The sequence below is a fragment of the Engystomops pustulosus genome, chromosome 3, assembly GCF_040894005.1.
Source record: "Engystomops pustulosus chromosome 3, aEngPut4.maternal, whole genome shotgun sequence".
Classification (NCBI taxonomy): domain Eukaryota; kingdom Metazoa; phylum Chordata; class Amphibia; order Anura; family Leptodactylidae; genus Engystomops; species Engystomops pustulosus.
This window is the reverse complement of record NC_092413.1, coordinates 45,522,241-45,651,404: the sequence shown is the minus strand read 5'-3', so window position 1 is coordinate 45,651,404 and position 129,164 is coordinate 45,522,241. Positions and strand designations below refer to the sequence as shown.

Sequence of the window (129,164 nt, the reverse complement as noted above, 5' to 3'; positions counted from 1 at the left end):
AAGGGCTCCAAGTAATGGGTTCCTTAGTAATGGCTAAATGTACACAGTAACAGCAATGAGCGTGTACTAACAATGGTGGTGTAAGCATCTGGCTTTCAATAGGAAAGCTGAGAAAGTTCCAAACTTGTCATGTCACCTGACCTTGGACTCAAACTTTTGCTTAAGGCAACATGAGGTCTTAGATTTCATCAACATAAAGGCAGGATAATAAGACTGTAAAATCTCCAGGATAATACATTTGGATATCGTTTCCTTGCATGAATATCTGCACTTAGCCCAAGGGATCCTTTACAACAGGGGTGCACAACCTTTTGTGGTCCAAGGACCGCATTGTCATACCGCTCAACTTCAAAGGGCCGTACCAAGAACCAGCACAGTACAGCAATATATACCACACCAGAAACCAGATCTGAGTTTAATAATGGAGACTCCAGAGCAGATAATAATGGTAACCCCAGAATAGACGAACCTAATGTATCTCTGTAAGAAACCCAACTGCTTGACCTTTTATCACTCAATTTTTCACTGGGGGAGTTGGATTTGCTGATACACATTTAGATGGTTGGCAGTTCACATTCAGCTTCCCTGGTCTAATGAATATCATCAGCAGACTAGTCTAGTGTTAAAATACAATATTTTATTACTCTGTTTATATTAAAGTGAAATTTCTCACTTCCTTGTCTTTGATTCTGTTTTAGGGCTAAAGATTAATATGACTGTACCTGTGGTGATGTATATGCCATTGAAAAAACCACCCGCAGGGAATTCCACAATGTCCTTTTTTGTGCCACATGAAGTGGTGAATCCTCCAAAACCTACAGACTCTGAAGTTTACCTTGAGAGGTCACCTGCAGCTTCTATATATGTCAAGTAAGTTCCGGCAATTCAGTGCAGACCATGGTTCAGTTGGTGCAAACTATTTCTAAAGTTCTTTCTCCAAATGTCCTTTATAACAAGTACAAATAATCTGTGCTAAAGGAAATCTACCATCAAAATCCACTTTGGATAAGCCAGGAGCACTTGCTCATAGATACAGAAACCTGACAGTCGTCTTATATTTGTTATCCAGGGCCTCAACTTTTCAAATTATGCTAGTGAGTCTGAAGGGCTCCTGGGTATTTTACCAGAGACCCTCCATGTTGCAGATTCACAGGCTGTTACACTATGCAGGAGCACATCCTCCTCCCACTGTGTGCTGAAAATTCCTCTGCTGCTAAAAGATTACATCAAGCAGAGGGATGGGGGAATGCTGAGCAAGGGTGAGGGTGAGACAGTGTAACAGCCTGTGAAGATAACATCCCCACAAGTATTTCATTAGCATAATTTAAAAGTTGATTTTAGAAGAAAGTAGGCCAAATATAACAAATATAAGTACCACAGTAATCTTGCCACAATTCAGGGTGAGAACCACTCATGCCCAGTGAACTTTTTTGTGTTAGTGGGTCTCTGCTTTATGGAGGAAGCAAGAACATAGCAATAACATTATAAAGACTTGGGTCTGTAACACAAAGTTCTTTGTCTGTTTCCCCTCCACTTTTACCTGTAGCTCATGCAAATTGTCCTTTCTCTTTAGGCCTTTTGGAGGATATGCCATCAGCTATACGTACGCCAAGCAAGCGGAAAAACTAGCAAAAGAGCTGAGGGCCCTTGGTCTGCAGTTCGATGATGCGTACTACAAAAGTGCCGGCTACAATGCTCCATTTGAGATTTTCAATCGCCACAATGAAGTGTGGTACAAGGCGCTGTAACCTCAATTCCAACTCAAGGGGTTGTTTCTTCATCCCTTTCATGTTGTCTTCTTGGGAAAACTCTTTACATTTTTAGATTACCTTGCGAATGTAGCATTTTCTCATACATGCACTTTTCTTTTGTAACTGATTTTGTAACATTAAAACAATTTGTAGAAAGTGTGCTTATATCTGGGTTATAAACTGTATTTTACTCTATTAGACATTCTAAAGTCTTGAATATCAACACCACTGATGAACCCAATGAGGCAGATTTATCAAGAGTCTCAAAAGTAAAGACAGTGCAGAGTTAGGCCCCATCCACACTTGCGTTATTCATGCGTGTTTTCTGCGCGTGCTTTTGACGGGCAGAACTTGCATTGCACTCTGACCCATTGTAACCAATGGGTCTTTTCAGACTTGCATTTTTTTTTTCACGCACACACGCGCATTTTCTTTTTTTTTTAACGCGCGTTTAAATCTTGACATGCTCTACTTTTGCAAGTAACGCACGTGAAAAACGCACCATACAAGTCTATGGAGATGCATCAAAAACGCATTGCACTCTGAGACACTTGCAAGTGTAATGTGTTTTTCACGCATCAATTGCCATAGAAAAGATAGCGATCGGTCCTGAGTCCATTTCACGCGCATGTTCTGCGCGTGAAAAACGCATTGAAATTGCATCAAAAACGCGCGTGAAAAACTGAGACACTGAACAAACTCTGATTGAACTCTGATACAAAATTTGCGTTTTTCACTGACCAAACCCTGATCGTACCCTGATCAAACTCTGACGTGATCTGCAATGCAAGTGGGAAAGAGGCCTTAGACTAGATTGTGTTGTGCTGCAACGGATTTATCATAGTGTCTGATGCTGGATGATAATTTTGACCCAGTATAAGGCCCTCTGCACACAAAGTTTAGCCGATTTGAAACTGATCCATGTGCTGGTCCGATCACACAGACTGAACACATTGCACACCGCCGTCTGCAGGGACATGCATGCAGCCGCATTTGTCACCATAGATGGCAATGGCGGTACGGTGCTGCGCTGCACAGCAGGAAAAGATAGAACATGCCAGTGGCATAACTAGGAGAGGCAGGGCCCCCCTTACCCCTTAAATATACATATTTATGTGCTCACAAATGTGAGTTACAGTCGCACGATATATGCAGTACATATATAGAGCATAATGCAGTGTATATATACACATCATACATTGTGTAGCCATACAGCATATATACATCACAGATACAGCTTATATACATCACATATATGTTATATACATATTATGTTGTACAATGTATATAATGGTGTCCATTCTTTTCTCAGGTTGGATGGGGGGCCCCCTGACACTGTGGGCCCCATAGCAGCTGCTACCACTGTAGTTACGCCCCTGTAACATGCTCTATCTTTTCCCTGGTGTGCGACCGTACACCGCTGTTTCCTATGGAGGGAGGAAGGGCCACCTCTTCCTCCTCTCCAACACTAGGCGGTATGCCTGCACAGCGGGCATACTGCATGTGAATGCACCTTTTATCTAGTATAGTTTTCATTGCACTGTGTTGCTGCATTCTCCAGGACTTCCAACGCTTATTTAATACTTGAGAGAACTATGTATTCTCGGCCCTTCTCTGCATTACCTTCTCACAACCAGCAGGTGCTGTCAGCATTCCACTCTGTGTCCTTTCCTGCTAAATCCTATATCCATTTACAGAGACATATGAGACTTGATTTGTGCTGAACAAAAATGTAGTTTCTAGTTGTGCCATTTTATATTCTATGCTTTAGGAAGGAAGCTGGAGAAAACAATCCAAATGTGGTAAAAACTAATGGAAAAACACAGTTGAACCATTTTCTCACTGCTTTCACCGTGCAGCCAATGACAGATTCCATTCAAAAGGTTGGTAAAGTAAAAAAAAAAGAAAAAACAGTGATGCAATAGGAGGCCAATCTCAAAGTACAAAAGCAATTTTATTAATTTATTTAATTTATAAAATTAAAAGCAATTAAAAAATGTGCGTCAGGCAAAAATTCCCCTTAAAGGAATGGGACCACGATGCCCTATACCCAGGGTACCACCCACACCCAAACCACTGACGATCAGATGTAATGAAAAATATGAATACAAAAATGCTGGTGGGTAAAGGCCACATGTACACAGAAACACAATACCTAAATAGGTCAAATACACCAGAGAGTCCAGCGTGTAATAAAATGATGAAGGCAGTTGGGAGAGGATGACAGGCGGGGGTGAGAAGACACCAAATGTTATGGTACCAATGAGGAAGTCACAGATACGTGACATAACGTGTGGGGTCTTCTCACCCCCGCCCGGCCTCCCCTCTCCAAACGTCCTTCATCAAGGTCTGAGGCTAAATTCACACTGCCGTGAGCCCACCGCACCGTGGCACGGCGGGCACACGGCAGCGCGGGGAGAGGAGGAGGAGGTGAGCGCAGCTCACCCCCGCCCCTCTCCATAGAAAGTAATGGAGCACGGCGCCGTAATACGGGGAAAGATAGGACATGTCCTATCTTTCCCCGGGCTACGGAGCGGTACGGTGCCGCACGTGTGCTGCACCGTACCGCTCCCGTACAGGGCCGTGAGCCCATAGAAGTGTATGGGGGACGTATATCAGCCGTATATACGTCCCCCATACTGTAGTGTGAATGTAGCCTAAGACAAAAAGTAAGTAGAATATCACTGATTACAGTATACCATTTGCCATGCCATGCCATTATGAATTGTTTTTATTTATTAAATAAGGAATTGTCCAAGAAGCACCCTGGATAGGCTCCTAAACCTGTCAATCAAGCCGATTGATATAAAGAGGGGTCGTACCCCAGAAGAAGCCGAGTCCTTTGACGAAACGCAACATTGGGGTGTTATCAGGGGCGTAACTTGAGGGGGTGCAGAGGGTGCACTCGCACCCGGGCCCAAGAGGTTTAAGGGGCCCTTATGGTGTTATTTTCCCATATGAAAAGACTAGTACTATAAACCATACATTATAGTTGGGGGCCTGGCACAGACTTTGCACTGGGGCCCATCAGCTTCCACTTACGCCACTGTATGTTATGTTCCTAAAGTTACAGTTGATCTTTGATTGGTTTCAATGGGCAACTGGAAGTTTTACCTCAGACATTTCTAATAAATCTTCCCCTATCTCTGTATCCCTATCCATATTACCTCACACATAAGCTGTCTTATACTCATTGCCTATAGTAACCAATCCTGCTCTGTCACATTGATGCCTGAAGGAGCGCGCAGGACGGTAAGTGTCCCAGCGCTGGCAGTGTAATGACGTTATTACTCTGCCAGCGCTGTGCGCGTTACTCCATGGGTCAGGCTGGTTGGCTGTATACTCAGGGGTCAGGCTGGTTGGCTGTATACTCAGGGGTCAGGCTGGTTGGCTGTATACTCAAGGGGCAGGCTGGCTGGCTGTATACTCAGGGGTCAGGCTGGTTGGCTGGCTGTATACTCGGGGAAGGCTGGCTGTATACTCAGGGGGCTGGCTGTATACTCGGGGGCAGGCTGGCTGTATACTGGGGGACAGGCTGGCTGCATACAGGGGGGGCTGGCTGGCTGTATACTCAGGGGGCTGTGTATATATTGGGGGGGCTGGCTATACACAGGGGGAATGGCTGGCTAAATACAGTGGGGGCTGGCTGCATACTGGGGAGGGGCTGGCTGGCTATATACTGGGGTGACTAGCTGGCTATATACTGGGGGCTGTCTGACTATATACAGGGGGGGGGGCTGGCTGTATACTGGGGGCTGCTTGGGGTATGTGGTTTATGTCTGTGCAAATTATATATGGTATATGTGTATTCTGAAAAATAACATGCGGTATGGGGCCGGCAGCAAGGGTTTAGGTATATGGGGGGCCCCTTTCTAAGTTCGCACCGGGGCCCACTGGGGTCTTGTTACACCACTGACTGAGAGCTCATATTAGTGACCTGTGGCAGAATAGACATCAGTGCAACCAATATCACGGCTCAGCTTACCCACTGTGATGATGAAACCAAACTTGGTCAGGAACCCCATTATGTACATATATAATGGTGTTCGATGGTTAACATACCCTTTTGTTTAAAATGTTAATCAACTCCAATGTGTATATAGAGCTCCTAGTAATATATATATATATATATATATATATATATATATATATATACACAACTCTATTCAGAGATCATTTTACCACTAATTTCCCTTTTTTAACTTACTTTAAACAAGAAAAGGTTGACCTTTACCAGGATAATTACACTGTAATTTGGATTTCCCCGTTTGGTTTAAAAACACAGATATGGTATGAATAGTTCCTTGGTTATCTTATATATATCGTATATTTATATAAAAGTCAAAACTTTATTAGACAACTAAACTACAACAACGAAATGAAACAAATATGAAATATGGTTAATAAATTAACAAGGTAAAGGGGGATCCCCTATTGATGTTTACACAATAAAGATAATTTTTAACCCCTTATTTCACAATTTTACTCAGTGACCTTACTGAGTGAAGGTCAGAATTCTAACAATGTGGTTAGCTTATCAGGGTCCAGGTTTATGTACACTTTCATTTTGCTTCCGAACATTCACTAGTATCTGACAGAGAAAAAGAGACAAATCAGAGATGAAAGATGATGAGATCCATGAGATAGATGCATATTACACGGCATTCTCAGCTCTGCTATACCAGCCATAACACACACAGCACTTCTATATGCCTCCCTCCCCTGGATAAAGACCTTATCTGTCTGTAGCTTTACTCTCCTTACGACGCATTGTTTACTAAGGCTTTGTGCCGCTTTGCGATACACTTTTTTTTCAGATTTTGCCCATTTTTCAATGTTAAAATGGCTTGCACAGGTATTAAAGTAGTGGGTGGGCTGCGATTGTGTCGCATGTGACCCTTTTTGTGGCGCAGCTGCGCTGGCTTACATGTAACAAGTTTAGGGGGTGTGCAGTCTGACGGTCTAACTGATTCAGACTTAGCGCCGGATTTAACTTTCAAATTGTGTCGTAAGCCATAGAACTTAGATGTTCCACTACAAAGATTATGAACTCTTCAGACCTGAGTGGGGAAGCGACACATTCATGATATCAGGCGCACAGTCTTAGTGCGTTATAATCGGACCATGCACTTCTGTGAACTCCGGTGAGTGGGTAAGTAAATGTGCCCCAGTGTGTAACAAAGAGTCTGTAACTAGACAATAGTAGATAACTTTCATTTAATGTACAGGCAGTCCCCGGGTTACATACAAGATTGGGTCTGTAGGTTTGTTCTTAAGTTGAATTTGTATGTAAGTCGGAACTGTATATTTTATCATTGTAATCCCAGCCAGAACTTTTTCGGTCTCTGTGACAATTGGATTTTGAAAATGTTGGGTTGTCATAAGAATCAATATTAACACTAAAGCTTCATTACAGACACCTGTGATAACTGTTACAGCTGATTATTGTAGCCTAGGACTAAAGTACAATAAATTACCAATATCCAGAGGTCCGTTTGTAACTAGGGGTCGTATGTAAGTCGAGTGTTCTTAAGTAGGGGACCGCCTGTATTTCTTAAATTCATGGCCACTGAACAAATATAAAACTTTAAATCGGGTAATGTAATAAATAAGAGCAATGTTCTAATGTTGCCCCATTAAGTTTTTGGACAATTTTAAAATTAACTATTTCCAAATCATACTTTAGTCCATAGGGCAGAATTTCCACTGACTACAGCAGGTGTAGAGCGTAGTGGAACATGTTGGCGCTATAAAAAGACCAATTATTATTAAGTAGAAATGTATAAGATTAAATCATGACATATTGGCCACGGCATGCTGGGTAAGTCAGCTTTATTTCAGACTCCTTTTGACATTTAAGCTAAACAATCAGCATTGTGTAGAGAGGATTAGTCTGTGTATTGAACAACCAACTTCTTAGAGAACATATAGTTAACATATTATGTTTTCTTGGAATTACTGTATTTTTATGGGAAATATTTTCTTTCGGTATTATGCATAGAAGGTGAAACAGTCTGCAGAATTAGGGAGTACAGAGACGGAGCCAGATAAGTATGGGCTGTTCTCCATATTTTTCTATATAAAAGGAAGGAAATTGTGTCTGAGCCATAGCACCTCTCGCTAGGCAAGATGATGTTTTTTAGCTTTTTCGTTCTGTTTGGCCTCACTGTAGCATATAGAACATCCCCGCTGACCTCTACTGTCAATAAGAATCCAAGGAAGACTGGACCCCCTGCCAGAACCAAGCTTGATATTCCTGAGGAGTACCAGCATCCAGCATTTTGCAATGGGGTGGAATGTCTCAAATATCGTCTGGTAAAAAAGTATCCTGTAAGAGATGGGAGGGGGAGGGAGTTAATTTATTTATTTTAAATTATGTGCCCTAAAATAATTTTTATTCAGAAAGTGCTTTTATAGTCATAGTTGCTTATACTATTTTATGTATTGGAGGTTCACTAGGAGTTGATATCACATATTGTATCAACATTTCAGTGCAGTTATTGCCCTATATTGTCTGAATAATATGGGAAACCCAATGGATATCATTATATTGGGATCAAATGACCAACCACAGATCCAGAACCAGTAAAATAATCAATGGAATAGGGCCTTAAAAAAAATCTTAGATCAAAATCAGACACGATAAACCAGGGACACTGACTCATATCTCCAGTCACCGTGAATGTGGCAATATTCTTATAATTGTTATTTGCGTCCTCCTTCATTCTAAAATCAGCTTTAAAATTATGTCAATGAGCTAGAAGACCTTTGGGGCCATTACCTGAGCCCCTCCATTTTGTCTTCACAGGCTATCACACTGTGCAAGGACTACTGGGATGGTATTTGCGCGTCACCAGAAACGTGCAGGCAACTAGGGGATCTCTTACCCTTACCGTGAAATAAAACGAGACCTTTTAGTGGGAAAAAACATGTGGAGTGGCCACAACTTTATTTACAAATATAACATTATAACTGTACCGGTACAATAAAAGACCTTGTCTTTAAACTTAAATTTTAATCTTCTGTAAGGAGCTTGCCCGTATGCTCTTCTGGCATGTGATGCCAAGCTGCTTCTTATCTTCCAAGAAGACAAGGCTCCCAACCTTCAGCTGTGACACCTAAAAAACATAAAACATAACAAGTACCAAGAAAAACGACACAATACTTTTAGAAATAAGGGGGGGGGGGTGCGTCCCTCTTGTGCTTCAATGTCGAAGGTAAGACCACCTGCATCACCTGTGGCCCATTCCTTCCTCCAATCACCATCAGCCCACTTTGCCCGGCAAAAAACTCACTAACCTTCTCCTGACACTGCCTCCAACCTCCCTGCCGTCCTTAGTCATTTCATTAACCACTCCATGGCAGCCTAATGGGGTGAGTGCTGCTCAAAACTGCCCCTTTTCATAGAAAGACTTGTTGTCCTCACCGTACCGAGCCTGGGCGCCATAACCGTCGATGGCAAACATATGTACGGCCACAAGCTTGAGGCCTAACACTCTCAAATTATAGGTTGGAATTGGAATGCTGTTTTAAGAATGGCACATAATATGCAAGTGGTAATACATTTCCCCCACTGTGCCCACAAATATGTCTCAAAATCTCCTTTAAAATCGGTGATGGGAATGCTAGTTTAGTGATAGAATGATGTATAATAAGCTGATAAAAATGCATGATCAATCATTGTCTGTGTTGCTAGATGTTACACAATGGATAACATCGTTGTTTTCCTATGTCCTCAATATGCAGGTGTAATGGCCGTATTTGTGGGCAAGGTGTAATATGTACTTTACCCATTTACACATTCACACGGCTGTTGGGGGCAATGGGCATACAAAGTAATAAGCTGCCCCAGAAATAAGTCGCAGCTAAATTAGTCTGGTGATTAATTTAATTGATAACTTCCATCCAGAAAGATGAAATTACAGTAATTGGAGTAAAACTGGTAAGGTCAAAATTCTGAATATAGAAGTCTAACAAAGCCAATTGAGTAACAGTATCCATTTTGTAAGGTTTTGTGCATATGAATGTTGTGTACTCTTGGGCTCGTGGACCATGGTTTGCTGTCTATGTGTCTATGACAGTATGTAAAGAATAGGTCATGCTCAATAATTTGTGGCTCCAGCAGTCGGCTCACTAATCGCACTGTGGAAGGCACAGCATGTGCTTTAGCCCATAGAAAGACATGGGAATAGGCTCTAGCTACAAAAACAAGCCTTGTTTACGTCCCTGTCATACGATCATGTGCCTGAGTGTAGGGGATAGCCAGATAGGACAGGTTCTACACATAGGCAGCATGGGGCATATTTACCAGGACCTCTGCGCACCGCCAGTGGCGCAGAGGCCCTGAAATAATCGCAAATGCTAGCTTATTGCTAGCTTTTGCGATTATTTTCCCCAATCCGCCACCTTCACGCCATTGGGGCGTGAAGGGGGGGCGCGGCCAGCCGAGCGGGGGGCGCGGCCGGACGGGAGTGGGCCAGCGCGGGGCGTTACCGCCCCCACGCCTGCGCACTCGCTGCTGCCGGCGACTTTTCATGGCGTGCCTGGCGTAGGTTAGACGCTGTGCTGCTGGCAGCCCGATACATCAAGAGGCAGAAGCCTCTTGATGTATCGGGCTGCGAATTTGCAGCGGCGGGGCGATCATAATGATAAATATCCCCTCATGTCTGTAAGTGGCACAGTAAGACACTTTTTTTCTTCTTTTATAGGGCTTTGAACACAGGGAATATGATGCAACTAAATGGGTATCAACACCAGTGACCCTAGATGATGAGGGAACAGAGGCTGCTTATATAAACTTATTTAAATACATCAATGGATCCAACTCAGAAGGTACTGTACATTATTGTGCACCACCACATGTAGTAATGAGAAGTGAAAATGCTTCCAGTCTTTTGTGATCAAATCCTATTATAATTTGTATTAGAAAATGCTGGCAGATTGCTTTATGGAGTGGTTATTTCCCTGTTATAAATGAGGATTGGGCAAGTGGATATTTAGCAATGCAATTCCTCATGGTTTTCTAGATCTCTGCTTGCTGTCCTTCTATAGAAAGCTTCTATGTTTACTTCCAGTGGACAGAAATCTGTCCATGGACATGTTATGGACAGGCAGGTGCACGAGCCGTCATTATAACAGAGAATATTAGGAGCTATTGCTCATTCATGTCGATCACAAGGCCATGGACAGATTTATATCCAGTAGAAGTAAACGTAGAAGCTTTCTGTGGCCGGACAGCAATCAGAAATCTAAAAAAAAACAGACGAATTGATGCACAAAGTATATTGGAAAACTCGATAACTTTTCCTTACGCAAACCACATCAATTATTTGTTGAAAGTGGACAACCCCGTTAATTCAATTATTGAGAATGGGTAGCCCATTCTTGTGATCAGTTAGGGGTCCCACTGATCAGATTGTTATCCCCTTTCCTGTGGTTTGTTATCCCCTTTTCAGCAGCAGTTGCTGAAATCATGCAAAATAGGACATTACAGAGTAATAAAATGTCTTGTAACAAAAGCTTCCGAATGTGGAATTTAGACTGTTTTGCGCACAATACATTAACCTGGCTTTATCCCAACCGAACTATGAATAAGTTTAGAGTATCTTACAGTTACCTCTACATCTGCTGCAGACAATAGTATGGGGGCCGTAGCTACAGCCACACAATTAGTGTCCGGATCACGGCCGCCATAGACGTGTATGGTGCCCAGCCTAACAGCTGCACAGAAAAATATGGGACATGTCCTATATTTGGCCATTTAACGTCACCGGTCGCTTGGCTTTCAGTGCAGAGGGGCGGAGAACTCACCCCTGCTCTCTCCTGCATGCGGAAATATACTCCTCAGAGCATACATTTGTGTGTGTAAGGCCTAATGGAGATGTATTGATGTTTCGTTTATTAGAACAGTGCAGAGTAGAACTAGTTAGTCTTCTGCTAAATTATCACTATCTATGTCTGATGCTGGATGATGAATTTGGTGGAGTATAAGACTGGCGAGTCGTACTTTGCACCTCCTATTAATTGGTCTAGTTTGCTGCCCCACAATAATGAATTTTAGGGGCACCGATCAGGCCATGCACCTTTTCCCAATAAGTTAGAAAAACTGCCCTCCATAAATGACAGATGTGGCAATCTCTGTGCAGTAGTCTGGCGTAGACAGATTCATACATTTCCCCCAGGGAGTCCATGGCCTTTAAAAGCTCCCACTTGTCTACTTTACTGGGTTTAGTGTATTCTCCATTACCGGTATTTTACAAATCTTAACATTGAGTTTTTCATCCCTTATTCCCCCTAGAATAAGTTACATATAGGCACTACCTGGGTTACATACAAAGATAGGTTCTGTAGGTTTGTTCTTAAATTAAATTTGTATGCAAGTCGGAACTGTATTTTTTTATAATTGTAACCCAAGCCAAAATGTTTGGGTCTCTATGACAATTGGATTTTATTTTGGATTGTTATAAGAACCAGAATTAACAATACAGCTTAATTGGAGACACATTTGATAACTGTTACAGCTGATCATTGTAGCCTAGGGCTAAAGTACAGTAAAATACCAACATCCAGAGGGCCTTTGTAACTAGGGGTCGTCTGTAAGTCAGGTGTTCTTAAGATAACAAGCTGGTTAATGAGGGTCCAACCGCTAGGACCACCACCAATCACAAGAACAGGACCCACAGCAGTATGGAGAACAGGTCCTTTCTCACTAATAGGGTGGAACGTCAGGTTCTCTAGATTTCTGGGGGTCCCGCTCTCATATTGCATGAAAAGGGGGGGGGGGGAGAGTTACACTTATTCTCACTAATTAGCGAGACCCTCACTAATCAGCTGGTTATCCCCAATCCAGTTCATAGGGGATAACTTGCTAACTTGGTACAACTTAGATAGCCTAGAGACACACCAGATCGATAAGGGGGGTTGTATCACCAAGTGGTCAATTTATACATACATTTCCAGGAGGAATGAAGGGGGAGCGGCATTATGCAGGGATATGAGAAAACAATGCTCCAGAACTAAAAGAGTCATTTTAGGAGGTATGAAAGGTCCATCTTGAGATACAAGGTTTTTATCACGGCATTCTCATTTTTAAGCAAAAGTCAATCAATCATAATAAAATGTGTATGTACAGAAAAAAGTTCCCAACAAATTCCATAATTAGATATTCCATTATCTATGTATTAGATAATCCATAAAACTGAAAAGTGTTTATTTCATCGTAAATCATATGAAGTTATAGCCATGTGCATACAAGCCCCACCAGCCAATCACAGCAGAGGCTTCTACCACTAAGTTGTTGCCAACTTGTGCTGTGATTGGTGGGCAGGTGGTCCTCTGCACATGGATGTCAATACTTTAAGACATAAAGATCTAATTAAAATTTCTTGTCTTCAAGGTATGCATCTGAGTATAACATCTCCTGTAGTAGTATCTTTTAAATTGGGTTATAGAGAACCTAAAACAGGCACCATGTCAATATTCCTGTCAGCAAACCTGAAAAATCCACCAGCACCTCTAAACTCAAACACTTTCCTTCAGAGTTATCCGAAAGCATCACTTTATGTGAAGTAAGTATCTAATCAAGATGTTGTACTGGAAGTCCTAGTCAATTGGCATACTTCCCTCCTTTTGGGCTAGAGAAAGAGGGACAAAAAGTCCCTCCCTTTCCCTAAAACACACCCATTGCCACACCCGCTATGGACCTAAATAATACCCCCTAACACAACTCAGCAACATATAATACCCCCTCTTTAATTTTATCCTCCATTTACTTTTGTTCCCCAAATTTCACTTATCTTCCCATACTTATAATATTGTGACCTCCTGTCTTCCATCCTCCCTCATATTCTGGCTTCATGTCCTCTATCCTCCCTCATATTGTAGCCTCCTGTCCTCTATCCGCCCTCCTATTGTGGCCTCCTGTCCTCTATCCTCCCTCCTATTGTGGCCTCCTGTCCTCTATCCTCCCTCCTCCCTCCTATTGTGGCCTCCTGTCCTCTATCCTCCCTCCTATTGTGGCCTCCTGTCCTCTATCCTCCCTCCTATTGTGGCCTCCTGTTCTCCATCCTATTGTGGCCTCCTGTCCTCTATCCTCCCTCCTATTGTGGCCTCATGTCCTCTATCCTCCCTCCTATTGTGGCCACCTGTTTTCCATCCTCTCTCATATTGTGGCCCACAGTCCTCCATAGCCCTCATATTGTGACCTATGTCCTACTTTCCTCTCATATTGTGGCACCCTCCCCTCCATCCCTTTCATATTGTGGCCCCCTGTTACTGGATTAATTATTGGAATTAATATGGATATTCAATAGGGGTAATTTTCAGGTGCTAACACTGCTCTCTAAAAGTGAACATGCCTTATAAAGCGAAATAGTCACCAGCATTTTCATCCATAATGTAACAGCAGATAGGATTCCTTCTTTCACGTTTTTACCTATGGAAAAATTGCCTCTAAACTAATATGCAAATGTGCTGAAAAGAGTCGCTATGTTGGGCCCTATAGCTCCGGATACCTCTGGTATCATTTAAAACACGAGACTCTTATTTTTAAATCATTCTAGAATCCGTGTTCTTTGTGCTGTAGGACCAGAGATATGAACAGTTAAAGACATACAATGAGATTTATTAATGTGTGGATCTTTAGGCCAATGCATTTCTCTGTTGTGCTAGATTAATCCCCGTGTCTGATGCTGGATAATGAATATGGTGTAGTGCAAAACTGGCGAGTCACACTTTCCAACTTCTGTTGGTTGGTCTAGTTTGCTGCACCATAATATTGAATTTCCTGGCACAAATGGTCTAAAACCTTCAATAAATGTGGTACACAGGGGCGTTACTACAGCGGTAGCAACCATAGAAGCTACTATGGGGCCCACAGTGTAAGGGGGCCCCGGTATTTGACCTGACACATTAAAGAATGGAGGATGTTCACCATTATATACATATTATGCTGCACATTGAGCAGCATGTTTTTCAGTGCATAAATGTGTGTATGTATGTAAGAGTGTATAAATGGGTGAGCATACAGATATGTATTGTTAGGATCAGTGGATCCTCTGGACCACCGCGGGAGATGTAACTAGCCAACACCCGGAACCGGAGCCTAGCGGCACCTGGTATTCACCACTAGGTCGGCAGGATACCACTAGGTCGTTCCCAGGTGTGACTAGCCCACGGTGGTAGCCGAGGTCGAGGTACCTTAGAGGATGACAATCTCATAGACAGGTCCAGGCACAGTGTCAGGGCAGGCGGCAGAGATGCAACGTCAGGTCCAAGTCCGGGGTCAGCAACAGGAGGTCCAGGCAGGTGGGAACGGGAACACAGGCACACGGAACACAGCAACACGGAGGAACTCGGGTAACACAGGACACAGGAGCGGGAACACACAGGAATACACAGGAACGCAGGAATACACGGGAACGCAGGAATACTCGCTTGGAAGCTTTCTCTAAGGCTATGAGGCACAAAGATCCGGCAAGGGTAACAGGAAGAGGCAGGCTTATGAAGAATTGGGCAATATGGCCAGCGCCAATTAATGGCGCGCTGGCCCTTTAAATTTGGAGAAGGTGCAGCGCGCGCGCCCTAGCAGTCGGGGACGCGCGCACACAGCGGAGGGGAGCGAGCCAGGAGCCGGGACGGGTGAGATGGCGGGGGCAGGGCGGGGGCAGGGCGGCACGGGTGAGCCCGCGACCCGCGATGTGGGTCGCGGGACCACCCGTGACATGTATATTTTCTGAGGGTGTAGAGGGCCCCATTCAGATATCTGCTTTGGGGCCCTGCCTCTCCAAGTTACGCATTTCAGGAGCAAATTACTCCAGTATTCTGGTGTAGCCAGATACATCCGCAGTTTGGAAAGCTAGCTGTAGATATAGATTGAATTCCTGACTGTGTCTATAATTGCCTGTGTTTTGAATGTGTTTTGAAAGCTAAGATTCTCATCCTTAGGCTATATTCACACTGCCGTTGCCCGCCCGTACCGTACCGTAGCGGGCAACGGCAGTGTACGGGGAGAGGAGGAGGAGGTGAGCGCAGCTCACCCCCGCCCCTCTCCATAGCAACCTATGGCGCACGGCCCCGTATTACGGGAAAAGATAGGACAGGTCCTATCTTTTTCCCGGTTACGGAACGGTACGGTGCCGCACGTGTGCTGCACCGTACCGCTCCCGTAGGGTGCCGTGCGCCCATAGGAGTGTATGGGGGACGTATATCGGCCGTATATACGTCGGCCGTATATACGTCCCCCATACGTTCGTGTGAATGTAGCCTTAAAATGACAGGGTTCAAGGATACGACTAATGTGCTGGGGCGATCTGTGATTTTTTTTTTCTAGCTTCCCAGTAATTTGAAGTGAATATACTTTGTTTTATAATTCACAATTTTATTGTTTTTATTATATAAAAATAAATGGAAAAATGATGGTAAATGTATTGGCCTGTGTTAAAGGTTCTAACACTGGAGATTTTATTGTACAAATGTTTTACCTTCCTTTGTCTTCTAGATCTTTCGGTGGGATTGCGAAAAAAGAGGGCTATGCCAAAAACATTCAAGCCTTGGCAGAGGAGTTGACTAAGTTGGGCCTTCATTTTGATCATTCATTCTCTGCTTGCAACATCTATGATCCTCCCACCAAACTTAGTAACCGCCATAATGAAGTATGGTTCCTGGCAACAGAGGATTAGTGGTGGGAATTAATTAAAGACCCGATGGGGGCCATTTATACAAGGTGCTGTTACCTTCGCTGGCTTGGTTTCCGATTAGCTGTCGGTAATGATGTACATATGTAAAATTTTTGTTGTGGTGGGAGCACCACAAAAAAGGTGGAAACCCCATAGTAAATGTCCCCCAATGTCCAAGTATATCTGTACTTACTGTGAGTATCTTCTATTGGGAAAATGATGTAGAACTGTTACATATAGCAGTGATACAATAAAATACTCTGTGTATTGAGCTACTTCCATCTTCTTCTGCTCATTTCCCTTGTGCTGACAGTCACCGATTTTGAGGAGTGTGCTACCCCCACCCTAATGTAGGCTGCCATGTCACAATGAGATAGTCTAAACAGCCAGTAATAGATCTCTGTTAGATTCAGCAGGAAAGTCTGCTATATGAAGTAACACAACTCTACCATCAAAGTGGTGATATTCTATTAGAGTGTATTAGAGATTTAGGCCTGATGCACATAAACGGATGCTCGTACAGTGGTCATGGTGCAGAGAGACAGCGTTTGGTCACCACACTTTGACGGTCCCCATTAGGTTTGTGTGCATGAGGCCTTAGAGTGTAGCTTACACATGCATTAACAAATACAAATCAGTGCCAATGTGTCTATAAGGCCAGAAGCACACAATCGCAACAAAAAAGTTGACTGTCAGGCTCTTTGAGACGTCCAAGATCGGTTGATGAATCATGGATAAAAGAGACAATAAAGCTCCCCAAAACAGCATCACCCAACTTACTACATAAGAGAAGAATGCTAGAATGGAGTGGGACTGCCAGCCTTTCCTCTCAGTAACATGACCGTACTGAGAGGAAAGTAATTTTGATGGGTCGTCAAGGGTGTTTGGAGAGGGTACACACCCTAAGTTGATCCCAGATCTCCAAGTTTCAGTAGGCCCCTGGGCGACTGAGCCTCAGTGGGCCCCTTTACAGAGAACTCATGTGGCGGCATAAAAAAAAAAAAGAGGCGTAAACATACTCCATAAATAAATAAGAGGAGGCAAGGGTGCAGCCTCCTCCATGAATTAATAAGAGGTGGCAAGACTGCAGCCTCCTCCATGAATTCATAAGAGAAGGCTAAGAGGCAAGGCTGCAACCTCCTCCATGAATTCATAAGAGAAGGCTAAGAGGCAGCCTCCGCAATGAATTAATATGAGAAGTGGAGGATTAAATATGTATATTAAAATACTACAAAGCAGTAAGCGCCTTGGCCAGTAAAAAAAAACTAACTTACCTCAAGAACGCAGGCCCAGCTGCTCCTTCACGCTCTCCTCTTCATCGAAGCAAGGTGGCGGGCCAGCAAGCGTCCTGTATATAGTGAGACGCTCTGCAGAAGTATCTCTGTCCAGGACAAATTGTCCTATTCCTAGGATCCGCTTGTGGTGCCGCCCCCTGTCACATGAGGACGCTGCCGGAGAGCTGATTTCTCTCAATTACATCGGTGACACAAGGATGCAGTCGCCAATGTAATTAAGATTTTTTGATTGTTGAGGCTGGTGGGCCTTTAGTATTTGCCCCCCACTCAGTAGTAAGCTCTCCACTTGCTAATAACTCCCTACACCCAAAAATAGCCCCCACACTAGAAGCCCTCCACACACTACCGTAATAGCCCCCACATTCAGTAATATAGCTCTCCACTTTCTAATAGCCCCTCTAGACTCAAAAATAGCTCCCCACACTCACTTATAGCCACCACATTCAGTGATGGTCCCTTTACACTGGCTAAATGACCCCACATAGCCCCCCCACACTAATAGCCACAAACACACTCAGTAATATAACTAAATTATAGCCTCACCCTCCTCACGGATACTCCGACAACACTCAGGAATAGCCTCCACATAAAGTAATGCCCCCAAAATCCCATATGCACACTGTTTATTAAAAATATAAGGTATACTTACCCCTCTTCACTCGTGATTACCTCTTCTCCTCCTTCTGCAGGATGGGATGTGGTGACGTCACTACACAGCGTCTCCTGCTACAGGCTCTCACTACTCCACAGAACTGCCGCATGTGCTCTGTACTGGAGCAGGATGCTGACGGCACCCTGCTCCACTACAGTAATCATCTCTATCAGCATCCAGAAGATGAAAATAGAGATGACAGTGGAGAAAGCCGGCAGACAACATCCAAGGCTCCGGCCAAAAGATCCAGGGTTCAACGCTCCTGGGCAGTGTATTCACAATAAACTTCAATACATTGTATAAGTGATCAGAACCCCTAGAGCAGGGCTGCACAACCCGCGGCCTGCAGAGACCAATAAGCTCTGACGTCTGGGTCCTGTATTGCTCTGGGTCCTCATACTGGCACATAGAACCAGCGTCAGGACCCTGAGAAGTGCAGCAGAGAGGAAAAGAGGAGTTGGAAGAGGTGAGACTTCTGAGGCCCCAGTATTAAAGGTCTGCACTGGGGGTCTCTCCAGTATTATAAATTTACTTTGAGGGTCTCCAGTATTATACATCTGTTCTAGGGGTCTCCTGTATTACAGTTCAGCTCTGGAGTCTCCAGTATTATAAATCTGCTCTGATGGTCTCCAGTATTATACATCTGTTCTGTGATCTACGGTATTATGGCCTGCTCTGGGGTGTCTCAACTATTATACATCTGATCTGAGGGGGCTCCACTATTAAACGTCAGGATGTCTCCTGGATTAGTTTTCTCAGGGGGTTTCCTATAATAGGGTCTCCAGTATTATTATAGTCTGGTTTGTGCACTGTATTTGTAGTCTGCTCTGGGGTCTGTAATGTAAGTAGTGGTTTCTGCTGCATTACTTCATTTTTTGGTCTAGGGTTCTGCACTCCTGTCCTAAAATGTCTAATATATTAGTAAAAATGTTTTAAAAGTTTTACTTTTTTTTTTAAGTGTAAAAGTTCAAATCACCCGCTTTGCCTATAATGCATATATACATAAAATATTGTATGTACAAAGTCCTGTGCCTGCTAGGAAGTACAATTTGTCCTGCCGATAATAAGACCTCTTACAGATCTGTAAAAAGGAGAAAAAAAATCTGGTTTTTGGAGTGCTGCGAGTCAGAGAACAGAAAAGGACGATTCTTTAACCAGGAAGTGCTGGTGACAGGTTCCAATAGCCTACGCTATGCTGATTTTGAAAATGCCTTTGTGAGTATTCTGAATCAGTTTAGTAATTTATACAAGATTCATTTACATATGATGAACCTGAAAGGAAATGAGGAGGGAGCTGGGTGATGGGAAGTCCGGCTCTTCTTAACGAGCTGGATTTTATGCTCCGCTTACTAAAAATATTTGGCTCTTCTGGCCCCTGAACGGATCCCTATTAAAACTAAAATAGTAGGGCACAGTCCAGCCCGTCACCCCACTCCACACCACTTTTAACTCAATTTATTAGGTTAAAGGAGGCGGGGTGACCCGATAAGTGGCGGGGTTAGGGCGCATTCACACGATGTGTTGCTTTGTGTCGTGCGTTGCGTTTTTGACGCATTCCACTGATGCAGTGGAAACACAATGTAACCTTAGCATGTGATCAAGGCTGAAGCCGGTGGAATGCTTCAAAAATGCAACGCACGACGCAACGCATTGTGTGAATGCGCCCTTAAGTGAGCCATTGGGCGAGTGTGGAGGAGAGGTGACTGACGCAGACTGCAGCTGCCCCTCATGCTACTAGAAGGGAACCAGGCAATGGGAATTAAACTTAATGGATAAACTAATGGAATGATTCAGAATTCTGAAGACATTTCTTATATCATCATACTATAGTCAGCTAATTCACCTTCCTGGGGACAGATTCTTTTGAGGTAGAGATATATAGATAGGTATATGATAGCATAGAGCAGTGGTGGCGAACCTATGGCACTAGTGCCAGAGGCGGCACTTGGAGCCCTCGGTGTGGGCACCCAGGTCATCACCCCAGAATGAAGTTCACCAGACAGGACTCAAAGAATCTTCCTGGAGAATCTTCCTACAATGATAGGGAAATTTGCCCTCCTCCTTTCAACTGCGTTGGTGTCAGGAGGCTGAAGGATTGAAAGTTGTCAAAGAAAAAGGAGCAATAAATTACTGCTTAAATTGCTGTGCTGGCACTTTGCAAAAAATAAGTGGCTTTTAGTTGAAGTTTGGGCACTGAGGCTCTAAAAGGTTAGCCATCGCTGGCATAGAGTTTAGTATAGTCCCTAGAGCTGGAGAAGTGCTCTGACAACTGGAGATGCGGGGATCCAGCCCTGCTATAAGGTGTCACTAAGAGCAGTGCTGTGATGCTTCTAAAGCTGTAAGAACCACTCGTAGCCACCAGAGGGCGCCGGAACACCATCTTGATCGTAGGAAACGAAGCTGCCGCAGAGTTGATAGTAGCCAGAAGCGACTGCTCGCCCGCCCTACCTACCTACCCCCGCAGCGCATAATGAGGGCCGTAATCCAAAGGGTGACTAAGGCTAGTGTTACCGGTAAGTGCTGCCCGGTAGCTGCTGACGTCACGGCTGCTGGAGTGGCGTCACCCGTGGGAAGATGGCACAGTCTCCTCCCCGTGCAGTGCGGCGCCGGCCGGGAACTTCCTTCCTGTGACATGGAGGCAGCTATAGAGCCTCGTGTGCGTTCACACATTGCGGTCGCCTAGTCTGGTCAACCAGTTATATCTGATCCAGGAAAAGCTGGGTGACATATGTCATTACAGAAGTCCCAAAGCTTTGTGTATGTAGGTTATAATGCAGCCAGAGTGGAGCCGGTGTTTAGGAAAGCTGGGTGAGAATTAGAGGTCAGACATTTTGGTTGCCACCAAGTTTTCATGAGCAGAGACCCCTGTGTCTGTCATCTGCATTATCCTTAATGATGATGGTGCTGGAAACCCACCAGTCACCACAACTGGAGACCCCCAAACATGACTGGGAAGTCTTTGATCATCTCATTGCCACAGACCCTGCACTATTCACACTTCTCCTATTCAGTCATCTAGGAGAAAAGTGACTTCATAAGTGGGATATCCCTTTAAGAGCTTCTAGTTAAAGGGATTGTCTATAACTTTCCAAACACTTGTTTCTCTGTTGCAATATACTCAGCATCAGCCACGTACTACAAAAACCTTCCCCTGTACTTAGTTGCTCTCAGTCTACATTCACATGTTGCGTTTCACACTTGGTGTCTTATATACTGTGTATTAAACACAAGTGGTGCTCATTCCCAATCACATTTACATAACGTGACCTTCCCTCCGCTGGCTTGGTTTCTGACTAGCTGTCGGTAATTTTCTGTACTGGGGAAACTTTCTGTCCTGAGCGCCATATTTCTTTTGGTGTACTCTCTGGCTCTTTTCAGCGCCCAAAAAATGGTAAGGACAGATGTTAATTGTGTAGGAGTTTCCACGCCCCTTTTCGGAGCAAGCGGAAAATCTAATTGTTTTTTTGGAGGAAAGGAGAACAGGCAGTGGGAGCGCCACAAAAAAGGTGCAAAAGTCAGAGTAAGTGTCCCTGTTGGGTTTTGAAACACAATACAACAGCCAAGGATTGGATTTGCCTAATTAAATTGCTGTTAACATTTGTATTTACAAAACATGATGTTAACGCATACGTCAACATTGTGTTAACCGTTGTGTATTGCAAATGTTTACAGCAATGGAATTAGGCAAGTCTCCCCAGAGACGCCACATGTGAACGTGCGTTCACACGTTGTAGTTAAAACTGCATCGCAATCAGCTTTGAGGTGGTTTTAGGGCGCGTTCACACGTTGCTTTTGGTCGCGGTTTTATTGCGTAATGATTGCATAATTACATTATGTTAACAGTGATGTAATTAGGCAAATCACCCCTCCTCAGCTGTTGTATATGCGTTTCAAACGCAATGAAAACGCAGGTCAAAACGCAACGTGTGAACGCGCCCTCAGGTGCAGTTTTGTCAATTGAACAGATGAAAGGCATGAACTGAATGGGTGCATTTGATTTTTAAGGGGAAACCTGCTCCCAGAAGTCGCACTAACATTTTTCCAGAAGGGTAAAAATACTCCTCTCACCATTTTTGAGGAGTATTTTTACCCGAGGAGGAGTATGAAAATTTCGGTAATACACATAGCACACTCACACAGACTCACCGCACACAACACACACACTCACAGCACACACTCCCCACTCACAGCACACAACACAACAACACACACACTCCCCACTCACAGCACACAACACAACAACACACACACTCCCCTTTCACAGCACACAACACAACAACACACACACTCCCCACTCACAGCACACAACACAACAACACACACACACTCCCCTTTCACAGCACAGCACACAACACAACACCGCACACACTCACAGCACACACTCCCCACTCACAGCACACAACACCGCACACACTCCCCACTCACAGCACACAACACAACACAGCACACACTCCCCACTCACAACACAGCACACACACTACACTCACAACACAGCACACAACTCACACCTCACACTCACAGCACACAACACCACACACACTCCCCACTCACAGCACACACTCACAGCACTGCACACACCACATAACACACACTCACACTGCACACACTCACAACACAGCACACACTACACTCACCCGGCACTGCTCTTAGACCCTGTCGATCACAAACGCAGGCAGCTGCGGGCAGGTAGAGATGGAGCAGGACGGGGAGCAGCAGCTTCGTGGCCCACATGCAGTGGCGTAACTAGAAGAGGCTGGGCCCCATGACAAACTTCTGCATGGGGCCCCCCTTCCCCTTAGGGCGACGTGTGCACGGCGGGCACACGTCGGCGCACTGGACAGGAGGAGGGGGTGAGCGCTGCTTACCCCCTCATACATACAGCATGTACACACATACAGTGTATACAGCAGTGGTTCTCAACCTTTCTAATGCTGTGACCCCGCAATACAGTTCCTCATGTTGCGGTGACCCCAAACCATATGCAAGAATATTGTATTCGTGCCAAAAATGCAATAAAATCGTGGCTCCGATGGCTGGCACGACCCCTGTGTTTTGATCGTTTGACCCCCGCGAGGGTCGCGACCCACAGGTTGAGAACCACTGGTATACAGACACGCTGCATACACAAAACAAATACGTATACATACAGCATAAACACACACAGCACATACACCCACACAGCATATTCATACACTCACAATGTACACACACCATATACACTCACAGCGCAACCGCACACACCATACACAAACAGCACTCACTCACACAGCATATTCATACACTTACAGTGCACACACACCCGCACACACCATACACTCACACAGCATATTCATACACTCATAGTGCAACTGCACATACCATGCACAAACAGCCCATACTCTCACACAGCACATACACTCACAGGGCGCACACACACACACCATATGCACACACTCACAGGGCGCACACACACACACCATATGCACACACTCGCAGGGCGCACACACACACACCATATGCACACACTCGCAGGGCGCACACACACACACCATATGCACACACTCGCAGGGCGCACACACACACACCATATGCACACACTCGCAGGGCGCACACACACACACCATATGCACACACTCGCAGGGCGCACACACACACACCATATGCACACACTCGCAGGGCGCACACACACACACCATATGCACACACTCGCAGGGCGCACACACACACACCATATGCACAAACTCGCAGGGCGCACACACACACACCATATGCACACACTCGCAGGGCGCACACACACACACCATATGCACACACTCGCAGGGCGCACACACTCGCAGGGCGCACACACACACACCATATGCACACACTCGCAGGGCGCACACACACACACCATATGCACACACTCGCAGGGCGCACACACACACACCATATGCACACACTCGCAGGGCGCACACACACACACCATATGCACACACTCGCAGGGCGCACACACACACACCATATGCACACACTCGCAGGGCGCACACACACACACCATATGCACACACTCGCAGGGCGCACACACACACCATATGCACACACTCGCAGGGCGCACACACACACACACCATATGCACACACTCGCAGGGCGCACACACACACACCATATGCACACACTCGCAGCACACACTCGCAGGGCGCACACACACACACCATATGCACACACTCGCAGGGCGCACACACACACACCATATGCACACACTCGCAGGGCGCACACACACACACCATATGCACACACTCGCAGGGCGCACACACACACACCATATGCACACACTCGCAGGGCGCACACACACACACACACCATATGCACACACTCGCAGGGCGCACACACACACACCATATGCACACACTCGCAGGGCGCACACACACACACACACCATATGCACACACTCACAGGGCGCACACACACACACACACCATATGCACACACTCACAGGGCGCACACACACACACACACCATATGCACACACTCACAGGGCGCACACACACACACACACCATATGCACACACTCACAGGGCGCACACACACGCACACACTCACAGGGCGCACACACACACACACACCATATGCACACACTCACAGGGCGCACACACACACACACACCATATGCACACACTCACAGGGCGCACACACACACACCATATGCACACACTCACAGGGCGCACACACACACACACACACACCATATGCACACACTCACAGGGCGCACACACACACACACACACACCATATGCACACACTCACAGGGCGCACACACACACACACACACCATATGCACACACTCACAGGGCGCACACACACACACACACACCATATGCACACACTCACAGGGCGCACACACACGCACACACACCATATGCACACACTCACAGGGCGCACACACACAGCACACACTCACAGGGCGCACACACACACCATATGCACACACTCACAGGGCGCACACACACACACACACCATATGCACACACTCACAGGGCGCACACACACACACACACACCATATGCACACACTCACAGGGCGCACACACACACACACACCATATGCACACACTCACAGGGCGCACACACACACACACACCATATGCACACACTCACAGGGCGCACACACACACACACCATATGCACACACTCACAGGGCGCACACACACACACACACCATATGCACACACTCACAGGGCGCACACACACACACACACCATATGCACACACTCACAGGGCGCACACACACACACACACCATATGCACACACTCACAGGGCGCACACACACACACACACCATATGCACACACTCACAGGGCGCACACACACACACACACACCATATGCACACACTCACAGGGCGCACACACACACACACACCATATGCACACACTCACAGGGCGCACACACACACACACACCATATGCACACACTCACAGGGCGCACACACACACACACACCATATGCACACACTCACAGGGCGCACACACACACACACACCATATGCACACACTCACAGGGCGCACACACACACACACACCATATGCACACACTCACAGGGCGCACACACACACACACACCATATGCACACACTCACAGGGCACACACACACACCATATGCACACACTCACAGGGCGCACACACACACACACACCATATGCACACACTCACAGGGCGCACACACACACACACACCATATGCACACACTCACAGGGCGCACACACACACACACACCATATGCACACACTCACAGGGCGCACACACACACACACACCATATGCACACACTCACAGGGCGCACACACACACACACACCATATGCACACACTCACAGGGCGCACACACACACACACACCATATGCACACACTCACAGGGCGCACACACACACAACACAGCACACGCACACACAACACAGCACACGCACACACAACACAGCACACGCACACACAACACAGCACACGCACACACAACACAGCACACGCACACACAACACAGCACACGCACACACAACACAGCACACGCACACACAACACAGCACACGCACACACAACACAGCACACGCACACACAACACAGCACACGCACACACAACACAGCACACGCACACACAACACAGCACACGCACACACAACACAGCACACGCACACACAACACAGCACACGCACACACAACACAGCACACACGCACACACAACACAGCACACACGCACACACAACACAGCACACACGCACACACAACACAGCACACACGCACACACAACACAGCACACACGCACACACAACACAGCACACACGCACACACAACACAGCACACACGCACACACAACACAGCACACACGCACACACAACACAGCACACACGCACACACAACACAGCACACACGCACACACAACACAGCACACACACACACACAACACAGCACACACACACACAACACAGCGGGACTTACAGTCGGATGTCTGTCGCATTCGGGCGGAGGAGTAGAGGAACCGGAGAGCCGAGGAGCCGGGAAGCAGAGAAGCCGAGGGGAGCAGAGGAGTCGAGCAGCGGACGAGGGGGGAGGGGGTCAGGGGAGAGCGGACAGCCCCGGCCCCGGCCCCCCTTCTGATGGGCCCAGTCTCAATGGCGACCGCGGAAGGTAAGCCACTGCCCACGTCTCCCCTGGGGCGGGTGCTCTCACTCTGGGCCGCCCCTAGTCACGTGTCCCGCTGAGCGGTCCAGCGTGAACCGCTCAGCCTGCGCACTACAGGGAATAATTGCCAAGCGTAACTTTACGCATGGCAATTATTTTGGGGGGTAATGGCGCCTCATCACGCGTCTATGACGCGTGGTGAGGCGTTAATGCGACCTCTGCCTGCTGCACAAATGTCATTCACCTGTTCAGTTCATGTCTTTCACCTGTTCAATTGACAAAACTGCACCTAAAACCACCTCAAAGCTGATTGCGATGTAGCTTTAACTGCAACATGTGACTGCACCCTGAGCCCCGATGTTTGCTCCACCCCACACAGTATAATGTCCCCCTTAGTGCCCCTTGTCTTTTCACAATGCGTCCACCCCAGCTTCCTGTCAAATTGTGGCCCCCTCATATTCTTTTCCCCCCTTACTTTGTGGCCCCCTCGTATTCTTTTCCCCCTTACATTGTGGCCCCCTCATATTCTTTTCCCCCCTTACATTGTGGCCCCCTCATATTCTTTTCCCCCCTTACATTGTGGCCCCCTCATATTCTTTTCCCCCCTTACATTGTGGCCCCCTCATATTCTTTTCCATTCCTTACATTGTGGCCCCCTCATATGGTGCACCCCTCTGTTGATTATACCCCTCCCTCTTCCCTGCAGCGGCTTTCCTCTACCTGTGTGTGCTACTTTGAAGCCGGCGGGTTGGTTGATGTTTTATCATCACACCTTCACGACCACCACCAACATGGCATTTTTAGGCCGTTTTTGGGCCGTTTGTAGTAGTGCGTTTTCAGTTTGGAAAAAAACGCATGAGTTTTTGACCAGTTTGAATTAAGATAATTGGTCAAACCAAACTAAAAACTGCCCAAAAACGGCCTAAAAACGCCATGTGTATCACCACCCTAAGGGTGCGGTCACACGTGGCATTTTGAACCCGTTTTTGGCCCATTTTTAAGCAGAAAGTTCATCAGTTTTTGACCGGTTTTACCAATTATCTTAATTAAAACTGGTCAAAAACGAATGCGTTTTTAACGGACTGCTTAAAAACTGTCCAAAAACGGGTTCATAACGCCACGTGTGACCGCAGCCTGAGGGTTATGGTCACGTGCCGCTTTGAGGAACGATATCAACACGCACGGGGTAGTGCTACGGTCCAATCACATATGCGGTAGCCAGCACCCAATGTCTTGTATTGTTTAAATGTAAGACAACTTGTGCTGGTTATAAATCATGTGTTTCCAAAGTAATACATATGCGATCGGGCCTTGGGCCATCCCCGTGCGCTTTGATTTCTTATTGGAGTCAAAGCCGTAATTGTGACTGCACTCTAACTTGTTGCATCTTATGGTAGGGACATACTTTTTTACGCCCATATTTCTACAATGTGGGTCATTAGCGCAAGTAAATTTTTGTACATGGGATTTATGAATATGGCATAGAAAGCAGGCACTCAAAAACAAGTGCGAAAGCTGACAGAAAACTTGGTGAATAAATCTGTCCTAGTACGTCCCTCTACTGTCAGGAGAGATGTCATCAGCCGGATCCGATAACCTGGCCCCTCCCACCTGACAGTAGAGCACCTAAACGACACTAATAATGGCTAGGTTTAGTCAGTGAACCATGGACTTCATTGGATGTCATTTCAATTCTACAGGTTTTTTTTTTTTTTTAGATCTCTGCTTGTTGTTATGCACCGACAAGATTCATCATTTACTTCCTGTACATAAACACCGGTCCGTGGTCATGTGATGTCACACAGGTGCACGGCTCGTTAGCATCACATAGCTTTGATTACACTGTGTGTTATAATGAGCCATGCACCCGTGTGACATCACATGACCATGGACCAGTGTTTATCTACAGGATGTAAACAATGAAGCATCACAGCAAGAAGACAACAAGCAGAGATCTTAGAAACCGTGAAGAATTGATACAGAAATTATATTGGAAAATGTAATAATTTTTCATTTCATAAACAGTGTCAATTATTTACTGGAATGTGCTTAAAGTGGACAACGCCTTTAAGTGTATCCTCTGCCAGTCTTGATAGATGAGTAACACCCGTGTTTGCGGGCAGTCTTTCCCCCCGTTATCTCTTGATACAGGGGCCATGAACATGATGGGCCTGTGAAATGCACATATTTGTGCGCTCGTGGCCTCCACCTAGGCTTTGGCCTATGAAAGGACCATACAAGGAGTTATGACGACCCTTATTATGTAACACTGCTGCCATATGACGTTTCTGAACAAGATGTTGTTCTTCTAACTGCAAACAATTTCTATATTTCTTTTAGTTGGAGATGAACAGATCAGTTCCATTGGACGCGGGATCTGTGTATTGTTGGGTATTTCTGTGGAGGACACCCAGAAAGATGTGGACTATATGTGAGTATCTTATACTTTGATATATGCTGCGTCTTGTTCTTGTACAGTTCTGTCTGTAGAGTATCGGCCAACTACTGATAGGTCGTTAGTAGTAAAGGGGGCCAGAATACCCCTGTAAATGAAGACAGATCATTTTTCTTAATCCTAACAATCTTTCAGAATTCCAATCACTTCTTCTATTGCTGCTTGAAAACTTAATTTAAAGGAAATCTACTACCAGGGTGAAGGATTGTAACCCGAGCACACTAACATACTGGTGTGTGTCTCCTCTGACAGGATCTGCTTTTTTTAAAGCTTCTTATGCCCTGGTTTTAAAATTATGCAAATGAGTCTAAGGGGCCCCAGGCTCTATTAACAAATATGGAGCCTGGAGCCCCACAGACTCATTAGCATAATGTTCAAAGCCTTTTTTTTTGTGAAAACCAGGGCATAAAAAGCTAAGTGAAGAGCAGATTCTGCCAGAGGGGGCACACACCAGCATGTAAGTCTGCTTAGTTTACAATCCTTCATCCTGGTGGTAGATGTCCATTAGGGGGTATTCCCATGTTATCAAATGAATGTGTTATTGCTTGTATTATAAAAAAAATATATACAATTTGCCAATATACTTTTTGATACAATTTTCCAATATACTTTTTGTATAAATTTTATCTATAATCCTGTCACTGGGCTCCGACAAAAGACAAACTACAGGAGACATTTATCAAGACTGGCAGAGAATACACTTAAAGGCGTTTTGTCCACTTTATGCACATTCCATCTAAATTGTATCATTTTTTTTCCTTACAGTTTTCTAGATCTCTGCTTGCTGTCATGCTATAGAAAGCTATGGACAGACATATGACCATGGTCACACAGGTGTGGCGGCTCTGATTACTCTTTGATACTAACGAGCCGTGCACCTGGGTGACCATGGTCAGATTTCTGTCCACTAGTAGTAAACATAGAAGCTTTTTATGAAGCTTTGTATAATTTTTTTTATATTACAAGCAATAACAATCATTTGCTGAAATGGGAATACCCTTTAAGTTGGGACCTACTTTTCATTGAGAATTTGGTTTGGGCACTGCACTCTCCCCACAACTGTAGTGAGTCCCAATAAATAAAGCCACTAGCCTTGTATTCTGCCTCTCCACTCTTTGCTTTTGGCCCCTTTTAAACTCCTTTTTCTCCCCCCTCCACTCCTCTCTTTTAGCTCTTCTCTTTTATACCTCTCCTTGGTAGCAGTGGACAGGTCCCGTGTCTCACATATTAAAACCTCTTACTCCCTGGATGTAATATAGATTAAATTACCTGCATACCAACACCTTCACCTGTCCTTCTTCATCTATTTGCCATATTAAATTACCAGGGGTTTAACTAAGGGCCAGTTTCCATCTGTGATTTTGCTTCTTTTTTACACTTTACATTAAAAAAAAAAAGATTTTAATTTAAACAGATGTCTTGAAAGTATTTGTTTTTTTTAACTTATACTTTTAATGGATCAGTTTAAAAAAAAAAAAACATATCGGCAGTACCTGACTTAAAGAGCATCTACCACCAGTATGAAGGACTGTATACAAATGAGCCTGAGGGGCTCCAGGCTTCATTGGTGTTAATGGAGCCTGGATCCCCTCAGGCTCATTTGCATACATATGCTTAAAAATCAAATGGTCGCAGCACCAAAAAAATGTTGTCTGGAGTTAAAATGATAAAATACGTTTTTTTGAAATCGCATTCGTATTTGACCGGTTTGAATTAAGATAATAGGGAAAACCGGTCAAAAACGGATGCGTTTTCAAAAATAGCATGTGTTTTTTAATTTACGCATTTTTAAAAACGGGCCAAAAATGGGTTCAAAACACCACATGTGACCTCACCCTAAGTCCTAGGGTTCAAGCACCAAAAGTGTGTTTTCTTATCAATTCAAGCACATTTGAATTTTTTTTTCCAGCTTCTCAAAATAACATTAGAAAGTACAATTTGTTACACAGGAAACAAGCACTTGTATAGCTTTATACAAGGAAAAATGAAAAAAGTTAGATTTTTTTGAAGGTAGGGAGCAAAAAAAGGGCAACATAAAATGGGAAAATGGGTTAAAGGGGTATTTTTCCAATTCAGCAAATTAATGTTTTTGTTTGTATTGTAAAAAGTTATACAACTTTTCTGTATCAATTTCTCATGGTTTTTCTGCTTGCAATCATTCTACAGAAAGCTTCTATTTTTAGAATTCTGTCCACTGGAAGTAATCACCAAAGCTTTCTATAGAAGGACAGCAAGCAGAGATCTAAAAAGACACGAGAATTGATACAGAAAGTATATTGGAAAGTTGTGTAACTTTTTATATTACAAAACAATAACATTAAAGGGAACCTACCACCACAAATCTACCTATAAAGGTAGATTGGGTGGTAGGTGGATCAATGGGACGTGAGGATAGCCCTTTTAAGGGCTAATCCTCACGTCCCCACACTTTTTTGATAACTTTTATTAGACATATATTCAAATTTACTTATGCGGCTACTGGGGCGTGGAGTAGCCGCATCTGAGGTTACACGAGGCGGCTACTCCACGCCCCGGTAGCCTCTTTTCCCCTCCTACTCACCCATCTTCGGCGCGCAGCTCCGCGCAGCTGCGCGCCCTCGTCCGGCGATCCTGCCGTCTGCGCAGAAGAGCAGGCCCGCGCCTGTTTCGTCGCATACGCAAACGGCAGGATCGCCGGACGAGGGCGCGCAGCTCCGCGTAGCTGCGCGCCGAAGATGGGTGAGTAGGAGGGGAAAAGAGGCTACCGGGGCGTGGAGTAGCCGCCTCGTGTAACCTCAGATGCGGCTACTCCACGCCCCAGTAGCCACATAAGTAAATTTGAATATATGTCTAATAAAAGTTATCAAAAAAGTGCGGGGACGTGAGGATTAGCCCTTAAAAGGGCTATCCTCACGTCCCATTGATCCACCTACCACCCAATCTACCTTTATAGGTAGATTTGTGGTGGTAGGTTCCCTTTAATTTGCTGAAATGGGAAAGACCCCTTTTAAGCTTACTATTCCTCCATTTGTGTAAATAAGAGATCTTATTGAGTCACTTTAATACCTTCCAGAGAATAGCAGGCCTATAGAAAAGTTGTTCACAAGTTTCTTTTCCCTTTCTCCAGGCGGTGCTCTTATTAACCCCTTACTGGCCAATAAAGAGCAGTAAACGGAAGATTTGATTTAATTTACTGAGAAAGTGCTGAATGCTTTCTAATCCTGTGATCTCTATCACTTCCCTCCAGGATCAGAAAGATTCTGAATCTGCGGATATTTGAGGATGACAGCGGCAAACACTGGTCAAAAAGTGTCATGGACAAGCAGTATGAAGTGCTCTGTGTCAGCCAGTTTACCTTGCAGTGTATCTTAAAGGGGAACAAGCCTGACTACCACATGGCCATGCCTTCTGAGCAAGCAGAACCCTTCTACAATGACATCCTACAGCAGATGAGAAAGGCCTACAAACCCGAGCTCATCAAAGGTAAAACTAATATACCTAAAACTAGTCATATCACATTGGAGCTCTCTGGATTTCACAGACCAAACACTGTGCAAGGGGCTGGAGTCCAAGCTTCATAGTTCTATATAATGCAGGGAGTCCCTGCATCCCTTGGAAAAAAACAGCGCCAAACTGTAATCAAGAAAGTCCTGTGACGTTGTATGGAGGTTCTGTACCATATACAGTATCTTACAATAGTGAGTGCACAATTCACATCTTTGTAGTGTGTTGTAGTCTTTCATAGGACAACACGGAAGATATGACACTTTGATGCAATGTACAGTAGTCGGTGTACAGCTTGTAGAAGAGTGTAAATATTCTGTGCCCTCTAAATAACTCTACACACGGCCATTAATGTCCAAACTGCTGGCAACAAAGGGAAAATGAGCAAATTGCGGCCAAAGTGTCAGTATTTAGTGTGGCCACCATTATGTAAATGTTTACTAGAACTTTGAAAACCTTTATAAAGGTGAATTGTCCTTTAAAAAAATTCTCTGTTCAAACATTTATAAATCAGAGAATCGCACATTTTTCAACATATTTAACTAAAATATACCATTCATGTGAAGTACATATCATGAAAAAACTGTCAGAAAATAAACTAAGATAAAACATTCCAAAGTTATAACTGCATATTGCGACATGGTCAGATTTAAAAAATAGTGTTGTGTCCTAAAAGTGAGCTGTGTCCTTAAGGGGTTAAAGGAAATCTATCACATGGGTGCAAAGCTTATGAACCGAGCACACTTACATACAGGCATGTACCTCCTGAACCTGGATGCATTCATCTTTTTGCTTCTAGTAGCTTAGTTTTTGTGAAAACTGTCTTTTCAAATGATGCAAATTAGCCACAGGGGCTCCTGTCTATGTCACAAAAGCCCCTCCTGGCCTTTTCATCTACTCATTATTTCATCTACTCATCATTTCAGCAATGCTGAAAGTAGGTATGAATAATTATAGAGGACAGAGGGGGCTTCTGTGACATAAACAGGAGCCCATTATTTTCATAATTTTAAAAGATGGTTTTCTCAAAAACTATGCCATCACAAGCATTTTACAGCACGAAAATGTACTTGGATCAGAAGCATTACACCTGACACACACTGTATGATACCATAGTGTAGTGGTGGCGAACCTATGGCACGGGTGCCAGAGGTGGCACTCGGAGCACTCTCTGTGGGCACCCAGGCCATCACCCCTGCACAGAGTTTCCAGACAGGACTTAAAACCTCCTCCTGCAGTCCCTGGCCACCCTGGGTGTGCTGTGATTAGTGCTATTTTAAAATTACACATCTTTAGCTGCCCAGGACTACAGGAGCAGCAAGGAGGTGCAGACAAGGCTGCATTATTATTGGAGCTCCTGCTATGGGTCCCACTATTCTTCCTCTTCAGGATTACCCTGGAAGGAAGCTTTCTTTCAACTGTATTGCTGTCCTTTAGGATGCCAATACAATTAAAAACCGTGCCAAAACAGGTAGTAACATGTTACTGCTTAAATTGCCACGTTGGCACTTTCTATATATATATATGTACGGGTTTGGTTGTAGTTTGGGCACTCAGTGTCAAAAAAGTTTGCCATCACTGCCATAGTGGATTGTTAATGCTGGCGCCACAAACCCGTCAGTGGTTAGATCAGTGGTCCTCAACCTTTTTGTATCCAGGGACCGGCTGCACCCAAAATGTTTTTTTCAGGGACCGGGTTGGATAACCTCCATATCATGGTGCCTGAAAAAAAAAAAAAACAACCCTTATAATGTGGCATTTCCTGCAGTCCCGAAACTAAAATGCCCCCTTTTTTGTAGCACCCCTTCCTGTGCTCTCTTTTATGTAACCCCCTCCAGTTACTGTAGTCCTCTTTTTAGTGCCCCCTTTTCCGTAGCTCACTTTTAATGTCTTTATAAGAAGGGGGCTACAGGAAACGGGACATTCTCATACTCCGTTTCTATGGCCCCCCCAGTACACAATGAAAGAGTAGAGGTGGACGGCACTCTGCTTCTAATCAACGGTGCACGCTGGGTCCGGACAATGTCCTGTACACAATGTCCCTCTGTCTTTGGCCTTTCCACTGCGAGAAAAAAAATCGAGTATACGCAGAGAAACCCAATTTTACTACAAAATAAACTGGGAAGCTTATTGACTTGAGTATAAGCCTAGGGTGGGAAATGTAGTCGCTGCTCATTAATGAAATATCCCCAACAGTGCCCCCCAAGTAATATCCCCAGCGCTGCCCCCTTAAAAATAAAAAAAAAGTTTCTATACTTACTTACGGCGCTCCTCTTCTCAGCAAATGGGCACGGCTGTGCCTGTGTGTGAACACAATGGTGTAATCAGCCACTTCATAGAGCGTGCGGGTGTAGACGTTCCTCTGCCCGTCTGCTGGGAAGACACAGAGAGAAGAGGAGCGCCAGAGGTAAGTATAAAAATTTATTTTAAGTTCTTTGTGCCATGCCGTTGGTTGGGGACCACTGCATCGCTGTTGGCGGGGTTGTCAGACCACCATCAATCTTCTACTGATCATTATCCAAAAGTGCCACTTAGAAAAGAAAGTCTTGTTTCTATTGATACTCACAGCCTCATTTCTCACCCACATCCTTACAGATCCCTGACACTTTTATTGTTCTGCCAAGTTTGTGAGTTTAGTTCTAATGAAATTCCTCTCCCCAAGTCCTTTAAATAGCCCGTTTACCTGAGACGTGCATGACCTCAGCCCCATAAACCATCACGACCTGTAAAATGTACCCAAAATTTACTCATGCTTTGGCTGTAATGTGAAATTCATGTGCTCATTATTTCCTTGGGTATTTTTTGTGTAGGATTCAGAAGCTCTGTAAAAATAGACAGCTGGTTTATTTATGTACGTGGTGACCCCCTGGGATATGCAGGTCTCTTATTTGCTCCTTTTCCATGTAAAATGCCTTAGGAAATGTCCTAAATACTGCTAATGCCAGAGTCAGAATTTGATCTCTCTGCTGTATAAATCTTGCAGATATAACAGATGATTTATCCAGAGTGTCCGCTTAGGTTTGGGTTTTTAACAAAAAAAAAATGCTTTATGATAATTTTTAGCAACTCAGGCTCACATATACTTGGAAACCCTTACCTATCCGGCTTCTATCGCCTCTGACATGGGTTGCTGAAGATTGGGTCGGATACTGGAGTGTATGACTGTACCCTAGTTATGCTTGATATTATATACTTCACCACTGGGCCAAACAAATTGCGGATGTCTTGGTATCTAAAAGTAATCTGATTTTTCCTTCTGTATTTCAAAGGGAACCTGTCAGCTGCAGGGTCACATATACACTAAATAAATTGTTGGTATATAATCCTGCCTTTCTTTAGAAAATTCATAACCCAAATTCAGAGAAATCCAGGGCTCTGGAGTCAGTTGGAATAAAATGGACCACCTCCAACTCTGAAAATTGTATAATAAATTGTTACAATTAGTTCACTGCAGTGTGTTCTGATTATTGTTTTCATTAGAATTTTGGGAAATGATGGAATGTCTTATAAATATCTGTTCTGTTCCTGATCTAAGGATGTAGGCTTTTAGTTGAGATGAATGTGACTGCACATTATGTACATGCTCAGTAGTGAAGCCCCCCCCCCTACAGATTAGAGGGGAATAAATGTCTGCACTTTTCTTAAAACTACTAGAGTGAGGAAAACTGATTTAACCCCATAAAGATGTAGATAGTTTGTACGTTAAGGTTCTGTCTTTTTATTTATGGAAAAAAATAAAAATGTGCACTTTTTTTGAGAAATTTGTAAAATTTTACATTTTCTGCTTTTGAGACAGATACATTTCCAACCCAATCAACTTTGTTTTTATCATTTTTTATTCTTATATGACGTTAGAGATCTTACAAATAGCAGAGTTTTATCATCTTTTAGTTTAAAATATAAAAATATTAGAATCCCCCTATGGATTCCCTCCATTTTCAAATGTACACCCTTCAAAACCCCTATTAAAAATTGCTTGTAGATTTTTAACTTTTTGAGCGCTGCATAGTAATTAAAACAAAATGGAGATTTTGAATGGTCTAATTTTGTCGGTAATACATCAATTTAGTCCTAAAATGTACACTTTTCAAAAAGATAAAAAGAGAAAACACATCTTAAAATTTGTTCTGCAATTTCTCCTAAGTACGGAGACACCCCACATGTGTATGGGCGCACAGCGAGGCACAGAAGGGAAGGAGCGCCCTGCAGCTGCCAGTTTTATTTTATAGAACTTATAGAAGCGGATTTTGTTTTTCTCATTGGCGGCCCTTTTGTAGATGATAAAATTTTAGTTTTTCCGTAAGTGGGGCCATGGGTAAATTGTTTTTGTGGGATGAGATGTTTTTTTCCAGTGATACTATTTTATTTTTTAAATTTTTTTACAGAACTCCCCCCCCCCCCCCCCCCCCGTCCCCAAGACTCCTCTCCCCCAGGCCACAATCAGACAACCCCTATAAGTGTGCCCCTACATGTACTATGTGCATGGGGTATGTGCCGTTAGGATGTGTATACCTGTATGATATCATGAATTAACCTCATCTTCTCTCTGGTGTAGGGGAGATCAAGCCTGACACAAGAAGCCGCCTTCTTCTTATATCTCCCTGAGTGTGTGTTATGGATGATCTGTGTATCTGCCCCCAGTGTTGCTTGACCTGCAAATTGCTATGTAACATTAATCAAACATGCAGAAATTGTCAGGAATTTAGCGGGTGACGTTGCACCAATCTTCGGCTGACATTTCTGATAACCTGGCCTATCATTTAGGTGGCAGAGAAAACACTGTACATTATTAGCCACGGGAACATCTTGTCTTTTAGATTTATCTAGCATCTCACTGATTGCAATTTTCCCCGGATTACTGTATTTCTGCTCTCGACGCACTTGAGTCTAATTTTTGTTAGCAGAGTTTCTATTCATACAACCAATTGCGGCTGATTGCTGATGAGAAGGTTATGTGACGGCTGGATGGCAGGATTTGATTAGGGAAGAACATTTCCATGCTGAAATAAAATCCTATTGAGCCAGGTGCTGTTCAGACACCCAAAATGAAGCAGCCACAACAATATGAGCGCTTAATCATATTTTATTCTGTTAATAAATTGAAGACTTGAGATTTATGTAACCCAAGCTGGAAAAAAGTTAGCATTTAGTATAACTTGGATGAGCAGAAAAAGATTGTCCCTGGTGATTTTCCTGGTCCTGAGTGCCGGAAAGTCCCTACCCCTTCCCATCTGACCTCACCAATGTAGTCCTAGACTGCTCCTGAATTAACAAGTTTTATCTTTAAAAGGAGCCTGTTGGTATTGTACAAGGTTATGTAAAAGGGCCCTGTCAGCAGGTTCATGCTACCTTAGACAGGGCAGCATCGCATAGGAACAAGGATCCCGATAACAAGGTACTGCTTTCACTCTGAAACACTGTGGGATTCTTAAAAAACCCCCACAGATTTGTATAATTTTGTAGTCATTGGCAGTCAGCTCTCCATTTCTCTGATAGATCTCCAAATTCCATGCTTAGCGCATATTCAAATAATTAAATATATGTCTGTCTGAAGCCACCACTAGAGGGAGTACATCAAGGCAGGACTCTCGGAGAGAAATTCTCTCACCTAGACACACCGGGGCACATGTATCTAATTTTCTTTATCTTTATTTGACACTTTTTATGGCACATTTTTGCACCTAAGACAATCTCCTGTCAAAATTCACCATAGTTGAGTTTGCTTCAGTGTTCTGCTGTTCTGCAGTCATAGCAATTCCATGCCTCCCCTACTAGGCGTAGAAAATAGCTTAGAGCTGACACTTTTGCAAAAGTTGTAAATTCAATTGAGACTATAGATGAGAGGATACGACTTTTGTATTCTGGTTCAGGCTTGGATCCATGACCCGGATACGTTGCCGGATTGGTGGCTAAACAGCCAATCTGGCAAATTGATGCCACAAGCAACTAGCCATGGCTATGATTTTATGGAAATTTAAAGTTATTAATCGTTACACTGAGTTGCATTATGTTATCATAATGGTGTCATTTGTAGTGACATCACTCCTTCGATCTGTCTCCATGTCACTGTTTTAGAGGGATTTGCAACTTTTTTGCAGGGACGAGATCTGGGTTGTAAGAATTCCCCCTCCCTAACCCCACAGATGCTGCCGATGCTTTTAACCACAATATCTGTGTGAATAATTATGCATGACTCAAGTTCTTTTCAATCCCAGGAGCCTCCAGTGGGTATCGGCTGTGGACTGACTAGGATGATGTGGGATTATGCCATTAGGTCTCACAAATGTGCTTGGTTTATGAAACACCAACCAGTGTTTGGTCTTGTTTCACCTACAGAACAGTACTCTGGCGAATGGAGTTCAAGCATCATAGTTAAATATGATACAAGTATCCCCAATTCCATTCTCCGTAATCATGGTCTCAGTATGGCGCTGTTATGCTGCGGGGATGCAGGGACTCCTTGCATCACTTATTACAGGCAGTCCCCGGGTTACGTACAGGTTCTGTAGGTTTGTTCTTAAGTTGAATTTGTATGCAAGTCGGAACTGTATACTTTATAATTGTAGTCAAATTTTTTTTGGTCTCTGTGACAATTTGATTTTAAAAATGTTGGGTTTTCATAAGAACCAAAATTATCAATAAATCTTAATTACAGACACATGAGATAACTGGTTTAGCGGTTTATTGTTTATTAGCCTAGGACTAAAGTACAGTAAATTATCAATATCCAGAGGTCTGTTTGTAACTAAGGGTCGTCTGTAAGTCAGGTGTTCTTTAGTAGGGGACCGCCTGTATTATGATTCTTGGACACTCGTCCGCAGAGCAGACCTGTGAACTATGACATCACTGACCAGATGTGCCGTCCTTAACATGTGCTGTCAGTGCAAGGGTGCGCTCAAATACAGGGGCTAAATCTTTTTCCTGGATTATCTTCCTTGCAGTGCAGTCTTCTGACACTAGATGGTGATATAGAACAATGCAAGAAGGCAATGTAAAAAAGTATCATTACAGATACCAATATAATAGTCATTACTTTTACATTGAAATCCCTTCAGAAGACCACCCCCTTTTCCTAAACACTTTTACTAAAACAGATTTTTAGTTACACCACATACAATTCCTATTGGTCCCTTTTTTTGAGAAGACCACCTTCTTGAAGAATTTTGGTCGGTCATCAAAACCGATTTCACTGTGTATTATATTGAAAATGAACATTTTACTCTTATGTGGATAGAACCTGCTATCTTTAAGATGGATGTGGACTGTTAAACGTTAGTTTTCTATTTTTGTGTTCCAGATGGCAAGTTTGGAGCTTACATGCAAGTACACATACAAAATGATGGCCCCGTTACAATAGAGTTGGAGCCACCAGCCTCAACAGCTGACCCAAAACATGTGAGTAACTGTCTGGGGATGAATGAAGAGTAATGGTAATGCTAGATGATTATCATTATGCACATCATTATAAGAATAGAGAATGGGGGCTTCGATAATACTTACTGCACACAATTAATGAATGGAAAAAACGTTCTGAATATAAAAGGGCAGTATATGAAGAGTAGTGTATATGGATTGCTATGTTCATCTTCTTTTAGATTTTGAGATTAAAATTATTGTAGTATAAAAAAAAAACAAAAGTAGCATTCCTAAGTGAAAGCATGTGCATAGGATATAACCTCTTTCTATGACCTTTGGGGGCCTTAAAGAGGACCTGTCACCCTGAAAACGGCACGAGGAGCTGCTTACTAAAGTAAGGGTGACAGGTCCTCTTTAAAGGGGATAAATTAACCCACACTAACTAAACATTTCTTTGAAAACTGCTATTATACAGAAGTAAAACCATCCCTATGTTGTTCTTTTCCATGCCTGTAAAATTTAGTGTGTTAAGTTGACTCACCATCTATGCATATTCATGTTCTTCTAGGCTATCTCAGTCCCGCCTCCAGCTTCCTGATGGACAAGGGACCTCCTTTTTTAGAGTCAAATGAACTAAGCTCTGCTGCATCATTCAACCCACCCTCAGGAATAAGAGAGATGCTGGCTGTGTGTGACTGACTCACTGGAGAGAAATCGGCTCATTCACCCCTTTCTCAGAAATTCTCTTCAGTGAGGCTGCACCTCCCTCTTTCTTGAGGGATGGGGGAATGAGCTGGAGGTGCGGCTGAGTGGGAAGGACATGAATTTTCCCGCCTCAGCTCAGACAAAAGATGATGATTGGGCTCACATGAGGTCATTTGCATAGATGGCGAGTCAGCTTTCTGAATGGACTGTGGAACTTTATAGGCATGGAGAGGAACAATGTAGGGATAGTTGTACTGATGTATAATAGTATTTTTCAAAAATATGTTTAGTCACTTTAACTGACAGATCACATATCCACTTGATCTGCCAAGACCCCCACAATAAGCAAATTATCCTGCTTACCCCTGTTCTTATGCCCTTTTTAAAGAATGGGCTGTCTGACTCACTACACATTGAAGTTAAAAAAAAAAAAAGTTGAAGTAAATGTGGGCCTATAGATAGTTTCCATGTTGGAAGTTTTGAATAAAGTAAAATAGGATTTACTCCGAATGCTCTTGAAATGTGTTTCAAATGGAATCCAAGCACATGGTGTGAACATGGCCTCATACAGGAGACCCATTCAGTCTGCTCAGGTTTCTTCTGGGGCGTAATACATTTCTCTACCTTCAACTTGTGATTTGTGACAGTAACATCAATAATAATACAGAGAATCCATATTTGATTTAATAATTACTGAGATCTAATTCAGTTTCTTTGCGGTTATTACTAAACGACGCAAGGAGAAGCAGACAGACAGAATGACATCAATGGACTGGAAACTCCTGAGACGGGGAAAAGCAGCTACAGATATAATCACATTACATGTGATCGCGGCTGCTCGGGTGCAGGCGGCGCAGACGTGTCCTTGTATTACTTTTGCATCTTTCATCTTTATAAATTGATTGAGCCTTTGTTCCTCAGCAGTGATCTCTACTTATAAATTTCACCTTGTCCATGTCCGATCCTCGTCTTCTATAAAAAGAAAAATCTTTATTTATATCAGTAGACCGGTTCCGGGGACACGTGTGCGTTTACCTACAAGTAGATTTATGAAATATTTGGAGCTTAACCTGGTAATTCTACATTGAACACTTCCTAATATATGGTACAGATCTGCTCTAGTCTTCATTGTTGGCATTAAGAGTTTTTCCATGTGTACACTTTTATTTTAGCTGCTTAGACTCTAGTTTTCTATAATGCTGTCATACAGATTACTGTAAATGAGGGGGGGGGGGATTCACCTATATTCACTCCACTAGTCTTGGAAAGCTTCTCATTACTTGGCAGTAAGACTTCAGTAGTCAGCAATTGCAATGTGCTCCTGTCCATTCTAATTGTATACAAAATGCACTTACTAATACATCAGCTATCAACCCCTTAGATGCCATGTCTGTTGTGACCTTGGCAACTAAGGGGGTTAGACAGCTATCACTTTATGTCCCTCATGATGTAACAATAACCTCTGGGCTGCCTTCTACAGTCCCCTGGTTCTAAATGTGTAAGGCCCAGTTCACGCCTGGGATTGGACCACTGTTACTGTTTTCCATCACAGAAATGATCGTAACTTGCAGCTAATAGATCCGTATCAACTGACTTTTAATGGCTTCTGTTAGTCTCCATTTCCACCACTTTTGTTAGGCTTCTGTTATCTGCGATGGAATAAAAAGCTCTCAATATCCCATCCACTTCTCCACTCAAATAATGAATTCGCTAACAGAGGTGGTGAAAACAGACAATAATGTCAGCCATTAAAAGTCTATTCAAATCATTGGACATTTTAGCAAATCCAGTTTTCATTGTTTTAGTAACAAAGTAACAAAGAAGATCCGAAAGCAAGTCTGAACTGGGCTTAAAGTGTAACCGTCATTTCAAAAAACTTTTGATATGTTGTAGGGCAGGTAATTTTAAGCCCTTTTGCAATTGGATTAGTTACCCAAATATTGCTCCTTCCTCTTGTATTCTGCAGACTTTCCTCTTGTTGTTAGTGACTCCTGATATGGCTGTTGCTAGGCACATTCAGTCTTCACTGAGAGGCTGACTATGGAGGGAGACACCCCCCCCCCATCTCCTCTCCCTGCAATCAGCTGTTTATCTCACAGTTCAGTGCTCCAGCACTCAGTCATGTGCTGCCAGGGGCCTTAACTAATGTAGTAACCAAACTACCCTTAGCTCTCCCACAAACAAATAATCCACACAGACATAAGGTGCAGAGCGATCACAACCCACACTCCACGGCAGGAAGTGGCAGGAGAGACTCTCCAAGTCTTCAAGCTGTCCCCTCATGTGCTGTGCTGAAGGCATAGATAGATAGGTAGATAGATTGGTAGATAGATAGACAGGTAGACAGACAGGATATATATACATAAATGGGATATACATAGATAGGATATACATAGATGATATATAGATGATAGATAGATATGATATGTATATATAGATAATAGATAGATGATAGATAGGATATGTATAGATGGATGATAGATAGGATATGTATAGATAGATAATAGATAGATGATAGATAGGATATGTATAGATAGATGAGAGATAGATGAGAGATAGATAGGAGATAGCTCTGGTCTCATTGGTCAGCAGCAGGCGCTTGTGATGAGGTGACAGGAGGCAGGCTCCGCCCCTCCATCTTGCTGATTGTAGTTTTTTTGAGAGCTGGAAACCCTGGTTGCTATGGGCCAAAAGAGGTACTAAATAAGGACCGAGAGGCAAAATACTTTGAGGAATGATTCCCAGGGACACCTGAAGAAGAATTATGTTTTTTAGTTTTTTTTTCCTCAGCCTGTTTAAGACTAACAGTTATCTCTGACTTTCTAAACTATTAGATCATGTCATTATGTCATGCTACAGGGAACTCTGTAATCAAATTTCATATTTACCAAAAAAATGATGCCAAAGAGAACATAAAATTCTTATCCAAAAAAGCAAGTTCCATTTCAGAATGTGGAGAATTGTGATCAGTGATGGTCTGACTTCTGGACACTGCGCCAATAAGTTCTTCAATAAGTCCTTTGGTGCTAGAGCCATTGGGGCAGATTTACTTACCCGGCCCATTCACGATCCAGCGGCGCGTTCTCTGAACAGGATTCGGGTCCGGACGGGATTTATGAAGGTAGTTCCTGCGCTGAAAATCATCTGAACGCGCCGGAATACACCGAGCTGGACCAGGTGAAGGTAAGCGCTTCCCAAGCGACACATTTTCGGTTTTTAAATGCGGCGGTTTTTCCGAATACGTCGGGTTTTCGTTCGGCCACGCCCCCCGATTTCCGTCGCGTGCATGCCAGCGCCACTGCGCCACAATCCGATCACGTGCGCCAAAATCCCAGGGCAATTCAGGTACAATCGGCGCAAATCGGAAATATTCGGGTAACACGTTGGGAAAAAGCGAATCGGGCCCTTAGTAAATGACCCCCATTAAGTTGGTTAACGACACAATAATCCCATTCTTTCTGCCTCCAATAATACAATTGGGAAACGAGCTGCAGTTTCCTAGCAAAATCACTATGCACGTGCCAGGGCCTTCTGCGCCTGGGTCTCTCCACTGTCTTACTGCTGGAATATTAGTCAGTCCAGGTGTCGGACCACCAAACATCAGATAATGGGGACCTCTTCTGAGGATTGGTCACCAGCAGGACACATGCACGGGAGCCCCAGAATACCTCTTCTAATTGTACACAAGTGATCAAGCATAATTTTAATGTAGGTGTCATGCTGACCCATGCAAGAAAGGTCAGCATGGACAGTGTTGGATAGTCTGGGTAAAAACACCCAGATTACTACATGTACATAATATTGCGAGAAGCTGGCAGCATTGCATCGCTGCTGGCTCTCCGCGGTGCGGCCGCACCGCACTAACAGCGGCTGTGGCCGCAACCTGGCTTATTCACATTGCCGGCCGCCCGTGCTGCACTGTCAGCGGCTGTGGCCGCGCCGGGCTTCTTTACAGCGGCACAGAGAGCCGGCTTCTCGTAGAATGTGTCCATTGGCAGGGGCGTGCTGGGGGTGTGTCGGCACGCCCCCTAATGAGTAACGCCAACAGCCAGCACTCCAGATACATGATTCGACCTCTTATTTGGTAAGAGGTCGGATCGTTTTAAATCAATTTACTGCACATAAATTTTAAAAAAAACGGCTAGGGAGAAAGGGGCTGGGAGGAGGATTATGGGGGGGCACATTTGGTCTGTGGGTTTTCCGCGGTGACAGGTCCTCTTTAAAATGTGACTATTTAACCACTTAATGTCCATTGACATACCTGTTGACAGAAAACCCCCGAAAAAAACACAAACTGAATGCGTCCTTAATTGGTTAAAGTCTTGTCTAAACTCTGTGTATAACATAAATAGATTTGGTTGCACATTTTGATGCTAGTAAACTTCATCATATTCTTAGCCTACTTGTAGCAATTTGTGTTGCAGTGAATGTTTATAAACTTTTCTCTTTTATACTTGCCGATACTTTACTTGAGTTTTTAGCTAGTTTATCTAATCATTGTATCATGTGTATTCTCCATACGTTCCAAGGTGGTAACCAGCAGGGGGCAGCAGTGGTGCACATTGTTTTTTATGCTCTGAATCCCTATATGTACTTGTGTGACTGCACCTGAATATTTGTCCTATGGACAAGAGAGATGCCGCCTGGCTACGACTCAGTGTGACTGCATAGCCGCGTCTCATGTTGTAAGTCTTTGCACTTGCTGTAGCCATGTATTAAAATCTCAGCAGGGACAAGTAAAAATAACTTTTGCCCATGCTACTGTAATGCTGTTGGTTGTGATGCCAGTAACATAATTTTATGTAACCTTGGGGCGGCCGCACACATTAGTGGAATTTCATCTGAACTCAAGACATCCAGACATCTAACGTGTTAGGTCTTTGCCTGTATATACACACAACTATCTTTACTGCTGTATGAGAATAAACTACTATCCTATCCCCATATGGTTTGTATTTGTCATCTACAAATGTTCTGCTTTCACATGGTGGGGCTTATTTACTAAGGGTCCGGTGGCTGCATTTCCTGACGTTTTCGGGGATCGCGCTGCTGTGACAGGGAGTTGGAAGGGCATTGTGTCGCTCGCGATCGGATTTTGGCGCATCGGCGCCTTCTTTCATGCGACAGAAATCGGGGGTGTGCTGTCGGACAATCCGACTGATTAGGACAGAGCGTGGGATTTAACTTTTAAAATTGTGTCACAAGTCATGCCCTTACATGCACCGGGCAGAAGATGGTGAACTTCGGAGGACATGAGCGGGGAGTGACACATGCAGGATATCGGGGGCACGATCGTAGTAAATCGCGGCAGAGTTCATTCTCGTCGGACACTCCAGATCGGGGAAAGCGCAGGACAGGGTGAGTAAATGTGCCCCGATGTGTTTGAATTGCATTTTAAAACACAATTCAAACACATGGAGGATTAACTACCAAAAGCAGATACATTTGGACCTAAACACTCGCACTCAGGAACCAGTGGCACATGTTTTGAAGGTAAATAATACAAATTGCATTGGAATGACATTTATCAGGACTTGTACGCTGTTTTTTGGCTTACAAATCCTAAAATAATAGCCGTTATGTGTGGACCATCTGTAATTGCAATAATTTTCCCCCTTCATGTCATCTCCACTCCAAGTGGGCATGGACGGGAGTGAAGGGGGTTGTGAAGTGGGCCAGCGTCTACTCCACACGACAGTAGCTTCTTCCGATTCTCCTACTAGATCTTCTGCGCATAGCTCCTGGTAGCTGCGTGCACTCGCCACGCTCGAGCTGCCAGCTGCGGGTACTCGCTCTGAAGCCGGAGCTACTGCGCATGCAGAGAGCGGACGAGTGCACGCAGCTACCAGGAGCTGCACGCTGAAGGTATAGTAGAGGATCGGAAAAGGCTCCTGGGGCGTGGAGTAGCTGCGCCGTGTAGCTTCAGCTCCGGCTACTCCACGCCCAAGTAGCCTCTTTCACATATTTGCATATTAGGGTAATAAAACTTTTCAAAATTTAGCAGGCACGGAAGGATTAGTCCAAAAAAGGGTTTTGATGATATTTATTAGATGAACCTGCCACTAGATCTACCTTAATAGGGAGATCCGAGATGGTAGATTTCCTTTAAGCATCTTTTATCTGCTTTTGACCCTGAAGAATTTTCTTCTGTGTCGGGTTATTACTGACCTAAGGCATCTAGTGCAGTTTAAGCCTCAACCACTATCCATACAATTTGGTACCTTCACAGTTATGTGGCTATGTCTTACCAGGGCCAGTTATCCGGAATGACCTTCTAGTATCTCCTTTTAGAAATAATGAAGCATATAAATGTGTTTTGGGTGAGTCGACTTGCAGCTAATATCCAGAATACATTACCATTATGACACAGAGCTGGCAGTGCCACGTAAGGTTAGAGCTCGCGTGTAATCAAGTGTTGCTCATACAGACAAATTGTGCGCCGCAATTAGGATTGTACCCAGACTGTACCATTGTGAAACGCTTAATTGAGCAGCGGATGAAAAAGTAATGAAATTGTCCCTGTCATCAACACTGTTTTGTTGCTCATTGAGTCTGTTCAGCTTTGCATAATCCCCTTATTAATGTGCTTTGGTATATGACCCATCTGCTTCTTTTAGAGTACCTTGATCAGATGTCAGCGCTTAATGCTCCTCATTACAGCCTCATGGATGTCTGTGGCATGAAACCATTGATCTGTGCTTACTTAACCCAGTCGTGGATGGAAAAGCTTGTATGCACCTTAGAGGGGTAATTTTTTATTATTTAAAGGGAATCTGTCATCAGTTTTGGACATAATAAGCTGGAGACAGTGCAAGGTATTTTCTCCAGAGTGCAAGTGTAGTAAGTAGCAGCAGAACTGTGAAAAGTGTACTTTTAATCAAGGTTTGCAGCCTTTGCAAGTGCTCTGAGTGGGTCTTTTAGCTTAAAGAGAACCTGTCACCAGGTTTTACCCTACAAAACTACTAATCTCTTCAGGTAGGGGATAAAAAGTTCTTTATAGAATTCCCTCTTTGATATACAATCTCACCCAGTGGCGTAACTAGAAGCTGATGGGTCCCAGTGCAAAGTCTGTGCCAGGCCCCGACTATAATGTATGGGTTATAGTAATAGTCTTCTCATATGGGAAACTGACACTGTAAGGGCCCCCTAAACCTCTTGGGCCCTGGTGCGACCGCAAACTCTGCACCTCCTCACCTCACCTTACGCCCCTGATCTCACCCCTTTATTTCTAAAAAGATAACCTCCAAAGTCAGGTAAATATGACTTTTCTCACTTCATTTTTACAAGAGATGAGTCAAATGTAGTGGTTGCAGTGGTAATGTAATTCAGACGCCCCTATCTTTGATCATATATGACCTAGGCACATGCTTTTTGTGTCATGTTAAGATAAGAATCTCATCCTTCAGATCCCATCAGGTTTATGGTTCTCAGAGCTACAGAACTGGACATACAGGCAGTTAAAAGATAAGTGGGGACTGGATCTTTATCTTCAGCTTGCATTTCCAGCTAGATGTTTAGTTGCCTGTTTCTATGGTTCTGTAGCGAACAACACCTCATAAGGCTGATGTGATCTGAAAATTGGGATCCTTATCTTTAATATGACAGGTACTTTCATAATATAGGTGCTATGGACTGGAAGATGGGGGCTTCTGGACTGACACTCCCCCTAAAACCTCATGTGAAAATTAGGTGAGAAGAGTCATATATGAATGAATTTTGAAGTTTTTTTTTTTTATAGGTAGGGGTGAGATTTCACATAAAAGAGGAAATTCTAGAAAGGACATTTCATCCTAAGAGGATTAGTAGTTTGAGGGCTGGTGACAGGTTCCCTTTAAGAGCTTTCTGCTCTTTTCAATGAACTGTTTCACAATCCCTCCCCTCTGTTCTGAGGAACTGCTGTTAGTATTCAATCAGAATTGTGTTATAGCTTCTACTCCTAGCAGAGGGAGGGACTCTTCAGGCTGAAAGACCTGCCAATAGTTCTTTCAAGGGCTGCATTTTATTTTCATTTTCACAGTCCTGCTGCTACCTACCACACACAAAGATATGGTTACTCTGCTCTCTAGGACCAATAGACTTTTATTTCCTTATTTGTGCAAGTCTCCTTTTGATCTTGCTGTTCGAAAAAGTACCGCTTTTAGTAACGTTTTTCTATCCAAAATTCCTTTGATACTAAGATGTCTTCAAATTTACATCTGCGCGTGGAAGCAAATAATGATACAATCCAAATTTCTCCATCATCATACTCTTGTATTGGTGAACTCAGGATCCCTAAGCAATTAAAACCTGTGATACAGCAGGGATCAATAAGTTGCTGCTTAAATTGTCATGTTGGCACTTTGCAACATATAAGTGGGTTTTGGTTGTAGCTTGGGCACTCTGTCCCCAAAAGGTCAGCCAACATTGATCTAGGTTGTCATTCAGTTATATACCATGTGGTGGTCTTGCTTGCCTCCCCTTGGGGAAACACAAGACAGAATACTATGTACAGCCTGCTTATATCCTCCTGCTTTATAACATTCTGTTCGCACTTAAAGAGAACCCGTCATGCAAAATAAGCCCCCTAAACTAAATATATTTTCACAAACTGCCATTAGATAGCATTGCCTCTATCCCTTCATTGTCCCTCTACATGCCTGTAAACCTAAGCAATGAGGTCCTAAAGCTGGATGCAAATGACCTGTGAAATGTCCAATGAAGCATTAGCATATTCAAGCTGTCCACTCTATTCATGAGTGGGAGGCACAGCCACACCCCCAGTGCTTGACTGACAGCCTGTATAATTATGTGCTCCCTGGTGCTGGTGGCCACGCCCCCTGCAGCCTGTGTGTGCATGTGTGTGTGTGTGTTTAGGAGAGATACAGCAGCTCCAGGCAGCCATGTTACAGCAGAACATGTCAGATTCATGTGTAGCTGATGTCTGTGTCTCTCACCTGTATATTAGGAGGATGCAGCATGTCAGCAGATGCATCACACACACTAGCAATGCTTTACTATACATTACACACAGACATGAGCAGGGGGAGGAGAGGGAAGGGGTAACAGGGGTGACATCACTGCCTCTGACCATGTGACCAGCCTCATTTACATGATAAAGAATAGATGATTTTACAATGAATAATGTATGAAATAACTAGATAAAGGCTGGGATGGGATCCTTGTGAGCTGCTCCAACAGGAAGAGGTGACAGGACTAGTGGCAGAGACCTGATGACAGGTGTCCTTTAAGACACTATGTATATTGTTGTAAATGACAGCAGCATGTTGCTGAGTTCCTGCTCTATAACATGCTGCTTGCAGAAAGGATACTATGTACAAACTGTTCAGCTCTTCCTGCTCTATAACATGCTGCCTTCAAATGGGACACTATATACAATTTTCCTTCGCATCCTATCTGCAGGTCCAATGTTATAGAGCAGGAGGAGCTAAGAAGATTGTATATAGTTTCCCTTTCGAAGGCAAAAAGAGCTGAGAAAATGGTACAGTATCTTATCTGTGGACAGCATTTTATAGAGCAGCAGAAGCTAAGCATTAGATTATACTTTGTGTACTATGTAAAGGCAGCATGTCCTATTTGCAGGTAGGATGTTATAGAGCAGGAGGAGCTATGTACAATCTGTTCAGCTAGCTTCTCCTGCTCTATAGCATAATTTTTGCAGATTATACTGAATCTTAATGTTGATAAATTCTCATTCTCGTCAAAAAAGTTGGAGGCATAAGGCTGTTAAAAAGGAAGATGAGGTTACAGGCCTCAGGGTGACAGTATGTGGTGACTGCAGCCTATCTATGAGGCCAGGGATCGCCTGCAGCAGCCATAGTTACCCCCGCAGTAGCCTCGTACAGAGAGCGGACAGACATTGTAGCCATTGTGCTGGAAAGCTGAAAAGTGGTGACAATAAGTCCCTTTGCATTTATTTGTCAATAAGACATTCGGATCTAAGGTTTGTGTTCCTTTAAAATTTCGGCTATTTTTTTTGAAGCCGCAACCAACCGCGCTGGTAAATGAAGATAACATTTCCATCCAACCCGTCCCAGATAAACAGCGGAATAAATAAACAAATAGACCTCTGATCCCGCATAACCGCCCGTGAATCCACAGATGATGCGCCACACGTTCACACGCTGATGATAAAATTGCTGAGGCTTAAAAGGAACGTTTATACAAAATGCTGTGACAGGACAAACAAGGTAGCGGAGGTGAAGGTGGCCTCGAATTACTGCGGGAGCAGCACCAGACGCGCATACTGATAAACCCGCTACCGTCTGGGAGAGAATATAAAACAGGAGGACGTTTATAGAAACCCGATGACAAAGGTTAAGAATGAAAGCCATGCAGACACTCACTGTACTGTATAATATGGCTTTTATGCATAGTGTATTATATATACAATACATGTGCATATACATTCTTGGTGGTCACCCTTTAATAGGGACTTGGCAAGGTGCTTTGGACAGTAAACCACCCACAGGTCCTTATGGTCCAGTGGTTTAGTGTCCCAGTCTGGAGAGCCCAGTGTTTACAAGGTCATTCAGTAGAGGCAGTCCCTGACTTACAGACGACCCCTAGTTACAAACTGATCTCTCTGCTCCCAGAGACCTCTGGTGAAGTTTATGGAGCCACCTGCGTTCTGCTCCATATTGAATTGTGTTGGACACTTAATGATCAATCCTAACAATAGACCATTAGCTGGGAGTGCTGCTCAGTCCCTTTAATTGTTTTGGGGTATAGAGAATCCTCGGGACCTTAAATACACTTTTTTTATTCCCCATTTCAGTTTTTTTGTTGACTGCTTAGTCTTGTAGATGAAATGCCCAATTTACATGAAGTTCTGAAAATATGCAGTTTTTTCATTTATCCTGGAGAATTAAAGAACATCTACCACTAGATTTACTGCTTGTAGACTCCCCACTGTCATGCTCGTTACCTTAGGGGGTCTTCTGCATCGTTTTTGTGCTCCTTTTTAAGAAGAAATGACAGAAAGAAAATCAATTACCCACTAAACTGCTAGCCCCCTCAGGAATGGTGTGCAATTTCCTTTCTAGAATTTCTTCTTTTATATGACACCTCACCCATTTACCTACAAAACATCTCCCCCAAAGTCACGTCATTTTCACATCAGATGAGTTTAGTGGGTACATGGATATTGTCAAAATCATCTAATAGCCCCTACAAATTCCATAGCCCCTACAAAAATGCTTTTTGTATCATATTAAAGATAAGAATCTCCTCTTTCAGATCACATCAGGCTTGTTGTTCTGTGAGCTGCAGAACTGGACTTACAGGCAATGAAACAGTTGGCAGGAACTGGATCTTTATCTGCAGCTTACACATCCAAATATGTCTTTAGCTGCTTGTACCTCTGCTTGTACTTCTGTAGCTCCCAAAATCATAAGCCTGATGTAACCTGAAAGATGATATTCTCTTTAATATGTCAAAAACTGACTCTCCTCCTTCAAGCACTAAACCTGACTCCTCATTTAAAAATGAGGTGAGAGAAGTCCTATTTACCTGACTGGGTGCCATATTTTCTAGGTAAACAGGTGAGATTTTACTTAAAAGAGGCAACTCTAGAAAGGACATTTCATACCCTATCTGGGGGCACTAGTAGTTAAGTGTGGTAAAATCTGGTGACCGATCCTCTTTAAGGGTTTTCTGTCACCAGCTTGTACACCATTAACCTAAAAGCCCCCTCTTGTAGGATACAAAATATCCTTTCTATATCCTTTCCTTGTTATTGAGTTAAGAAGAGTCACTTTTTGCCGGAGTCAGGTTTAGAGGTGGGAGGTGGCAGCTCGGATCATGGTTCTGTTATCGTATTAAATGTAACAATCTCCTCTTTCAAATTGCAGAGCCAGAAATACATACATTTGAAGACCTCATTAAAGACATTATCCCACTAACTAGAGTTAGGCCCTATCCACAGGATAGGTCCTAACTTGCTGATCAGTGGGGGTCTAAGTGCTGAGACCCCCACAGATTGCGACCCCTCGTCGCTCGGTCAGACTTATGTCAGGCGGCCGGGCATGGCCGTTCTGCTCCATTAATCTCTATTGAGCTGACAGAAATTGCTGTGCGGTGAAACACAGTTTTCAAAAATATATTTCATACCCTGCAAGCTGGTAGTTTATTTTACCACACTTTACTATCTTTCCAATTGCAGATTTCTTGATATACTTCTTACCAGCATGTTTTATTTCTCGTTGCCTTACATGGTAGCGCATTCATGTTTAAAGGGTATCTCCCACCAGGATGAAGAACTGTATGCAAATGAGCTTGAGGGGCTCCAGGCTCCATAGCTTTTAATGGGACCTGAAGCCCCTCAGGCTCATTTGCATATAGTCTTTCATCCTGGTGGTAGATGTACTTTAAGCATTGGTTTTTATAAATCTTTTTTATTCTGCTTTTTTTTTTTAATTGGGCTCAAAATGTCAGACTTGAAAACCAGCTCGATAGATTTGTATCAGTTGAGGAAACACAGCAGATTTGAAACCATCTTGCTTTAGGGTTTTTATGTTGTCTAACTGATGTTGGACAAGAGACAAGATGTTTTCTCATTTTTTGTGTTGTCAATGAGTGAGGACTGTCACATACGAGAATCTGCCTCGTTATTTCTTTCTTTGTCATTTTTCGGAAAGGATCCTGAGGTCGTTATGAGGAGACCTGTCATGTTAGAGGTCTATTCTGACACTCATATTCCTTGTGATGTTAGAACAGGTCAGAAGCCTGTCAGCTCTCCTAAAATTGTTCCAGTAACGACTCGTATTCCCTGTAAAATTACAAATATACCTCATGGTGACATAAGCCCCACTCAAATATGCACTAATAACAATAAAAATAAATAGTCACGACACAATAAAGTTTAGTGTAATAAATTGGCCGCAATGTTTATTAAAAGGTAACCATAAAATATTTATTAATTAAATAAATCCATAAATAATTAAATAATTCAAAACAATTCATTGCACAATATTTTACATACATCAATATCTAAAATCACAAAGTATTTACTAAACTAAACCAAGTCTCCCCAGCAACGGCTGGGAGACATAACTCCCACTAATAAACACTGTGATGATATTAGCTTAAAATTAAAGAATAGGGCGGCAGGGCGGGGCACTTCAAACGATCTCTTCTGGAAGACTTGCCAAGATCACCGGCGACTGCTTCTTTTAAAGGTGAGGCTTCAGAACTAATAACCAATTATAAATACGCCTACTAAAACTACTCCAGCAACAATAATTTCATTGCTCCAGCCCATAACCAATCCAGGCTGAGTGCACCAAACTAGTACAGCAACAATGATTTCATTGCTCCAGCCCATAACCAATCAAAGCGGAGCGTACCGCAGGCCCTCAGAACCTGAATAAGTGAACAGTAACCAGGCAGAACACCCTGACAGAAGCGGGAAATATAGACTTCCCGATTAACCATTTAAGTACTACAACATAATAGCCAACAACCCACGAATAAAATGAAAGATAAGGGGGCTATGTCACGATTACTTAAAAATTTGAGATGAAATTGGCAACTAGATATTGTCGCTACACACTCTCCACTGTCCATTAATTGTGCACTGCATTTAACTGGGCGCACACCCATGTTACCAGAGAGTTGAATGATACCCAGCTGTCATATTATTCATGTATTTCCGGGGGAATAACCAAGCATTACAAGCTTGATAATTGTTATTTCAAAGGCGGATAATTATATGGGCAGTTTTGGCTCAAGCCCGGACTCACCGCCCCCCCTTCCCCAACCACTCACTAAGTTTGACACACTGGGGCACATTTACATATGTGAGTGCTGATCTTGTGACACAATTTGCTTTTTAAATTCCGCGGTTCGTCTGAAACAGTCGAGTTGTCCGACGTCCACGCCAAAAACCCGAGGGAATTCAGGGCAGAACAGTAAAAAGTCTGGAAACCCTACGAAAATGCAGTGTTCGGAGTACTGTATCGATAATCTTATTTTGCATAGATGAGCACAGTACTACTACTCTTATTCTATGTGTATGAGCACTGCACAGCACTATCGCTCTTATCATGCATATAAAGGCACTGCCTGTATTACGTACGTACAAGATAGGTTCTGTAGTTTTTGTTTCTTAACCACTTCATTACTGGGCAATTTTCCAGTTTTTGCATTTCCGTTTTTTACTTCCCACCTCTTCCCACAAGCCATTTCTTTCTTATATTTCTGTTTACGGAAACATAGGAGGGCTTGTCTTCTGCCGGACAAATTTTATTTTTTAGTGTCATTATTTTATATTTTGATCATTGTACAGGGAAACTTTAAAAAAATTCCAAATGTGGTAGAATTGCCAACAAAACCCACAGGTGCAACATACTCCTATGTGCTTTGTTTTTAGATCTTTTTCTGTGTGATCCAAATAACACCTTACCTTTATTGATTGGGTCGGTATGATACGTGAATTTCTATAGGGTTTAGTACTAAAAAAAAATGTAAATCTTTTGTGAAAAACAACAACTTAGTTTTGCAATATTATGACAGCAGTATCTTTTTCATACGAGGGTGTACAAGGCTGTGTCATTCTTTGCAGGGCATAATAACATTTTCATTGATACTATTTTGGGGACAGTATAGCCTTTTGACCACTCTTTATGTAAATTTGCGTGCAAAATGAAAAAAAAGTGTTGATTTTGGCATTTTGAACAGACCAATAAGAATCAATGGGTCCATTTGCCACCCGCAAAAAAAAACCCTGATAGAATACGTCCCGAGACGTTTGCATTGCATTTCTAAACTCCATGTAAACGTCCCATGTGACCGCAACCTAAACATTCAGATAATACTTTTTTCTATTCTTAAAAATGGAGCACTGTGATACTTTTCAAGATATTGTATCACACTCAAAATTCTGGTATCAGTGCAACCCTAGTCATTATACAGTACCACTATTCTCATCCTGTATGTATGTATACACATATATTTATAGTACACAGTCCTGTATATATGGGCACAGAATTGTACTCTTATCTAATAATAAAGATGGATGGATGTATGTCCGTTTATCACCAAATTTTGCACAGTTGTTGCTTGTGACTCAGGGAACGTCTTAGATCAGGTTTTGAGCCGAAATTTTTACTCGGCGCTTTCCAAAATCCAATGGCAACCAATCAGAGATCAGCTGTAATTTTATAAACAGCTGTGCAAAGCTCAGAGACAGCCAGCCACACACACAGACAGTCACTAAAAGAGACTGACGGCCACACACACAGTCACTAAAAGAGACTGACGGCCACACACACAGTCACTAAAAGAGACTGACGGCCACACACACAGTCACTAAAAGAGACTGACGGCCACACACACAGTCACTAAAAGAGACTGACGGCCACACAGACAGACAGTCACTGAAATAGACTGCCGGGCCACACAGACAGTCACTGCAAGAGACTGCCGGCCACACACACACGGACAGTCACTGAAAGAGACTGCTGGCCGTACACAGACAGTTACTGAAAGAGACTGCCAGCCACACGCAAACAGACAGTCAATGAAAGAGACTGCCGGCCACACACACACACAAACAGTCAATGAAAGAAACTGCCGGCCACACACACACACAGACAGTCAATGAAAGAGACTGCTGGCCACACACAGACAGTCAATGAAAGAGACTAGCTAGTCCTGTATAAATTGCACAGTACTACACCTGTCATCCTGCATATATGAGACATATATGAGATATATGCTCATGACTACTATTATTTTGAAGCTGAATATTTTACATTACCCCATTTGATTATATTACTATAACTAGAGAGCATGTATCCAAATTGTTACTTGGGGGGGGGGGGGGTGTTTATATTGTGCGGAGCTCATGGCTCTTGAATTGTCCCTTTTCCTGCAGCAAAAAAATTAGTACATTTTGTGTTTGCTGTAATAACTCTCAAAAGCATCGACATCAAGTTATCCCACACTTCGTCATGGAATATCTGTCTAGTTATTTAGTCATTCATCAGTCATCATTTCACTGCTTTATTGGACAAATTTGCTGGAATGTAGCCTTTTAGGTCTCTATAATCATTGCCATACATTTTTGTATAGAAACTAAATCATCTGAATGGCTAAATATAATTTTGAGGTAACTGAAGTGGTCAAGTTCCCAGATAACTATTATTATTATTATTTTATGGAAGATACTTGTTGACAGCTACTTTTTATCCTAGGTCTTTGCCATATACAGTATATGCAGCCAATTCTCCACCTAGTATGGTCCAGGACTACTAAGATGGATGAGGGTCCATATGATTAGACCACAGTGATACACCGTGATTGATCTGCTAGAAGATTGCTATAATAATTAGGAAGCCGATGCACAATTTCCATAATTTTTTTTACATTTGGCTATTTTTTTTTCTTTTTACAGATGAAGGTAGCCATTTAACATGTTTTTTTGGCAGCAAGAAGCATTTGTAGATGCCCTTGGGGACCAGTTAAGTAGAAAGCCCAGAGAACTGACCCTATTTTGTAAACTACACTCCTCGATGTATTAATCTAGGGGTGTAGTGAGGATTTTAAAGGAAAATTATTTAGAATAACAACCCTGGAAAGTGCCGCCCTGGTACAATAAGTGTGGGCTCCCCCATTCCTGGTCTACAAAAATCAAATGTTTTATTACCATCTCTTGGTATTCCAGGAAAGTTCCCCTCTGGCCTGCACATCTGTGTAACACGTATGCATTGTGCAGTGCCATCTGGATGATGTGCACGAACAGCTTCTTGTACCACACCATCCGCATGGCGTTGTATGGCTGAAACACCTGGTCCGACAAGTCCACCCCCCCCTGTAATCCAATATACAGTCAGTTATGGGGGTTTCTACATTTCGGTACCTTGTACTGGGACAAGAGTGCTGATGTGCCCAAGTATTATTGTTAAAGGACATCTACCACCAGGATGAAAGACTCTATGCAAATGAGCCTGAGGGGCTCTAGGGGGCTGCAATGAGGGGCCCATTTGCATACAGTCCTTCATATTGGTGGTAGATGCGCTTTAATACAAGGTCCTCTGTCCTTGTCCTCTCGTGCCTTTCCCCAAGGAGCGACTTCAGCAGACCCCTCTGATTTCTTCTAACAGTGCCGCATGCTCTTGAACAGGGTAGTGCTGGTAAAATGTGTCCAGGTAGAGGTGGTAGCCCTGGTCCAGTAGTGGGTACTACTACTGTTTTACTAGTGATTTGCAGAGGGGGGGGGGGGATTCTGTGGGCTCTATTCTGGAGTCCTACCGTTCATATATCCTGAACCTGTAGGTTTACCATGATCTACTCTCGCACTGGCAGAATTAAAGTCTCCCTTTAAATGTACCAGGGACTTGTCAATAGACAGGTGCTTCTGCACAAACCTGGCACTTAAATGGTCTAGGATGGGCCGTATCTTAAATAATCAGTCATATCTGGGGTCAGCTCTGGGTGGGCACTGTGCGTTATCCACATAATGTAAAAACTTACCGATGGCTTCAAAGCGCATCTTACTCATGGCCATGCGGAAAATCGGGGTCCCTGATCGTTTGCTTCTTTAATAGCCACATAAGCAGTATTATGCCCCATTATTTTTCCATCTCTGCTACAGTGACAACAGAGGCGTTGTGCAAGGAAAAAGTGTGGCTTTGGGCAATATGTTGTGCAGCATAGAGATTTGTCTGTAAGACCATAAGACTAATTAATTCATTGGCAAAAATGTTTTTAAAAGGTCCACTGGTCTGAGCCCTACCATATCTAAATGTATCCCTGGATTGCCCCAAAACTGTGGGACCTGATGGGCACAACTACTGGGGGTCACCCATGTGGGAGCAGAAGTCCCTGGCGCTTCAGCAGAAGCAGAGGTTTTAAGGGCCATATTTAACCCCTTGCCTATGGGGTTAAATTACTATTACGATCGGTTGACATGATCGGCTGTCTGGTTTTAACCCATTAATTACAATGTGCGATTTGCATATTTTAATGAATGATGAGGAAAATCCCCCATATACTGCCATACAGTGATATATGATAGGAGTCCCTGCTTTCCTGCAAAATAGCAGCGCCAAATTATAAACATGATTACAGCGGGGAAGAAGGGACTTCTATTACTATAGAAATTTATGATGCAAGGAGTCTGGCATTCCCACCAATGCTGTGATTTGCGTACCGTGATTTGCATAACGACCAACATGTGTGTTTTAGCCCTCGGGGCCTATATAGAGTAAAGTAACAGTATATAAACAGCAGCCTCTATATCTAAATAGGTAAACACAATAACAAACATTAAATAGGATGGTCTTTTACAGCCCTAAATCTACCAAAATTGTTTTTACCATAACAAATTTACTCGCTATTGTATATCCCGTCTCCGGAGAGGAGGCTGCTGGATCGCGTGGTTCACAGGACCTTCAACTGCAAAGTATCTGGATTTATACTTATTATAGATTGTGACATGGAAAAGCAACCAATGCACCACCCAAAATTCTTTATTCTCTAAAAGACCAGCTTAGTATTTTCAATCTTTGCGTTTCATTACTAATGTCTCAGTGTTTCCATCAAAGGAAAGATGTGGCACTTTTTCCTTTTTTGCGCACGCCAATGAATCTATGTCTAAACATGATTTGTGAAAGTACAGTCACATTTCACTTATGACTTATTTCATATCTCAGTAGGGAAGCATTGAGTTTATTTTAGTAAAACAATCATTAAATGTAACTTACACGTACAAATTGCTCTGCCTTCATGTGTCCAAATGATTGTTCTTGTTCTTGCCAGTCTGTCCATCAATCATCAGCAACCATCAGTATGTGGATAGGGAATAAGTTCATAGTGCACCAAATCTGGGGTACAAACAACCACTAAGCAGATGATTCAATACCACCCACTATTTTTTTCTTTTCAAAGTGAAGAGTGAAGAAAAATTTAAAGTCTTATGACTATCCTATAAATGTTGGACAACTTTTTTTATCTGGACTTTAACCCCTCCTTGACTGATATGACTATATATGTCCTGTTTGCACAAAGAAACACAGTTCTGGTGCCATTTTTAAGAGGAGAATCTCCCCTTTAATATTGCACTAGGATTGTGTTTCTAGGTGCCAGAAGATCTGAGGTATCCATTGTTAAAGTTATGGTCTGGAGTGGGAGCTGTATTTTACTTCCAATTGTAAATTTAACATTGAATATCTTTGGCTACGTTGCACCTAGAAACACAATCCTGGTGTGATATTATAGGGATATTCTCATCTGCATCTTTAGTTAAAGATGGGAAAGTGTGACTAATTGACACCTTAAATATCTTTAGCATATTTTGATTAAGGTTTATTCCATTTTATTTTGAAGGACATCTATCACCAGATTACTTGTAATAGAATGTCCTAATTAAACTACTTGTTCTGACTAGGGGATGGAGGGACTGTGTTTTAGACATTAATGAAATATGAACTTTGTAAAAGTGCTGGAGGCGCTCAGGCTGAAGGCGCCTGAGCGCCTCTCGGCTTGGACAGCTTTTAATTTATGCACGCCTCTGCTTCAAGCCGCCTTCTGTTGCTGGATGGGGAACTAGAAGAGAGCACAGCCCCGCTCTCTCCACGCCTCGAATCCGAATTCCCTGGCTGGGAGCAGGAGGAGGCTTACAGCGGGGGCGTTCATAAATTAAAGTCTAGGAAAGCTGAGAGGCGCTTGGGCTACGTCAGCCTGAGCACCTCCGGCACTTTTACAAAGTTCATATTTAGTTAATAAAGAGGCAAGAAAATGTCTTAAAAACAGTCCCCCCATCCCCTAGACGGAACAAGCAGTCTAATTAGGACACTCTACCACCAGTAAACTGGTGATGGATGTCCTTTAATGGAAAATCTATTTTTCATTTTTTCACATCGGATCAAATTATTATCTCCCATGTCATGAAAGGAAAAAAATTTGATCTATAAAGCATTTTGGAGGCTGCTGAGGGTTTGGAGTAGCCTTAGCCTCCCTGGAGTTTACAGAGGCAACTCCATGCCCCGAGTAGCCTCGGAAGGTAATTTGCATAAAGACGCAATATAATTTATGACACTATCGGCAGCTTGCTAACAAATGATACAATATGCACATGCATGACCCACACATGTGCCATTAGATAGCTGAAACTACTGAAAAAAGTAGTTCCTAGACAGTAGATTTCCTTTAAAAAAGAGCAGAAGAAAACTGCAAAAATTGCCCTGAACGAAGTACCAGTCACCCTTAGTAAAGGGTTAAGAGACAAAATTGTGATAAAATAAAGTACCATTAGTCATTACATAAGGGAGCAGCACTTTCGCTGTGTTTGTTATTGGAGTAACTGGCCCATTACTAAATGACCAATCTAATAATTATCTGGTCTGCTCCCATTAATGTTTTGTATTGTCTTTTCGCATGTTTTAGGATTACTCATTCCTGGAGAATTTGTCCTTATGTGGATAAATACAGAAAAAAATAAATTGCAGATATTTCATTTCTTGCAGCTAATGTTTATTCCCTTGGTGGTGGGCCTGCCAAAATAAGGTTGTTAAAGTAATAATCTCCTTCTGGCCTTCACGAGAGGCTGAATGTGCCAAGAGATCATCTGAGGATTCTTTAGTCTTTTTTATTTATAATTTATTATTGATTTATGGTATGCTTTACATGCTTTATAGTGAGCGCTGCAGGCATGTCTGGGGTTCCCATGATGTTATGATACTAAATAAGATATCGGTCATGTAAATATGCTGTAGATCAGTAATAATGTGAGAAGTGATGTCTCTTTCACATCACATCTCTTTCTAGTCACGATTGACAATCACATTTTATGATTTTTGAATGATAAATTTGCATTTTATTGCATGAAATACATATTTGATCAGCTACCAACCAGCAAGAATTCTGTCTTTCTCAGATCTGTTAGTTTTTTTTAAAAGAAGCTCCTCCAACTCTGCACTTACATATATTAATTGTACCATTTGACTTTGATAACTGTACAATCAATCACACTACAGCCTCCTCACCATGGCCAAGACCCAAGAGCTAGGGTCACCAGGGACAAAATTATAGACCTGCACAAGGTTGGGATGGGCTATAGCACCGTAGGCAAGCAGCTTGGTGAAACAACAACAACTCAGTCTGGGGCTCCATGAAAGATGGGTCCTTGACGGGTAAGGATGATTCTAAGGAAGGTCAGAAATCAGCCTACAATTACATGAAAGGAACTGCTGACCTGAAGCGAGCTGGGATATACAATCTCAAAGATTACTCTTAATAACACATTACGCTGTTTTATTATGCTTAAAGGGGTATTCTTGTCTGGGCATTCAAACTCAATTCCATTAATCTGCCATATGTATGCATTTCTTCAATTAGATGTTATTAAATTTTTTTTTACCTGTGCAAAGATAATTTCTCATAAAAGAGTCATACGGTCCCTTAGAAACAACTGTGTCCTTGGATACGTCCACCTCTGCTGCACAAAGAAACAAAAGGTTTTTGTATATGAAATGTCCGGGAGTTACTGTATGTCCCACTGCCATCCTGTGGTAATGATCACTGAATCCAGGGGGTCAGGCAGGACTCAATAGCGCATGTCTGAGTGTGTGGTGGTCGTATCTGTGGAAGCTATCTCGTTTCTAAGGGACAACACGACTACATTTATGAGAAATTATCTTCACACAGGAACATTTTTTAAATAACATCCAATTGAAGAAATGTTTACATATTAAAAATGTATTAAATTAAATGTAAATGCCCAGGTGGGAATACCCCTTTAAGGGGGTTATCCGATTGTGTTAAAAAATGTACAGGTTGCCCTTGGGGGGAGGGGGGGGGCTTTAAAGACAAAAAAACCCCACTTGGACAACCCCTTTAATTTTGATTTCTATAATGTCTAATGTTGTCTGTTATTGTAACATGATTACAATTACAGACAAATGATGATCAAGATGATATTAGCAAATGAGTAAAGATTTATTAATACTTGACTTTACCAGGGAATATGATAAGAACAGCGATTATTAGGTTCACCTCAAAATTGTTGTCTTCAATTCCTGTCTTCTAAATACCCAAAGGACCCCATTTGTGAGATAATGAGATCCATTACAGATCAGTTACAGGGGAAGATGGATGGTTTTTTAGACATCTGTCACTACTAAGGTCTGGTCTGCTGAGACCTAGCTGGCAATCGCCTGGTTGCTGGGTCCAATGGAGACAATGGTGCAGAACCTTCCTCCTCTAGTGACTCCACAAGAAACTATAAAAGGAGTACCGTAAACCTTCTTTGTTGTCTGTGTGGTTACTTGTAGTCCTTGTCAGGGATCCATCCTGCTATATTACTGTAGTTGTCCTATGTTTAGAATCACCTTTATGTTTGTGATATGTAACTAAGACTGTCATGTTCACACCTCATATACCCCTTTAACCTACGTACTAACCTATTGACTGACCCTACATTTCTTTACCTTGGTTGGTTGTTCTTTAACCATAAAGCCCTCCAAAAGATTAGCTTTCTTTATGGCACTTGTTGATAAAGATTCAGGGTTTAAAATTTAGGGTTTAAAATTAAAACAGCAAATCTAATTCCATGATGGCAAATTGTACTTTAGCAAATGTCATTGTTTATAGAAAGAAACATGGGTTTAATAAAGGAGTGGAATATAGTAGAAAATAATGCCATGTACTCTGCTCAATTTTATAGTGGTTAGGAAACCCCCTTTCAAGCTTTAGATCTGGACTTAAACCAATTCTTAAGTGTTTTTCTTACTGTTGAATTACTGCAGAGCTCGTGTATCCTTTCTGAGAGACAGGTTAAGAAAATATATTGCGTAATAGCAAATTACAGGAATCAATTGTTAGTTAGTAATTAGAAATTGCTGGTTAGTTAAGTCCTGTGATCACAGCAGCATAGTCACCAATTTAAATATGCAGTTTTTCCTTCTCTCCCTAATTGAGAAGTGACAAAATCTACAAAATTGTGCTGCATGTGAGCTGAAACACTTATTATAGCAGAAATAGGCTTTATAATGCATTACCATTCCAATAATTTCAACAGGAAACCCACAGGAATAAAAGCGGATCTTGAGGAGCAGAATGAGCAGTAGTAATCTTGAGAATAGAGCATTTCACGGAGCTCCATTGAAGCTATCATATCTAGCTACGTACACTTTAGTATTGTATTTGTCTCCAGTGTTCATCATCTTTCATATATCTTGACATGGATGGAAATTCTTAAGTACACAATTCCTAACACCCCATGCCGAATATTTAATTCCTGGCTGTATACAAGTTATACTAGTCTAGTCTCAGTGCTTACAAAATCTGACTTTCTTTACTTTGCTGTCCTTCACTTAATTCCTCTTCCTCGGCATATCATTAATTTGGACATAGTTGATGTGGTGAACGCATACAACAGATTAAGTGTTCCTCCGAGAAGGTAAATAAATAAAAGCATCGGTTAATCAGGCAGATGGAAAGACAAAGTGTGATTAATGAATTAGTCATCTGTGTTTATGGAATTCATTTATTGCTTTGCAGCCTTTTTGACAGGATTAAACTGATCCGTGTTCTTATTTATATTTCACATTTGTAATGTAAAGGACTTCTGGAAAAGCCAACTGAGCTGGGGAAGGTGTAAGCAACAAAAAAAAGTGTACTTAAAGGAAATCTACCATCAAAATTAAACATGATGAACCTTACTCATAGATCCAGGCACTGTGACTGTGGTAATCTTGTATTTAATATCCATGGCCTCCTTCCTTCTAATATAATTTTTGTTTAATTATTATAATAAGCTTGCAGGCTCTGGTGGGTGTTTCCAAAGCCCCTCCGTACTTTATCTTTACAGGTTATTACAATGAGCCGAGCAGGTCTCCCCCTGTACTTCCTGCTTCTAGATTACACAGGCAGAGGGAGGAGGGAGAGACCAGGGGGTTTGGTAAGACATGTTCTGCTCACAGTAACAGCCTGGGAATCAGCAGCACTGAGGGGCGCTAGTAACGTCTGCAGAGCACTTAAGAGCTTCAGGTTTCACTGCCTAACTAACTGCTTTCAATAACGGAGGTAAGATGGCTGCCGTTCAGAAGGAGAGTTGCTCCGCCACCGGGTGCTGTTGGCTTGCTGTGTTTCAGGACAAACATCTTGGTTTGTCACCTCTTTACACACTTGTCATAGGTTAGTCATCACTGGTTTAAGACTATGATTAAGAACTCTCAGTTCGAAACGCGTTAGTAATTTTTCACCATGGTACCTTTTTAAAGTTTTTTTTTTACGAAGATGAAATAAATTAAAGTTCTACTACAGCTTATTGCCTCTATGCCTGCCTGGTTTCTGGATTCACTATCTCCATTGTCCTACATTGCACTGATCCGGCTCAGTTTGTCCGTGCAGCGGCACCTAACACATAAACAAGAAGTGGGTGATCTGAAAAAAACTTTTTCCTTTTTCTTATCACTGGTTTAAGTTGTGTCAAAAATCATAACAATAAGTTTAAATTTTGGCCAATTTTCTGGTGAAATCTAAGCCAATAAGTAGTAGGTGCTCTTAAATGTATCATTCCAATTTGGTGTAAATTAAGACTAGTTTAAATCTTTGATAGTATTGGTTAATCGGTCCCATTGTGTTCATTTGAATCATCTACAGATCATTCATTTACATGAAAGTCTACACATGTATATACTGTTTTAAATAAATACCGTATATACTCGAATAAAATCGAATAAAATGTGCTGAAAAAACCTGAACTCGGCTTATACACAAGTATATAAACAAAAATAAACTTACATACTCGCCTTCCATGGCTCCTCTTCTTTTTTCTCTTTGCATGTAACATAGCGGGCAGAGAGTTGTCTATGCGTTCTGCCCAAAGGCTCTCACTATGATGTGGCGGTGTCACCGCTTACGACATCAATTTGAGCGCCGGCAGGCAGAGCGCATGGATGGACCTCTGCCTTCTCTGATACACGCAAAGAGAAGGAGGATCCGCACGGAGCATCGGGGAGCACCTTAAGGTGAGTATGTAAGTTTATTTTTTTTGTACACCGAAGGGGCATTTTCTCAATGGGGTTGAAGTGGCTGCATGGGGCATTTCATAACTGAGGGGGGGTGCTGGCTGAATGAGGCATTTCATTACTTGTGGAGGCTTATTTTGTTTCCCAATTATTTGTGGCAAAATTAGGAGCCTTGGCTTATACTTGGGTTGGCTTATATTTGAGTATATATGGTAGTATTTGGATTCATATAATGTCCCACCTAATGTGAAAAATTATTTCAAATGTGGTGCAATGGAAAACAGGTGGAAACATTTGACATGGAACTTCTATTACTAAAAACATGGATAAGAAAGCGTTTCATTGGCATCAAAGGACTTTGTGCTACTGTCCGCCTTGTGCATGGATTGCAGCATACTTTCTATTGAAGTTTTTAACACGTCTATAAACTGCCTGCTTTACAATTTTCTCTTCCATTCTGGCCTTGACATGAAGCCTACAAACACTCACAAATGAAATATTACTCACATTATAGTTTGTTGAAACAGAAACCTAAAATTATCTTCAGACTGTTTGAAAAAATGTGTTGAATTGTGCTGAAATGACCCTATGATACAGCACAGAGTCAAGTCATGTAGTTATTGTATAATTGGGCGTAAAGGTTTATGAGCTTCATGTCCTAATATAAAAGTCATTGTCACCACCAGTAATTACATATAACAACACTGGCATCTTGTAAATAATCGCCCTACTTACTAGCGATAGAACTGAAGCTTCTTATAAAGTGATTGTGTAATATCGTTATACATCTCTATACATGAAGCTGCACACATCGCTAATATACGTATAAATGGGCAAAGCAAACGGTGAAAGGGTCATCATGACCACTAAGGAGTCAGAAAACGGCAAAGTATTGCAGTGTATTATAATAGCGATCAAGGTAGCAACACGTGTAAGTCCCCTAGTCGGACATAAAAGGTGTAATAAAGTTTTACAAAAATAAGTATTATAAAAATAATAAAAACACCCAAGACCCACCCTTTTCTGAGTATGGCTGCATCTGTAACTACTTTGGCTAAGTAGATGATGGGGCACATTTACTTAACCATCCCGTCGTGATCCCCGAGGTGCGTCGTCCGATGAGGATTCGGAGCTGCCGCGATTCACTAAGATCGTGCGTCCAATTTCCTGCATGTGTCGCTTCCCCGCTCAGGTCCGCCAGTTTTCACCTTCTTCTTCCCAGTGCATGGCTTGCGACACAATTTTGAAAGTTAAATCCTGCGCGTTGTCCGAATCCGCCGGATCGTCCGTTGGCGTCCGGCCCCCATTTCTGTCGCATGAAAGTTGCGCCAAAATGCGTTGATGTACGCCACAATCAACTTTTAAATGCGGCGCAAAACAGTATTTGTCGGAATATATGACGTTTGTTTGGTCCGCAAACCCTTAGTAACTAAGCCCCATTAAGTTATTTCACATGTACGGCTAAAGGCATAAAAATAGAAAACTGCCATTTTTGTACTTCCTTTACCCACAGGAAAGATTTAATAAATTAAAAAAAGTAAAGTCTGGTGGATGTCGATCATAGGGGGAAAAAAAAGCCCTGTCCTAAAAGCCAACCGAGACTGAACCCTCAGGGTCGGTGTCGTTAGGCATTTGTCCAAAGCCCTCTGTCTTAAAGGGCCCCCTGCATGTGGACTTCTGTGGACAGAGGATAAATTGCTCCTTTGATACCCCTTGGTTGAATGCCTGGGTGAAGATGCTTATCATCTATCTGTCTAGTTATTCTTCACCTGGTGAGCATAGATTTTTATTCCCTATAAATAGGTGATCAATAATCCACAAAAAAGTAAATTTACCAATAACCTTATTTGTATAGACCCTTTAATTCCTGCAACAATAATGTTTTTATAGTTTCTATTCATTTTGCTTGATTGTTTCTCTAAGGAGGAGTTTCTCTTTAAGTGTTGCCAGACTCCACATCTTTTATTACCTGTGCATTAGCATTTCCACTTTGACTTTTCAGATCCATTTTATATGCAGATTCAGTATGTAAACAAGCAGATGTCAAAAAATTATATATTCAAATTTTATTCTGGATTCGCAGTATGACTGCCACTCATATTTTTGTAACCTTATTGAGGCAGGTGAAATAGTTTAGAATTAAGTTGAATTATTAAAGTTACAAAATACAGTTATATATGATAAAGTAATGTACAGCATGATATCAAAGGACCAACTACTAGGGTGGTTGCAAAGATAAAAGGTCAAGGTTTCTGCATATTTGTATAAAAAATGTTCGTTCCCGATATGTGGAGATTGAAGGCCCCCTGATGCTTTAAATTACCTTATATACTCAAGTAAAAGCCAAGACACCTAATTTTAACACAAAAAATGGGGAAAACCTATTGACTCGAGTAGAAGTCTTAGGTGGGAAATGCATTGGTCACAGCCAGTATATAGCTAGTCAGTCCCCTTCCCCCCTTCGTATATAGCCAGCAGCCCCCTCAGTATATATCCAGTACCTGCCCCCTAGTATATAGCCAGCAGCCAATGTCCCCTAGTATATAGCCAGCAGCCCATGTCCCCTAGTATATAGCCAGCAGCCTCCTGCCCCCTTGTATATAGCCAGCAGCCTCCTGCCCCCTTGTATATAGCCAGCAGCCTCCTGCCCCCTTGTATATAGCCAGCAGCCTCCTGCCCCCTTGTATATAGCCAGTCCCTGCCCCTTGTATATAGCCAGAAACCCCTTAATATATATCAAGTGTCTGCTTTCTTAGTATATAGCCAGTTCCTATCCCCTTAGAATATAGCCAGTGCCTTCCTTCCTTCCTTGTATATAGCCAGCAGCCCGTTATGCCCAGCCTATTTAAAAAAACAAAAAAAATGGAACTCTGTACACACCTTTCCGTCTTCTGAAGCTGCGGGTCCCCACACGCTGCGATGCAAACACCATGATGTCAGCTGCTTGCTGACATCATAGTGTGCGCCGATGGCTCTGTTTTTCCGACTTTCACTGTGTGCTCCATATGACACCTCACATGTATTCTTTGGTTTGGTATGATCACATAGATGCCAAATTTCTACCAGTTTTATTGTGTTTTAATAATTAAAAAAAATAAACATTTTGTAAAAGAATTCTTGATATTGCCCTATTCTGACTTTTTCACACTTTGGTGTCATTTTTCTGCGTGACAAGGTGACATTTTTATTGCTACAATTTTGGGGACTGTACAAACTTGTACATAATTGTTTTTATATGTTAATAGATTAGCATTTTTGGACACAATGGGGCACATTTACTAAGGGTCCGAATTACTCTTTTTCGTCGGGTTTCCCGAAAATTACCGTTTTACGCCGAATTGCCGCACACGATCAGATTGTGGCGCATCGGTGCCGGCTTTCACGCAACAGAAATCAGGGGGCGTGGCCGCCGGAGAACCCAACGGATCCGGAAAAACCGTGGAATTTTTTAAAAAATTGTGTCCCAAGAATATCACTCGCATGCACCGGAACTCCGGCATACCTTGGCTCAGTAGCGACACCTGGTGGACATCAGGCGCACGACCTTAGTGAATCGCCAGAAGACCCGAATCCACGTCGGAGAATGCGCCACTGAATCGTGACAGGACTGGGTAAGTAAATGTGCCCCATTGATGCCTAACATGTTTATGATTTTAGATGTTTATTTTTTTTCAGATGTAGGGAAAGGGGGGTGATTTGAACTGTTACACTTTTTTTTTTTTTTTTTACTGTCATTTTAGATCCCTCAGGGTACTTGAACCCCAGTGGGTCTGATCATTCCCACCATATACTGCAGTACATCTGTATGGCTCTGTTATTCACAGACCATTATAGATACGAGGCTGAGAGTGTAACATAAACTCCTGGCTGTTATGACGACCAATCGTTACACCCCTTTTAATTGTACTGCAACACTCTCTGGAAATGTAAAGTGTATTTTACCTCATCAGCTGCCATTCCTGTCCATAAAATAGGTACAGGGGAAGCGTCATGTGATCCTAATTGTGCCATAGCAGGACCTTATAATAGTATTCATGAATACAAGCTTAAGGTCCTGGAGAGAGATCATGGACAGTTAGGATCACATGACCCTTCACCTGCGGCCATTATATGTAAAGATGATGTAAAAATCATTTCTGAACCAGGAAGCTTTAGTTTGCATTTCAAGAAAGCGATGTATATTGGTAAATTACCTGCTATCCTGCTCTCTACACTTACACATGCATTACAAAAATTTGAGGTAAAGTGGACAACCCCTTTAAGAGAATTAAAGTTGATCTTTTCTATGCAGTGACAGTGTCCTTTATCATTGATCCTATGTATTTCATCATTTACTAGTAAGTGGTTGATCTTCCAACATTACAGAAATGTTTGCATGTTTCTGGAGGAACATCTGTGTAAGGAGGGCTCTAATGAGCGATCAGTATGAAACATTTGGCTGAGGGGCTATATAGATATTGCTTCATGTACACAAACAGTGAGCAACATTGATCTAAAATAATGAAGGAATGGCAGTGTATAATATCTATGCCAAGGTGTTTCCATAAAAACTGGCCGGATTATCTTTGTGGTTTTTTTCCAGTCATCCAGCTGTTGAGCTTTATCCTTAGAAATGATTGCACCAGCAGCTTGAATGCTCCCCCCCCCCTTTATTTTCCGTGAAGCCTAGATCTAAATTACAGGCTCGCAACGACCTACTTTTATTTTTAATGTGCTCCATAACTGCAATAAATAAACAGCAAAATAATATGACCTCTTTTAGAATTTCTGCCTTGATATTAATTATCTCATTAAAATAATTACTGCACATGCAGCACAAAAGAGATGATAAGCTCTTCCTCTAATGTGACTTGTAATAGCTAAGGAGTGGAATGTAGTGAGTATTGTAACTTATTGGGAATTTATTAATACAGGTGTAACTCTAAGGCTACATTCACACGAACATATGGGAGACGTATACATGGCATAAATACGTCCCCCATACAATTCTATGGCCTCACGGCGACGTATGGGAGCAGTACCGTGCAGCACAATTGCGGCACCGTACCGTTCCGTAGTGCGTAGAAAGATAGGACATGTCTTTTCTATTGACGGAATACGGTACCGTGCGCTATGTATTCTTATGGAGATGGGCGGGAGTGAGTAGCGCTCATCCCCTTCTCCTATCCCCGGCGCCAATGTATGCCCACCACACTATATGGACACCTTGTATCCACCGCCTTTGTATATGGTGGACACAAGGGGTCCATAAATAATCCTTCATGTAAATGTGTTTGTAGGGAATCATTACCTCACGTTACCAGAAACATGAATAAATTATAAAAGGATTTTTTGTTGAGCCTAGACCAGGATTTAAATAAAATGAAAAATATACTAACCCCACTGTGGCTTCAGATTCCAGTGGGCTGGCCCTTGTTCTGTCTACGGTTTTGACTGGTTTGAACTGGACCGTAAGTGCCGTAAATTGTGTGGCTTATGGTACCAAGTCTTAGTTCTAGTGGTTACAGGAGCAAGCACAGTGACACCCCAGGGATGAAGCCATGGGAGCATAGACATGTATCTTTGGGCCAGATGATGCAATTTAAGGGTTAAAGGGAATCTTTTACTAGGGACCTCAATTTTACTCAAGACAGGTTGCAAAGGCCCATGACACCTGCAGTACAAATATGTCTTTCTCATTTCTCTAAGTATCTGCATTACAATATAAATGTGAGTTATAACTTACCTAGCACCCTGACAGAATGCTCTTTGTAGTCCCAGGGGTTTGGCTTTGGTTTGGATGCATTTCAAAATACAATACACTACTTTGTTTTATTTCACTTTACTTTTTTATTCAAAGCATCGTGCATAGTCTATAATCACTTTTTGGATAAATCATTGTTATAGGTGGTGAATGAATAAAAAAAAATGTCATTGTACCAATCCTGTAGAGCAGTGGTTCTCAACCTTTCTAATGCTGTGACCCCGCAATACAGTTCCTCATGCTGTGGTGACCCCAAACCATGCAACTCGCAGTAAAAACACAGTAAAATTTCGGCTCCAATGGCTTTAGGCGACCCCCGGTTTTGGTCGTTCGACCCCCGCTGGGGTCCCGACCCACAGGTTGAGAACCACTGCTGTAGAGAGTCCTTGCATCAGTCTGTGTGATTGGCAGGGGCGTAACAATTGGAGGTGCGCTGCCACCTGGTTCTTAAGAAGAAAGAGTCCCGCGGATGTCACAGTTTAATATCTGCTCTGCGCTTCCTGCAGACGGCCGTGGGCCCCTGATGCAGCGCACGGTTGCTGCAGCAGCTGTTTTCTTTCAGGCAGGGAAGCCTGCAGCATGTCTGCACAATCAAACACTCTTCAGTGGCTGCTGCTTGCTCCCAGGCTCCCAGACTATTGTATAGGAAATGGCAGACATATGGGACAGGGAAGGCAGGAGGGGTGCAGAGGGACACTGTGCTTCCCTGTGCTCTCCAGGTGCTGCTCCTCTGAAGCTGCCCCATACTGCTGAAGTCCTGACTCTGAAATGTAAGCATCTGATATATATTAAGGTAAGGCGTACAGTACAAACCAAAAGTTTGGACACACCTTTTCATTCAAAATGTTTTCTGTATTTTCAAGAATATAAAAATTTGTAGATTCACACTAAAGGCATCAAAATAAATTAACACATGTGGAATTATATACTTAAAAAAGTGTGTAAGAACTTAATATATATATATGACTTATATTCTAGATTCTTCATAGTAGCTTTTTGCTTTGATTACTGCTGTGCACACTCTTGGCAGTCTCTTCATGAGCTTCAAGATCTAGTCACCAGAAATGGTTTTCACATCACAGGTGCCCTGCCAGGTTTAATAAGTGGGATTTCTAGCCTTATAACTGACGTTGGGACCTACAGTTGTGTTGTGCAGAAGATACAAAGCTAATATTCCTACTGAATAGACCGTTAGCTGCTTTTTTCTAAGTAAAGAAAAAAGACTGGTCATCATGACTTTAAGAAATGAAGGTCAGTCAGTCTGAAAAATTGGGAAAACTTTGAAAGGGTCCCAAGTGCAGTTGTAAAAACCATCAAGCGCTATGAAGAAACTGGCTGACATGAGGACCGCCCCAGGAAAGGAAGACCAAGAGTCACCTCTACTGTGTAGAATAAGTTCATCCAAGTCACCAGCCACAGAAATTGCAGGTCAACAGCAGCTCAGATTAGAGACCAGGTCACTGCCGCACAGATCTGGCAGCAGACACATCTCTACAACAACTAGTAAGAGGAGACTGTGTGCAGCAACCTTCATGGTAAAATAGCCGCTAGGAAACCACTGCTAAGGACAGGCAACAAGCAGAATAGAGTGATGTGGAGCTACACCAGATGACCTGGCCTCCACAGTCTTGTATACTGTTCCCCTTCTTTTATTTACGGTGGCTCCCTGTTTTGTATACTGTGCCCCCTGTATTATATCCTGTTCCCCTCTTTTTGTATACTGTACCCCCTTTTTTTTGTATACTGTTCCCCTCTTTTATATACCTGGCTGGATTACCTTGATTTTGGTATGATTTAGAGTAGGTGGAGGCCGGATCCTGGCGCCCCCCCTGCTGCTCCAACTAGGTGTAATAAACACTGTAATAAATGTGCACATTGTTCTAGAATGAATTTATACAAGGTGTAAAGAAAGATTATGTTAGCCTTAATGTTATTATTCCATTGGACACTTTGGTGAATCTGCTGCAGTATAACTTTTAGATGATATTAGAAAATCTTTATGAAAAGATTGAAATTTTTCAGTCTGTTTTGACATTCTGGGACAGCAGAATTGGTAAAAATATCTTTGCTCACCTAGATCAAGTTTATTCCTGCAGTCATTTATCTCGTATAGAACATAATCTAGGAAAGATGTTTATCTGTAGATTAATGACTTACCTTTCAGGCATAAGTATAGATATTTATATAGCCTAATAATAACTGTGGTTTATTCCACCACTTTATGTCATCATTAGCTTGATGTCTCATTGTCATGCTTCTTGTACTAATCATTTGTCAGTGTTGGCGCATTGCACAAAATTCCTCTAATACTGACATTGTATTGGAACGTTTCACTGATGTACAGAGGTTAAATGGATGAAGTGCCAGGAAAGTTTAGGCACATAATCTGTACATCTAACACAATGAAGAACGCCTGGGTATGTTTAGAATCTAGAAAATGGTCTGTTCTATAAAGGTACAGTACAAACATTTGATCTTCACTGTGAGGTCTACATCGTTTGTTCAATTTGTTGAAATAAAATCAAATTAAATCTTCATCTTGCCCAAATTAATTTGTTAATATACACTAATATGGAACAATTTTTGTAGATACTTCTATATAATCTTATGTGAAATTTATTGTGTGCCAGAGTATGATAAGGGCAATGCCACCCCCCACCCCATCCATTGCTGTGGGTACATCTAGAGGCTTAGGCCTCCTGATGTATCTGTCAAGTAGCTGGGCCACCGGGCAAAACGACACCAATTATGCATAAGAACCTGCAAAATCTTTACAGGTTTTTAAAAAGTTTGCACACCCCACGACTGCCTACTCCACCAGCATATGGTGTGCAGATGGTGTAGCCGCAAAAATATCAAAAATCAAAATTTTTTTTCAGTATGCAAGAAATTGAGATTATTTCAGTGCTTCTACGCCAGAAAATGCCATGGAAGCATTGATTAATCCCCCCCAACAGGTTAACATGACCCAGGAGGCAAGATCTGACTTTATAGGCCAATTCTGATACTTTCCTGAAAGATCCTGTGTTGTTTCAGTATTCTGGACCTTCATCTGAATCTAGACCACCAATGACCTATACATGTGTGTATTCTCAGGCCACAAACAACAGACCCACGTGTCATTGGTGTGTGTAGTCCAATCCATTCCAGATATTTAGGATCTTGGACTTGTACATGGTGCTATGGAAACTACAGATGTAGTAATAGTGAATTATGGTCTTTGCAGGGTCCTATTTCACGGACTGACCACAGTGCTGAGGATAGGACCTTGAGCATCATAGTGACATACGATGCATGGGTCACTGTTTTATTGTGAAAAATCAGTGACAAATTGTAATGATGATTACAGCGAGGAAGTAGGGACTCCTTGTATCATATATCACTGTGATGCAAGGAGTCCCATACTGTCAGCTGTGAAACAGAACACTGCACGTCTTTTGATTCACTGACTAATCATCACTGTTGTCTAAAACAGCCCTGAGTTCTGTTTTTTTAATGGAAATATCCTTTTTTACGTTGACTTGTCACAGACACCATTGTAGTCAGCCTGGAGAACTGAATGGTTAATGATGACAGGCGAAGGTCCTTATTGCAAGAAGGTGAAAGTCAGCGTTGAAAGAAAAAAAATGTCAGAAAAACCCACCAATTTGTTGGAGAGATGTAAGGGCATCCGAAGGGAAATTCATCAGTGTTTCGGGAAGACAGCACAAGTTCTTGCTGTGAACCACGCAGGGTGGGAGATTGTAATGGGGAATAAAAAATTAAAAACCTTTGAAAGCATTAGAGATAATTATGGGAATTTTAAATTGGATCTGCTTATTATTTCTGCAAGGGGATAGAATAGAGCGGCTTTAATGTTTAATGCTCCTTCTGTAATAGAAGACTGAATTGATCTCTTTGGTCCCGTTTTATTTCATTACTGTCCAATCGGAAATAAATTAGATTCTATTTTAAACCCATCTTTTTGAACGAAACAAATCTGAGTAAGAGGAACACGTAGGGATAACTTTGCCAATTTTGGACTTTTCCTGTCTTAAACAAGTTGAGATTTTCATGTAATTTTTTTTTCTCCTTAATTGTGAAATGCCAGTTAAAATGACTGGCTCCTGTGGTTAATGGCTCTGCTATTACGTTTCTAATACGGTTTCTTTTGTTTTTTGAAATAAAGAAAAGTAGCACAAAGCATTAAATAAAACAGAGGGAGGGGATGCGTTTTTATTCTTCTGGAGTAGCAGTTTCTTCTCCTGACATGACTGATTTTGTGAATGCATGCACCATAAAATAATAATACTGGAGCATAAGAATTCCTTGTTGTGCCATTCCTCTGTTATCTCACTTATAGATATCATAAAAACATTGACGACTGGTTGTGACCATTTGCCATGTCAATTGAATATGTCCACAACAGCTCCGGCAAGATAGGACACTTCTCCAACCGGAGACACCCAGTTGTCAATTACCTTAAATGTACTCTCAGGACCTTTTTGCTCACTATATTTAGATTTTCATAAGCACCTGAAATTTTACATTATATGCAGAAGCCGAAAAATGCATCTAGAAGTCTCTTCCACAAATATGGGTGATATCACAAGATAAGCCCTCTCCATGCAAAATGGGATTCTGAGACATGAACTTTTTAAATGTCATGGGCAGCACATTAAACACTGGAATTAATGCCTCCCATTTCCCCTGGGCAGCAATTTGTTGTTATTGTAGCTTGAAGTCTCTCTGAGACTCCCAGGCCTGTAATGAGTCATGTGATGTGATGAGAGAGATCCTTAGTAGACCCTGCTGGAGGCAGTAAAATCACAATTTTTTCCAATACAGTTTTGCAGTAAATTTTATTAGCAAGTTCAAGTACTCTAGGGGGGCCTACAAAAAATAGTAAAGGAAGCAAACAAAAAAATTTCAAATCACCCTCATTTCCCCAGAACGTAAATAAACATAAACATACCTAATCATAAACATAGTATCCCGGTAACCCCAAATTCCGGATCAAAATATAAAAATTGACCTAAAATCTTAATGTCCATTAGCACACATAATAATTTGAATGAAAGGAGATGAAAAGGTCATACAGTCCCCAAAATTGTAGCAATGAAAACATCAGCTAGTCCTCCAAACACTGTACACTTTACACAGCTCTGTACACCAAAGTATGAAAAATCATTGACGTCAGTGTGGTTATACAGCAGAATATAATGTAGTAAACAAAATATTTTATTTATTGTACTTTTTTTTATCATTCCTTTACTTGAATTAAATAAAATACAAAAAACTGTATACGGTATACCGAATTGTGTGCAGGGTTATACACACTAAGTAGAACAGGTTGGTAAGGAAGGACAGTAGATATTGTAGGTATTGTAGATATAAGAGCATTGTCCAGGTCATCACATAAAAGTTTGAATGTAGAGACCATCATAGTTGTGTAACAAGTTAGTAGTTGAATATCCATAAGAGAAGCAGAATATACACTCACCGGCCACTTTATTAGGTACACCATGCTAGTAACGGGTTGGACCCCCTTTTGCCTTCAGAACTGCCTCAATTCTTCGTGGCAAAGATTCAACAAGGTGCTGGAAACATTCCTCACAGATTTTGGTCCATATTGACGTGATGGCATCACACAGTTGCCGCAGATTTGTCGGCTGCACATCCATGATGCGAATCTCCCGTTCCACCACATCCCAAAGATGCTCTATTGGATTGAGATCTGGTGACTGTGGAGGCCATTTGAGTACAGTGAACTCATTGTCATGTTCAAGAAACCAGTCTGAGATGATTCCAGCTTTATGACATGGCGCATTATCCTGCTGAAAGTAGCCATCAGATGTTGGGTACATTGTGGTCATAAAGGGATGGACATGGTCAGCAACAATACTCAGGTAGGCTGTGGCGTTGAAACGATGCTTAATTGGTACCAAGGGGCCCAAAGAGTGCCAAGAAAATATTCCCCACACCATGACACCACCACCACCAGCCTGAACCATTGATAAAAGGCAGGATGGATCCATGCTTTCATGTTGTTAACGCCAAATTCTGACCCTACCATCCGAATGTCGCAGCAGAAATCGAGACTCATCAGACCAGGCAACGTTTTTCTAATCTTCTACTGTCCAATTTCGATGAGCTTGTGCAAATTGTAGCCTGTTTCCTGTTCTTAGCTGAAAGGAGTGGCACCCGGTGTGGTCTTCTGCTGCTGTAGCCCATCTGCCTCAAAGTTCGACGTACTGTGCGTTCAGAGATGCTCTTCTGTCTACCTTGCTTGTAACGGGTGGCGATTTGAGTCACTGTTGCCTTTCTATCAGCTCGAACCAGTCTGCCCATTCTCCTCTGACCTCTGGCATCAACAAGGCATTTCCGCCCACAGAACAGCCACTCACTGGATGTTTTTCCTTTTTCGGACCATTCTCTGTAAACCTTAGAGATGGTTGTGCGTGAAAATCCCAGTAGATCAGCAGTTTCTGAAATACTCAGACCCGCCCTTCTGGCACCAACAACCATGCCACGTTCAAAGGCACTCAAATCACCTTTCTTCCCCATACTGATGCTCGGTCTGAACTGCAGGAGATTGTCTTGACCATGTCTACATGCCTAAAAGCACTGAGTTGCCACCATGTGATTGGCTGATTAGAAATTAAGTGTTAACAAGTAGTTGGACAGGTGTACCTAATAAAGTGGCTGGTGAGTGTATATGCAAATAGACCATTAAGAGAACAAAAAACAATAACAACAAAGACAAGGAGAAATCAAAAGGGGGGTACAATCACAAAACCAAAAAGCTGTTGTGGGAGGAGGCCACACTGCTAAATTGAAGGAAGAGTAAGTAGGAGAGTTTTTACATCTAGTAAGGGGCACCAAGTAATTATGTGCTTTTCAATAAAACGATTAATGACTGTAGTTAGTTCCCTCGTCCTCTGGTGTGAGAGAATCTCTGAGAACCAGGCAGAAACTGAAGGAACTGGAGTGGTTTTTGATGGTCTCGGGATCAAGGATCGGCCCGCTATCGGCATAGAGCCAACCAGAGAACGAGTATCCTTTGTGATCGCGAGAAGTAGCATGGAAAGGAAATGGATGGCAGGGTTATAGTCTAGGAGGAGCCTAGTCAGATTGTGTGGCAGGGTTGTTGTCTAGGAGGAGCCCAGTCAGATTGTGTGGCAGGGTTGTTGTCTAGGTGGTGTCCAGTCAGATCGTTCTCGGATACGGGACCATAATGATTGTATTAGTGGGCACTCCCACCAGATGTGCAGTGTTGTGCCAGGAGCTTGTCTGCATTTCCAGCACTCATCAGGGCATGTTTGGTAGAACTAGTGCAACCTAACATGTGCCCTATACCACCGATAAATGTCCTCTAGTGAGTTTCTTTGGATTTACCTTTGATAGAAAGATCATGACAGGGTTTGTGGGCTCAATCGTTAGGATACAAAGTAATCTCGGTCTCCCAAGGCTTTCTGTAAGTGTGTATATTCCAGCTCCTTGGAGAGCACTGCATATCTGTGGTTGCCATTTCAAATGTTGCAAAACCCTGAAGAAGTATCTCCTTGAGGGCTGCATACAACCTAGTGGAAAGTCTGGGTTGTCTGTAACGGGAGTCATAGTGCCATTTGGGTCAAATAGTGGTATATTCGCGCCTAACCTGTCTGAGTGATTTGAAAGATGATAAATAAGGGGAGAGTGGTTAGGAGAGAGGTGTTTATAGATGTAATAATTTTGCATGAATAAGAACAATTTTATCAATTTTGTGTCTCCATGATACTAACCCGTCATGTGGAATGTACAATGCCGTAAATTCAGCCCTGCAAGAAAATTACACGGATTCGTTTTTTGTCAGTTTCACTGCATTTGGAATTAGATTACATGGATTATACAGTGGTGACACTGGGAAGTACAAATTGCTAGGCAGAAGCATCCCCTCATTCATCTCTGAAACCAAACATATGATCAGGTTGTACTCTCCGGTGCTCCGGCTCATCTCTGCGCGTCTCGTCACCGCTGGCTTCTGTTTGTAAACAGAGGCTCAGTGGTGATGTCACCTCAATAGCAGTGCACCCGCTACAGTCTACAACTGCAGGCTATAGTAGGTGCCTGGCTGTCTATGGGGTGTCACCCCCTATCCTTTGCATACACACAGATGTTGTTGGTACTGGTTGAACCGGAGAGAGGTTTATATGTTTTATATCAAAGAGACCCTGATCCCGAACAACAACATTAATATTGACAAATGTCCAGATATTTATTCATATAATTTTAATGGAGTTCACAGATGTTATTATCAATCATCTTTTTATTTAATTTAAGATAGATTATTTCTTGTTTTAAACATCATAGCAATATATTGCTATGCAACAATGGAGTTGATTCTGGGAAATTTATGTCAGATCCAATGTCACAAATGTGACTGTTTTTTGGCAACAGCCAAAGCATAGTGAAGAATAAGCTTGATAAACAGGGTAAATTTGGGATGGAACTTGGTGAGCACATTTTGGGATCCTTATGAACATGGGTTTGGTGACTGCTACGACCAGTAGATCTATCAAGGGAGAGATCATATAGGGGCAGCAAGGTGGCTGAGTGGTTAGCATTACAGCCTTTCAGCGCTGGGGACCTGGGTTCAAGTCCCAGGGTCAATATCTGCAAAGAGTTTTATGTTCTCTCCGCTTTTGCGTGGGTTTCCTCCCACACTCCAAAACGTTGGAGACGGGGACTGATTTGGCAAACTCTGTGCAGCGCTGCGTAATCTGTGTGCGCTATATAAATAATGGAATTATTATTATTATTATCACACCTAAACTGTGGTCTAAAATGTAACCTCGGTTTAGTAGCATTGAATGCAGCTTATTTAATATTTAATTCACGCCCCCTCGTAGTCTTTCAAGTTGTTGTGAATTTATAAGAGAGGCATACACAGCGGCAGCAGCCGGAGGCTTCTTCATTTCCAATATAGTCCTTACACTGCCTTGTTCAGTAATTCAATGGTAGTAAACGTCACTTGTGGGTGATTTTCACAGCTTTTGATCCTGTGGTGCAGTGAAATGGCAGGAATTCCATTTAATGAAAACAAATCTATTCATTAAATTTCAGCCAAGCATTTCCTTTTCTTGTGCTATCTAAAAGATGAATATATAAACATCTTTGAATAAAATATCAGTTGAATGGGAGATGCAAAGTAATTTGTATATATTCACCATAATATGCAGAACGAAAATAAATCTTGATAAATCCCATGAAAGTTGAATGTTTAAAATTAGTTGGTCAAACTTTCACTTGCTAATGTATTTGTCCATGTTTTGTACCAATCTGCATAGGAAACGTTTACATCCCACGTTTCGGTTGTATTTTGATGGAAAGGAAAAGTATGCGGAGTCTGTGCTAAGATTTACAAAAAAAAAATAATACAACTAAATGCAGGCAGTCCTGGGGTTATGTACAAGATAGGTTCTTTAGGTTTGTTCTTAAGTTGAATTTGTATGCAAGTCAGAACTGTATATTTTATAATTGTAACCACAGCTATTTTTTTTTGGTCTCTGTGACAAGTGGATTTTAAAAATGTTGGGTTATCATAAGAATCAGGATTAGCAATAAAGCTTCATTACAGACACCAGTGATAACTGTTACAGCTGTTTATTGTAGCCTAGGGCTAAAGTACAGTAATTTACTAACATCCAGAAGTCCGTTTGTAACTAGGGGTCGTCTGTAAGTCACGTGTTCTTAAGTAGGGGACCGCCTGTACAATGGAAAGCATGCAAGGTGCTGCAAACATATCTTAAAAATAAAAAGGTCAAATAGAAATCAATGAGCTGGAGGGGGGTTTCAGTTTTGTATATAAAAAAATAAGTAAATAATGGCTTCAATGATGATCCATCTCAGTCACTGATTGGCTGAGTAGACATTCCCAGTCATTTCCTGCTGTTTGGAACCTGTGCAGGAAGTCAGGAAGTGTTGCACAATGTCCACTGAATAGGACCTAGCTTGCTGATCAGTGGGGGTCTCAGTGCTGTGACTCCCACAGATCACGAGAATGAGGGGTCCGAGCCCTCGTCGCTTCCTCAGATTAATGGAGCAGACGGCCGCGCATGACCATTCTGCTCCATTAATCTGTATGGAGCTGACGGAGAACGCCAAGTGCAGCACTCGGTAATTTCCGGCAGCTCCATAGAGTTTAATGGAGCAGAACGGTCATGCGCTGCTGTCTGCTCCATTAATCTGACAGAGCAACGAGGTTGTCAGGATCTGTGGGGGTCTCAGCACTGAGACCCCCACTGATCAGCAAGTTAGGCCCTATCCTGTGGATTGGGTCTAACTTGTCTTTGTGGGGAAACCCAATTAAGCATCCTATGCCCCTGTTTTTTAATAGAAGGCTTTAAAAAGTATGTAAATGAGCCTGAGGGGCTCCAGGCTCCATTAACACCTATGGAACCCATCATTGGATAATTTAAAGGCCTTTTTTTTGTAAAAACCAGGGAATTATAGTCTAAAAGAAGAGCAGATCCAGCGCACCAGTATGTTGTGCTTGGTTTACAATCCTTGATCCTGGGGGTAGATGTCATTTTAACATTGTAATGATAACTGAATAAACTTTAGAACAAGATGTCATAGAAAATACATTAAATCTCAACTTTCTTCTCAAAGCATTTTCTTCTGACTTGTATTCTTATAAAATATTCAGCCTGGAATTGCTCTATTTGTGATTACTTCCTCTCATTGAATCGAAAAATTGAAAGCATTAGCATAATTCATTTTTAGCTCGCAGCATGGCTTCCTGCGTATGACGGCTGGTGATTGGATGAAGTCGTGCTAGCTTGTCTGAAGCTCACTTTCCTCAGCGGTTACAAAGCTGAAGATGTTTTGCAACCAAAAGTTGTTATGGGGAAATAAATATTTTGTTTCCATGATTCTAGATGTTTGGTGTATAAGTTGAGAAATACCGGTAGATGGATTCTGGTATTCTTGGAAAAGCAAGTGCTCTAATAGGTCCAATTATGTTTTAAAGGGAGCCTGTCAGCAGAGTAACACCTTCCATGTTTATTTCATGTCTTTGTTTTGTGGCATCATCTAGAAAATAAGAGAGCTCAGCAATGAAGTCAAGCTCTCCCAACCCCGGCTGTCCACTTTGCTGTGATTGATGGGCGTAAATCCCAGGACTGACTCTTTAAAAGTTTGAGTGAATGATGTCAATCACTCATAGGTGTGGAGAGCTTGACTTCAGTGCTAAACTCTCCCCCTCGCTGACTTTATACAACCAGCTTAGATTTAATTTCATAGTTAATTTCCAAGAAGGTGCTGCCACACAAGGCCATGAAAGAAACCTGATCTGGAAAGTGTTAATCTACTTTACAAAATACTGGTAATGGTTTATGAGTTCAATTTCTGCTGCTGACATGTGCCCTTTAAGACTATGCATACCTTTGGCTGCATGTTTTTTCATACATTGCAGGCTGCTCCGTGCCATTCACTGTTATTTCCATCTCAGAACTTATTGGTGTGTTGAATCCTCTCATAAACCTGATATCCCTATACATTTAAGTTTGTTGTTTGGATATAAAATTTTGCTTTAGTTGTTTGTTTAGTAGAGGCCTTTAGACTGATGTGAAATCCAATGTTCTCCAAACAGGATTGTGCAGCCTTCAGTATATGAGACATATGATTGAAATTTATTTTTATAAAATCCAGTTATGAAGAGATCGTTAGCCAAAGTTATTTGTATTTCAGTAAAAAGGTGTCAGCAGCTTTTAAAACTTGTTCCGTTTAAAAGTTTTCACACATGTTGCTACTTTGGTAGAAATCATTTTGGCCAAAACGCATATGTGTTCTAGGAAGTTTTACCCAATTTGCGTGCAGTGTGTTTCAAAATACATTTACAAGTAAAGAAGACCTTCAGCTGTCACAAATATTACAAAAATAATACTGAATATAACATTTTTTTTTTTTAGAGGAAGCATGTTCCATATACTAACAGTTTTTTCAAATCAGAGGAAATCTACTGATTCATTCATACCTTATAAAACGGCATCACTGACTGAATCCTCCTTGTATTCTGATGCAGGATCGGGCTTTGTAGCAGTTTTTATTGTCTCCTTTTCCTTATAAATGTCACGTGTCGGCTGCAGGTGTATGCAGAGGGCTCACGGGCTGATCCCTCTCCCATACAAGGTGAGTTGCTGCAAAAAACTCACCGGTAACACCCACGGTCAGTGCTGGCATACAAAGACCCAAGGCTGTCTGTCTGACCTGATGACAGGTGTCCTTTAAGTTGAATTTGTATGCAAGTCAGAACTGTATATTTTATAATTGGAACCACAGCTAATTTTTTCGGTCCCTGTGACAATTGGATTTTAAAAATGTTGGGTTGTCATAAGAATCAGGATTAACAATAAAGCTTCATTACAGACACCTGTGATAACTGTTCTAGCTGTTTATTGTAGCCTAGGGCTAAAGTACAGTAATTTACTAACATCCAGAAGTCCGTTTGTAACTAGGGGTCGTCTGTAAGTCACGTGTTCTTAAGTAGGTAACTCACCGGTAACACCCACGGTCAGTGCTGGCATACAAAGACCCAAGGCTGTCTGATTTTAACTCATTCTTTACAATGTGCGATTTGCACATTGTAATAGATTTGTGAAATTCCCATATATGGTAGGATCAATCTAGGTGGCCTGAAAAACAGTAAAAAAAAGTTAATTTAAAAAATTTCAAGTCACCCCCTTTCCCTAGAACTGATATAAATTTAAATAGTAAAAATCATAAACACATTAGGTATCGACGCATCCGAAAATGCACGATCTATCAAAATATAATAACGATTTTTCACTGCGTTTAACCTTGTAACGGAAAATAGCGCCCGAAGTTTTGCCATTTTGAAAAATATAAAAAGTTCAATAAAAGAGTGATCAAAAGGCCTGACAGTCCTAAAAATGGTAGTATTGAAAATTCATCCAAAGTGACAAAAATTGACACCACCCACAGCTTCGTGCACCAAAGTAGGAAAAAGTTATTAGCGCAAATAATAGACTTTTTCTTTTGTACAGGAGGTTTTACTTTTTGTAAATGTATGAAAACATTATAACAACTATATAAATTAGATATCCATGTAATTTTACCGACCCAAAGAATAAAGTAGACCTGTCGTTTGGGGCACAAAGTGAAAACCTTAAAATCCAAGCCTACACAAAAACGGCGCAAATGCATTTTTTCACCAATTTCACTGCATTTGGAATTTGTTTCCCGCTTCCCAGTACACAGCATGGAATATTAAATATCATCAATAAATAGTGCAATTTGTTATGCAAAAAGCGAGCCCTCGCACAGCTCTGTACATGCAAAAAAAAAAAATGTTATGGGTTTTTGAAGGTCGGGATTGAAAAATGAAAACCTAAAAATGAAAAGGGGCTTCGTGGTTAAGGGGTTAAGAGCACCTAAACAAAACCTTTTTTTTTATGAAAAGGAAACCATAAAAAAATATTACTAGGACAGATCCTGCATAATTGTGAAAAGTTGATTGTCAGGGGTTCTGCTTTATAAGGTATTCATCAGACTGTAGATTTCCTTTAAACCGTGTAAAAGTTGCATTTCCAGGTGCGTACAGGATGAGGAAGGGCACGGAATAGGCCGGTCCACGGGGAATCCTGTGCCAGTTTCTGGTGTGGTACACAAACCAATTTGTTCTAATTTTACAACTCTCCAAAATACTGTCAAGGACATCCAATAGGTGCCCAATCGTTCCTGATATCGGTTATAGCACAATTCTATGCCAGGCAATTTGTCCTATGCCCAGTTTGCCAGAAGAGGACCTTAGGAGGTGGAAGGAGATACGTAGGAGCTATTCGCTCTTGCTCATAAATGAGGTTGTCACAGGAACTTCTATGATGTCCTTATGTCCTAATAATGAATATATACAGACTTGTGATGCAACCTCTAGGATATTATCTGGTTTAGAACTTTACTAACTAAATCGAGTAATATGGAAGCTTCTCCCTTACTATGACCTGCTGTGCTCAGACATCAGAGCTCTTACACCTAGCACAGTTTGACAGAAACTTGAATCTGATGTTTCATTACAGATGCCTGACTCACCTCCCTTCTTTGAACATGTTGTTATTGAACTGAATTTCAAGCTGCTTTAACCATCTTCTCCAGGCCCTGACAAGACGAGCAACGTGACCTCCCCCTAGTATAATGCAGCAAACCTCCACTTACTGTGGCTTCTTGTCCTCCCAACTTCTTCAAAATGGAGTGTTTAGACATTATTGAGAGATGTCACCAGCTATCGCAGTTTGGAAATGTTCTGACATTTAGTTGGAGGACTCATCACTGTTACAACCTAAAAAGTTCTAGATATTATTATTTGGAAATAGCGGTAGAATGCAACTAGTCTCTGCTAGTTTCCGGTCATAAGTAGTAAATATAGTGAATACAGTGGGTCAGGGCGTTCACACGGAAGAAGAAAAAAAACATAAAACTAGTATTAGCATAATGGAAGAGCGACAGCGTGAAACAAAGTATAAACCAGGGACACTTACTCATAAATCCAGGCACTGTGACTGTGGTAATCTTCTTATGTTTGTTATCCATGGGCTCCTTCCTTCTGTCTTAGCATATTTATATAAGTTGGCTTTAGAAGGGCTCTAGGGGCGTTTCCAGAGCCTCTCTATTCTATAGCTTTACAGCTCTTGAACTGTGCAGGAGGGTGCTAAGGGAGGAGGTTGAGACAGTGGAACAGTCTATAAAACCACAGTACAGAATGTACTATACGGACAGTAATGCCTCCCAGAGCTTTCTGGCTCATTGGCATAATTGTAAAAGTTGATTTTAGAAGGAATTTCTATAACAAATTTTAAGTTTTAATGCCTAGATCTATGAGTAAGTGTCTCTGGTTTATCATTCTTGATGGTAGATTTTCTTAATCATTAGACTCCTTATCAGGCTCCTTAAAGCTTCATTGCATACAGGACAGAGCTGATTTACACAAATAATAATAATTCCTTTATTAAGCGCACACAGATTACGCAGCAATGCACAGAGCTTGCCAAATTGGTTCCTGTCCCCAATGAGGCTCACAATCTAATCAACCTACCAGTATGTTTTGGAGTGTGGGAGGAAACCGGAGGACCTGGAGGAAACCCCCAGCAAACACGGAGAGAACATACAAACTCTTTACAGATGTTGACACAAACTGCCTTAATAACGAAGAAAGAGGATAAAGAAGTACACAGGAACATATTTATTTTTATATAAAGTATATTACAAAGTTTATCACCTTAAAGCACAGCACGGCAAAAAGTTAAATAAAACTTCATTTTTACTAAGATACATTCAAAATTAATCTGTACATGAAACCACCAAAGAGACAAATACATATGCCAAGCTAATTCATGTGACAAGAACCGCCTGTGCCCAAATGTAAAAACAACAGTAAACTATGAATGAGCCGGTGTAGCCAGTTGTCTTTAGCCACACAGGGATAACAAATGGTGCCTAGGGAGCTCCCACCTTTACAAGTGCAGTACCCAGAAAAATTGCCCTTTCAACCACTAAAATAGCCTTAAAGAGAACCTGTCATCAAAATAAACTAAAAATATTTTCATAAACTGCCATTAGAGAGCATTGCCTCTATCCCTTCATTGTCCCTCTACATGCCTGTAAACCTAAGCAATGAGGTCCTAAAGCTGTATGCAAATGACCTGTGACATGTTCAATGACATCACTGCCTCTGACCATGTGACCAGCCTCATTTACATAATAAAAGCACTCTACTGATGTATGTTTTTGTTATCCTGTTGTGTATTATATATATAATACATGTGTGTGTATAAATGTATATGTGTATATGCATCAGGTTTTGTGTCTTTGGTTTGGGATACATACAATATTTATTTTTATGGCTTTGTATAAATGACTTACCACTAAAATGATCTACATCCTTGGCAGAGGTTGGCTATTATTTGAAGCAAACCCTACATTTTTATAAACTGTGAACAGAATAGTGGTAATTTGTGACTCTCTTAAAGGTAGGTAGATTTTTTATTTATAGGTTTCAAATAACATATAATCAGATCTATAACATATTACCCCATAATACCCGATAAACTATACCAAATGGTTTATGAGTGAGCAATTCAAAATGATGAAGTAAAAATCGAATTTAGTCAAAAACCGAATTTTTGCAGATTACTGATTTAGTGGGACATTTCAAAACACAGAGGGAAAGGAAAAAAATGGGAGATAAATTACAACACCTTGTAAAGTGGTTGTAATATCCATGCCAATTTCATGATCCCCTATTTCTGACCTGGAGGCCACAAGCAGATAGGATCCAGGGCTCTCTTGTCAGGCCTCTCAAGTTTTTAGTCTGTTTATTACCATCCTGATGTAAATGAGATGTCTGTGTAGATTTTAGTTTCTTATTTCCTTTGATGATCACTGCTTAGTGTGTAGAGAATGCTGTGAATTTTCTGTTTCAAGCATAACATCATGTCTGACGAAGAGAACTAGTATTCTCGAAAGCTCACCATCAAATATATTCAGCCTCAAAAAGGTATCGCCTGGTTTCTTTACTTTTCTTCTGCTCTCTATGGCTAACATGGCACAAATCTACACTACTAGCACTCAGTGCTGGGGCCTATGGGTAAATAATGCCTACTAAAGGATGCAAAGAGTTGAGATTGGTAAATATGGTGAAAGATCCTCTTTTTAAGTGTATAAACACATTTTTATAGGCTTTAGAATGGCAGGGGTAAGCTGTAAGTACCGAGCACCAGCTCAGGGTGAGCTGGTGCCGGTACTTACTTTCGTTAGTGTTATTGCGGTTTTAACACTTTTTAAACTTTAGAGCAGGAGAGGCTTCGGCGCTGCGCGCGACCGTGCGCGCGCAACATCTCTGCTATTTCCTATGTAGGCGCGTGCACATGCAGCGCCGAAGCCTCTTCTGCTCTAAAGTTTAAAAAGTGTTAAAACCGCGATACCGCAGTTTATAACACTAACGAAAGTAAGTACCATTCTAAATGGTAGGTTTCCTTTAATTTAAGCCATAAGATAATGTATTTTTGTTTTGAAATATACTTTTCTATTTTGTTTGGTGTTTTTTTTCCCTCTCCACTGTATCAATGTTATTTGCCTTCCTCGCTGAGGGATACGGAGCCCAGCGTTCTGCATGTGTGAATTCTAATGTGTAACTTTGATGGCTGGTGTCATGTCATAGGCTGTGTGTTATTGGCTGCCTTTGCACCTCTCATCTGTTAATCAAATGATATCAACCGATGACAAATCAGCAACTTATTGGGTCAGACACTGCATTAAAATCCTCTTCTGTTGCCAGTCTGTGATGGTGAAGGAACACCAGCTGTAGCCTACAGGTTACGCGAATATGCAAAATGTCCCCAGTGTTTGATGAAGCATTGTGAATCCATTGTGTCATAGCAAATCGAGATGAATAGGAAGCAGTGGCAGCTGTGTGGAATATATTTATGGATCCTGCTGCTTAAGGTCACTGTTCATAAGAGAAATATATGTTCCAGATGAGTCAAACAAACTGCTGTGCGTGGTGCAGAATTTTTATGTATCTCCTTATAAGCATAGACTGGAGAGCTGGGCTAGTCATAAGCTTGGTCTTCTGGTTATAAACCAAGATATTCCAATGAAAAATATATTAAAGGTATTTTTTTGAAAATTAAAAATTGTAGTGTTTTTTTTTTTTTTAAAGCGCTCCATTAGTGCCAGTCGACAGACGACCCCTAGTTACAGACGGACCTCTCTGCCCATTGTGACCTCTGTAGCCTGGGACTAAAGTAATAGCATCCAATGTCCAGCTTTAAGGTGCCTGTAATTAAGTTTTATTGATAATCATTATTCCCATGGCTGCAATAAAATTGTCACAAACAAAATTTGTTTGGAGCTACAATTATAAAATATTACAGTTCTGACTCTAAAGAAACTATCTTGTATGTAACTGCCTGTATTTACAAATCACTATATTTTAGACTCTATATACGGTAGACTTCTCTATGGGCTCAAAGTGGATATTGATATGAAAGTTATGGCACAATTAAGTGTTTATTTATCTATTATCTATTAGTTTTGTCCTCACTGGCAAAAACAAGGAAGATATTTATCCAGTAGGCTTTGGACTGCATTGAAAGTAGGAGGATTCATAGTGTTACAAGAGCATATGATAGTTATTCAAGAAGGACGCTCATGGCTCCCGAGACTGGAATGTTACAGATGTAGGAGGCAGTGGGAGAGAAATCATTGCACTTACAAATAGTTTACAAATTTTGCATTAAATCAGTCAGATGAGAAATACCTGAAGTAAAAATAAGTATAGAGCTTATTTATAGCAGAAGGCAGTATGTATGTGTATGTGTGTGTGTGTGTGTGTGTGTGTGTATATATATATATATATATATATATGTACTTAGACAGTCCATCCCCTAAGTGTGTATACATTATAATTAATGAAAAGAAACGGGGCATTTTGTGTAACACTTACATCACTAATGTTTAGGGAAATGTAATAACTGTGCCGTACATCATAAGCGCCTATAAATACGAAGCTGCCTGCTGAGATGCTCTCATTTATATTCTAAAACTCCTACACACCTCAATCCTTTTCTTTTATTTTCAACATACAAAGAATAATATTGGGAAAAATATCACCTGTCTCCAATTAATCAACTTAAAGTGACTGCCCATTTCTTTAAGATTGAATTTTACTTTATTTTTTTTCTTAATTGGAAAAAATCCTATATTTTGTGCTGATTTATTTCAGAACATGTCATAACGGAGCTCTCTTTGCTGTGTAGAGAGACCGATCTCATACACAGGGAGTCCTGAAATAGCAAATCACCTTTAGCCTGTTAGCGCTCTCCTTCCGATATATCGGACGCGGATTGCAGTGACTTAACGCTCAGCGTTCAATATATATCGGACACAGAGCTGATGGCGGTGCAGCTCAAGATCTCAGCCGAACTGGCATCGGGTTACACGTTTTATACAGTGTAACACCCGTGTTCGGTGTGGGCTCCAATCGCGGGTGTGTAACCGATTTAGACTGCCTTAAGGGGTTCTATCCCCCACGATCGCCCCCTTCCCCCGCACCGTCTTTGGGGGAGGGGGGTGACGATCATTCCTATGGCAGTGCCTGTAAGATGGGGTCTATGACGTCATCTTAAAGGCACAGTGTCAGACTATGCATGTTACATTTAGTATTGCAGAGTATTCTCATGAACAAGCATGATTGCTTGTTCATGTCTCATGGTGGAAGTAATAAAAAAAAGTGTAAAAAAAAGTTATTCAATAAAAAATAAATTGAAAAATCAATAAAAATGTGCATAAACCCCATAACATATAAAGAGACCTATAATGTGCAAAAAAGTCTAAATCATTACACAAACCCCACATATATGGTATCACCGCGTTCAACAACCCATAGAATAAAAGTACATTTTTATTGAACCCGTACGATGAACGCTGTAAAAAAAAAAACTGTTAAAAATTATGATTTTACCATTAATCCCATAAAAAAATGCAAAAAAAGTGATAAAAAAACATGTACTCCAGAATAATACTGTTGCAAAGTACAACATGTCCCACAAAAAAAAAAGCCACCAACCAGCTAAAGTTAAAATGTTATGCTACTTGGAAGACGGCAATGCAAAAATGATAGATTTTTTTCCCCCACATTAGGGTTCTATTTGGCAAATTTAGTAAAATGTAAGAAACAATATTCAATTATGGTATCCACATTATCGTATCGACCCATAGAATAAAGATAACATGATTATTAGGCTATACGGTGAACACGGAAATAAAAATCTAGTGCAGAATTGATGCTTTTCTTCCCCTGGCCCCAATAATGAAAAAGCTAAAATTTTATAGCCTACAAAAGGCGCCTGTGCATCCATAAAACAAGTAACAGCCACATGTTGGGGGTCTCTCTACTCGAGAGAAATTGTAGAACAAATTTTAAGATTGGTTGTCTCTTTTTGTCTTTTGGAAATGTGTCAATTTTAGAATTAAATGAACGTATAACCGACAAAATTTGACCATTCTAAATTTCACTTCCAGATTAAAGGAACGGACAGCCGCGCATGACTGTTCTGCTCCATTAATTTCTATGGGGCTGAAGTAAACTGAGACCCCCACTGTTCAGCAAGTTAGGTCCTATCCCAGCCTCATAGTATTTTGAATGTCGGTGGGGAGATGTCGTGACTGACGCACAATACGCCAGTAGCCAGTCAATATATACGAGTATATAGATGAACGCATGTGCTGTATATGTACAGATCAGCACTTAGATCTGTCTTTGGCTGCAGTGGTTGGCATATCAGGATAGAGCACTTATCAGGGCCACCAGAAACGCAGCACTGGAGTGGTTGGGGATCTAAAAGATGAGCATGGAGACTGTTTTAACATCCGAGAAACCCCCTTAAGTACAGTAGAGACCACCACTTTGTTAAATGACAAAGGGATTGAGCTAAGAAAGTAAATGGTTTCACATACTCGCATAACAACAACATAGCTGCTGCCTTGAAGACCTTCTGCTTTACATTATATCATTAGCAGAGGAGATATATGTGTAAGCAAGCCCGGCCTTACATATACATTATGGATGAGGTTTACATTAGTAATATGTTTGTCATGTACAAAATGATCAGATTATAAACACTTGTAATACAGCGACACAAACCAGAGCCCAAAAGCTTTAGTCTAAGCCTTTGAATGGTAGACACCGACCATTCCAGTTGCCTTGTAAAGTGTCTAGCACTGATTTCACCTAGACAATAGATTACATAAACTTACAAATGATTTCAACCAAGAAGAAAGAATTCCACACAAAATGGAATCTGTGGGCATAAAGTGAACATTACATAATCCAGAAGAGAGAGAATTCATAACATACAGGTCTATGGAAGCATTAGGAGAACCCTCTGAAGGTCCTGATCTCCTGGGCACCCACTTTTTTTTCCAGGGCGACTATTTCAAACTTTTATTTTTGGTCACATTGCACCTTGAGTTACTCTAGAATTGCATTAGCTTCATAATAAAATCCAGTGGTCTACATCGGAGGAGTGGCCAGAACAATGTCCACTTCTAGGGAACATGCATTTCATACTACAAAATGGTCTCTACTTAAAGGGGTTTAAAGGATGTTATACAAAATAATTCTGAATACTCACCTAGTAATTTCCCTGCCAATGCAGGTGGTCCTCTTCTAGTGAAGATATGTCACTCATGACTGCTGCAACCAATGGCTGTCCTAAGGAGGAATGGTCACTAACGAATAATGGGTATATATATAACTCTCACTTGCACCTTATTATATGCAATGGCAAATAATAGATGGTTTTACATCATACAATTAAAGTTGCACCTCCATCCCTTCCACTATTAATTTTATCGTGTTTGGTTTCTTATACTCACCACCAAAACCTGTGAGTTTTGGGAATCTTTGATTCCCTGGAAGTATTCCAATGCTATAGGAAAAATGGAGCTGGTTTGAAGTTGCTGGATAGTGTTGGCTATATAGTGAAGGATGATACATCCTACCGGTAATACAAGTGTTTTGAGTGCAGAAAATGTAAATTAAATATAATACTTTAAGAGAACCCGTCATGCAAAATAACCCCCCTAAACTAAATATATTTTCATAAACTGCCATTAGAGAGCATTGCCTCTATCCCTTCATTGTCCCTCTACATGCCTGTAAACCTCAGCAATGAGGTCCTAAAGCTGTATGCAAATGACCTGTGAAATGTCCAATGAAGCATTAGCATATTCAAGCTGTCCACCTTATTCATGAGTGGGAGGTACAGCCACACCCCCAGTGCTTGACTGACAGCCTGTATAATGATGTGAGGCTGTATAATGATGTGCTTCCTGGTGCTGGTGGCCACGCCCCCTGCAGCCTGTGTGTGCATGTGTGTGTGAATAGGAGAGATACAGCAGCTCCAGGCAGCCATGTTACAGCAGAACATGTCAGATTCATGTGTAGCTGATGTCTGTGTCTCTCACCTGTATATTAGGAGGATGCAGCATGTCAGCAGATGCAGCACACACATTAGCCATGCTTTACTATACATTACACACAGACATGAGCAGGGGGAGGAGAGGGGAGGGGTAACAGGGGTGACATCACTGCCTCTGACCATGTGACCAGCCTCATTTACGTGATAAAGAATATATGATTTTACAATGAATAATGTATGAAATATCTAGATAAAGGCTGGGATGGATCCTTGTGAGCTGCTCCAACAGGTAGTAGTGACAGGACAAGTGACACAGACCTGATGACGTGTCCTTTAACTTATTAGTTTTTGCATTATTTTTTTACTTTTTTATATTATTATAAATTCAATGAAACTGATTCATGTTCTTATTGAAAATTGTACTCTTGAATTATGAATGTTTAAAGGAAATCTACCAACAAGTCTCACCCTCCTCCTTCTCCCTTGGCACAATCTCACACAATGGGAGGGCTCGTAAGCATAATTTTAAAAGTTGATGTCAGTAGAAAGATTACCGCAGTCATGATGCCTGGTTCTGGTATCATGCTTGATTTAGATGGTAGATTTCCTTTGAAGTACAACTTGTATTTTAGTCAATCTCAGTTTTTTTCTAAAATCAGATATCGGAGTGGGCACATCAATGATTGATAGCTTCCATCAATGACTATGCAATGAGATATAGCTGTTAATCACTGCCTCCTTCACATCTCTACATCACCAATTACATGGTTAAAATAAATTATACAACAACCACATTACGTAAGTTTAAGGTTCTTAAAGTACAAATATGTAAAACAGAAGCACTGTTGCATCCTTGAGGCCACTATAGGCCACGTCCTAATACCGCATGCACTTCTATTTTAGCCGCCTACAACTCTAAAATGAAAGTTTTCATGTAAGCTTTTCAAAGATTTAGAGTCTTGGTTTCAGGCTTGCCTACATATAACGGCTGCTTAAAGGAAATGTAAATATTTCAGTAACTACACTGTTGTAACGTGCGTAACAAATTACCAGAAGGAATCGGCACGTGTAATAAGAATGCATTAGGGCAGCCGAACATCTTTTATGCTGTACATGTATTTCCGCATGTAATTGATTGGGCCATTTTAGTATTACATTGTTTCCAGGCCGGCTTTGTTATTTTTGTCGTTCAGCAGCACTTCTCAACATGATAGAGAGAGAGTGTCCTAGTTACAGGGAAAACACAAAAGGTATTTTTACAGTTTGGATCGAAGAAAGCTGCTCGTATATATCGTTCTTTACGTTTTTCGGTTGAGTGTATATTCATTGTATTATTGATGAAATATGTTTATTTTTAGTATGTTAGAAAACAATTTCTTGGATGTTATCCTTTATGTACGTAGTGAATGAGTTCTTAGGAGAAAAATAAGCCCATGGGCGAATTAAACTTCTTGCTCAAGGGGAAAATTCTCTTACCTTCGATCCTCTGGAATAGGGTTTCAGACATTCTTCTGTCCTAAATCTCCAAGTTCATGACTCTCAATTCCTTTTTTGTCAAGGGATCCAGCTGCAGGAGGAAATATTTATAGATAACACCGTTCCAGTGTCTTCCAAAAAAAGCAGGTGTTATTCTAATTTTGGAAGTGAACACTAAGGAACTTAAATCCAGTTGTGATTGGCTTAGGGGGTAACGGATTCCTTGGTGTTCCTCTATGAACCCCTTTTCAGGGAGAACAGGTTGCAATCTGGGCTATCTGTGTGACATCAAAAGAGAACCATTGTTCCCAGGACAATACCTTATCACTAGTCACTGACTAAAGTTGTGAGAGCTGTAATAGAACTCAGAATTTGGCAGCAGTTTTGACCATACAATTCTGCACATAGTATTAGGTAGACCTGTGTAACCATATCTTTTGTGTGTTGTTAGTAACAGCAGATATGTGAAAAGATTCTTATATATTCTGGGATTACAGTTGGGTTCTAAGCGCTCTGATGCACTGGTGTGTGAGAACTCTTGGACTTACTACTGCACAACCCTTCTCTCCTGACGTATTCAAATCTGATGCAGCAGTAACTCATAGCAGAGGGGAGGTGGGTTGCTCAGTGAAAAGGTCTCACACACAATAAATGCCTTTTTACAGTCCTGCTGCTACAACCAAAGGTATGGTTACATATCTCTCCATGGCTGCTACCTAATTATGAATGCATCTTTGCATGACCAAAGCAGATTCCCTTTAAAAGGGCTGCACCTCAAATGAGAATCTCAGAGGGTTAGACCACTGTTACTAGATGTTTGCATTGATCATGTATTTGCACTATTGAACCATTCACGTGGGGTGCTCAGTGACCTCAGTTTAGTTATGTAGGGAAGAAGGGTTGGGGCAGCAGGCACTTGGATAGGGGATAAATAGGAGAAATCTTGTTAAAGGGGTTGTCAACTGACAACGACTTGGCTCTTATCCACAATGTAGGGACCCCCACTGATCACGAGGGTCACGAGGAAGGCTGGTCGCACTTCTGCTGCTCCATTCACTGTTTCTGGAACTGACAGAGATGGACGTGGACCACGATTGTCCCCGTCAGCACCCTAGAGATAAATAGAGCAACATGGTACATGCGTGACCTGCTGCTCCATTTACCTGGTGCATAACAGGGGTACAATGGACAATTCTATCATAATCACTGTCTACATAAATACTGACCGAAAGGTCATATATAGAAAGTATACGTGGTGTCATGGCTCATACTTGATGTTACCAAGTTGCCTCCTCATTAACCCAACCATTTTCCGTGTCATATGAGAAATTCTTCCAAGCTTGCACAAACGGCTTCACTTTCTGCATCTGCTAATATAACCATCAAAGTGGAAAGACTTTTAATTGCAAAAAATATACATATGGAAAGTCATTTATCCTGGTCCAGTTAAATATTTAGATTGTCCTATTTCTGCCCTGGCTTCTGATGGATCTCACATGGCTTTCTAGCGAACTATTTAATGGAATATAAATTAAGGACCTTGTTAATTCCTTCCTTTATCCACGAGACATGTCTTGCTTTCCTTTTATTACCATTCTGTTTGGAAAAGATCACTGACAACTTCTTTACTTCTGTAAGGGGCATGAACTGTTTACATTGCACTTCACGGTACCAATGAATTTTAGAGCCAATAAGAAATGAAGCATTCAAGATAAAAATAGTCCATGACTTATAGCGCTTTTACATGTTCACGCTATAAGACTACAAGCGTGTTCACATATCCCCTTTCCTATTAAAAATAGTTTTCATTTCCATCCACTTCTTCGTGCTAAAGATTCAATGATCTCTTCTTAGTGGGGATATATTTGAAGGTTGTTGGTAAAGGGAAATGGTTAGGAGTTATCAATATTAACCATTATTTTCCTATAGGAGTCATCTAGTCTTTAGAATATGCCATTAATATTTCGCTGTCCATGGTTTAGTAAGCTCCAGATCTATCTAATGTTGAAGGAATATACTAAGAATCAGTGATTCCTTAAAGAAACCTACCAGTTAGAATGGTAGGGGTAAGCTGTAAGTACCGAGCACCAGCTCAGGGTGAGCTGGTGCCGGTGCTTACTTTCGTTAGTGTTATAAACCACTGTATCGCAGTTTTAACACTTTTTAAACTTTAGAGCAGAAGAGGCTTCGGCGCTGCGCGCGACCGTGCTCGCGCGATGTCTCCGGCATTTCCTACGAAGCCTCTTCTGCTCTAAAGTTTAAAAAGTGTTAAAACTCTCCAAGAGAGTTTATAGACAGCACTTTGTGACACAGCATCTGCATTAAACTTTTCTATTCATGGGACAGAGCACACACAGGAGGAGGAAGGGGAAACATTTGGCTTGGGGACTAGGTGCTAATTATGTTATGTTATAAGGTGTCAGGAACCAGGGGGGTAGTGGACCCATCGGACCACTGCGGATGATCACGTAAGCCGACACCTAGGACTGGTACCCAATTTTCACCAGAGCCCACTTCAAAGCGGGTTGGACTTGGTACCACCAGGTCGTTCCACAGGTGCGACTTTGTCCGCGTTATGGTTGGAGACAGGCAGAAGGTTGAGACAGGCAGCACAGGATCAGAGTCAGGGACGTAGAGGGAGGTCAGGACAGGCAGCACAGAATTGGAGTCAGGAATTAAATCGAGGTCACAACGGGAAATCAGGATAATCTCACAGAGCATGGAACAAAGCTTTCTCTTAGGCATTGAAGCACAAATCCTGGCAGGCGGTGAGTTGGCCCTTTAAATGTTACATAGCCGGTGCGCGCGCCCTAGGAAACGGGAACGCGTTCCTGAGCAACTTTTATACTCAGCAGAGGCCATTGGAGGCATTGATGGATGGCTGCAAAGTATTAAGTCTCTCCACTGACCTCTGCTGAGCGTACACTCTGGGAGGTCCCCTGTGATCTCACTGGCTGCTGCTGATGTTCACTCCACCCACTCTATGGTGACGTGGAGAAACAGGGCGATCTATCCAACCATGTATGCAGTAGATGTCCTGCCCCCCCCCCCCACACACACACACTGTAACGGTACATCAGGAATCTGCCCAGCGTATCCTTCCAACAGATTAACAAAATGAGATGTGAATGAAGCCTTTCTTGCCCATACACCCATAAATCATTAGAATTGCCCAATTTTCATTATTTTTTAAGATTCATTTTCTACCTAATGTGTCCAACCCCTTGTATAGTGTCATAGTAAGTTTTAATGATATGGCTGATGAGTATATATTCATCGTTGGCGCAGTGAGCAGGTTAAAGATCTCTCTTTCACATGGAGAAGAACGATCGCTGGCACTGAATTCCCATTAGTACGAGGGAGTCAGACCGCATCTGTACATTTAATTCCAGCTCGTGATTATGTGGGAGTAGAGGAGCGGAAATGCATGTTAAAAATTGATTAAAGAACAAGAGTATATGATGAGTAGAAAAGTACTAGGATACATAATGTACACTCATCATTAGATGCCCGGCATTACTAATCATATATTAGTCAAAGTCACCGCTTAGATGTCCTCTCCATAGGGTCTATGAAATAATAAAGACTCATTTAAATAAATATACATGTAAGGAAGATGATGGGATTGGAAGATCAGGATTTTCTATTACTTGTGGAGGCCAAACTGCAGGACTGCAATGCATTGGCTGCTTGTACTAGGATAGTTTTACATAAAAGATCCGCTGACGGGAAGTCAATTGTAGCGTTTAAAAGCCACTTCTACATATGGGGATTAAGCAATCATGTGACTTCTTTATATAACCCTAAGACCGGATTAATATTGTTGTGACTGACGACTGCTGAGTACCTTTATTAATGTAGATGCTTTGCTTAACTTATATTGTTCTGATCATATACTCCATCCTATATTATATCCCATAGCCACTTAGTGGAAACAATCAGGAATTTTGTCATCACAAGGATCCTTGAATATTTAGCTGGACTACAGAGGCTCAGCAGTGACGCAGCCCTAAATGCTGTAGTGGGTGTGTAGATGTAGGTGTAACGTCACCGCTGAGAAAACACCTTTAAGTAGGAATGTTAATTGTTCCTGCATCACTTCAGTTAAAGGGGTTGTCCAAGACCTAAAAAAAATTGTGTGGCCAGGATGCTTAAACAAATAAATATTTACTTACCTCTGCAGTTCCTCCCAATGTCCTGCGCCACTGTCTCTCCGCTGTGAACAGCCTCCGACCACCGAAGCCCACCCATCCCCATATTTCAGCGCATGATAGAGAGCTGAGAAATGGGGGCCGGCCGGAAGCTGAACTCGGAGCAGCATTCGTTTCCCTGTAAACAAACAGAGCTAGTGACCAGAGAGATGGCAGTGCGGGACACCGGGAATGACTGCAGAGGTAAGTAAATGTTTGTTTATTTTTTTAAGCAGTCCTCTCCCAGCCACATCTCTCTTTTTTTTTTTTTTTTTCTTTAAGGTCTCGGACAACCCTTTTAATTTACCTGGTACTTGTTCTATGAGTCTACCAGCTTTTACATTACCCCCGTTCCCCCCAATAGAAGAAAAGATGACTTTAGACACAGGGCATGGTGTCATGGTGAACATGGTGGTCAGTAACCAAGGAGTACCTCAGTGTAACATACTTTTTCTGTTCCTATTCACCACATACATATCCAACTTCAGACTTCACTCTGACCGTTGCCACCTACAAAAATTATCAGATGACTTGGTAATTGTTGGGTGTTTTCAGGACAGGGATGAAACCCACTACAGGGAAGTCAAACATAACTGCGTAGAAGGGAGTTGTAGATAGAACCTGATATCAAATGTTGAGAAGACAGACGAAATTGTAGAGGTAAAAGTGGAGGAGCGCACTGTTCTGGGATATCAGCGATCGCTTCCACCAGATGTGTTGTCGGAGTGTGAGGTTGCACAATTCGAGTCGATTTATCCCTAATCAGATGTTGGGTACCAAAAGGTGTTGAACTAATCCAAAAATCTGGCACCCCCACTCCCCTACCAATATGTTTGTTTGCTAACCAATATGTTTTGTTATGCTCGGACTACCTGTACAAAGCACTTTCTCCCTAGGGGTAAACAACATTTTATTATATTTTATTGCATTGTATTCTGTGTAGATAGATATTATCTTAGTGCATACTTTATTTTAAGGCTCTTATTGCCTTCCAAACAGCTTGCAAAGCTTGAAAAACAACAACAAAGAAAAGAGAAGACTAGAGCCAAAGGACCCTCTGAGTCCAGCCGAGAGAAGAGCGTCCCTCGAAGTAAGGATGATCCCAGTGCAAGCAGTGGAGCAGAGGGGGATGTGTCATCAGAAAGAGAGCCATAGGATTTATGTGTGAACATCAGGTAAATCCATGTATACTGTATTGTATTTCATAACGGAACCAGTGTTTGGGTGTATGTTTATGATATTTATGTGAAAAGAAAATTCAAAAAGGTGTCTGGTGGGAAAAAAGGTTGGCAATGATATCTTTTTGTTATATATAAACATTTTATGATATTATTATAATTTTTTTTTTTTTTACTTTTTACAAGAGGTTCTGCCCTTATTTTTTGACAGGAAGCTTCTCTCTGACCCATTAGGCAGTTCCTTCACTTGGGGAAAAGTCTCCTCTCAGCCCTCTCTGATTGCTCCACAGATCCCCGTGAATAATTCAGGCATTGAATTCTAGAGTCCTAAAGCCATAGCCAGCAACATAATTACCACGTTATCAGCATTTGGAGTGTGGACCACACAGCTACACATCCTACAATGATCTTTTGCCTCTAGGCTACATTAACTAAATGAACTCAAGGTTCTTTGTTACATTTTTATCAAATTACATAAGCCCACTAACCACTTCAGGGTGACCTCGTGTAAGGGGGTCCATAGTGGGTGTGGGATCACATGGTTTCCATCATCGCCACAACACAGTGCCAGCAGCGACTAACACCCAGCAGCCCCCCAGTAGCCAATGTGGCGTAATAAGCTCCAATTACTCTGGGCCCTGGGTACCCATCAGCTCCACACACCGTATGCTCATGATTCCATGTGGTCTCAGAGACTGAGAGGACAGAATTCAAACTATACCAATATTTGAGAGATACATCTGGGCCGCACATCCACACACTAGCTTGGGGAGGTGTCTGCCGTTGCTGCAACACAACGGCATTAGGGACCAAGACCCAGCAGCGCCCAGTACCCATACTGGCCGACTAAGCTCCTAAGCATCTGGGCCCTAGGTCATCAGTCAAATTGAGACTTTTATCTGTTAAGTTGCAACTTTTTAGGCGAATGTCTGACATTTTGGGGTTTCTGCCCTCTAGGTAAATTTTTGCGACTTTTACATGGCTGTATCACACAGAATCACCAAAGAAAGATTCTAACAGATTCTATGGGACTCATTTATCAAAAATGTCTGATAGAAAAACAGTTCTAGTTGCTCAAGGCAACCAGACAAAGCTCAGCTGAGCTTTTATTGGTTGCCATTAGCAACTAGAACAGTTTTGATCTCTGGCACTTATGATAAAAGTAACAAGGCCCTAAAGGGCACTGAAAAATCTCAACTTGAAAGATGCAACATAAAATTCTCAAAAAGTTGTACACGAAACCAGACAACATGATAGTTAGATGAGGCATGAAGGGTCAACTGCAATGTTCTTCTTTATAGGCACAAGTACTGGTATGTTGAGATTTAATGATGTGTAAAAGAAAGAAAAAGGCAGAGCAATAGCTATTTGTTGTTTATGCATTTTTATTTCAACTTTTGAGCTATTAGTGTGTGTGTATATATATATATATATTTATACATATATACATACACACGCAGTGGGTACAGAAAGTCATAGCCAATTGGTAAGATCAAAAAAGTTCATTTTCTTTGCTCGTTAATGTACACTCTGCAGCCAACCTCATGGAAAAAGTGTAGATATTTTTGCTAATTTATTAACCCCTTAATGACCGCCGTATCGGCTTTCTACGGCGGTCATTAAGGATACTTCTTCTGATGCGACGCCTTTCTACGGCGGCGCGTCAGAAGAAAATTTCGGGACACCGGGTCTCGCTGGTGCCGGTGTCGGGCTGTGATATCACAGCCCAGACCCGGCACTAACACCTGGGATTGGAAAAACTCCGATCCCGGGTGTTTAACCCCTTACACGCCGCGGTCAAGCATGACCGTGGCGTGCAAGTGTGTCCCCATTGGATCGGAACCCCGGGGGATCCGACCCCTCCTGCCGCTGCCCCGGGTCCCGACAAGTGACCCGAGGCTGTCGGCTCCTCTCTGTGCCGGGTTCCGCCTCCTGGCAGGCATGCCCAGTTACTTACACTATACACTGCAATACTTACTTACACTATACAGCGATCGGATGATCGCTTATTCAAGCCAAGAAGGAGAAAATGTAAAAAAGTAAAACAAAAAATGGAATCTTTTTATAATATAATTAAATAAATAAAATAAAAGTCCAATAATCTTCCAGTAACACATAAAATGCAAATAAAGTAAATAAAACACAAAAACACGTACATATTTGGTATAACCGTATTATCGTCCGTATTAATCTGTACAATAAATCTAAATCAATATTGAACCCGCTCGGTGAACAATGCTATTTTCTCCAATATTGGTTTTGCTCAGGAAAATTAAGCAAAAATAAGAAAAACTATATAAATGAGGTATCACCGCAATCGTAGTGAACCAGAGAATAAAGATAAAATATTATTTTTATATTACGGTGAGCGGGGGGAAAAAAATGCTAACAATCCAAAATAAAAATTGATGATTTTGTTTGTGTCCCCCTTGAAATAGTTAATAAAATCTCAAGAATAAGCTTTAGACTCTCCAAATAAATTATCTATACATTGTATCTCATCCCATAAAAAATAAGCCCTCATATGTTCGCATTACCAAAAAAAATAAAAATGTATAGGTCGTACAATGTGACAATACAAATCATTCATTCTATACTCGGCCGTGCACCCGTACAGCAGTCACCACCACATATAGGGTATCAGTACACTCGGGAGGAATTGGGCATCAAGCATTGCAGTGCGTTTCATCATTTAATTTATTCTGAAAATGTTAGTTTTGGCCTAAATGAATGTATTTTCCAAAAAAATTCTATAGTTTCTAAATCGCAGGTCCATTTTTTTTAACCCATGTGAAACACTTAAAGGGTTAATAGACTTAATAGAAGTTGTTTTACATATGTTGAGGGGTGAACTTTCTATAGTGGGGTAATTTATGGGGTTTTACTATTATTTAGGCCTTACAAAGTCACTTGAAAGCTGAGTTGTCCCTCAAAATGTGAGTTTTGGCAATTTTCATGAAAATTAGAAAAATCGCACCTAAAGTTCTGTGCCTCATAACATCCTAGAAAAATGACCGGAAGCATAAAATATCATCCCAACATAAAGCAGATATTCTGTAAATGTTAATTATCAAACTTTTTGGGTAGTTTTACATCTTGTCTGGAAACCAGAACATTTCAAACTTGGAAAATGAAGAATTTTTACAAACTTTTGCCAAATTTTCACTTTTTTTCAGAATGAAACGCAAAACTTATCACTTAAATTTTATAACTAACATGAAGTACAATGTGTCACGAGAAAACAGTCTCAAAATCACCCAGATATGTTAAAGCGTCCCGAAGTTATAACCAATTATCGTGAGACAGGGCAGATTTGAAAAATCGGGTCTGGTCATTGAGCTGAAAACTAGTGTCGGTGATAAGGGGTTAAGGAAGAAAAACTGAAATATCACTTGGTCATAAGTATTCAGCCCCTTTGCTCAGTATTGAGTAGAAGCAGCTTTTAAGATAGTACAGCCAGGAGTCTCCTTGGGAATGATGCAACAAGTTTTTAACACCTGGATCTGGGGGCACTTTTTGTATACCATACGTTCAAACTTCTCCCACAACAGCTCAATGGGGGTTGAGATCTGGTGACTGGGTGGCCACTCCTTTACAGATAGATACCAGCTGCCTGCTTCTTCCCTAAATAGTTCATGCATAATTTGGAGGTGGCTTTGGGTCATTCCTGTTGTAAGATGAAATTGGCTCCAGTCAAGCGCTGTCCACAGGGTATGAATTGGCGTTACGATTCCACCTTGTACATATTTCCCAGCTTACCAGCACCAAAGCAACCCCAGACCATCACATGACCTCCAACATGTTTGACAGATGGCGTCATGCATCTTCCAGCATATTTTCAGTTCTTCTGCATCTCACAAATGTTCCTCTGTGTGATCCAAACACCTCATACTTTGATATGTCTGTCCATAACACTTTTTTTCAGTATTCAGTCTTCACAAGAGTTGTGCTTGTTGGAAATGGGCCTATATACCTATGTAGATATTGCATTAAAAACTAGACGTTTGCAGCTAGAATAGTCATTTACAACATTAGCACTGTATAGAGTGTGTTTGTGATTCATTTGATATTCGCCTCATTGAAAGAAAATGTTCTTTTCTTTCAAAAATAAGGACATTTCTAAGTAACCCAAACTTTTGAGAGGTAGTGTACATAGCTGAGGTAGATGTTAATATTATTAGGTAAAGGACCTTGGATGACCTCACCCGGGTCACATGCCATGAAGTGCTCAATGATGTAATAGAACTCTCTCCCAATGTTCCAGCAAGGCACCATGTAAAACAATTGACAAAGTTTTTTCTACCCCTGATAAGTAATCATAGCTGTATATGTGGTTGAATACTGGCAGACAGTCCTTGACTACTAGTTCCATACAGCAGCATGTCCTATCAGTGAGACCTGTCAATTAGGAAAAAGGAGGCAGTTCAATGCAAGTATTATTTAATATGCAGGACTCCATTAGTATCATTGGACCTCAGGGGAGTTGCGTATATGTTTGCGAACTGATTTTTTTTTTTTTTACATTGTAAAGAAACCATTTAGGGATAAGGGCAATGCTTTTTCACCATAGTTTTCTAAAGTATTTATTTTGGTAGGGTTCTTTTAAATGACACGTTCCCCTTAAGCAGGCAGGAGATGCCTAATAAAATTAGAAAGATGTATTTTCATTGGGTGAGATATATTACAATGTTTTATATGCTAACTTGAACTATTAACTTACAAAATATTAGAAACAGCAGGACCAAGTAATTTAAATCATGGTGGCGATATATGGTACGGGTGCTAGAGGTGGCACTCAGAACTCCCTCTATGGGTACTAAGGCCATACCACAAACACAGATTTTTACCAGACTCAAGGCATGGACGATGTGGAAAGGGTTGGATTATCCCTGGAACTCCTCCTCAGGGCCCCACAATTCTTCCTGTTTGGGGGCCCTGTAGAAAAGCTCCAATTATAATCGGAATTTCCCTCCTTCTTTCAATGATATTGGTGATCTCAGATACCAGTATCATTGAATGCTCTGGCAGAGCAGGGAACAATAAGTTAGCAATAAGTAGCTGCTTAAATGTTGGCACTGTGCAATAAATAAGTGTGTCTTGATTTGCAGGTTGCAGTTTGGGCACTCGGTCTCTAAAGGGTTCATTGCCACTGCTCTAGAGGCTTAGTATAGTCACAGTTCTACCACCTACGGAGTACGGTACCTTCTCATGAAGCCCCTAAAGCACCACTTTGAACTAGTCTGTAGTTCATTTAGCACATTGAACCTTGTGCAACATTTCCATGTCATTAATTCATTGCATAACATTGTATTCAGTTTAGTCTCCGCAGGGAAGAAAACACCCAGGTCTTCTCCACCTTGTACATGATGATCTTAATTTCCATGTTTCTTAGAATAGATTTAGAATGAAGTATTTCATGCTCTTTGATCTTCCGTTTAGTCCACTGTCAGTCATACTCACCTTCTATCTCAGCAAAGCTTCCCTAAAGGTAAAAAAGTGCTAAGAGCAAGTAATATCATATCTTTTTACAGACAGAACTAGAGATCTATGATCATCCACATTTCTCCTAATTTCTTATGATGTTTCAATAACAACTTTCAATATAATATTTGTGTTTTTTTCTTCCAGGAGTCCAACAACCTGGAGAAAATTTCCTTAGGGACCAAAGCATTGGTGTTCTTATGGAATACAGCACAGTATATGCAATATCTGTTGTTTGTGCTTGCTGTCTTTGCAGAGATTGTACAGATATTTGTTATAAACTTATTGCCGTCTCTTAGGTGTGTTCTCTTGCGCAACCACATTGTGTTCTTCAAAATGATCATAGGACCTTCCTTAATTCACATGAAATATAAAGACATTTCTGTCTGCTAAGGACAACTCCCGTTCATAAGGCAGCTTTAAAGAGGACCTGGCAGGGCGATTTGGGAAACTAAAACATAAAATCCTTATGGACTGGTGCTTTAGTGTCCCAAATCACCCTTTACCAATTCCCTCCGTGGCCAATATAAAAAAAAAAAGTTATAATTAATGAGGAGTCTGATGAGGTGCATTGGATTGATATCTTGTGCTCCCCACACCTCCTGCAGCACTTCAATGAAGCCGGATCTGTACACCCCGGCTTCATTGCGTAAGGGTCGTAATGGCACATGCACAATGAAGTGGGGTGTAGTACACTGGCTTCACCGCGCGTCTGCACGGTGAGCACGGGAACAAGGTCAGCATTTTTTTATTAAAAGCACCCACATAAACCAATGGGTCATCACAAGTTGGTTTGGTTGTACCAAATTGCCCTGACACATCCTCTTTAAGTTTCAGTAGTATGACCTGGATGATAACAGCTCATTGCTGGAGACTTTAGTGGTCACCTATAATTGTCTTGGGAAGTTATCAGTTTTCAGGGAAAATATAGGGTTACACCACATCCATTAAGATCAGTAGACTAGTATGTAATCAGTGATTGTTCCAAGTCTTTCACTCTTGCTTTCCGTTTTGGTTAAGATCCCACCATAACTTCTCTGTGCACAAGCAGGTCAGTGGACAGGTGATTTTGATAAATACCCCTTAAGGCTGCTTTCACACATAGCATATACATTGCATTTTGATTTGCCTAATTACATTGCAATAACATGTACACTGGGTTTACATCATATTAGCGTACAAAAAACGCAGCCCCAGTCTTTACATAAACCTTTTTTAGAGGACTTTTTTGTAGGTTTAGATATTTTAATGGCAACCTGCCCCCACATTTTTCCCAAATACAGCTAGTGACAGGTTCCCATAAAGCCCTATTAACTGACACCCTTCTTTAACCTATAAATTGTTTTCTTCCCTTTTCCATAAAATCAGTGTTATAAACTTGCCTGGTATCCAGAGGAGGTGGGTGCGAGGCCTAATGTCATGTGGCCATGATGACATCATCTCAGGTCCTTTAGCCTCCTAACATTATCCTCACTGTACACTATGCACATATCTGACCACATAAAATGACAGCATTCCTGCATGAACTTCTAATCCTCTCAATGCAGGCTGCTGTAATGGCATGTGCTCAGATATGTACATGGTGTACAGTTTGGTATTGTTAGAAGTATAAAGAACCTGCAATGATGTCACCCTGGTCACATGACATTACACCTGCATGCAGGGAAAGCATGGGGAGGAACTGCTGGATTCAGCCTGAGGAGGCCACGTCCACCTTGACTCACTACAGATATCTATGGATACCAGGTAATATTATAAAGTTGAATACCTGGGGATCTGAGGGAAAGAAAATAGCAAAAAGAAGGGTGTTAATTAATTACTAGGGAAACTGCCACTAGCTGTATTTGTGAAAATGTGGTGACAGGTTCCCTTTAATGCCATGGGGATCCAACTCCTGGCATTCCCTCTGATAAAGTGATTCCTGCAGTACACTGGGACAGCCAGAAGGTCTAGTGACTGTGCTTAGGTCAATAACCCGGCCTGAAAGACACACTCAGAGATTCAGGACACTACATTGTGTTGCTGGTTCTGAAGCCCGGCAGTCCCTGTGATCAGGTTACAGGGGTGTAGGGAATATCTCACCCACTGATCTTCTGTTGGTAACTTATCCAAAGGACGTCAATGGTGCAGTCCCAGATAATGGAGAACCCCTATAAGTAAAGAGCCAAAGGTCACATTCTAAAGTAGAGCTAATGCACAATTGGCGGCGCAAAACCTGAAGTTTCAAATCTGGCAATTTAGAGTAATAAAATGCTTTTTAAAAACTTATCAGTCTGACAGTTAGCTTGTGGTTTAAGGTAACTTTCCTGCTCCCATTATCTTACTCATTGTGTGTCCTATTATGGAGAAGGTTCATCTTGCTTCCCTTTTTCTGCTCAAAAACGTCTTCAACACCTGTGAATTATAGAATTTTGATTCACCTCATTCTTTTAGGTCTTATTCACATGAACATGTTCGGCCAGTGAAACGGGGACTGTGTGGTGGCCATATCATGCACGGAGTCCCAGCTTCCTTGCTGTACGGCACTGTTGTTCAGGGGAGGAAGCAGGGACGCCTTGCATTATGTATAGCTATCTATGATGCTCGGAGCATATATTTGTGTGAATAAGTCCTTACTGTATCAATACTCCTCCTGAATTCAGTTATATCCACATATTGTAGTAATACAAAGGATATAAAGAGCTGAAATAAATCTACTTTTGTAGTTTAATCTACAGTTCAATGTGATTTTTCCCCGTTGAGGTGTAGACTACAAGACCATGAGGACAAGAATTTTATTGTGTGATTAATTTCATGAGGAAGTTCCATTTCTCTTTCATTGTGTGTTGTCTTCTTGTGAGGCTACAGCTTGTATGCAGCGGTGTGTGTAATAAATGTGTTTAATTTTGAATAATGGCTTTTCTTTGCTTTTTATTGAGATAATCATGTCCTATTAGAGCACAGTATGTCACCACATGCTGGATGAGAAGCTGTCGCATATTTCGTCACAACACCATGTTTTACTTCCAGATTTTGTTGCAAATGTGACACAAACGTCAGTCAATACAGTACTGTGCAGAAGTTTTATTTTAATTGTTTATTTTTATCAATGAACAAAAGAGAAATAAATACAATCAATATTTGGCGTGACTACCCTTTGGCTTTAGAAGAGCTTTACACTTTCACACAGTTTTTAAAGAAACTCGGCAGGGAGATTGTTCCAAACATCTTGGGAAATTCAATATTTCGTATGTGGATGTAGGCTAGTATCACTTCATGTAATCCCAGGTAGACTTGATGATGTAGATATAAGGGCTCTTGGGGGGGTCATATCTATGACTGATTGATGGGGAGCACCCTGTGGCCTCCACTGCTGAGCATAGGAAAGGGCCCTCAACACTTGCATCTGGAAAGCGAGACATTCTCCTTCCTATACTGACACAGTCATGTCCACAGCAGTGTGTTCTGTGATGTAGGACTGTTTTCTGAGACAATCTAGAGCACTTACCTCAGTAATGCAGGGGATGTAGCCCACTGCAGGTCTTGGAATCAGGAACAAGAACATAAGGAGATGGAGTTGGCACCTGTGTCCACAACTGAGTGTACATTACTCTGAGCTGCCGGCATAGTCAGTCATTTCCTAAACAGACAAAAAAGATAATGGAAAGATTTGAAGCTCTTCCATATGATGTTCCACTCTTAATTTTCAAATACTGATAGAAATGACTAAGCAGAATACTGCCGTCTGAATAGAACCTTTCCTGTGCAGTATGAACACACTTGAAAAATGCATTTCCTACACCAAATTCAGAGAACAAGTTATCTTTATGTGGGTTTATTATCTGCACTATAGGGCGGGTTATACACAATTATTTTCCACCAGCTTGTGGGTTTTTTTCTGAGACAATTTCTAGCTAAACAGTCATGATTCTAAAAGATTGTTAATCCAGCAAATTTGGCTGGTGCTATTTATATATATACTAGAGTATAAGCCGACCTGAGTAAAAGCAGAGACCCCTAATTTTACCACCAAAAACTGGGAAAACCTATTGACTCGAGTATAAGCCGAGGTTGTAGTATACAGCTAGCCAGCCCCAAGTAGTATACAGCCAGCCCCATGTAGTATACAGCCGGATCGGGAGCCTCGCTCTGAAGATCGGGACCCGCGCCAACGATCCGGACACCGGAGGGTGAGTATTAAGTTTTTTATTTTTTACTTGACTTGTGTAAATGCCGAGGTGAGTTTATTCAGCACATTTTTTTGTTTATACACAAGTATATACAGTATATAGCCTGTGCCAAAAATGTTCAAGATAATGGAGAACTAGATGAAATTTGTCAGAGGGACTAAGACTTTAAAGAGAGACAAAACATCTAAAAATATTTTTTTAATTTCTGAAATGTATAGTGCAGGTAATAATAGGTATGTAGGTTCTGTAAATATGATCTTAAAGAAAATCTACCATTTGTTTTTATGCGTCGTGACCCAGACATTGAGAATGCTGTAGCTTCACTGATGCAGAAACATATGTTGTTTAATGCCTGATCTGAGTGGTTTTGCCCAAAAAACATTAATAAAATTTAGGACCTTGGGAAAGCTGGATGAAGACTGTCTTCCGTGTATAAGAGAGCTGCCTGAATTGTCCAGACAAGACTAATCAACCTGACCTGGATGACTCATACACATGTAGCCGGACAAGGCTGGAGCAGTGCATAATTAGGGTGAGGAGAAGAGCAGGAACAGACACATGAGCAACAGAGCCTCATTATCATAATTTTATAATTGTTTTGTCAGAAAAATCACTTGGTTCCGGGATTAAACAAGATATGTTTCTGCATCAGTGTAGCTACAGCATTCTCAAGGTATGTTTAGTTCATAGTCCATAAAAACAAATGGTAGATTTCCTTTAAGTTGAATTTGTATCTATATAATTCCGTCAAATTATGTATATTATGTTATATAGAATATATTATAGTTGATGATTCAGCTCTCTGGGGTTATTAGACTCTCCAGTGTCTGTAAAGAGTTAAGTCATTAGACACCTTACTAGGATCCTTTTTCTCTCAGCTGTAAGTAGATACGGGACAGGAAGCTGATTTACACAAACTGCTTAAATAAGGTAGAAATGTAGAGGAAAAAGGACACATGAACATCCTTCTTTAAAAGAAGTATATTATAATGTTTATTATTATCATCTGCACTATTCATTTATGCCACTTTTTGAAAGTTTAGTTATCCTTTAAGTAACACATTGCTTAAGGATATGGTGGATGGCCTAGAAACATAGACTGACTTTTCATTTTATCTAGTCATTTTAAAACTATTAATTCCGGAATAAAAAGTGACACAAAAGGGTTCATTTACTAGGGTTTCCTGAATATATCCGTTTTGCACCGAATCGGCCCGGGTTGTTGGCGCACGCGATCGGATTGTGGCGCATTGGCGCCGGCTTTCACGTGACACAAATCAGGGGCGTGGCCGTTGGCCAACACGACGGATTCGGAAAAAACGGAGAATTTTACAAAACGATTTGTGTCGCAAGATCAAGCACCCACATACACCAGGAAGAAGAAGGTGAACTCCGACGGACCTCGGCACAGCAGCGACACCTGGTGAATATCGTGCGCACGACCTTAGTGAATCCCGGCATACCCGAATCCTCGCCAGACAACACGCCACTGGATCGCGACTGGACCGGGTAAGTAAATGTGCCCCAAAGTGTGAATAACACCCAAAGTATATGAAGATTTCTGCACTAACAATGTGATTTAGGCCAATTCTTCACCGTGAAAAGATAAATCCAATATGAAGGTAAATGTTTTGCAGATAAAAAAAAGTCAAAAAATAAAACTGAAATCAAAATTGTATATAATCTACAACTCTTTTAAAACTATTCATTCGGGAATAGAAAATGACACAAAGTGTGAATAACACCTAAAGTATATTAAGATTTCTGCAATATCAATGTGTTTCAGGGCAATTCCTACCCACGAAAAGCTGAATCCAATATGAAAGTAAATGTTTTGCAGATAAAACAAGGCTCTGTTTTTTTCCTTTTATTAATAGCTGTAGAAAACACATTTACTGTGCAGCTTTCTTGACAGCTCCCCTCCAGATTGGCGCTCAGCATCCCCTTCCAGTGACAGCTGTAGGCATTAGTGGAGGTCTCCTGGTGTCAGCGACATGACAGATAGAGGAAGCGCTCTCTCAAGCTGAAAGTGCTGGAAATGGGTGACCTCTCTTGCTAATACATAAAAATACGGCTGCAATGTGGTGGGGCAACATTTATCTGCGTAATAACAGTATGTAGAAAATAATGAATTGCATTGAATATATGATAGGAATAGTTTTGGTTTATACATTTGACACATTGAGGGGAATTCATCATGACAATTAGTCTTTCTTCAATTCCATTTTGTTTTATCTAAATTCATCAAGTGAGTCTATGTATGTTGTATGTTTTTTTTTTTGTCTCGCAGTTTGTTTTGTTTTTTTTTTTTGCGTTTGTCGCACATGTCCCTCTAAGAAGCAATTGGTCTTTGGTAGTGTTATTTGTCCTTTTTCTACACCAGGGGGTGACTGCAGTCATTTTGCGCTGAAATATGCACCTAAATGAAAATTTGTGCCAAATCACAAATCATGATTTTAGTTCAGTTTTGTGAGATTTAGTCTATGCAAATAATGAATTTGGAGCAAGCAGGGTCTATTTTAAAGTGACTTTCCACTGTCTTATGTTCCTTCTGGTGCAATGAAAAGTCCCAAAACAGCTTTTGTATCACAACTGCGCTGAAACAATGACAAACAGAGACAAAAACCCCAATGATAAATCCTCTCTACCATGATATAGTTCTGCAATATGTAAATTTGTATTTTTTTTTTTTACCTAAAAGGGGTATTAAGACAAGATTCTTAAATATACTCAGGATAAAAAAAAATAACACATTCTCTATTTGCCTGTTATTAACAAAAATACAGCATTTCACAGATATAAGTCCAACCTGTCCCTATCAGTCCTAGTGTACACAATTCTGGTAGCCCCGGGATCCAACCCTAAGGGTTTCAGAAGTTTAGGGTTGGATTGGACAGATGCTTCTCCTGTCTGAAGCTACAGTGAGCTCCTCTCTGCCTCCGGCCCCAAGATGAACTCACACACACACACACTTCCTGCAGTCAAGCAACAGTACAGTTTAAAGCACACTAACCTACACCTCATATACTGGAGGACAGTGCTAGTTTTACATGTTGACATCCTAAACCCACTAACATTAGAAACCCCCAATAATAAAATCATTAGACAAGTCAGGAAATGCATAGAGCTAGAACTTCACAGGGACTTGGGCTATGTCACAAGTAACATGATGCAAAGATCACAGGGTATCATCTCATCAAATGAAAGTAGATAATAGTGATAGTAATGATAGTAGTTATATGGACTGATGACATGCCCAAACTGGGCTACAAAACACATCTCCCTATACATATATACATTTGAATTGTGTTTTTAAATATATAGCTTTTTAAGCCTTTTTGAAAGATAGAAATAAAAATTCCAAATCCATCAACAGGCGCCGAATGGAGTTTATCGGCTAAGCTAGACACTTACAACTTTCCAGATCAAATAACAGTATATAAGTACAGGTGGTCCCCTACTTAAGAACACTCGACTTACAGACGACCCCTAGTTACAAACGGACCTCTGGATGTTGGTAATTTACTGTACTTCACCCTTAGGCCGGTTCCACACTTGCGAGTGTGATGCGATGAATTCGCATCACACTCGCAACGCAGGCTGCTCGGATCGCACGGCCCGAACACTGCACATCGGGAGTGAACTCAACATGTCACTTCAGTCCCGGTGTGCAGCGTTCGGGCCGTGCGATCCGAGCAGCATGCGTTGTGAGTGTGATGCGAGTTCATCGCATCACACTCGCAAGTGTGGAACTGGCCTTAGACTACAATAAACAGCTATAACCGTTACCAAAAGGCATCTGCAATTAAGCTTTATTGCTAATCCTGGTTCTTATGTCAATCCTACATTTTTAAAGTCCAATTGTCACAAAGACAAAAAAAAAAAATCTGGCTGGGGTTACAATAATAAAATATACAGTTCTGACTTGCATACAAATTTAACTTAAGAACAAACCTACAGAACCTATCTTGTACGTAACCTGTACATTTGTTTTCGGAATTGCAATTTACTCACAATTGCGTCACACAATGATCACAAAATTTCGCAATTTCCACATTCACTTTCATTAGCTGCAATAAATGTAGTTAGTACATAAAATCTTTGGGTGCAGCACTTAATGTATAACCTGACGTCTTCTATTCATGAGTTTAGAAACAGCTTTTCATAAATCATGATAGAGGCGTGAATATTCCATTATTCCCATTCACAATATTTTATTCTCACGTAGACCAATGTGATTGTGTGATTAATGGAGAGTTGGATCTTTATTTGCCCTTCTTCTTGCACATTTGGATTTTTCGCCTCTGCATATTTGGCTTCTAAGTGTCCATGTAATTGTAAAACACCATCTAAGCTCATATAATTGATCCAAGTACATTCTGTCGCTAATGCCTGACTTTCAGTGAACTTAATATATGGTAACTGTGGTTTTCAGCAGAATGAATCATTTGGGTACCATTATCAAAATGACTGATGTGTTGTACATGGCAGAATGTGTAAATCACGTTTCATGTAAAAAAAGAAAAAATCTTATATGAATTTTATCAACTAATATCAATTAGGCTGTGATTTCCAGTTTGAGTATAAATACAGACCTACAAATCTAGACCAGATAGAAAAATGTCCCCAAAAAAGCACCAAAATGTTGTGCTATTAGTATAAAACCACATAAAAAAACACGCTTAGGCCACAATTTGGTGGACACTGTTTTAAGGGCTTTCACTGTGCGCTCCAAATGACACGTCCTCTTTATTCTAAGGGTCAGTATGATGATGGGAATACCACATTTATATAAGTTTTAATAGATTTTTTAAAAAATTAAAACCTTTTGTAATTTTTTTTTTTTAATTTATCCTATTCTAGGGCTAAAACTTTTTCATACTTTGCTGTAGGGAACCGTGGTAAAGGAAACCAACCACCTAAAAAACATTAATCATCATAGTGTGCGCTGGCGGGGAGAAAAAAAAACAAAAAACTTTGTAATATGCTTTATTTGAAGGAAACCTGTCTGCAGATTTTGACATTTTAAACTAATGACTGGTTCTTAAATTTTAACACTGATCCCCAATCTTATTTTATAATAATAATTAGTTTTGTATGGAACATAAAAAGATACTAAACGCCTTACCAGGAAAGACCATCTTATATTTACCATATTTTTATGATAACTTTTCAAGCATATTTATATATCACCTGAGTCACTGTGTCATGCAATAAGTCACTTTCAGTTCTCCCTCATCCCTCCTCCTTTCTGACTACGTCATACGACCTCTTCAAGCAAATGCAGTGCTTGGGCAACCTTCTGAAATGCGCAGTAAACAATATAGAAGAGTCATGTCTTTAATGTCTCACTGCACATCCACGGCTTCCCTTGGCCGGTAGCTAGGCATTGAGCTAGGGACCAGTTGTGTACATCAACAAAGTGCTTGTATCTATGCATATGGTTATGAGCAGGATTTCCTCTTGATGTCTATACTGTAAACCATACTCTTTATTCTTCTCATTTCTATATATGTCATTGTGTATAAAATAAAGCAAATTGATATTGGTTTAATTAAAATACATTAAAAAAAAACATTATTTTTTGCAAAAAAAAAAAAAATGTCTTGGTTTTTCCATATTGTGACACCAATAACGTTTTCTTACTTTGGTCTACGGAGCTGTGTAAGGTTTTTTTTTTTTTGTGGGACGAGCTGACATTTTTATTGTTGCCATTTGAAAACCCCATTGATAATTTTTTATTCAAACCACTATTATGTCCTTAAAGAGGTTTGCACAAATAAAGTTCTCAAATTTGAATCCCCTATTGATGTTTACACAGTGAAGCTCATTTTAACCCCCTTACTTTACAAGTTTTATTGCTATTTTAGCTCTTTTAACTCTCTAAGCAGGCATATTATGATCCCTCTATTGCTGTGAGATGCACTGGTCTGACAATGTGCATCGATTATCAGGACACAGGGTTATCTACACTTTTAATTAGGTTCTGAACATTCTATTAATACCTGACTCATAGTAAAAGAGAGATGATATCCATTAGATAGATATAACACACAATGAAACACTTCAGCCCTGCTACATCTAAACTATAACAAAAACAGAGAGCACCCCCCTCTTTATCTGTAGCATGTAGAGTAAGTCTCTGCACATGGTGCTTGCTGGTAGAAAGTGTCTGTGTGTGAGCTTGTCATGTAATGGAGAGTGGATGGGCTGGAGGCACAGAGGAGAAGCAGCAAAGAGAAGCTATTCATGAGAAGAATCTGTCCTTCCCGACCATAATCAGAAGATTTACGCTTGGATCTTGAGGCAACCGAAATTGTATACACCAGGACAGGTTGGACTTATGTCTGTGGCATGCTGTATTTTTGTCAATAACATTGAATCAGAGAATGTGTTATCTTGTTATACTGAGTATATTTAACAATATTGTCTTTGTGGGAATATCCCTTTAAGGGAATAAAACATGCCCAAGACTCTAGTAAACACTGTCATAAATGAATCCATTTGTTCATGAGCTGCATGTAAGATGAGCTCATTTGCATTTAAATACAATGTACATTTTATTTTTCTATTAGGCAGTAGTATATTTTCCTACAGCAAGGAGTGTGCATTGTCTGAATTGCCGATGAGCCTGAGCTTATCACAAGTCCCCTTGGCATTGTAGCGGCTGCCTATAATAGCTAACTCTTTTGTTGTGCCAATGTGCCCTCTCCAGTTCTTGTAACTATCTTTACTTTTCCCTTTGCATTGACTTTCACATAGACGGTCACATTTACTTTCTTTCTGGAGCTGTTTAATTTTATTAATTTTCATTACGACAATTGTGCCACTGCTGTGTTTTATTTATACAGGTAGCCAGTGATAGATTATAATACAGGCGGCTTTGGCGGAAGCCCAAATATTCTAGGGGTCCCGTGGCCACCTAAACCACTCACCAATTTGAGAAGGACCTTCACCCAAGAAATCCTCATACATCTGTTCCTGCTCTCATTTCACATGTACTCAAGAGCCATTTCAGGACCTTTGAAGGTCCTCCAAAGGTCCTGAAACCACATATTGAAAGCTCGTTCTCCATGACCCAAGAAACTTCATTCTAGTACCACATGTAGGAAGTAACTTTTGTAGGGGCTATAATATTCATACATCCCAGGGCCCATGGCCGTCTTAATCCACCCCTGCAGGTAACAATATCTTTAACCTTTTAACCCCTTCACAACTTCAGCTATCTTGCACCTTTCTGACATCACTGCATCAACGCTTTAACATATCCAGGTGATTTTCAAGTTGTTTTCTCGTGTGATGTTTTATCTCAATTGAAAATTTTGAATGATATGTCTTGCATTTATTTATGAAAAAAAACTAAATTAACTAAAAATTCGGAATTAAAAAAAATTCTTATTCTATTCCTTATGCTTTCAGAGAGAGTCATTCCAACAACATAACATGTTAACTAACAGTTACGGTGCGTCTGCTTTATATTAGCAGGGTTTTTTATGCCTCTTCTCATTTTTGTAGGAGGGTTTGAGGCTTTTATCTTTAGGTGTGATTATTACATTTTCATAAAAATCATGAAAACCTACATTTTGAGGGATCAACTCAACTTTCACATGACTTTGAGAGGCTTAACTTAAAGTAAAACCCTACAAAAAGAAGCTACACCCCACAATGCATGTAAAACAACTTTTAGCATGTTTGTTAACCCTTCAAGTGCCTCACAGGGCTTAACCCCTTACTGACGTGTGATGTACTAGTACGTCGCGCGTCAGCTGCGGGTTATTGGAGAGGGCTCTCGGGCTGAGCGGGGGAAAAGAAAATCATCACTACTTGTTTTGGATTGTTAGCATATTTTTTGGGTCATTCACTGTACCATGAAAATAATATGCTGTCTTTATTCTATAGATCACTATTCATACGGCAATAGCTCTTTATAAACTTTAAAAAAATATTTTGCCAATTTTACTGGATTAAAAACAAAAATAGAAAAAATCTCATTTGTTTCAGGATCAACATGTTTTCAGATTCCTAACTTTAGTATCTTTCTGTTGCGATAATTCAGAGCTGGTTGAGGGCTTATTCTTTGCCAAAAGAGTTCAGCCGTATCATTTTGAGGCACTGGGCTTTTTTTAAATCACTTTTTAGATAGTATTTTGTGAAGGGATTTGATGAAAATCGACATTTTGGGAAGCTTTTCTGTTTTGATGTACATAGTGGTTTCAGACTTATTGGGGCACATTTACTGACCTGGTCCCGCGGGGTTTGTGAAAGTGCATTGTCCGACGATCATGGATTCACTAAGATTGTGCACCCAATATCCTGCATGTGTCGCTTCCCCGCTCAGGTCCGACAGAGTTCACCTTCTTCTTCCCGGTGCATGTAAGTGCATTGTCTTGCGACACAATTTGAATCTTAAATTCCGCGCTCAGTCCAAATCAGTCAGATCGTCCACCGATTTCTGTCGCATGAAAGCCAAAATCCAATCTTGTGCAACACAATCCCAGCACAAACCCCTGTTAAGTACCTGTCAAAGCTGCACAAATCCCAAAAACCGTGAACAGTAAATAAATATTAAAAGTATAGTAAAATAAGCCCCGTTGTACAGATTGTTATGGATATGTTGGTTTTGTTGTGATATAATTTTTGTACTTTATATGATGTATATATGTTATGCTGGTAATGCTTTATAATCACACTGCTGGGATTTATGTAGCAACAGTTAATCTACCAGATTTCCTTTATGTTATATTGTGTAAAGGCTTTTCCTGTTTTGCCCATATCTCATATGTATTGTACCTTACAATTAGACTTTTCTACTTCTAGTTGCTTATGCTGTTATCAGTAACTTTTCATCAGTAAGAACAAACAGGATACTATATAATATCGGCATGATCAGCATTTGTCAGCGAAATGCATCCAGGCTGTGACTACAGCAGAGACAAAAGTCAGACAGTATGTAGCTCGTATCAGCAGAATTTATCAATGGGAATGAGATTGCTCACTTCACTTAATGTATGCTGACTATATACATTAGTTTAGCAGACTTCTAGTGAATAGAAATAATAAAAGTGCTTTGGTTGTTTAGAGAATTATCTAAACAAAGGGGGTTTTGGAATTAAAAATATGTAATCCTATAGTCATTAACTACATATAGATTACAATTGCTCCCACGAGCAGGGCCCTCGTTGCTATTGTTCCATCTGATTCTGTTATTTTGTCTTTATATTGTATGTTCCTCATGATTTGTAAAGCACTGAGAAATATTTTGGCTCTAAATTAAGATATTTTATTATTATTTATCGCTCTACGTCTAGTTTAAAGTTTAAACATGTGTGGGAAAAATGCTGCAAAGTCTATTGCTTTCCAAAATAGAAGTGTTAATGGAAGTGTAAAATTTTTGAATTGGACAAGGAGTCCTGAAAGTGATGTTGTGACCCCCCACATAGCTCTGATCTCAAATTTATTTAGCCTGTCTCGAATTATAGGAAGAGACAGAAGGATGAGAGAAAGCCTTCATACACAGATAATTTGTGGTAAGTTTTCCAAGATGTCTTAAACATCCTCCCCGCTGAGTTCCTTGAAAAATTGTGTGCAAATGCAGAATTGATACTGTTTTGAAGACAAAGAAGACCACACCACATTTTGACATATGAAACCAGGATGAAGGATTGTAAACCAAACATACTGACACACTGGTGTGTGCCTGCTCTGACAGGATCTGTTCTTCTTTAAGCTCCTTATGCCCTTGTTTTAAGAAAAAAATGGCTTTCAGAATAATGCAAATGAGTCTGAAGGACTCCAGGCTCCATTAGCACCATTGGACCCCGGAGCCCCTCAGGCTTGTTTGCATAATTTAATTTTTTTTTTTTAAAAGGGGTGGGGGGTGGCACACACCAGTATGTCAGTGTGCTTCGTTTACAATCCTTGATGCTGGTGGTAGATGTCCTTTAAATATATATTTTTTAAATTAACTGATTTTTATTACTTGATATAAACTATTAACACTTCTGCTTTTAAAAGCATTGTTCCCACAAGCGCTTAAAACTTTTTGCACCCTAGTGTATGTCTTACAAAGAGGGGAGAAAGAATGAACTCACTTGCATTATTATAATCCACTGAAGCAAGGCCAAATGTAGAAGCATGTAGAAAATATAATTCAGCTCACCGGAGAAATCACTTGGTATAGTTAAAAATCCATGTTTACTTTATTGAAGACATTATTAAGAAGTATCCAAAAAGCCGTAACGCGTAGTTTAGCATGCTCTATTTTTACATATGTGTACACACCCTTTCAAAGAATTTTTTGGATACTTTTAAATCCTGTCTTTGGATACTTTTAAAACATGGATTTTAACTATACCAATTGATTTATAGTGTGAGCTGGTTAATATTTTCTACTAATTTATGTGGTTGTACACCAGGAGTCTTGTTCTTCTGTATGGACTTGCTCTACGTCCAGGGACATCACTAAATCAATCATAGCGGCGGGGGAGATCTGAGGCAAGGATATCTTATCTTCAGTGTTAAACTCTCTGCCTCTAAAACTTTATACAACCAATTTACATCTCATTTACCTGATTTACTGGATGATGCCACAACACTAGGCCACGAAAGAAGGGGCAGATTTGCCTCACAACATACTGGAAGTAGTTTGTTGGGTCAATTTCTGCTGAGAGTTTCCCTTTAAGTCATCAGAGTCCTTCCAGCTAAGGTTGACCTAACACACTTCCCTGATGGACCATCTGAGAGTTACTTTATCTTTACCTTCTGCAAGGTAGAAGGAATAAAGGATCATTTAATCTTCTAACCCAAATCATAAAAAATAACACTACATTCTCCTCCATGAACTTCTATGATTTTATTTTAATCTTACAAGGGTAGAGTAGATGCAAAAAAATGTTTCCCAATATACCAGGTTTCTACAAATTCAGTAATACTTAAAAAAAAATTTTTTATTATACATAATATACACTCACCGGCCACTTTACAGGCGGTCCCCTACTTAAGGACACCCGACTTACAGACGACCCATAGTTACAGACGGACCCCTCTGCCCACTGTGACCTCTGGTGAAGCTCTCTGGATGCTTTACTATAGTCCCAGACTGCAATGATCAGCTGTAAGATGCCTGTAATGAAGCTTTATTGATAATTCTCGGTCCAATTACACCAAAAATTTTGAAACTCCAATTGTCACTGGGGCAAAAGAAAAAAAATTGTCTAGAACTTCCATTATAAAATATATAAGAACAAACCTCCAGACCCTATCTTGTATGTAACCCGGGGACTGCCTGTATTAGGTACAACATGCTAGTAACGGATTGGACCCCCTTTTGCCTTCAGAACTGCCTCAATTCTTCGTGGCATAGATTCAGCAAGGTGCTGGAAGCATTCCTCAGAGATTTTGGTCCATATTGACATGACGGCATCACACAGTTGCCGCAGATTTGTCGGCTGCACATCCATGATGCAAATCTCCCGTTCCACCACATCCCAAAGATGCTCTATTGGATTGAGATCTGGTGACTGTGGAGGCCATTTGAGTACAGTGACCTCATTGTCATGTTCAAGAAACCAGTCTGAGATGATTCCAGCTTTATGACATGGCGCATTATCCTGCTGAAAGTAGCCATCAGATGTTGGGTACATTGTGGTCATAAAGGGATGGACATGGTCAGCAACAATACTCAGGTAGGCTGTGGCGTTGCAACGATGCTCAATTGGTACCAAGGGGCCCAAAGAGTGCCAAGAAAATATTCCCCACACCATGACACCACCACCACCAGCCTAAACCGTTGATACATGGCAGGATGGATCCATGCTTTCATGTTGTTGACGCCAAATTCTGACCCTACCATCCGAATGTCGCAGCAGAAATCGAGACTCACCAGACCAGGCAACGTTTTTCCAATCTTCTACTTTCCAATTTCGATGAGCTTGTGCAAATTGTAGCCCCAGTTTCCTGTTCTTAGCTGAAAGGAGTGGCACCCGGTGTGGTCTTCTGCTGCTGTAGCCCATCTGCCTCAAAGTTCGACGTACTGTGCGTTCAGAGATGCTCTTCTGCCTACCTTGGTTGTAACGGGTGGCGATTTGATTCACTGTTGCCTTTCTATCAGCTCGAACCAGTCTGCCCATTCTCCTCTGACCTCTGGCATCAACAAGGCATTTCCTCCCACAGAACTGCCGCTCACTGGATTTTTTTTCTTTTTCGGACCATTCTCTGTAAACCCTAGAGATGGTTGTGCGTGAAAATCCCAGTAGATCAGCAATTTCTGAAATACTCAGACCAGCCCTTCTGGCACCAACAACTATGCCACTTTCAAAGGCCTCAAATCACCTTTCTTCCCCATACTGATGCTCGGTTTGAACTGCAGGAGATTGTGTTGACCATATCTACATGCCTAAATGCACTGAGTTGCCGCCATGTGATTGGCTGATTAGAAATTAAGTGTTAACGAGCAGTTGGACAGGTGTACCTAATAAAGTGGCCGGTGAGTGTATATATACTGTATATATATACGTCCTCAGAAAACCTCTCTTCTACATAATTATAAGTCGCCTGTAAATCCTTTTAATTGCTATAACACAGTGAATTATAATAAAAGTGTCTTTTATGGAGTTATTCCGGCAAGTTTACTGTGTGTAATAAATGGAAAAAAGACCTCTCCTGGTAACAGCTAAGTGTATATTGTGTATGTATCTACCACTGCATTAGGACTATAAACGGAAATCTGAGTTGAAGATTTTCGGAAAGTAGTCCGGCACTCCTAGGACAGTTTACTCTTCTGCTAAATTGATGGGAAGCCGTTAAACACTTTTAGGTGTTGACAATGTAAGCCAATGTTTAATAAAGCAGATTGTGAAATTCTCCTTAATGCAGCTCTGTGATGGTAGTAAAACTTCAGGCATGAAAGCACTAATGGGTTTTATGACCCCTTATTTATATGGGATTACCATATACTGGTCTTGAGAGATATGTTATAGATGGGCTTCTGAATCTGTCATATAAGAAACAGAACTATATACACATTTGTTGGATATATTACTAAATTATGAGGCACAACTCTCATCAAACCAAAAAGTATTTAGTAAATCCTTAATCCATCCATTTGGAAAAACTTCAGATTGAATGATCTCCGTTTTTCAGTCTTGAAAATTAATTCTTCTGAGGTTATTGTCTGACAAAAAGAGCACAAGTGAAGACCGCTCGAACATGCATCCATTAGACTGTATATACAGTTTCTAAATGTTTGTCACCTACATGAAAGACATGCCATAATATTGAGCGCAGCCACCTATCTTAGTTTGTTTCATTACTGAATTTTTCAGTGTTAATAGATGATGCCTAGATTTATGGGTCAGCTTCTTTATGCTAGCATTACTGTACATGGCTTAGTTTTACTTCTCAATACAATCATCTGCCAAACAATAAGTTAGAAAAAATCCATCTTACTCAAAAGCTTCACTCCATGGACAAAACTGAAATGGACAGGATCCTGCTCACAACTAAAACATTGGATAAACATTGGTCTTTTTGACCATCCATGTTGGTGGTCGAACAGACTGCAAAGAAAACAAAGTTGATTTGATAGCGGGTGACTGAGGTGCACAAGGGATATTGGCAAAGTACCTGCCTAAGTCATCACAGAAGGTGCTGCATTTTTGTGATCATTGGGTGACCCACAGGTCAGAAGAGAATGAGATTTTAAATTTTTGTTATAGTAGTCTGAGTTAAATCCTTAAAGCAAGTTAAAATCCTACTTACCAACTCTCCCTTAAGGCCCGTTCCACACTTGGGAGTGTGATGCGATGAACTCGCATCACACTTGCAACGCAAGCTGCTACTTGGGAACGCATGGCCCGAACGCTGCATTGCGGGAGTGAACTCAGCATGTCAGTTCACTCCCGTTGTGCAGCGTTCGGGCCGTGTGTTCCCGGCAGCTTGCGTTGTGAGTGTGATGCGAGTTCATCTTGGAGTCCTGGAAAAGTTGTCAAATGTCTTGTGCCCAGTGAAAAACTACCCTTCTGCCTGTACAAAAGAACTAAAAATGGGTACATTTTCAGGGGCATGCCAGCATATCATGCCTGATATAGTTGTGGTGATCAGAAATGTTGATTTGGTCTGCCCCAGGAATTTTGCGTCAGTGTTCGTTGATAAAAGATAACCTTGTTTGCCTGTAACCACTATAGTGGTGACTGAAGTGATTTTTTAGATGTATATCATTGCTTTTCAGCTCTGTTTCAATTATATTGAGTTATAGATCAAGTTTTAGTCCTAAAAGAACAAGATTCATGGTTCATATCATTACCGACTGCACATGTATTCCTTATCATTGTTTATGGATGATATCTGTCACTTATATATTCAAATATGTTGTTTCTGGATTTGGAGAGTGTCGGAGCAGGAGTTTGTGAGCTACTGTAAGGACATGACAGTTCCCCTCAAGAGAAGTTGCCTTAAAAATAACCATGTGACCTATTAGGGCATCATAAAAAGTGGCTTGAATACAAAGCCCTCTAGAAATCAGTACGAAATACACCAAGTAATACTACATGATGCCTACTGCGCCAATGCAGTGTAAGGTTTACAATGTATTAAAAAAATTGAGATTCGACTTTAAATTAGGTTGCCTTTATACCTTCTTGGAAAACCATTCCCAACCTTAACACTTATAGCATACATTAACCCCCTTCAGAACCAAGTTTTTATTTGTGTTTCTGTTTTTCACCCTACTCCTTCTATAAGCCATATCGTTTTTATTTTTTAATTTACAAAACTATAAGGGCCTGTTTTCTGTGAGACAAGTTGTATTTTCTAATGGCACCATTTATTATTCTGTGCCATGTACTGTAAACATATGGAGTAATGGCTTCTTCCATTAAGCCCATGTCGATACAGTACTTGTTTCACTGTAAATCTCTTACCAGCTTCAGCCAGCATCTTCACAAGGTCTTTTGTTTTTGAGTTTATATGAATATTTTGGACCAAAGCACTTTTATCTCTGGGACACAGAACCCGAATCCTTCCTGAGTGGTCCAATGGCTGGACATTCCCATCTTGTTTGTACTTGAGTATAATTGTTTGTACAGATGGGCGAGGAACCTTCAGGTATCTGGAAATTGCACCCAATGATGAACCATGATGTTACATACAGAAACACTGTGTTTCAGGTGTCCCTTAGATACATCCACAAGTGTGTCTCTAACTAAATCATCAGAAGCTTCCAAAGACATTGTGTGGGCTGTCCTAAATAGTTTACAGGCTTAGTAATCTTGTGTATGTAAACTTTTGAATTTGCAAAAAGTTAGAATAATTTCTTAAAATATTATCTCTCATTATTCTGGAAAGGTTTATTTTGATTTCATGTCAGATAGTGAGAAAAACATCCATCTTTTTATATAGTGTAAGACACTGTAAAACAGTGTAAACTTTTGGTTTCAACTGTATACTTACCCTGTTAAAGTTGCAGTTTTCTCCTGAAGTTGCGGGTCACCACCCATGCCCAGGGGTCAGGTGAATTGTGGTGAACAGCAGCAAGCGGTAAATTATAACAGGGTAAGTATAATATGGCTGATCCTAAAAAGGTTATATTTATGCTATTAATATTTGCTATAACTATACATGAATACACTACACACTGCTTGCTTATGTTTGCTAAAACAACCCAAGAGTGAAGGAGTAGAGGACATTTAGAATGTGACATCAGAAAGTTATAGATGTAAAACAACTGACAAACGCACAATCCACTAAATAAATCTTGTATTTTCTATTTCAACATCCAATAAAAATCAGACCACAAGCCCATAACAGTCTGCTTCATTTTGCACTCACAAATCACAAAGTTACTTTTTATATTTTATTCACTATAACACAGTAGTGAATAATGGCGCTTTAGCTAGTAGAGCTAATTCTTTCAATCAGATATATAATTTTATGAAAATATTAAAGTATATTGATAAAAGTTCACATGACTGTATACTTAGCAACGATAAGCAATGCTCAATATCTTGAGTTTTTATATGACATGCTGAAAAATTGTTACCATTAGAGTCATTCAATGACTATAAGACATAAACTTATAGGGACTGTTCAGCACACTGTTTTTATTATATCAGTCACACATGATCCATGATCCAAAAATGGAAGATAAATTTATGTTCTGTTTACTGCTGGTTAAACAGTCTAATGCGTGTGTGCGTTAGCTCATTGCATCAGTCCTTGGTATGACATCACATTTTTGTTTATGTGGTGTTCTCAGTGACAATATTCATCTACGTACGTGATGTTAAACACAGCCTCCTCCTCTGACCTCTTCTATGAATTGTAGACTGTGTACTAAACTGTATCTAAGCAACACACCGTCCTCTCGCTGTATTATTGGATAGATAAAGGTCTGGAAACAGCGTGAAAATAACCATCTATGTTGTAGAACCTCAAAGGGCCCTTAACCATTTCCATTGACTCTATGCAAGGTATGAGCTGCTCATTTTGATTTAACAATTCATGGTTCACATGTCTCTGCCTTTGATGCTGAGATAATTACTAAATAGACACAAACTTTGAGCACATGTGTGTATTCAAATGCTGCTGCTCAAAAGCTGGAGTCAAGCTCTGTTTAATTAGAAGACCTCACAGTGCATATCAGAGCACATGAGAATCATGAGGTCTAAGGAACCGTCCAAGGAACTCAGAGACAGTCTTGTGGCAAGGCAAAGATCTGGCCAAGTTACAAAAGAATCTCTGCAGCACTTAAGGTTCCTAAAAGCACAGTGGCCTTCATAATCCTTAAATGGAAGATGTTTGGGAGGATCACAACTCTTCTTCGACTTGGCTCACCAGCCAAACTAAACAATCATGGGAAAAGAGTCTTGGTGAGAGAGGTAAAGAAGAACCCTAAGATCACTGAGGCTGAGCTCCAGAGATGCCCTTGGGAGATGGGAGAAACTTCCACAGAGTCAACTATTACTGCAGCCTCCACCAGTCGAGACTTTATAGTAGACTGTGTGGACAGCAGCCTCTCCTTAGTGGAGGATATATGAAAGACACATACAGTGTGCAGAAAAACACATGAAGGACTCCCAGACTATGAGAAATAAGATTCTCTGGTCTGATGAGATGAAGATTGAATTTGTTGGTGTTACTTCTATGTGCTATGTGTGGAGAAAACCAGGAGCTGCTCATCAACTGCCAAATACATTCCCAACAGTGACACATGGTGGGGGCAGCATCATGCTATGGGGGTGTTTTTCATCTGCAGGGACAAGACGTCTGGTTGCAATTAATGGAAAGATGAATGCAGCCGAGTACAGAGATATCCTGGATGACAACCTCTTCCAGAGTGCCCTGGACCTCAGCCTCGGCCGAAAGTTCACCTTCCAACAAGAAAAATGACCCTAAGCACACAGCTAAAATAACAAAGCAGAGGCTTCAGAACATCTCTGTGACCATTCCTGAATGGCCCAGCCAGAGCCCTAACCTAAACCCAATTGAGCACCTCTGGAGAGACTTTAAAATGGCTTCCACCAACATTCGCCATCCAACTGAGGGAACTGGAGAGGATCTGCAAGAATGAATGGCAGAGGATCCCCAAAAACTTGAAAAATTGTTGCATCATTTCCAAGAAGACTCCTGGCTGTACTAGCTCAAAAGCTGCTTCTACTCAATACTGGGCAAAGGGGCTGAATACTTATGACCAGGTGATATTTCAGTTTTTCTTGTTTAATAAATTAGCAAAAATATCCACACTTTTATAAATAAATAAATAATTCCTTTATTTATATAGCGCACACAGATTCCGCAGTGCTGCACAGAACTTGCCAAATCGGTTCCTGTCCCCAATGGGGCTCACAATCTAATCAACCTACCAGTATGTTTTGGCGTGTGGGAGGAAACCAGAGGAAACCCAAAGAGAACAGAAAAAGCGACAGAGAGAACATACAAACTCTTTGCAGTTGTTGACCCATATCCCCAGTGCTGCAAGGCTGTAGTGATAAACAATGAGCCACTGTGCTGCTCACTTTAGTTTTTTCTGTCAAGATGGGCTGCATAATGTACATTAATGAGCAGAAAAGAGCTTCTTTGATCTTACCAATTGACTGCAATGAAACAAAGAGTACAAAATCTTAATCATAGTTTTTAATTGAGTATTTATTTTGAGTGGGGTAACTTGCACGGCAGGTTCTCTGTAAAGGGGTTGAGCAAAATGTTGAGTTGGGCTGCACAAAAAAAAATAAACGTCCACTAACCTTCTCTGGCGCTCCCAGTGTTCCGCGCTATTTCGTCTCTATATAAGGGATGGGTGGGTGTGTCAGATGGCTGGAAGCTGTCTAAACCCCTTGTAAGGTAAGTACATCTCAGTACATCTTCGCTATCTCAGATAATCCCTTTAAGCTTGTCTTGCTGATATGTTCGAAACAGTCTTGATGGTCCGTGTTGGTCACTATACATCAAAAGTCATGGAAATACTGATCTACTGAATAAGAAGACCCCCTGACATAACTTTGACCCAAATATACAAAATGGGCACATTGGTGTGGGATTGCATTGGCCCCTTGCATATATATATTCTAATAATATACTATGAAAATCCTTTAAAAAAGACTAGTTTAGAGCATAACTTGTCCTAATAACTGAATAGTACAGTATGTTCCTTGCACTATACATAATGTTGAATATTTCCCGTTGCGGAATTAATAGCTCTAGATAAATAGATTGGTGGAAAGAACCTCTTATCTCTTTTAGCTGAGTACATTAAATTTCCCCTTTTATTATGCGCCATTTTGAGCTTACTCTTATGATCACTTATTATTTTCCTTGCAATAACATCTAAGATTCTGTTTTTACAGAATAAGACAACAATTATTTCTATACAAATATTTTCCAAGTGTTTCTTATACTTTGCATTACCATTTTCTAATCATATGGAGGTGTAATAAAACACGGTCACTTTACATTTCTAATAACATTGCTAAAACCCTGACTTGTTCACAGAATCCTGTACCAT

The 129,164-nt window shown here is 41.3% G+C and overlaps 3 protein-coding genes across 4 annotated transcripts in view; all 3 read left to right on the top strand.

The window, feature by feature from the left end:
• Positions 1 to 1,916, top strand: part of LOC140121272 (heme-binding protein 2-like) — a 4,239-nt gene extending 2,323 nt beyond the window's left edge. Inside the window, exons 3-4 of the mRNA XM_072140640.1 lie at positions 699 to 870; positions 1,574 to 1,916. Of these exons, the coding sequence (XP_071996741.1) occupies positions 699 to 870; positions 1,574 to 1,748 (347 nt within the window). The 3' untranslated portion in view covers positions 1,749 to 1,916. The remainder of the gene's footprint in view (positions 1 to 698; positions 871 to 1,573) is intronic.
• A 6,002-nt stretch (positions 1,917 to 7,918) lies between these two features.
• On the top strand, positions 7,919 to 16,634 carry LOC140121271 (heme-binding protein 2-like). Its single transcript, XM_072140639.1, has 4 exons — positions 7,919 to 8,081; positions 10,460 to 10,583; positions 13,147 to 13,318; positions 16,249 to 16,634. Exons 3-4 carry the CDS (start codon positions 13,149 to 13,151, stop codon positions 16,427 to 16,429), a joined length of 351 nt encoding a protein of 116 aa, XP_071996740.1. The 5' UTR covers positions 7,919 to 8,081; positions 10,460 to 10,583; positions 13,147 to 13,148; the 3' UTR covers positions 16,430 to 16,634.
• Positions 16,635 to 20,718: 4,084 nt separating this feature from the next.
• Positions 20,719 to 108,891, top strand: DTD1 (D-aminoacyl-tRNA deacylase 1). 2 transcript variants are annotated; one of them, XM_072140637.1, is made up of 6 exons: positions 20,719 to 20,886; positions 29,339 to 29,429; positions 32,680 to 32,915; positions 40,234 to 40,331; positions 100,339 to 100,514; positions 106,146 to 108,891. In XM_072140637.1, the coding sequence occupies exons 1-5, from the start codon at positions 20,844 to 20,846 to the stop codon at positions 100,492 to 100,494; spliced, it is 624 nt and encodes a 207-aa protein (XP_071996738.1). In that variant the 5' UTR covers positions 20,719 to 20,843; the 3' UTR covers positions 100,495 to 100,514; positions 106,146 to 108,891. The 2 variants fall into 2 exon arrangements, with proteins under 2 accessions (XP_071996738.1, XP_071996739.1); XM_072140638.1 differs by lacking the exon at positions 20,719 to 20,886 and adding an exon at positions 21,029 to 21,181.
• The last annotated feature ends 20,273 nt before the right edge of the window (positions 108,892 to 129,164 follow it).

What these genes read in the sequence shown, in the direction of transcription:
- LOC140121271 (XM_072140639.1), top strand. Translation starts at nt 13,149, where the DNA reads ATGCATCTGAGTATAACATCTCCTGTAGTAGTATCTTTTAAATTGGGT. An exon ending in AAAGCATCACTTTATGTGAA is followed by an intron (nt 13,319 to 16,248) that starts GTAAGTATCTAA and finishes TTTGTCTTCTAG; the next exon opens with ATCTTTCGGTGGGATTGCGA.
- DTD1 (XM_072140637.1), top strand. Translation starts at nt 20,844, where the DNA reads ATGAGGGCCGTAATCCAAAGGGTGACTAAGGCTAGTGTTACCG. An exon ending in GACTAAGGCTAGTGTTACCG is followed by an intron (nt 20,887 to 29,338) that starts GTAAGTGCTGCC and finishes TATTTCTTTTAG; the next exon opens with TTGGAGATGAACAGATCAGT. An exon ending in CAAACCCGAGCTCATCAAAG is followed by an intron (nt 32,916 to 40,233) that starts GTAAAACTAATA and finishes TTTGTGTTCCAG; the next exon opens with ATGGCAAGTTTGGAGCTTAC.